The sequence below is a fragment of the Brassica napus genome, unplaced genomic scaffold (assembly GCF_020379485.1).
Source record: "Brassica napus cultivar Da-Ae unplaced genomic scaffold, Da-Ae ScsIHWf_1206;HRSCAF=1726, whole genome shotgun sequence".
NCBI classification, from domain to species: Eukaryota; Viridiplantae; Streptophyta; class Magnoliopsida; order Brassicales; family Brassicaceae; genus Brassica; species Brassica napus.
This window is the reverse complement of record NW_026014629.1, coordinates 1-113,916: the sequence shown is the minus strand read 5'-3', so window position 1 is coordinate 113,916 and position 113,916 is coordinate 1. Positions and strand designations below refer to the sequence as shown.

The 113,916-nt window shown below is 35.5% G+C and overlaps 18 protein-coding genes, 2 long non-coding RNA genes, 1 other non-coding gene and 3 pseudogenes across 27 annotated transcripts; 8 read left to right on the top strand and 16 right to left on the bottom strand.

The window, feature by feature from the left end:
• Window positions 1-7,297: 7,297 nt before the first annotated feature.
• LOC125596415 lies at window positions 7,298-8,080 on the top strand. Its single transcript, XM_048771561.1, has one exon. The coding sequence runs from the start codon at window positions 7,298-7,300 to the stop codon at window positions 8,078-8,080; it is 783 nt and encodes a 260-aa protein (XP_048627518.1).
• A 1,776-nt stretch (window positions 8,081-9,856) lies between these two features.
• Window positions 9,857-10,927, top strand: LOC125596414. The gene is made up of 3 exons (XM_048771560.1): window positions 9,857-9,865; window positions 9,940-10,388; window positions 10,849-10,927. Exons 1-3 carry the CDS (start codon window positions 9,857-9,859, stop codon window positions 10,925-10,927), a joined length of 537 nt encoding a protein of 178 aa, XP_048627517.1.
• Window positions 10,928-10,937: 10 nt separating this feature from the next.
• Window positions 10,938-13,713, top strand: LOC125596430. The gene is made up of 7 exons (XM_048771581.1): window positions 10,938-11,339; window positions 11,411-11,541; window positions 11,634-11,742; window positions 11,815-11,960; window positions 12,054-12,127; window positions 12,201-13,006; window positions 13,090-13,713. Exons 1-7 carry the CDS (start codon window positions 10,953-10,955, stop codon window positions 13,363-13,365), a joined length of 1,929 nt encoding a protein of 642 aa, XP_048627538.1. The 5' UTR covers window positions 10,938-10,952; the 3' UTR covers window positions 13,366-13,713.
• A 2,843-nt stretch (window positions 13,714-16,556) lies between these two features.
• On the top strand, window positions 16,557-18,569 carry LOC106371126 (transcription factor MYB30). The gene is made up of 3 exons (XM_013811166.3): window positions 16,557-17,004; window positions 17,297-17,426; window positions 17,544-18,569. The coding sequence occupies exons 1-3, from the start codon at window positions 16,872-16,874 to the stop codon at window positions 18,259-18,261; spliced, it is 981 nt and encodes a 326-aa protein (XP_013666620.1). The 5' UTR covers window positions 16,557-16,871; the 3' UTR covers window positions 18,262-18,569.
• An 8,768-nt stretch (window positions 18,570-27,337) lies between these two features.
• Window positions 27,338-29,430, bottom strand: LOC125596428. Its single transcript, XR_007331041.1, has 5 exons — window positions 29,392-29,430; window positions 29,278-29,309; window positions 29,092-29,179; window positions 28,965-28,996; window positions 27,338-28,879 (listed from the first exon to the last, which is right to left on the bottom strand). It is a non-coding gene; the product is annotated as an uncharacterized LOC125596428 (long non-coding RNA).
• Window positions 29,431-30,404: 974 nt separating this feature from the next.
• On the bottom strand, window positions 30,405-31,623 carry LOC106371124 (protein AIG2 B). Its single transcript, XM_013811165.3, has 5 exons — window positions 31,341-31,623; window positions 31,169-31,241; window positions 30,995-31,087; window positions 30,834-30,917; window positions 30,405-30,728 (listed from the first exon to the last, which is right to left on the bottom strand). The coding sequence occupies exons 1-5, from the start codon at window positions 31,463-31,465 to the stop codon at window positions 30,597-30,599; spliced, it is 507 nt and encodes a 168-aa protein (XP_013666619.2). The 5' UTR covers window positions 31,466-31,623; the 3' UTR covers window positions 30,405-30,596.
• Window positions 31,624-35,002: 3,379 nt separating this feature from the next.
• Window positions 35,003-36,649, bottom strand: LOC106370147 (protein AIG2 A). The gene is made up of 5 exons (XM_013810209.3): window positions 36,412-36,649; window positions 36,261-36,333; window positions 35,590-35,682; window positions 35,425-35,508; window positions 35,003-35,293 (listed from the first exon to the last, which is right to left on the bottom strand). The coding sequence occupies exons 1-5, from the start codon at window positions 36,531-36,533 to the stop codon at window positions 35,162-35,164; spliced, it is 504 nt and encodes a 167-aa protein (XP_013665663.1). The 5' UTR covers window positions 36,534-36,649; the 3' UTR covers window positions 35,003-35,161.
• Window positions 36,650-41,504: 4,855 nt separating this feature from the next.
• Window positions 41,505-44,303, bottom strand: LOC106370820 (protein yippee-like At3g08990). Of its 2 annotated transcripts, XM_013810794.3 has the most exons (6): window positions 43,623-44,303; window positions 43,217-43,334; window positions 43,108-43,139; window positions 42,932-43,022; window positions 42,823-42,851; window positions 41,505-42,745 (listed from the first exon to the last, which is right to left on the bottom strand). In XM_013810794.3, the coding sequence occupies exons 2-6, from the start codon at window positions 43,322-43,324 to the stop codon at window positions 42,703-42,705; spliced, it is 303 nt and encodes a 100-aa protein (XP_013666248.1). In that variant the 5' UTR covers window positions 43,325-43,334; window positions 43,623-44,303; the 3' UTR covers window positions 41,505-42,702. The 2 variants fall into 2 exon arrangements, with proteins under 2 accessions (XP_013666248.1, XP_048627539.1); XM_048771582.1 differs by lacking the exon at window positions 43,623-44,303 and having other exon boundaries at window positions 43,217-43,577.
• Window positions 44,304-45,064: 761 nt separating this feature from the next.
• LOC111209317 (protein yippee-like At3g08990) lies at window positions 45,065-47,765 on the bottom strand. 2 transcript variants are annotated; one of them, XM_022709079.2, is made up of 6 exons: window positions 46,015-47,765; window positions 45,617-45,766; window positions 45,504-45,535; window positions 45,350-45,428; window positions 45,216-45,247; window positions 45,065-45,124 (listed from the first exon to the last, which is right to left on the bottom strand). In XM_022709079.2, the coding sequence occupies exons 2-6, from the start codon at window positions 45,710-45,712 to the stop codon at window positions 45,082-45,084; spliced, it is 282 nt and encodes a 93-aa protein (XP_022564800.1). In that variant the 5' UTR covers window positions 45,713-45,766; window positions 46,015-47,765; the 3' UTR covers window positions 45,065-45,081. The 2 variants fall into 2 exon arrangements, with proteins under 2 accessions (XP_022564800.1, XP_022564798.1); XM_022709077.2 differs by having other exon boundaries at window positions 45,617-45,730; window positions 46,015-47,763.
• Window positions 47,766-49,651: 1,886 nt separating this feature from the next.
• LOC125575624 (amino acid transporter AVT1I-like) lies at window positions 49,652-51,835 on the bottom strand. Its single transcript, XM_048771565.1, has 4 exons — window positions 51,707-51,835; window positions 51,241-51,340; window positions 50,543-51,150; window positions 49,652-50,293 (listed from the first exon to the last, which is right to left on the bottom strand). Exons 2-4 carry the CDS (start codon window positions 51,329-51,331, stop codon window positions 49,775-49,777), a joined length of 1,218 nt encoding a protein of 405 aa, XP_048627522.1. The 5' UTR covers window positions 51,332-51,340; window positions 51,707-51,835; the 3' UTR covers window positions 49,652-49,774.
• A 1,284-nt stretch (window positions 51,836-53,119) lies between these two features.
• LOC106371122 (defective in cullin neddylation protein AAR3) lies at window positions 53,120-54,894 on the bottom strand. Of its 2 annotated transcripts, XM_013811162.3 has the most exons (9): window positions 54,799-54,894; window positions 54,463-54,595; window positions 54,322-54,373; window positions 54,169-54,244; window positions 54,029-54,099; window positions 53,877-53,973; window positions 53,756-53,801; window positions 53,591-53,679; window positions 53,120-53,502 (listed from the first exon to the last, which is right to left on the bottom strand). In XM_013811162.3, the coding sequence occupies exons 1-9, from the start codon at window positions 54,857-54,859 to the stop codon at window positions 53,255-53,257; spliced, it is 873 nt and encodes a 290-aa protein (XP_013666616.2). In that variant the 5' UTR covers window positions 54,860-54,894; the 3' UTR covers window positions 53,120-53,254. The 2 variants fall into 2 exon arrangements, with proteins under 2 accessions (XP_013666616.2, XP_048627523.1); XM_048771566.1 differs by lacking the exons at window positions 54,029-54,099; window positions 54,322-54,373 and having other exon boundaries at window positions 54,799-54,887.
• Window positions 54,895-55,963: 1,069 nt separating this feature from the next.
• Window positions 55,964-56,888, top strand: LOC106371121 (probable calcium-binding protein CML45). Its single transcript, XM_013811160.3, has one exon. The coding sequence runs from the start codon at window positions 56,150-56,152 to the stop codon at window positions 56,708-56,710; it is 561 nt and encodes a 186-aa protein (XP_013666614.2). The 5' UTR covers window positions 55,964-56,149; the 3' UTR covers window positions 56,711-56,888.
• A 6,413-nt stretch (window positions 56,889-63,301) lies between these two features.
• Window positions 63,302-64,648, bottom strand: LOC125596431 (annotated as a pseudogene).
• An 875-nt stretch (window positions 64,649-65,523) lies between these two features.
• Window positions 65,524-67,238, bottom strand: LOC125596425 (expansin-A5-like). The gene is made up of 3 exons (XM_048771577.1): window positions 66,980-67,238; window positions 66,235-66,526; window positions 65,524-65,960 (listed from the first exon to the last, which is right to left on the bottom strand). The coding sequence occupies exons 1-3, from the start codon at window positions 67,143-67,145 to the stop codon at window positions 65,651-65,653; spliced, it is 768 nt and encodes a 255-aa protein (XP_048627534.1). The 5' UTR covers window positions 67,146-67,238; the 3' UTR covers window positions 65,524-65,650.
• A 3,541-nt stretch (window positions 67,239-70,779) lies between these two features.
• Window positions 70,780-71,571, bottom strand: LOC125596418. Its single transcript, XM_048771567.1, has one exon. It carries the CDS (start codon window positions 71,203-71,205, stop codon window positions 70,942-70,944), a length of 264 nt encoding a protein of 87 aa, XP_048627524.1. The 5' UTR covers window positions 71,206-71,571; the 3' UTR covers window positions 70,780-70,941.
• Window positions 71,572-76,445: 4,874 nt separating this feature from the next.
• On the bottom strand, window positions 76,446-80,677 carry LOC106370144 (phosphate transporter PHO1 homolog 9-like). Its single transcript, XM_048771568.1, has 13 exons — window positions 79,910-80,677; window positions 79,174-79,432; window positions 79,024-79,072; window positions 78,879-78,950; window positions 78,682-78,811; window positions 78,475-78,595; window positions 78,141-78,399; window positions 77,949-78,053; window positions 77,820-77,864; window positions 77,584-77,736; window positions 77,023-77,301; window positions 76,805-76,944; window positions 76,446-76,707 (listed from the first exon to the last, which is right to left on the bottom strand). The coding sequence occupies exons 1-13, from the start codon at window positions 80,562-80,564 to the stop codon at window positions 76,611-76,613; spliced, it is 2,364 nt and encodes a 787-aa protein (XP_048627525.1). The 5' UTR covers window positions 80,565-80,677; the 3' UTR covers window positions 76,446-76,610.
• Window positions 80,678-80,952: 275 nt separating this feature from the next.
• Window positions 80,953-82,308, top strand: LOC125596412 (transmembrane emp24 domain-containing protein p24delta11-like). Its single transcript, XM_048771559.1, has 4 exons — window positions 80,953-81,191; window positions 81,349-81,558; window positions 81,697-81,773; window positions 82,164-82,308. Exons 1-4 carry the CDS (start codon window positions 80,955-80,957, stop codon window positions 82,306-82,308), a joined length of 669 nt encoding a protein of 222 aa, XP_048627516.1. The 5' UTR covers window positions 80,953-80,954.
• Window positions 82,309-82,610: 302 nt separating this feature from the next.
• LOC106371113 (uncharacterized protein At5g39570-like) lies at window positions 82,611-84,189 on the bottom strand. The gene is made up of 2 exons (XM_013811149.3): window positions 83,761-84,189; window positions 82,611-83,487 (listed from the first exon to the last, which is right to left on the bottom strand). Exons 1-2 carry the CDS (start codon window positions 84,154-84,156, stop codon window positions 82,792-82,794), a joined length of 1,092 nt encoding a protein of 363 aa, XP_013666603.2. The 5' UTR covers window positions 84,157-84,189; the 3' UTR covers window positions 82,611-82,791.
• A 618-nt stretch (window positions 84,190-84,807) lies between these two features.
• On the top strand, window positions 84,808-86,515 carry LOC106371112 (pectinesterase 31-like). Its single transcript, XM_013811148.3, has 6 exons — window positions 84,808-85,069; window positions 85,145-85,249; window positions 85,571-85,648; window positions 85,760-85,947; window positions 86,028-86,201; window positions 86,279-86,515. The coding sequence occupies exons 1-6, from the start codon at window positions 84,824-84,826 to the stop codon at window positions 86,439-86,441; spliced, it is 954 nt and encodes a 317-aa protein (XP_013666602.2). The 5' UTR covers window positions 84,808-84,823; the 3' UTR covers window positions 86,442-86,515.
• A 79-nt stretch (window positions 86,516-86,594) lies between these two features.
• On the top strand, window positions 86,595-86,666 carry TRNAP-AGG. Its single transcript has one exon. It is a non-coding gene; the product is annotated as a tRNA-Pro (tRNA).
• A 1,430-nt stretch (window positions 86,667-88,096) lies between these two features.
• Window positions 88,097-91,071, bottom strand: LOC125596419. 4 transcript variants are annotated; one of them, XR_007331039.1, is made up of 8 exons: window positions 90,577-91,071; window positions 90,408-90,503; window positions 89,978-90,111; window positions 89,867-89,895; window positions 89,610-89,671; window positions 89,150-89,290; window positions 88,670-89,013; window positions 88,212-88,568 (listed from the first exon to the last, which is right to left on the bottom strand). It is a non-coding gene; the product is annotated as an uncharacterized LOC125596419 (long non-coding RNA). The 4 variants fall into 4 exon arrangements; XR_007331038.1 differs by having other exon boundaries at window positions 88,670-89,290; window positions 89,610-89,701; XR_007331036.1 differs by having other exon boundaries at window positions 88,670-89,290; window positions 90,577-91,066.
• A 14,162-nt stretch (window positions 91,072-105,233) lies between these two features.
• On the bottom strand, window positions 105,234-106,709 carry LOC125596420 (non-specific lipid-transfer protein 2-like). The gene has a single exon (XM_048771569.1). The coding sequence runs from the start codon at window positions 105,633-105,635 to the stop codon at window positions 105,333-105,335; it is 303 nt and encodes a 100-aa protein (XP_048627526.1). The 5' UTR covers window positions 105,636-106,709; the 3' UTR covers window positions 105,234-105,332.
• Window positions 106,710-107,419: 710 nt separating this feature from the next.
• LOC125596421 lies at window positions 107,420-110,541 on the bottom strand (annotated as a pseudogene).
• Window positions 110,542-111,311: 770 nt separating this feature from the next.
• LOC125596429 lies at window positions 111,312-112,843 on the bottom strand (annotated as a pseudogene).
• Window positions 112,844-113,916: the final 1,073 nt, after the last annotated feature.

The following is a 113,916-nucleotide window of genomic DNA, read 5'->3' as shown; positions in this document are numbered from 1 at the left end:
TGCGGATTACTATCTTGTTTGAAGGACTTCATCAATATATAACACCTTTGGTGTTGAAAAGAAAATCGGTCAACAAATATTCATATACCTATATTTCCATTACAACGTGATTAACGGATTAACATAGTTTAGAATCCATTTGTATTCATCGACAGTAATACTACAAAAATCATCAAAAACGTACCGCTCGTATCTATCATGTGTTTGAAAAAATGTATTTATATTATCAACTGATTGCAAAGGGAGATGTAACATGTTAGTCCATGTGGGTTTCACGCACTGAATGTTTGGTCTCTTAGGCTCCACAATGTTTTAATGTCCAACGATCCTTTTGATTTTTTCCTATCAATTTTTATCCATTCAAACATAATGTAACAAAATAAGATTTTTCAATTTAAAAGTTATTAGTAATCATGAAAAAGCAGCCTGCAATAATTGAACTTTCCGGTGCAACGATTTACTATTAGACAGAATAGTTAGATTTACGCTGCGTAATCAACGTCGTAGTTTAAGTACGAGATTACTAAAATGCGTGATAATAATAGTAAACAGCATGCCATAATAGTGATTTCAACGAGTCATGTATACGTCTCGACTTTCTCATAAGTAGAATACTGTAAATGCGATCGCTAAAGAATGTTTTAAAGAAATGATAGTATGCCCCGACAGAATACTTAATGATGTTTAAGCACACTTCGCCAACCTATAGCTTTACTCACAAACCCATAGGTCAATTTATCAATTAATGATTGCTATAACTCCTACACACCGACTTACCTTTGCCAACGTTGAATTTGAATGTAACGAATTAATTTTAAGATAAATTTTTTTTTTTGAAACTAATTTTAAGATAAAATTACTAAATATTATACACATTCAACGAGCTAAAAGAGATTTATACATCTAATATGATAATAATTAAAATTACAAAATATTATACACATTCAACGAGCTAAAAGAGATTTATACATCTAATATGATGATAATATTACTACTCCAATATTTTCATGAAAACGGTCTTCTGACACTTTTTACATAGATTAAAAAGTATTTATATTTTTATTAGTTATATTTATTTAATTAATAATATTTGAGAAAAATAAAATTATTTACAAAATAAATGCATTTTAAAATTAATATCACATTTGAAATGAGTATAATTTTTTAAAAAAAATCCAAAATTTTTTTTTTGCATAAAATGATAAAGTATATTTTTCAGGCTCCTTATTATACAATCAATAGTTTTTAGAAAAGCATTTAAAATATCAAATAGATACTGCAAATTCTTTCCAAATGATTGGTATATCCAATGCTTTCATCTGAAACTTTTGGTATAATATTTGCAGTTAGAATACATAATTTTTTTTAAAATAATTTACTATAATTTATTTATTTCATCTAATAATATCACAAAATTATATTTTATTCAGGAATAAAATTTAAAACAATTTTTTTTAGAAAAGCAGAATATTTCACGTTTATAATATAAATAAATATATATAATTAAATATAATTCATTATTGTCAATAAAAAATTATATACATACATATTATAAATATAATATATTTTCACTCTAGTCATACTATCCAAAAATATAAAAAATAAAAATTAATATACTTAAAAGAACTTTCATAAACTTCATTATCTACACTATATTCATATTATCATTATAGACTTATAGTCCATACAAACTTCCCAATAGAAAAAAATTACACAAACTCACTTTTGCTTTTTTTAATCCATCAAGTTTCAAATCCTATGCGTTTGAAGCTGTAACAGCCTTGAATAAGCTCCCTCAGGTCTGCTCACAAGCTCAGAATGGCTGCCTTGCTCCACTATCCTCCTGTCTTGAATCACACCGATGCTATCAACCCCGACAAGCGGTGAGCAACTACAACGGTGGTCCTCTCATGAGCCTCTCTAAAGCTTCTTGCAACACACATTCCGATTCTGCATCTAGTGCACTAGTTGCTTCATCAAGAAGCAACACCGTAGGGTTTTTGAGCACTGCTCTTGCTATAGCGATCCTGTTTCTGTCCACCTGATAACTGCACTCCTCTTTCCCCCACCAGAGTCTTGCAACCAGATCCTTATTAAAGTGTGTTACATAATATTTTTTATTTATAAACAGGCCTTATTTTTAAGTTGCTTCCCGCCATTATATTTTCAAGGCCGGCTCTGCTTGTAACCTTCAGGTAAACCAATGATGCAACCGTGAGATGGTTGCTCCGAAGAGAGCTGGTTCTTGTTGACAGTTTCAGCAACAGAGTTTGCGGTAATGACCAAAACCACAAAGACTTTGATCACTTTGGAGAAGGTTGACTTGCCTTGGCTCACAAGGTGGAAGCCGTAACAGAGGATTAGAGCCTCTGAGCCGTAGAGAACAAGCTGGGAGAGACCAAAGAGAAAACCTGAGGTTTGAAAGCTTCTTTTCTGAGGGACACGTAGCTCGTGACAGAACAGAGAGAGGATTTTGCTTTGTGCATTGAAAGCTGCTACGGTTCTAATGTTGCTGACTCCTTCACCAGCAATCATTGAAGTCTTTGCATGAGCCTTGGCTGTGTCTCCAGCAAAACAACCCTTCAGAGATAGTTGCTGCGACGACATACATATTTATTAATCAGGACAATTTTAGATGGTAATAAAACATGAGCAAAACCATTCAGTTAATCACATATCTCTATGTCCTTGTGTGTGAAACTGAAAATCTATTGATAGATTTTCAACTAAGGCAAGTTTTGAAGCTTGCAGCTAGTAAACGAAAAAAAACTTTCACCACCTGATGTACCAAATAAAGTAACACAAGCGAACATTGATCATTGGTTGATTTCGTCATCATTTGTCATGCAACATCGAAATGTTATATCTAGAGACGCATAATGTAGAGAAATATTATAGGGTTTTTCAAAGAAGCTCCCTAGGCGATTTCAAAGGTGATTTTAGGGTTTCTGGAACTCAATCGCGTCGGCCGCAAGGCACACTCTCATGGCGGCGTCGCCACCGGCGGAACTCCCTCCGAGGGTGATAGACGGCAAGGCAAGTCAGTCTTCTCTTCCAGGGAAGAAATCATGGGTCCAAGCGGCTCAAAATAAACAAGTATTGGTGAATCACGAGGTACAAGTTCAAGTGGTGGATGGTACATCTATGGTGGAAATTCCGGAGGACCTTCTCGTGGACTCTGTTCCTCTTTGGGATGATCTATTGGAAGGACGGTTTCTGGAACCTGCTCCTCATGTTGCTAAGATCCATATCATTGTTAACAAGATCTGGCCTCTTGGAAACAATAATATAAAAGTTGATGTTTTTGTGGTGAACGAGACTACGGTTAAGTTCAGAATCAGAGATGAACAGACTCGGCGACGAGTTTTGAAGAGAGGGATGTGGAACATTGCTGGTATCCCTATGATACTCTCTAAGTGGGCGCCAATGGAGGTGGAGGAAGAAACTGAAACCAAAATTATGCCTATGTGGGTGACACTTAAGAATGTCCCTCATAGAATGTACTCTTGGAAGGGCCTTGGCTTTATTGCTAGCTCTGTGGGTAAACCTGTTCGGCTGCACCCTGAGACAGAACTATGCACTAACTACGAGGAGGCAAAGGTTTTTGTGAACGCAGATATGACTAAAGAACTGCCTAAGGTATATCGTTTCAAATCGAAACAAGGTATCGACGCAGCTGTGGAATTCCTCTATCCCTGGCTGCCAACGAAATGCTCTCTCTGTTCCAGATGGGGACACGCTGAGAATGACTGTTCAAAACGCAGAGAGAAGGAAGTAGCAGGGGATTCAAACCTCAAAGTTGGCGTTAAAGGAAAAGACATAGTGGAAAAGGATTTGTTTCCAAAGGAAAGCTCGGGAGAAAGTGAAACAGAGTGGAGCAAAGCTGACGCAGTAGAGAACATGGATACACCAGCAGTTCTTGTTGATACACCGGCGAGGATAGGCGACGATGTCGAGCGTGTGGAAAATTCAGTGGACAGTACTGGCGAAGAACTCGTGGTTGCGAGCCAGTCTGATCTTGCGGAAAGTCCAGATGCTAGCAGCTGGTCTCTAGTTTCTCCTGGGAAAACTGGCCGCCAGTGTGAAAAGGTTCAAGATCAAACAGTCATCTCGCCTTCGAGGTTTCATTTATTAGCTGATGATGTACCAGAAGATACATCTATTTTGGTTAAGAAACGCGATGAAGATCAGGATGACAAGGTCAACGAGACGGAGGAAGTGGAGGAAGGAGAAATAACATCAAAGGATGAGGCTGTTCAGACACTAGTTGGGAAAGTTGGTAAGATTCAGAAGACTATCCCACCTCGACTGGCCAGAGCAGCTCAGAGATCAGACTCATACGCAATTGCCTCAGCTACTAGGGACTCCAAGCCTAGTGGCAATGGTAAGAAACGTAAAGCCAAAAAACCTTGATTATGTCGGGCTTCTTTTGGAATGTCCGTGGCTTAAACAAATCTGTTAAACATTCCGTAATAAAGAAGTGGATAGAGGAAGGTCAGTTTGGTTTTGGTTGTTTGATCGAAACACGAGTTAAAGAAGGCAAAGTGGAAGCAATGTCTTCAAGTATTTTTACTAATTGGTCGGTTTTAACCAACTATGAATACAATAGTCGAGGGAGAATTTGGGTGGTATGGAAGAGCAATGTAAGACTTACTATCTTCTTTAAAAGTAGTCAAGTTATTACTTGTTCAGTGAAGTTGGAAGAGCTGGATGATGAATTTTTCTGTTCATTTATTTATGCGTCCAACTTAGCAGAAGAAAGGAAAGAGCTATGGAGAGACTTGTGTGATCACCATGACTCTCCTATCATTGGTTCTAAATCTTGGATACTTTTGGGGGATTTTAATGAAACTTTGGATATGGCAGAATATTCAAATTTTGAAAGCTCACCTAGTGTTTCGGCTGGCATGAGGAGATTTCAGAGCATGGTAAATCATTGCTCACTGACAGATATGCCATATCACGGTCCTCTATACACTTGGAATAACAAACGAGGAAACGATCTCATTTCAAAGAAACTGGACCGAGTTCTTATGAATGATGTTTGGAATCAGTCTCACCCACTGGCTTATAGTGTGTTTGAAGCTGGAGGCTGCTCAGACCATCTTCGTTGCCGTATTCACATGAACATGACGGAAAGACAAGCTAAACGTAAGCCGTTTAAGTTTGTAAATGCGGTCACTGAACTTGAAGAATACAAGCCTTTGGTTGATGCGTACTGGAAAGCTACAGAGCCTCTCTTTCTGTCCACCTCGACGCTTTTTCGGTTCTCCAAAAAGCTAAAAGGCCTCAAACCTCTTATCAGGAACTTGGCTAAAGCAAAGATGGGTAATCTGGTAAAGAAATCAAGGGAAGCTTATGAGGACTTATGCAGTAAACAGGAAGCAACTATGGCTAATCCAACGCAACAAAACATGGATCTTGAGTCGCCAGCGGCTAGTAGGTGGGACTTAGTTGCTCGACTGGAAGAGAATTTTCTCAAGCAGAAATCAAAACTCCACTGGTTGAACATTGGAGATAAAAACAACAAGACTTTTCATCGTGCGGTGGCTACCAGAGAAGCTATAAACTGCATAAAAGAGATCTTGTGTCGAGATGGTACTTTAACTCGGGATGAAAATGAAATAAAGAAGGAAGCAGAGGGATTTTTCATGGAATTTCTGCAGCATGAGCCAGAGGATTTTGAGGGTATGGAAGTGGGCCAGCTCCAAGGTCTTCTTTCGTTTCGATGCTCGGAATCAGATTCTCAGCAGCTCTTACGGCCAGTCTCACCAAAGGAAATCAAGGATGTCTTGTTTGCAATGCCAAACAATAAATCTCCAGGGCCTGACGGTTTTAACTCTGAATTCTATAAGTCTGTTTGGGAGATCATTGAGGTAGAATTCACTACTGCAGTGCAAGCTTTTTTCGTGAAAGGATTCCTTCCAAAAGGTATTAATTCAACGATTTTAGCTTTGATCCCGAAGAAAGAACAAGCCACTGAGATGAAGGACTATAGGCCGATATCGTGTTGCAATGTGCTTTATAAAGTGATTTCTAAACTCATCGCCAATAGATTGAAACTGATCCTCCCCAAGTTCGTCGCTGCAAACCAATCTGCGTTCGTTAGTGAGAGGCTTTTAATTGAGAATCTCCTGCTTGCCACAGAGATTGTTAAAGATTACCATAAGGATAACATATCATCAAGGTGTGCCATCAAGATAGATATCTCGAAGGCTTTTGACTCTGTACAATGGAGTTTTCTGCTTAACGCCCTCACAGCTATGAGTTTCCCACAACAATTCATCCATTGGATCTCACTCTGCATTTCTACTGCGTCCTTTTCTGTTCAAGTAAACGGAGAATTAACGGGTTATTTCCAGAGCAAGAGAGGTCTTCGTCAAGGTTGTTCACTATCACCATACCTATTTGTCATAGTGATGGATGTTTTATCTAAACTTCTGGACAAAGCAGCAAGTGTTCAACACTTTGGGTACCATCCTCGCTGCAAGAACTTGGGACTAACTCACTTGAGTTTTGCTGATGATCTGATGGTTCTATCTGATGGGAAAGCACGGTCAGTAGAAGGCATTGTTGCTGTGTTTGATCACTTTGCCAAGGTGTCTGGGCTCAGAATCAGTATGGAAAAGACAACAATATTTCTAGCAGGCGTCACTGAAGAGGTTCAGCTAGAGATTACAAACAGGTTTCGGTTTGGTTCAGGTCAACTCCCAGTACGTTATCTCGGCTTACCTCTTGTTACAAAATGCATGGGTGTAAATGACTATCAGCCGCTACTGGAGACAATTCGGAAGCGAATAGGAACTTGGACTAACAGATATCTCTCATTCGCAGGGAGACTAGAACTTATAGGCTCGGTTCTCTGGAGTTTATCAAGCTTTTGGTTATCTGCGTATCGCCTCCCGAAAGCTTGTATACATGAGATTGATAAAATATGTTCATCCTTTCTCTGGTCAGGATGTGATTTGAATCCACGAAAAGGGAAACTGGCTTGGGAGGAGGTTTGTAAACCCAAGGATGAAGGAGGTCTTGGTCTCAGATCACTCTTAGAAATCAACGATGTTACTTGTCTTAAACTCTTTTGGCGGTTGATATCTAATAACACTTCTCTGTGGGTGAAATGGATACAAACGAATGTACTCAAGAATGAGTCCATATGGTCAATTAAAGAGGATGATAAAAAGGGTCTTGGATGTGGCGGAAAATATTGAAGATCAGGAACATAGCAAGACAGTTCTGCAAAGTCGATGTGAAGAATGGTGCGACTACATCCTTTTGGTATGATCATTGGTCACCGATGGGATGCTTAATGGACTTAATAGGGACAAGAGGACAAATTGATATGGGTATTGGCCGGTATGACACAGTTCTCACTGCACTAACAAAGAGAAGAAGAAGAAATCATCGATCCGAAGTGCTTCTCGCTATAGAGCAGAGCCTTAGAAACCTAGTTCCATCTGATGATGCAGATGAGATATTATGGAAGGGAAAGAATGATGTGTATAAGCCGAAATTCATTACAAGAGACACTTGGAACCACATTCGCTCAACGACGAGTAAGGTTTCATGGCACAAAGCACTCTGGTTCAACCAAGCAACACCTAAATTTCGGTTCTGTACTTGGCTTGCACTACGGAACCGTTTAACAACTGGTGATCGTATGGCAGCCTGGAACGTTGGTATTGATGGTAGCTGTGTCCTCTGCAATCAGCACTTGGAAACCAGAGACCATCTTTTTTTCTCATGCTCTTACACTTCAATGGTGTGGAGGAAACTGGTTCAGAATCTGTATAGAGCCCACTTCTCTACGGACTGGTCTACCATAGTGGAGTTTCTGTCCCAGTCGGGGGATGACCGAGAGACACTCTTTCTTGCTCGTTACGCCTTCCAAGCTGCAATTCACACGCTATGGAGGGAGAGGAACGCTCGTAAGCATGGTGAGGCTCCGTCCTCGCAGGGAACCATCATCAAGTTCATTGACAAGGCGGTCCGAAACAGACTGATGTCATTACGAAGGGACCACCACGCTAGAGCTTTGCGAGGTGCATATCAAACATGGATTGGAGCTGTCCAAGCTTAAACTGTATTTGATCAAATTCCTAGTTTTATTTCTCTTTCTGAAAAGCTAAAGAACAAGTAGCATGAACTGTAAAAAGTATATTTTCTTTTGAATCAAATTTAACATTTATTCAAAAAAAAAAAATGTAGAGAAATATTGCACCATCTAAATTTGTTTATTTTATAACAAAAAAAGCACAAGTGGTTTTCAAATTATTATTTTTAACTGTTTTAAGAAAACTGCTTTTCAAATTATACATTTACACTTTTGCTTCAGAGACACATTATACATACTTAAAATCACAAAAGTATCTGTTTGTTACAGAAGAGGAAGCTGTCATTCCAGAAAAGGAAAGAAATGATGGTATTAGCCAAATTAAAGGTATAATGATGATAGAGTGTACAAGAGAGAAGGCCTTTAGAAAATCCATTCTTTTAAATTTCTTACCATTGTCTATGGATAATGTTTTTATTGTCACGACCCTTTACACTAAACTTCATAATCTTTTCTTCGTTGACTTTGAGCTAGGATTGCATACACCAGATTCATCATACGAAAAAGAGGCTCACCTTCAAAGATACGTCTAGGGTTGTTCTCGCCAAGAGTAGAACCTCTCTTGCAGCATCTCGGATTTGGTTTGAGTATATGGAACCCTCAAAACAAAAGTATATATATTGAACCCTCCATAGCTTCTGTTACAAGTTACAACGAAGACCATACTCTCAAACAGGCTTTATAGTTCAGCGTCAACTCGCTCTTTTCATAAGGACGATCGCGTCTTATTAAACCCAATTCAAAATACCCCAATGGGCTTTAGGGGCTTAAGATTCAAAGGTTGTGGTTGGGGATTAGGCTTTTAAGCTTTGAAGACTTTTAAAGGTAATTAAAGTTTCTAAAGCCATCACATTTTTGCTTTTCTAAAATTTCTCAACGTCCCCTAAACTCAGAGTCTAGTTTCTTTTATTCCCTTTGTTTTGTTCAAGTTACTCTACTTCTTTTGAAAGCTAGAATCTGAGGCTGTAGAACATATTTTTACTTCTTAAAAGTCAAAATCCACAAAGGTAACAGTCATTATATTTCTTCTAAACCACTAATTTTAAAGTCCGGTGAAAGTTCTAAAACAATCCAACCAAAATATGTTAGTGGGCTTTAGAGACATAGGCCCAAAATAAATTTTGGTCTTATTTTTACTCTCACCTCACTGAATAATGTCTGCGACATGACGATCTCTCCAGCATCATGTCAGTAAACAAAGAGAGAACCCGTTTCTGAGGAAATCCTCTGGTGTCCAACATGTTTCCAGTAGCTGTCAGGCTACATGAGAAGTAGATTATATAATAATAAAGTTTTGTCCTCTCTCTAAGTTGTAACAAAAGTTTTGTTCGGAAACGCAAACGCTTTCTCTTGCGTTTGAAACCGCTTATTCTTTTGTCATTCACGAGGTCTGCCCATAATGATTCAAAAACAAAAGAGTACGGAGTTTATTCGCCACATCAGAGACGAAAGGTCAGAAAATACAAAACACCAAATCTACCCCTCGTCACATCACTCCCATCGTAAACGAAACGGAGGGTAATCACGTCATTTCAACGTCACTGCTACACCCACGTCACCTGCTATAAATCTCTCCATTTTCCCTCTCCGTTTCCCTCTTCCTTTTTTCCATAATCAGAAAAAAAAAAATCACTTCGCCGGAAATGCTCTCTTCCGCTTCTCTCCGATCAAAATCAGTTAAACAATCTTAGAACCTTCTAGCTGATTCCGAACTCCATTTCTCGATTCCGCTAGGGCTCAGAGATGGAACTGGTGCGAATCATCTCACTCTCCGAGCTCATTCGTCATATTATCGCTTTCGATTTCTTGATTTTGTCGTTTTGCAGGCACCGATGAGTCTCGATTACACTCAGATCTTCGATTCATGGCCTCAACCTCCTCCTCACAATCTTCAACAACCTCCGGAGCCTTCTGTAACCGCCTTGATGGACTCCCTACGGCGAGACAGCAAACCCGAGTTCGTCTCCCGCGCGAAACGCGTCTTCCTAGGTCAAGACTCGGAGCGCGAGCGAGGCGAGGCGCTCAAGCTTCTCGCCGCCTGCTGCGGCTGCGATTCCGTCGGCTGCGCTTCGGCCATCTTCAACGGAGACATCGGATCGGTTCCGTACATCAACGACGCGGCGGAGGATACGGGACTCTCGCCGCTGCACGCGGCGGCCGAGGCTAACGCGCCGAGGTGCGTGGAGATGCTTATTAAGCGACGCGCTCGTACGGATATGAGGAGTAAAGACGGACGCGCTTTGCTTCCTCTGGAGCTTTCTCTCTGCAGCGGAAGGTATCGTCTTTAGTGCTGTTCGTTTGTTTGGTTGACGCAGCTACTTGCGGTTGCGTCGGCGTCAATTCTTTTAATAAACTATTTTTCATTGACGCCGGTACTGCGTCTACATCTAAACGCTGCGTCCTCGCGTCGATAAACTGTGTTGGCGTCGGCTTCTACAAAACGAATAACAACTATTTTTATTGAACTATTTTTATTGACGTTGATGCCGACGCCAAAAACTGCCAAAAACTGCGGCAACCAAAACGAACATGACTTTTATCTTTTTTTTTTATCAATTAGGGGAATAAAGCTCTTTAATCACCTCTTGAATGTGTGTTAACTCTCTACCTTGTTCAGGAAAGTTATTTACTTTGTACCTACTAATGACACTGCATGTGGTCTCTTACCCTCTTTGTTTGGTAAAGTTTTTATATATATCAATGTAATTATTAACATTTTTTTCCTTGTTTTGTAGCATGGATGTGACCTGGGATCCAAGTGCTGACTCTCTTGGAGACTTGATCCTTCTTCTTGGTGACAAGGTTAAACACTAGTTCCCTACTTGGATTTGATTATGGAATGTACAGCTTGTCATGTAAAAAGTTTGATCTTTTTTATGCGAAGGATCTGACGGTGGTGAGACTACTTGCTGAAAAGACTAAGGAAGTAGACGTTGTGGCACATTCATACGCCACGGCTGGTGAAATAGTTCCTTTGACTGCGTTGCTGATTGTAGCGGTTGATAAGATCAGAGAGGCTAGTGTGGCGTTACAGGATGTTGATGATTCTGTGTGGACAAAGCCGAAGACAACGATCTATGAGTTTGTTATTCTAGAAGCGTTGCGTAGTAATAGCAAGAAAAGAATGCTTTTGTTGCGGGAGATTGGGCTCCTTCAGCTCTTTGGTGCTGCAGTTTTTAGTGAATCTGTGGATAAGCAAACCTCACCGCTTTTCTCCATTGTACAGGTGAGACTTGGTGACTTCGTAAGGCATTGTTATGAGGGTTGTAATGTAATATTCCATTATCGATTCTGTAGGCAGGAGATGAAGCTGTTCTTGAATTGCTTATAAACACGGACATTGATGTTAACGAAACAGATGCAGAAGGGAACACCGCTCTTCACTGCTGCCTGAAGGGATCATCTGTGCCACATAAGCAACAAACTAGGTATGAGTACTCTCCTTACTAGCCTAATCACATACAATAACGTCGCGTGGTGATTCTTCCCAACTTGAGAATAGTACATTTGTGTAATCCAGAATCATGAACCTACTTCTTGTACACGGTGCTCGTATTACCCATAAGAACAAGTTGGGTTTATCTGCAGTCCACTTAGCTGCTGCAAATGGCAATTTATCTGCACTTGAGGTATACATTCCTAATCTTGTTTGTGCTTCTCATCCCAAGCTGAAACAAGATAATGACATTTTGAGCCTACAGATTCTTCTAGCGGCCTACCCTGAGCTGGTTCACTCCAAGACAGTAATCAAAGAGACACCACTATTCTTCGCAGTGAAGAATAACCATCTTGATTGCGTTGAGCTGCTTCTTCAGTGTGGAGCAAGTTCAGAAATTCATAATCTACGGTGAGGCATTGCACAAACAATTTGTTTTACCTATGGGTCTTTTCTATGATCACCTTAATCTGATTGGTTACATGTTTCATACATCTTGTGCAGAAAACAGAGACCAATAGAGCTGACTCAGTCACAAGATATACGCTTCCTCCTTAACCCAACAAACATCACTTGCTGTAAGTATTTGTACTTCTATATGGACAACAAGCATTGTGTTTTTCTTCTCACATAAACAACAATGAAATGCAGCTAGCAAAGAAGCAGAACCTGCTAAAGGAGATGATGAAGAAACCAGTTTCACCGGCACTGCCGTGCCCACATGGCTCAAAAAGTTCGTAAAATGGCTTCCTCGGCATCTCCGAGATGTATCAGAGAGGTACAGAGAGATTAATGGATATCCCCTCTCATCACTCAAAGCCGATTTCAGAGCTGATTTTGGCATGGAACTCAACCACTCCTCCCTTGGCTTCTCCAAGCTCATCGACTTCATCAAATATTTTCCAAAACTCTGTCAAGTTAAATGCGTCCTCGTTGGTGATTCTGGACTTGCAACCCACTGGGTGATGTTACCCTCCAAGTGTTCTCAGCTCAAAGGAAGACCTCCAGAGCCACTCATCATCAAAAACAACGACTCTTTCTTTCCCAACAAACCGAAGGACTCATCAGCTCCAGCTCTCAAATCCACACAACAAGCACATGACTCTCAAACCTTGAAGGCCATTTTCAGCAATGTCTCTCTCTCTCCAAACAAACCGAAAGTCTCATCAACACAAGGACATGACTCTACAACCTTGGAGCCAAAAGTAGAGCCTCAACCTCTCGTGACTGCATCTTACAACAACTATCATCAACTAAAACATCCGGTTCTAGAGACAGCTTCAGTAAACAAACACACACAACAAGCCCATGTATCTGAAACCTTGAAGCCAGAACCTCCTTTGGATGCTTCTTACAGCTATCATCATCATCAGCTAAAACATCCTGTTCTAGAGGCACTTGCAAGGATCAGAAACAGCACATCCATATTCTTTCTCCGTGAGTTCGACTTTTATCAAGTAAAGCAATCTCACTCTCTGCTCTTCTTTATATAATGAATTGAGTTATGTCATTGTTTTTTCACATGGGATGATACTTGCAGAGCTATGAGACGTGTTTAAGGAAAGGAATGTGTTTCTGGTGCAACAAGAGCATGCTTCTATGGGCAAACTTCCCATGTCGACACAAACTCTGGTGCAGCACTTGTAAACACAAGATTGCACAATCTGCAGGTGATCACCACAGGTGTGTGATCTGTGACGCTAAAGTGGAATGTTTCATCTTGTCTCCACCGTTTGGATTCGATCATCATAGGCATTCAAGTCGTCTCCCTAACGATGCTGAAATAGCGACTTGGTTCCTCGAATATCTGATATAAGAAAGTAATGTTTTTTTTTTTCCACTTTCTCTGATTGACTTAAAAACCCCTTCTTTAAAGAAAACGTCTAACTAACGTTTTTGTCAATTACTACTTGTTGCAGTTCCATGAAGAAGGGGATCATTCATTTGGATCATGGGATATAAGAGAAGGAAAGAAACTCCTCTTGTGTGGTAAAAGTGGATTTGACTCGTGAAACAAAAACTAAGTAGAATGAAAACACATGAAAGCTCTTCTTCTTAATAACATAGAAAGTACATATAGTATTGAACGTTTCTGGTGCTTGTAGCTCTCTGTCTCTCGATATTAAAAGTACTAGCATTAACAAAGTAAAATCTGAAATCAAAATCAAAATCCATAAAAAAAAATTCAAAATCTGTTGAATCATACTCATGTCTATTCATCTCCCCTACAAAGCCATTCATTCCCAACACTCTTGTATGTACTGAAAACTGTTCACAGAGAATATTTCTAACTCTTTGGAGCAGTCTTCTCCTTGGACTTCTGAAGCTTCAAAACTTCTTCACAATCTTCTGCTCTTCCACCAAGAAGGCCCTAACGATCCTGAAGCAGACATAGGTGCTAAGCATTAGTTGCAAAGCTCTTTAGCATATATTAATAACTAATCTTTAAAAGATTTGAATACCTCTGCCTACAGGCCACTCTAGATAGAGCACCACCATACGCATGTTTTACTGTCCTCTGGTTCCTTGACAACCTCGACCTTATGTACTCAGTGGGTCTCAGATGTGGAATCTGCAAAAAAAAAGAGCATGAAGAGGTAAGCTCATGCTAGTAATGGAACAAGGAAGCTCACTGATGCTAGATTTTAAGATTCATCTGCTAATCATACTTGATTATTCAATCAGAAATAGGGATCGGATCTAGGTAACGTCCTGCATGTTGGACAGAGTTCATGCTAGGTCACATATGTCTTGCAGACTCTTTTCGAAGATAATAAATCATAGATTTTGGAAGCAAAGCCTAGCATGACGTTAGCTTTGTTTGGAAACAAAGCAAACCAGTGAACTCTTTCTTTATACTATCAAAAAGACTGTATATCAGATGGCTGATTCATGAATAGTAAATACTTGAGAAATTAACTTCAAAAGTTAGCTAATGGGTCCCATTTAAGGAAGTGAGGCCCGTTATTCCATCATGAGGCCCAAATATTCAATAGCCTTAATAATACAAGTATTTAACAATCTTACAACCAAACAAAACAGCCCGGTCAACTCTTTGATAAAAAAAAAGAAAAGAAAAGAACAACAGGCCGGTCAACTCCGGTTCTTAATTCGGTCTGATTAAGAAACATGATACATTGATACCGATCGCATGCACTGTCACTTGCTGATAATAAATATAGACTGAATTGTGCATTTGTTCTTACGCATTAACTGCATGTGCCCTTGCAGTGCTTTTATTTCTCTTCATTGACAAAATAGTATTTTAGTTTTTTTTTTCCATACGCAAAAATAATAAGTGCCTAATATTTATTTCAATGCTTGTGTGTTTCTCCCTTTTTGTTTATTTCTTTAACAACTTGTTAAAATAGGTATATATATATATACGCTGGAAAATGTGCTTGGCCCGTCCCTACATCACAAGCACCATATACATCACCACATGCATTCCATGTTATGAAGTCGTCATTTAATAATAGCAAATCATATATATGTATTTTTATTTTACAAGAATATAAGCCACTTATATTCCACCTCCATGCTTATTATGATTCATCCCTACACTTTAATGCGTTATGTGATATATTTTTATCGTAAAATACCAATCTATATAATATACGTCGTATATATATTTGTGGCTGTCAAAATTTTGTATTAATATAGAAGAAAGTAGAGGACTAGCAGCTTATACTAAAATGTTATGCTTTCGAATGATATGATTAATTCACCGAATGATGAAACTGTAGAAAATGAAAAAAATTATAAAATGGAATTTTCTGAGTAAATTGAACGTTTCCCATTCCAAAAACATACTGTATGTACAAACTCGCTCTTTTGTAAGAATATACTTTTACAAACTTTTTTAATTAGATGTAAACGAAAAAGAAGAAAGAAAACTTTCATTTTTCGAAATTACGTCTTAATTTGAGTTTTTGTTAACTTTAGTTACGTCTTTAAGTTTTTTTTTTGTTTCAATACGTCTTTGAGTTGATAACGCAACTCTGCAGTTCCAGTCCAAATTATTGATAAACAGCCTGTTAACACGATTATATAAGCTAGCAACAATTGGTATTTTCACACTTGTACAAACTATAGAAAACCTTACCTGCATAAATAAATAGATATAGCACAACATTGACAAAAGAGAAGAAATTAAAGGAGTCCCGTGTCTCTTCTTCTTCCTTTCCTTCCGGCCTCGTGAAAACAAAATTGTTATCATCTTTTATATATACACGTACATTACATATATACACTCAAGTACACATAAATAGAATATGGTTGTGTGATTTGTGTTTATTGAATTCAATAATCCTCATTATCTTATGCCAAATTCTCATGCAGATATCTCTTAATCTCTTTTCACCACCTACGATAATTAACGAATGCATAAGTAACCTACAATTAATTTCATCAATAAATGTGTTTACCAAAAGTCCAGATGTGGTCCATCAATTAATTACTATATCCGAGAAAACATACCAAATTAACAATAACATCATGAATGACGTAGATCATCATGTAATTTGACAAAAGGCCAAAGTCCCACTGGTTCAATCCGAAACAGCAATTTTTTTCTTCTTTTTCTTCTTCTGTTTTCATGGCAACCCGAAGCAAATCATGGCGCTAGAGAAAATCTCGTTCGTCAAAAGATCCTTTCATCAATTTCTATTATTAACGAGCTACGTCTTACACATAAATGCATAGTCCCTATTCAATTCTTAAAATTATCGTAGCAATAGATCAAAAGCTAGAGAGTGAGATTTCATATCATATATATTTACCATGTTGTCATGCATTTCCCCATTGTTCTTAATTTTTATGACAGAAAATAGTTAAATAACAATTTTATGATATTAGGGTTTTTGAAAGGAGCAAGCCCACATTGAATGCCACGCGGTTTTGTGTGGAGAGTAGAGACTTTTCCTTTTGCCACACAGCTGACTTTGGAGGCTTTACCTCCACTTTTGTAGTTAATGCTTTACATATTTTATTTAGTTAATTTATTAAATACTCAATTTTGAGAGAACCAATGGCCCAAGACCAAGAGGGGTCAGCAATTTTATCTTTCTATTTTTATATATATAGAAGAAGGCGGACGTAGACTTTTGTCACCAAGCTTAACCATTAGATCCTTCCAAAACTAAGAGTGCCATTAGTGAGCTTAAAGAGTACTGTGAGACTCATCAACAACTAAAGCTGTCTCAATTTTCTTTTATTTTCTTGGCAAAAAGTTGTTAGTGGAAAACTTAAGTGAGGCAAAAAGAGAAAAGGGAGTGTCTAATTAAGTCAATTGATTGATTGTTTAAGAGAGAGATCAGGATAATGGTTAGACCCCCTTGTTGTGACAAAGGAGGAGTGAAGAAAGGGCCATGGACTCCTGAAGAAGATATAATTTTAGTTACTTACATCCAAGAACATGGTCCTGGTAATTGGAGAGCTGTTCCCACCAATACTGGTATGTCTAATCTTCTTATCTCTCCCTCTCTTTATCTATGCATATATCATCTCTCGAGATAGAATATACATAGAGATATTATTAGGGTTATGTAGGTAAGATATAGACAAGGGATCAAAATGGTTATGTATTGAATTTGGTTGATATATGTATTCTTCAAATGGGTTTAATTGTGGAATAAGAGTAATCAGAACTATATTTTGAAATTAACTAGCTAGAATTTTCTTTAACTTTTTACTCGGTTTTTAATACTTACTATACCTTTATCGTCATTTGTTCTTGTAAAATTCAGGGTTGCTTAGATGCAGCAAGAGTTGTAGGCTTAGATGGACAAACTATTTAAGGCCAGGAATCAAAAGAGGCAACTTCACAGAACATGAAGAAAAGATGATTGTCCATCTCCAAGCTCTCTTAGGCAATAGGTAATTAAATTAAACTAATCACATTCAATCAAAAGATGATTTCTCTATTTTTGTCTCTCACAACCTTTTTAAATTAGAAAAATTAATAATAGAGGGCATTTAATATTTGGTGTATAGATGGGCTGCAATTGCGTCTTATCTTCCACAAAGGACAGACAATGACATTAAGAACTATTGGAACACTCACTTGAAGAAGAAACTCAACAAAGCCAATCAAGTTTCTCATCAAGAACATGATCAATCAAGAGACCGTTCCTCACTCTCTTCTTCTCCATCGTCTTCGTCAGCTAATTCCAACTCAAACATCGCAAGAGGCCAATGGGAAAGAAGACTTCAAACCGATATTCACTTGGCGAAAAAGGCTCTCTCTGAGGCTTTGTCTCCTGCCGTAGCACCGATCAATACAGCAACAACATCTTCTTCTACTGAATCAAGACGTTCTACTTCCTCAGCTAGTGGGTTTCTTAGGACGCAAGAAACATCTACCACTTATGCCTCAAACACCGAGAACATAGCGAAATTGCTCAAAGGGTGGGTGAAGAAATCGCCAACTCAGAACTCCGCGGATCAAATGGTTTCTCCGGATTCTGAGACAAAAGAAGTGATCAAGAGTAATGTCGAGAAGGACTGTGCATGGGCATTTCAGTCATTTTCAGGGTTCGATCACTTAAAAGATCGTGACTCAGCTGGTGTTTCACCTGATCACGAGACCAAACCAGACATAACTGGATACAGTAACCAAAGTCAATGGTCTTTGTTCGAGAAGTGGCTGTTTGAGGATTCTGGTGGACAGGTTGGTGATATTTTATTGGATGAAAACCCTAATTTCTTCTGAAAATTTTGGTTAATCAGATGGTTTTCGAATTAATTAAGTCGCTAAAATTATGGTTAGCTGAATCGTTTATAATTTTATTTATTTTTATTCGTTATAATGATGGGTTCTTCTACAACTGGCCTTGTGAAATCTCAAGGGGCCTGAAATACGTCCACCCAATGATTTTAGTATTGGTGTAATAGTTTTCTAATACTCAATTTGTTATTTTGAACTATTGTTTTTATGTTATTTGCATGTTTTGTTTGTATTCTAAACAAATTTAAGAACAATAACTCTCAAATATAATGTTTAAGAGATTAATACCGTTATTCAACCATTTAATAAGTAAGTTCCATCAAGTACTTATTTATTTTAATTTATTCCCTTTTATTAAATGATATACTCTTTTTGTCAACGAAAGATATACTCCTTCCCTTCATAACAAATCCATGTTTTAGAAGAAAAAAATTGTTTGAAAAAATACATTTTTTTATATTTTCAATACATTAATTAATAAAAAAATTTATTTTTCAAAAAATATAATTATATTTAATAAAATCTCATTGGTTAAAAGTTAATGGAAATAGTTAATTAAGAAAAAAAATATATTAGAAAATACAATTTTAAATGTATTCTTAATAAGTATGAAAAAACTATAACATGAATCTTTTAGGAAGTATTATCTAACTAGAAGAAATGCTACAAGTATATTAGTGTCAAATGGCACCGCTCATTGAAAGAAAGAACATCGATTTAAAGACATCATTATAATTGGTGAACTAGATTTTGATCCGCGCTTAAAAGCGTGGGTTTGTTTTCAAAATTAAATATATATTTAAATGAATTTCTACAAAATATATATAGTGTATAGGTTTGTGTACATTTATCCCAAACCGCGAACTAAACTGTAGCAAACTGAAGAAGAAAAACGAAACCTACATTAAACTGACTTTCATAAATAATCGAGCAAATCATATATCTCTAGAACCAAAAAACTGAAATCAATCGTGAAACATTGAAATGGTACGGAAAAAACATTTTATTTTTGAAAATGATTTAACTCATTTTAGTAGGAATACATATTTAGTTTATTGACGAATTAAGATATAAGCATTGTTTTCATATTTGATTCGGACCTGCAATTAGACCAGTAAACTGGTGGCCGTATATAATATGGACTGGATTATATTCTTCATGCAATATTCTACATGATTATACCAACTGATATGTTTCCACAAAATTCAGATTTAAGGAAAACCTATTAATTAAAAATCTGATAAAACCGAAAATCATGCCATTAACCCGTGAACCAACACAGGTTGACCCGATAAAAACTTAGAAAATTTTGATAATATTTTTTTAAAAGTTGATTATAATTCTCATATATTTTATAATAATACGCAAAACTTAAAAAACTATTTAATTTGTCATCTACACGTAAGATTTGTGTAGATGAGAATGGGGCTTACCAATTATGAATGACAAAATCTTCAATAATTTTAATGATAATGTGAATTCGCAAGCATATTCTCGTTTAAAAATATTGTAAATTATATGATTAACTCATAGAAGGAGTAAAAATAGGTGAATGATATGGTATATAATGTTATTGAATATTGAGTTACTTATTGTTAGAGATAAATAAGGGAATACCAAAAAAATGTTAATCTAATGAAAGGGTCCAACAACCTTTTATAACTAGATTTTTTCAGAATGTTTATCTTTTAATAGTATAGATTTGAAAGACCTACTGATAAAGAAAATAGTACTACTAGTAAAGAAGATTAAAATAGATCTTTATGGCATGAAATAAACAAGAAATAAACGGGGCCGCAAGGTTTGAAGAAACTAATTCTTAGAAAGATAAAGAAAAACGGAACGGATTGGCATTATAGGAAAGTGTTGAAGAAATTAAGTTAAACTTTCTTGTGAGTCGTCACTTACATAGTTACATCAATAACCTAACGCAATGGACATTCAGTCTGGTTACTATCCGAATCACCTACAAGAAATATTAAGACATGAATTTTAGAACTCAGTGAAACGTAGTAGGAGATAAAGGAAAACAATAGTGTAAGCTTAGAAGAACTCGTTGATGTTCACAAAGTATGCTTTTAAACAAACTAAATTCTATCTATCGGTCTTTATTTGTGCATATATGATTGGCTATTTTCAACATGAAATTGTACGAAGCAATTCTTTATGATAGAATACAGTACAAAAGATTTGAAAAACAAGAATATCGTGTATCAGTTGTAACAAATTCTAATCTAATCACACACTTATATACCATCGCAACTATATTATGAGCTCCTATTTAAACTTAATTAATTTAATCATCGAAACCCACAAATCACAGATTGTTGTAGCTTAATAGATCTTGAATAGTGTATATTTCTAGAATATTCCTCTTTTAAACGATTTTAATTTGTTTTGCTATCCTAATCTTTTACCTATTAAAACATAAGAAGCCAGCATGGAGGAGGTTGTTGCAGGAGGAGAAACAATATCTCCTCATGTTGTTCGTGATCTCCAGAGTGAGCTAGAAGTTGATAGTAAAGGAACGAGATCTTCTGGCAAGATTCCTAGCGATGAATACAACAAGGTTTTCGAGATCTTACTTCATCAAATTCTTGATGAATTGAAACAACTGAATGTTAAGTAGTCCTCCTGAAGTCCCTCCTATGAAGACTATGATTGGGAAACACCATACTTACATAACACCCGCACTATCACATGGACGGTTGCGGGTCTCCTGGCTACCGTAGCTCTCGCCGGAGGTATCAACCCGCCTGTTTCCCTTCTTTACAAATTGGTTTTAAAACTCACCTTCCAGTACTCCTTGTGGACGTCTGCTTTCTTTTCCTTCGTGGCCTTATTGGTACTCATGGTGATGACTCCATCTTCGAAGAGGATGCTAAGATGATTTGTCAAATCTGCATACATGTGCATGTCTTTCGCTTCCCTTCTTCTAGTGAAAGCTTTTGGAACAGCAACAGTGGCAATGCTATGGAACAATTATTGTACAATTGGAGCAGGTGTTATAGGATTACTCTTCTACCTTGCTCCCTGCTATTTCATCTCGAAGACCCTGAGGATTAAAGTTTTCCGATAGACCATTTTAGTTTGATGGATCAAGATCCCCAAGATGATCAACCTTCATACCTTCCAGTCACTCCATCTACAATCCCTCCATCTAGTCCAGCTGCAACTGATTTAAGTACTCCATCTACATCTGGCTCAATTGGACTCTCCAACGTCGTTTAGTAAAACTTACCTGTGAGTGCAGAAATATGATTTTTCTGTAACAGTCTTTGGTTCCAGCAGCAGCTCCTTCCCTTGCTCGATCTCCATGTTGGACAAATACTTGTTTTCCCAGGTAGAAAAAGAAAAACAAAGAAAGAAAGACATTTGTTTTGGTCTTCTAGCATCATCAGAATCAGATCTTTCTCAGCGACTTAAAGATAGGTTTTTTCTTTTAAAGTTAGTTGACATTTTTGTTTATTTCTTGTTATTATAGCAAGATTTGAAGAGTGATGATGATAGAACAGAACATCTCAAAGACCAATTTTGTTATTCTTCAGAAATAGCAAGAACAAGAAAAGCTGCATATTTTTGAATTGGTTCCAAGAAGAAGCAATACCAGTGACGAATTCTGGTATATATTGAAACCACACAATACGTTAGTGTCAAAGTAACGCCATGACAAGCCAAAGATGATGATAAACCAAAACAAACGATGTTTATTAATTAGTCTTAAAAGTTCAATGCTTGACCATTCAAAAGATTGTCGTTTTGCCAGTTTTTTTCCTAGTTCCTTGACATTTGCTGCCACCTTGTTCTTGAACCTTTAACCGCAACAGAGTGAACATTTCCTGTGCCACCAACATTGGTGAATTACAAGGTTAAAGTAAGAGTGTCCGTTGATTGTGAATCTTATATCTCCCCTCCCCTTTCACGGAACACTAGAACGAAGAAAAAATACAGGCAAACTTCCATAACAAGCAAGAGAAATAACATATGATATATATTAAAGGGTTTTTAGTAATTAACCCCTCGGCTAAAGATGAATCATAAAAAAAATCTCCAACTAAAAATCCTATGAAATAAACCTTCAATTTTAATTTTGTTAACATATGTTATAAAAAACCGTGACGGAAGGTAACATATGTTAACGTTTTATAAGTTGATGGTTTATAATGTTGAAAACTTAGTTGAGTGATTTTTTTACGATTTAAAAATAGTTGAGGAGTTTTATCACTAACCGTCAATAAATGTTTTAAAATGTTTATTATCGTTTATACATTTTTAGATTGATTTATAAGCCTTTAAAACTAATTTATAAATTTTAGTACATTAATATATTATAAAATTAATTTTTACATCCTAAATTAATAATTTTCAACACTATTTACAACTAAATATAACTTCAAAATATTAAATTATTTGATATTTGGCAATAATGATATAAGAAAATTTGTGTGTTTATATCTTCATTGTCAAATATCAAATAATTTAAAATTTATAAGTTACAAGATATGAGCCCGTTGCGTTGCAACGGGTTTTGTGTGATGTTTTAGTTTAATAAAAACTATAGAATAATAAATAATTTCTTATAGTTTTATGATTGTTTTTTTGAATATGTTGTTTGAGATTTATTTTACAATTAAAACCCATTTTTACACATAAGTTTAAGTTAATATTTGTATTTTATATTCATGGTACATAGATGAATTGTTATAAAATTTGTACTTACGATTAGATAAAATACTATATCTAAACGTTTAAACTGAACACAATCCGAAATAAGAAACTTAATGAAAAGTAAAAAGAAATGAAAGTAAAATACATCAATCGAGTCAATGACAACATTATACATGTTCTTATGTAATAATTTAATGTTTTATTAAATAATTCTTTAAAATTTTATTTTGTTAGGATTTTTTTTAAAAGGAAAAAATTATATTTTATAAATCTCACTTTTAGTTACAATTAAAAAATAATATTAAATACACTTTTACAATTTTTTTTAAGATTTTAGAAAAAGAAAATTACTATCATATAACCTATTACAATTATCTTCTCTTTAGAATTTCAGAAAAAATAAATGTCTATCAAATAATTATTTTTAGTTACTAATAAAGAAAATTTACATTTCGTATCAATACTAGTTTTATACTTTTTTGTTAATTAAATAATTTTTTGTATCATGTTCATCATCAAATACTATTTCAAAAATATTATCAAATAATTTTTTACAATTCACTTTTGGTTAGGACTTAAAAATATGATAAAAATTTTTTTGTTTATGATTTTTTATATAAATAAAGAAAAAAAAAGATCAAATATTCTTGTACAGTTTTTTAGGATTTTAGAAAAGAAAATTAATATTATATCATCTCTTACAATTATATATTTTCTAGGATTTAGAAAATTTCTATCAAATAATTATTTCCCGTAACTATTAACTATTTTTAAAAGTTGCCATTTTCAAAATTCAGTGTTTCCAATATCACTAATATTTTTTTACAAATTTTCTTGTTTACTAAATAATTTTTTACTGTTATATTAAGTGTTAAGTAATGTCGAGGATAATTCATTCATGAACTCCATCTTTCTATTTAGAGTAGGGCGTGGAAAATATTTCCTATTTTCATGATTTGTGTCCTCGGCTCATATTTTTCCTCTATCCCCCCCCCCCCCCCCCCCCCCCCCCCCAAAAAAAATAATAATGCATGATTATTTTAATTCTCATTGATTTCTGAACAAATAAGTTATATTTTTATTTTTTTATCAATAAAATAATATATTTGATATTTTATTCTTGATTTATTGTATTACTTTATGTTTCAGTAGTATCACGAATAATGTTAAATCATTGTGAAATCGTATTAATCATATGTAAAAATATTAAATATTTATGAAGCTTTATAAATCGGTTATAAAATAATGTATTAAAATTTATATATTACTTTTAAAGGCTTATATCAATCTAAAACAATGTATAAATGATAATAAAGATTTAAAAATATTTAATGACTTTTAGAGATAAAATCCTTCAACTATTTTTGAATCGTAAAAAAACACTCAACTAAGTTTTATACATTATAAACCCTTAACTTATAAAATGTTCACGTATTTCACCCTCCGTCACGGTTTTTTAGACGGAAAGTAACATATGTTAACGGAATTAAAATTGAGGCTTTATTTCACAAAATTTTTAACTGAGAGTGTTTTTTACTATTTATCTTTTGTTGAAAGGTTTTATTACTAAAAACCCTATATATTAAATTACATAAAGTTTAATACTTTCATAGAGAAACAGAGTAACACAGTATAATGATCAAGACCCATTACAAGAAGTTTGAAATTAAGTTTAGAAAGTGTACATAAAGATAGAAACTTTTGGACAGTTAAATAAGTGGTGTTACCTTCCGTAAGAAACAGGGACAACACCAGCTTTGTAATGAACAATACGCTGGAAAATAAGCTGAGAGATAAGGGCTTATATCCCAGTGGTCCCCCTTCTCACAAATAACTACCAGAGCTCGTATGTTTGATTTTTTATCGGCGCGGTGGTACTATGATTCTCCAAAAAAAATTCTAAGGGATTTTTCTGGATTTGGAGTACCGCTTACTGTGGGTTCTAGTCACTATAAAAAATTTACCCAAAACATTTTTTTTTTCACCTAAAAAATAAAAATAAGCTGAGAGAGGTCAAAACGGTGAAGTGGAGGGCTACACCAACCACCTGCGTTATTAGGCAGAGCGTTGTTGGGAGGACAAAAGTTGGTGGCTATAACAACAATAGCACCATGTAAACACCACGTCCCGTCGCTCTGACACCGGATCTCTCGAAACACGTGCCGCAGCTAAGCCCGTTATTGAACAAAGCAGTACTTAAAGCCGCCGTGTTGGTCCCGTATCCTTGGCTGTAGAGATTACCGTACGCACAAGCTGCACCTGGTGACAAAAGAGACATTTAGCTTAAAACATTGAGATGATTTTTTATAGAGAAGGTAAACTTTGTTGACACATACCCATTGTTCCTGAAGCATCACTTCGACCATAGAAAGTGGCATGAGCATTGACCCATCCAGCATCATATCCTTGAACAGAGGACGCCATTGCAGCAAACCCCAACAGGACTCCCCAAAAGACCCATTCTTCCCCTGCAGTTGGACAATTATGAAACAAAATTACTACTCGAGACATTACTAGCAAGTTGTACGAAAAACAGTTGGATGAGAGAGAGAGAAGGCATTTGATGGGAGTGCAGAAGAAGGTTTGACCCTTCATTTACCGCTTTAACCACCTAATTTTGAAAATAAAATTTTGACATTACAACTTTATATTTTATTTTTTACCAATACTTGAATTTTACAAAGGTTCAATTTTCAACCTGAAGCAACAAGAAAAATGCAGGAGATGAGAAGTTATTTGAACCAAAAGGTGATCTTGCTTTGGAGTCGTGAGAGAGGGAGAGAGAGGGTTTTAAACAAATACTAGATTTTTCACATGCACATCCGTGCGGGTAGATTTTCATTTTATAAATATATAACAGATACCATCGCAAAACTTTCAAAGATGTAATTTACATTTTAGTGTTATATATTGTGTAAATCTATAATATTTTTTTTTTTAAATCTATAATGTTATTAGTTATGTTTATTATTCGATTACATTAATGTATAATGATTTGTTTTATACATTTTATTTTATTATTAATTGTTATTATATATTAATATATTTTCGAGTTTGGTAAAATAAATTCATAGTATGAAATAAACAAATTGAGAATCTCCTTCATTTTTTTCTAATTTTTACACACTGAATACAACATATTTTAAAATTTTATTTAGTTACTATAGAATTGATATTTTCTTAGCATAATTTATATTTCTATGTTATTTATTTTAGTATATTGTGGGATTTTATAAGTAAATAGATTATAATAATACTATATTATTAATTATGAAATCAATCGTTGCATTAATTTAAAAGTATTTTTTAAAATTTTATTAAGATTTTGTTAGATTTTTTCCAACATATTTTGTTATAAGTAGAAATAAAATTTAAATTTACAGTTAAAATTTATTTATTAATATCTATATAATTTATAAGATTTTTTAGAAATGTTATATATTAAATATATTAACTTAAATAATCAAATAGATGTAATTGATGAAATAGACCTAGTATGATTTTTTATGGTATTTCTTTTAATAAAGAAGATATAGAATAAAATTATAAAATTTGAAAAATAGCATACCGTTTTATTTTATTTTTTTTATAATAAAATCTTATTTAAATTAATGTATAATAGTATATTTTATTAATTACGAAATTAATCAATGGTATTAATTATATAAAATATTTTAAATTTTTAGAAAGATTTTATTAGATTTTTTCTCAACATTTTGTTATAACTAAAGATAAAATTTAAATTTACAGTTAAAATTGATTTATTATTAATATCTTTAAATATTTAATAGATTAATGTAGATAATTAAATAAATGTAATTAATGAAATGAACCTAATAAGGCTAGTATGACTTTTTAATGGTAGATAAAAATGGTAGTTCTCTTTTAATAGAGAAGATATCAAGAAGAAAAGAAGGAGAGCAACAATCTTCTCTATTAAAAGAGAAGTACCATTTTTATCTACTATTTAGAAGTCTACTAGGACCATTTCTTTAATCACATAATATGACATAATAATTAATAGGAATATTATAATAAATTAATTTTAACTATAGATTTGAATTTTATTTTCAGTTATAACAAAATCTATTAAAAAAATCTAACAAAATCCTACTAAATTTCTAAATAATTTTTATTAAACATTGCATTAATTAATTTTGTAATTAAGTAATATAATGCTTTCATTTAAATAAATTATCATCTACCACTAAAACGGGTTCAAATTTGTTAATCATGTCAGATTTTTTTATACAAATGACGTTATTAACATATGTTAAAAATTTATTTCTACAGCTATATATTTTCAAAAATCATATGTTGAAGAATATTTTTTATGTGATTATTTCAAATTATGAAAACTCGAAAACGTAATAAAAAAGGTAAAATGTATAAAACAAACCCCTACATTAATAAAGTAATAAGAAACCTAAACAATAAAATTAAAAAGTTATAAAATACATAACACTAAGATATAAATTGTATATTTAAATTTATATAATAATATCAAAATTATATATTTATAAAATGAAAATATACCCGCACGATGTGCGGGATAAACTCTAGTTCAGTTTATGACGGAAGTAACTTGTTTGAGATCAATTGGATCCAAATTGAGGTTAATAAAGTATTAAGGTATTTTCGAGGGAGGATAAAAAGTAGTTAAGAGTTTAAGACTAAGTCAAGGTTTCGGCCTTTAGGTGGGCATTGCGCCAGTTTATGTAATATCCAACTTATCAATTAGGCTGTACAATTTAATTCTTTATCACTCATCTCTTTCAAAGTGAGATCAAATGTAAAAAGCCAATTCGTTTTACTTTCTACTTTTTTTTCTTGGCTTTTTAGTAAAAGGTGAAGAAGATAAATTCACCATTAGACACCTGGTACAGTATAGTTCATACACTTTCAAATTGTTGAAAATCTTACAAGAAACACTAAATATTGGTAACAACAACTAATAAACTAGACGCCTCTATTTATTCAGTCTCATTCTCCTCCTTTGCTATCAATGAAACCTGACGATCTCAGAAGAAAAAGAAAATAGAATGTGCCAGACAAGAATAATAACACGAAACAAAGTCAAATAGATGACTCAGTTCACATGTCATTAGTGATAGCTAATTTCAGGGTACACATGATTTATTAGACATTTATTAACATAAACCCTAATCCTGTTTTTTAAGTTAGATTTCGAGATCCATCAGCGGTCAAACTCTGTTTTCCGTAATAAACAAATGCATATTTTTCTTGGCTGATATTATTTTTGTTTTGAACATTTAAAATAGTCAAGTTGATCTTGTACGTGTGTGAAGCAATAGTAACAGATGTGTATGTGTTCTTAACATTTGTCGTCACATCTTAAATTACAATAAAACACAGGCCGCAAAACCAAAAAACCCCGCTGGTGTATGATTGTCAGATTGTTGTGGTATGAGTGTATTTGTTAATGTGTATGTGTCCATATTCATTTATAAAACCGGTATACTATAGTTGATACACTTTCAAATTGTTGAAAATCTCAAATAGAAACACTGGAAATTGGTAACAATTAACTAATAAACTATACCTCTATATATTCAGTCTCATTCTCCTCCTTTGCTATCAATGAACCTGACGATCTCAGAAGAAAAAGAAAACAGAATGTGCCAGACAAAATAATAACACAAAACAAAGTCAAATAGATGACTCAGTTCACATGTCACCAGTGATAGCTAATTTCATGGTACACATGGAAGAAGTGTAAAAGTAATAACTTTCAAATGTCATCAAATCCCAAAAGGAAGAATATGTCATTTGTTCTTGAGACTATTCACACACTATACAAAGTAATATGAAATTCAAAAGCATATATACTTCTACATCAAATAGTCTTTTTTTTTTAGCACATACCAACTCCTAAACCTCATCATCGCTTCCTTCCGGTCCATGGAGTTCGCTCCTACATATTATAAGCATGTCGTTGTATATTAATGAAACCCTTCCTATATATAGAAGATATAACAGAGTAAAAATATTCACATTACCTCAAAACCCTGAAACTATTTGGATCACTTACCTGTGAGAAAGAAACCACGTACACAATCAATGAACACAGATATAAAGTTGAAGAATTGAGTTTGCTTTGGTGGAATCTGAGTCGTCTTTTCTTACGCCATAAATGCCGATGTCGTTGGAACAACCGACACAAAAGATATCATGGAAGTCACCAGTTGCTTCAGCCAGAATTATTGTATTATAGCTGCCACCAAAATTAAGGATATATATATATAATATTGGATGAAAATCCTCAAGTAACATCAACATGAAACAAGTGAGAAGCGCATATAATACACTTACAGTCTACTGAACACATATACGAGGCAACCATCCTGAAAAGAAAACATCAGAGGCATGTCAAAATGCATGCAGTGTCAAGTTAAAAGATGAGATGTAAGTGTGAGAAATTAAAACCTCGGTCTCCTCAGAGATGATATCACTTTGGACGCCGAGATGTGTCGCACCATTTGCATGTATACACTGCTCCCTCGAGTTCTATCCCGAACGCTCTTCCCATTTTCCACCTACCTGGAGAGACTCCCACAAGATCGTGATTGATATATTAATATTTCCTTCCTCTTTTTCCTTGTTTTATGCAAATAAATTGATACTAGTGTGTTACCAAGAAAATCTAACAAAAGAGAGTTTGAAAATTATATACAAAAATTGAAGATTAATCGGATACCAACAACTTTTTTGTAGATTAATCTATTATAGATATACAAAAAGTCAAACATCTTGCCGTATTGTATAATTGAAGATTAATGGTTTGCCAAAATAATTGGAAGGTTGTGTTGACCTATCATAGTCATCTCAAAAGTTGCGAAACGTATTTGGTTGGATGTTTTTATTTCCAGTTCAAACTGCCAGAAAGTACAAGTTGGATTACTAGTAAAATAATAAGACACCTGCGGCGTACGTGTTTCAAAAAAAAAAAAAAAGGTATGATTAACCCTGGTCTCTTAACCATGGTTCTTAATTCGTGATTTGATATTTTTTTTGTTTTTTTATACTTTTTGGCTAAGAGACGTTTCTTATATCTTTTATTTAAGAGACTTAAAAAAAAGTTAAAAACAGTCTATTAGATAAAAACTCCAATTAAGAGACTAAATTTAATCATGGTCTAAAAATAAAAAATAAGACACCTACATACAACTAACTCAATGTTACACAACCAGTACAACAGATACTTCATTCTTTGTGGGTTTTAATCTCAACTCATAAATCTCTTACTTGCAGTAAAAGACATAGATAAAGAGAGTGGTTTCAACACACATCATGATGGGAAACGTATTGTCTAGACTGTTTTAATGGTTTGCCAAAATAATTGGAGGGTTGTGTTGACCTATCACAGTCATCTCAAAAGTTGCGATGCTTGGTTGGATGTTTTTATTTCCAATTCAAACTGCAAGTAAGTACAAGCTGGATTACTAGTACAATAATAATGATACGACACCTGCATACAACTAACTCAATGTTACACAAACAGTACAACCGATAATTCTTTGTGTGTTTTGTTCTCAACTCATAAAGCTCTTACTTGCAGTAGAAGATATAGATAGAGAGAGTGATTTCAAGACACATCTCGATGGGAAACAAAACAAAAGCACATAGATTCTTCAGGCCACAATAGGATCTTCATGTACATATTTCTCAAACTCCTCCCTTGATCTCCCATCCGGATTCTTCTTCCATTCAATAAATTTCTTGGCTGCCTCTATGAATTTCTCCATGTGAAGCCGCTTCCATTCCTGTACCAAATCAAATATTTGAAAAAAGTGTTTGCGCTAAAACCATTAAGCTAAGAAAAGACTAAATCATGTAGTAAGGAGAAATCTTGAGGGAATGAATCAAACCTCGAAATCCCATTCTCCATACATATCAGGATCATCCTTGTTAGCCCATACATAAGTTTCCACTTTCATCTTCGCAGAAGTGTCCTATACAAATTGGAGAGATAAACCCTTCAAATCTTTTAGCAGATTAGTAGACGATGAAGTGAAGTAATAATACTTACGTTTAATACAACCTCAACAGTCTTCCTCACGTATTCATCTCCTTCAATCATATCTAAGTTATCTAGCTGACCATCTGTCAATCCAGTTAGTATCTGCACCAAACCGATCAAACCTTTTTTTCAGAACCAAGAGAACAATGTTAACCAAGAGAACAATAGAGACGAAATAAAAACCTTTCCGTTGCTAAGTCCATTCTCAGAAGGAGAGATACATGCATGCAAACGCCCTTTCAGCCTATACACATGACTGCAAAACAAAACCAAGAAATCAGATTTAACCAGATCTTAGAACAAAAGAAGAAGAAGAAGAAGAAGAAGAAGAAGAAGAAGAAGAAGAGAGACGTACAAGCCGTGGAGCTGAGCGGAGACGGCGACCGGATTGCATCCGAGGATCAAACTGACGACGGATGGTTCTTGGAAACTGCCGTAGACAAAGACATTGTGCGACAGAGATTGATCGGAACTAGTCATTGTCTTCTCTGAAAACTGGTTGGTTTAGTTTTGAAATGAAATCCACGTGAGAGAGAGTTAGTAATATCTTCCTTTATTTATGCACATCATCACGTAACGTAGCTTTCTTTCTTTCTTTCTGTATTTAATACAAAATAAACAGATGTATGGCTGTCTATTTATTGGCTTTAATATTAAATTGCAAAATGTAATATTTATAGTATCTTTGACATTGTGTTGCCTATATTATTGGAGGTAGTTTTTTTTTTTTTTTTTTTTTAAAAAAGGGCTTTTGGCTATCATTATTGGAGGTAGTTAATACCTCTGGCTTTATCTTCTGTTTTTTTTATATATATCGGCGAGGTGAGGGTTTCTTGGTAGAGTTCTGTGAGGTGTTAGACTGTTAGTGGATAGGCATGATACTTTGGATTCTCTGTTTAATAAGTATGTGGACCTGCTTGTAGACCAATATATGTTAGCCAAAGTCAAATCTCATTTCCAAATCAGTAAGAAATTTTCTTTTGGATTTGGACCACATACACACAATCCTTGTTCTTCTTCTTTTTTGGGCAAAAATTGTTCCTCTTTCTGACATAAAAACAACATAAATGATAAAATAATATACTTTCATACAACATTGTGTTTGTGTTCCCAACTCACGAACCTTCTTCTTGAGAGCGCCACCAATGGTAGTTTTTTACCATAGAATTCTTAAATCACGTATTACTACATATAATGAATTAAAAATATACAAAAAATTTCGGAAATTACTAATAATATGTTAAATGAGATATTGTTAGTTGGGTTTTCAATTTTTTTAATATACTCTTTATCTAAATACACTAATATATAGTTTTTGAATTTCATGGTAAGAAACTACCATAGGGGTTGCTTATACTCTTATTAGCTTTGAACTTTGAAGCGAGACCGTTTTTTCTTGACAATATAATAACATGGAAACACATTAATTTTTAATGATTAGTGGAAACTTGTCAGCTAATCCATAATGGTTTTAAACCTCCGAATTTCACACCTTTCAGATTTTTTTCTTTTTTAAACTCACCCACCTCTTTCAGATTTTGAGATCGAGAATTTTTCTGAAAGATGGTTTATGATTTTGAGATCAAGAATTGAATTATCAAAGGTACACGATTGGTTAAGAATGTATTTAACCAAGAACAATGTTCTTAACTTCAGAAACTACATTATTAAGGCCACTAAAGTAGCAATAAACAATTTAGTAAAAAAAATAGCAATAAACAAGACATTCTATCTCTATAATATTATTTGAGAAGTCAGTTTTTTATGTGTCGCGCTCACGTTAACTTTCACGATGGTTGATTACACTGATACCCTTAATGAATTTAAAATATTACATTTAAATACTATTACTCATTTTTTTAGTTTCCTTTTTAAAATTTTCCAAATAACATATATAATAAAAAGGAGATATTTATAAAGTTTAAAAAGTAAACTTTAAAACGAAAATAAATGTATATATAATATGATTTCATTAAAAAGGAAAGTTCAGAAATCGAAATATTCCATTTAAAAAAAGATTTATAAATAACACAAAATATACTTTTGAAGTAATAAAATAGTTTCTTTATATCTATATTTTCTTATATGAAATTCATATATTTGTATATAATGTGAATACCAAAGAAAATCAAATACTTACGTAATATTTTAAAATAGCATAACACTATATACTTTAACGAGAGATATATATTATATTTTATCATTATTAAAATTATATGTTTTATTAATATATAATTTGCTTTAAAATTTTATGTTTGTAGAACTTAATATATATATGATCAAGATACCAAAGCAAATCTGAATTCTCATTTTAAGATTATTTAAAATAAATCTCAATTTACCATTCAATAAATCTAAGGCATAAAATTATTTAGAATTTATAAATATTTTAATTATTATAAATATCTCTATAATATTATTTGAGAAGTCAGTTTCTTATGTGTCGTGCTCACATTAACTCTCAAGATGGTTGATTACACTGATACCCTTAATGAATTTAAAATATTACATTTAAATACTATTACTGATTTTTTTAGATTCCTTTTTTAAAATTTTCCAGATAACATATATTATAAAATAGAAAATATTTATAAAGTTTTAAAAGTAAATTTAAAAAAGAAAATATATGTATATATAATATTAATTCATAAAAAGGAAAGTTCAGAAAATAGTAATATTCCATTTAAAAAAATATTTATAAATAACACAAAATATACTTTTGAAGTAATAAAATAGTTTCTTTATATCTATATTTTCTTATATGAAATACATATATTTGTATATAATGTGAATACCAAAGAAAATCAAATACTTACATAATATTTTAAAATAGCATAACATTATATACTTTAACAAGAGATATATATTATATTTTATCATTATTAAAATTATATGTTTTCTTAATATATAATTTGCTTTAAAATTTTATGTTTGTAGAACTTAGTATATGATCAAGATACCAAAGCAAATATGAATTCTCATTTTAAGATTATTTAAAATAAATCTCAATTTACCAATCAATAAATCTAAGGCATAACATTATTTAGAATTTATAAAATACTTTAATTATTGTAAATATTGATATGTGTTCATGAACTTCCAAAAATGTATGAGTTACTTATGTATGTACTTATATATATGCATGAGATTTTAAAGTATTATCGTTATATTAATTTATGTAATTTGAAATCTGATACTTTAGTTTATTTCTTATTTTATTCTAAACACAATATATCTTAAGGTATACATAATTTTCCTAAAATATATTTACATATTTAAGATAACAACCAGCCTAAATGCAAATAAGAAAATTAATGAAAATTTTAATATATTTAGAATAAAACATTTAATAGTTGATTTCAGAAAAATAGATACAATCAAATATACCCAAATGATAACTAAATCGACTGTAAAAAACAACTAGATATAACATATCTAAAATAATACTAATTAAATAAAAAAATATAATATTATTAGTATAAATTATGCACACAATTTATAAATTAATTTAAAATCAAAAATAAATAGCAATCAATTATTATAATATATTTACTTTATGAATATTTATATCCGTGCATGAGCACGGGAAAATCACCTAGTAACACCCTTAAAAGGAATCCCCGATTTACTTAATATTTTTAACATTCTATAATCTTAAGATATTCTGTTGGTCTTTTCATATTCATTATTTTTATAATATTTTATAATTAAGGTGTTTTCTTTCGTTCAACATTTGTTTTGTCCGACATTTGGAATAAACATCTAAAAAAAACTTAAAAATAAAAAGAACTAACTAATATACGAGATTGAGCATAGAACCGTCTTAGCTTTTAACTTAACTACCTACGAATAGTTGTCGATTTGTTACACTCCATTATGAAAGATTAATATAATGTTTATCAGTATTTGGTTATATGGGGGAGGGCTTAATCACTACCAGTCAAAGCCAAACCATTTGCAACTTCTTGTATTTTTCAAATCAAAATGACTTTTTGGGTTCAGATTAAGACACCAAACTTAACACATATACCTCTTGTTCATATATAGATATAGATACAGTACAACATCTTTGTGTTTTCGAACTCACAAAGTTTATTATAATCTTATGGCCTTGATCACTGATCAGACCCTTTTATTTTTGAGTAAAAGATAGATAAAGATTAGATAACACATTCTTCAAGCCACGGGAGGATCTTCATTTACAAATTTGGCAAACTCTTCCCTTGTTTTGCCATTTGGATTCTTCTTCCATTCGATGAACTTCTTCGACGCCTCTATGAACTTCTCCATGTGAAGCCGCTTCCACTCCTACCAAAATAAAATATCCACACAATATGTTTGCGCCAAAACCATTAAGCAACATAAATATAACATAAACTTAATAAACACTTGTGATTAGTTTTTGATGCTCTGGAAACTTGTAAGCGTATGAGTTCAACCTCAAAATCCCATTCTCCATACATATCAGGATCATCCTTGTTGGCCCATATAAAGGCTTCCACTTGCATTTTCTCCAACGTATCCTGCATAAAGGGAGATCAAAGCTTCAAGCTCTAAGTAATATCATCATAAAAGATCATTAGAGATTATGAAGTGAAACTTACGGTCAATACAACCTCAACAGTTTTTCTCTCGTATTCAGCTCCTTCAATCATATCTAAGTTCTCTAGCTGAGCATTTGTTAATCCGGTTAGTACCTGCACAAACCATCAACCATTTTCAGATATCGAAAACTAGTAATTATAATATCAGAGAAGGAAAAAAATACAAGTTTGACAATAAAAAAGGTTATTCCTTCATTCATCACAAGTGAATTCAAATGAACCAAACTTAATTAGTTTACGTGCATTAAAAAATATCGTGGAGTATACATATTGAACTTATCGTGGAGTATATTAAACCAGAGATAAACAAAAAACAGTGTTCATAGCTTGAGAAAACTCATGAAAATGAATTAAACCCAAATAAAGTAAGATCCTCTTCAGTTACAAAAAAAAAAAAAAAAAAAGATCCTCTATCATACTTTTTTTTTTTTGACAAAAGATCCTCTATGATACTTGGTTGGTTAAAATTCTAATACCCCAAGAAGATTAACTTGTTTAAATTAGGCTCATAAAAAAAAGTTTATAATTAGTCTCCTAACCTAACAGCTAGCTTGAGGCGCACGTCCTTTGAAAGAAAATCGTTTTCTTGTGAAAGAAGTAATTACATACATGCACAGAAGTTTTTGAAGATTAGGTTTTGTTTGCTAAAAGAAGAGAGATGAGAACAAAACCTTGCCGTTGATGACTCCGGTCTCAAAAGGAGCAATACAAGGATGCAAACGCCCTTTGAGTCTGTACCTGTGACTGCAACATCCACAATAACACGTCTACAATCAATCTAAGCCAAAAGGAAGGACGGAGATGTGAAGTAAGATGCAGTACAAGCCGTGGAGTTGAGCGGAGACGATGACGGGAGTGCATTCGAGGATCAAACCCACGACTGCTGGTTCCTGGAAACTGCCATAGACGAAGACATTGTGCGACGGAGATTCAGAACTACTCATCTTCTTCTTCTTTCTGATAGTGCTCTGTTTGAAAAAATGTGTGTGAGAGAGATGAGTAAGTAGTGGCTCTGTTTATAACCTCGTATCGTAGCCTACTTTCCTTGACTTCTTCTTCCTCCTTATTTTTTTTATTTATCTGGTAAAATGGTCATGAAATGATAATCTTTTTCTTGTTCTTTGTCAACAGTCATACTCTGTTTCTATCATAAACAAAAGCATACTTTTCTTAGTTATTAACATCATTTTTGTTTTGAACATTTAAAATAAGTCAAGTTGATCTTGTACGGTGTGTATGAGTTGTTGACATTTGTCGTCACATCTTAAATTACAATTAAACATAGACCGTACACTACAATTCAAAACCAAAAAGTCCCCATGGTGTATGATTGTCAGATTGTTGTGGTATGTGTATGAGTGTATTTGTTGTGTCCATGTTCATTTATGAAACTGGTATGCTATAGTTGATACACTTTCAAATTGTTGAAAATCTCAAAAGAAATACTAAAAAATTGGTTAAAATAACTAGTAAAGTAGACACCTCTATTCAGTCTCATTCTCCTCCTTTGCTTTTAATGAATATAACTGATTTAGTCTCAGTTCAAACAGAAACACTAAAAATTGGTAACAATAACTAATAAAAGATACACCTCTAATCAGTCTCATTCTCCTCCTTTGCTATCAATGAACCTGAAGATCCCAGAAGAAGAAAAACAGAATGTGGCAGACAAAATAATAACACAAAACAAGGTCAAATAGATGACTCAGTTCACATGTGATTAGTGATAAGCTAATTGCATTGTACACATAGAAGAAGTGTAAAAGTAAGAACTTATTACACATGTCATCAAAACACCAAAAGGAAGAATATGTGATCTTTTTTTTTTTGTAACACAAACTTGCATTAGAAACTTAGAAAACACGGTTCGTGGATACAAAGACTTCGTTCAACAAGGCTTGCTTTGCAAGAGCATCAGCAGCCTTGTTTTCCGATCGTTGAGTCCAGACAAAGGAAACAAATTCAAAAGCATAGACTAAGTTTAAGATATCAGAGACAATGCCATAGATCTCTGAGTTGGGTACTTCTTCATTGATGGCTCTTATGAGTTGTAGAGAGTCTGATTTGCATAGTACACACCGGATACCCTTGGTGATGCAGCAGGAGAGGGCTTCCCGTAACGCCAGTCCCTCAGCGATCAGTGGGGAGTTAACAAAGTGGCAGTGTGCCATGTAGGATCCAGTCTGGTTTCCTCCGCCAATTGTCCATCCCAGTCCCGTTAGTTGTAGATCTGCACGCCAAGCCCCATCCGAGTGGAGCAAGGTAGCGTTTGTGGGTTCCGGGGGCCGCTGTGTTGGTGGCCTGGTAGATGATGTGGCTTCCGTCTGTTGTTCTCTTAGCCATTCCTGCGCCGCTGATATAGCTTTTGTGATCACTTCCTCCGGGGTAGCGTCTTTATTATTAAAGATTCGGTTGTTTCTAGCAAGCCATAGAGACCATAGAATCCAAGGTGCTAGAGGTCCAGAAGCAATTCCCACCGGTGGGAGGCATGTACGTGAGCAGAGTCCCTCCCAAGCTGAGGTTAAATCTAGCAAACCTCTAACATCAACACAAGTAGAGAAAGGTGCAAGTTTCCATACATTGTGTGCGAATTCGCAGTGAAGGAACAGGTGGTTGATAGATTCAACTGTATCACATCTTGGGCACGTTTGAGCAGGACCTATGTTTCTTAGCGCTAGGAGATCTCCAACCGGAAGTGCCCCCTGGAAGATTTTCCAGAGAAAGAGCTTGATCTTAGGAGAAGTTTGAAGTTTCCAAATGTTTTTTATCCAGTCCACATCCACTGTCGTAATCGGTTGGCGATTCTCTTCGCTTCTCTCAAGTGCCTTTATGTAGCCCGTCTTTGTTGAGTAGATACCAGAGCTGGTTCCGAGCCATATAAGTTTATCCGGTGCTCCAAGTTTGCTCGGCTTTAGGCTGAGTATCCTCTCTTCCTCCTGAGGTAGCACTCGCTGAATGATGGCTCTGTCCCACTCTGTTCCATTTGGCAGCATAAGGTGTTTGACGGTCCATTCGGCGTATTGCTCAGGTGCTGGGCCCATGGGGCGAGCTTGTGAGGAGAGGCTGAGCCAGGGGTCATTCCAAATGCTGATGCTTTCACCGTTGCCAATTGCCCAGCCCGCGTTGCTCATCATGAGGTCCCTGCCAATTAAAATTCCTCTCCATCCATGCGATTCCGCGGCTCTGTGCTCAACTTGTAAGAAAGAAGTGTCCCTGCAGTATTTCCCGGTTAGGCCCCTGGACAGAAGCCCCGAGGGGTTGTGATGGAGTCGCCAACTCAACTTCGCTAGATAAGCGTCATTGAAGCTCTCAAAATCTCGGAAACCCAAGCCTCCCTGTTGTTTCGGTCTTGTCATCTTATCCCAAGAGACCCAAGCCATTTTCCTGTTCCCACTTCTTCCATCCCACCAGAAGCGGGTCACTGCTGATTGAATGCGTTTACAGAGCGATCGGGGCAGTTTAAAGCAAGTCATTGCATGGGATGGAATGGGGGAGAGAACACTCTTCAACATCACCATCTTCCCAGCTGTGGATAAATATTTGTTCGACCAGCTGCTAGCCTTTGTCTTTATCCTTTCCACAATCGACGTAAAGAGGTCTCGTTTTTTCCGGCCAAAGTGTTCCGGTAGCCCCAAATACTTACCTATACCACCTTCTTTCGGGATTTGTAAGCAGTCTTTCACCATATTTTTAAGCGTGATAGGGGCTTTCCTGGAGAAAGTAACAGAGGACTTGTTGGTGTTGATTGATTGGCCCGAGGCCATCTCGTACTGGCGCAGAATCTCTTTTAGCGCCAGGGCATTGTCTTTGTTTGCCTTGGCAAAGAACATGGTGTCGTCCGCAAAGAGGAGATGGTTCACTTGGGGACAATCCCGAGCAACCCGGATGCCGGTCAAGAGACCTGTTTCCTGAGCTCTGTTACACAGTCCCGAGAGCACTTCGCTACAAAGAATGAAAATGTAGGGTGAGAGAGGGTCTCCTTGACGGATGCCTCGGCTCGGTTTAACCTTTCCTCTAGGCGAGCCGTTGATGAGGAAGGCATAGGTAACAGAAGAAACACATTCCATTATCCAAGAAAACCATTGAGGGTGGAAACCCAACCTCTCAAGGACCAGCTGAATAAAATCCCACTCGAGCCTATCGTAGGCTTTGCTCATGTCTGTCTTCACCGCCATAGAGCATCTTTTCTTGGCTTGTGAATGTTGGAGGAAGTAGAGTACTTCATGTGTGATAAGTACGTTGTCGGAGATCGCTCTACCAGGAACAAAGGCGGATTGGTTTTCAGAAATGACCATCGAGAGCAGCGGTTGCATTCTTTTAGTGAGGATCTTTGAGATGATCTTGTAATAAACATTACAAAGGGCGATCGGCCTATAGTCTGCGACAACCTTGGGGCTTAAGACCTTCGGGATGAGGCGAACGAACGTCTCGTTAATGTTCGGGGGCAGCTTGCTCGTCACAAAGAACTCTTGTATCTCTTTAACAATGTCTGTCCCAATTGCTAGCCAGTGAGTTTGAAAAAACCCCGCTGAGAAACCGTCTGGTCCGGGCGCTTTATCCGCGTGGATTGAGAAGACTGCTGTCCGTATCTCGTCTGGCGTCGGTATCAGGATGAGCTTTTCATTATCCGTGTTTGATATGATCGGCCTTAGAGCCTTTTCCACCACTCCTTGGATATCAGACTTCTCGCTAGCCAGGGTTGTGAAGAGTGTCCCGAAGTAGCTCACTATTACTTGGGCTATTTGTTCTTCCTCGAACACGGGGTTCCCCTCGCTATCCTCGATCACTGTGAGGGTGTTGGCTCTTCTTCGGTTTTTGGTAGCGGCATGGAAGAAACCTGAGTTACGATCTCCTAATCGAAGCCATAAAAGTCTGCTTCTCTGTCGCCAATAGGCCTCTTCCGCCTTATAAGCCTTCTTCAAATCTTCGGTAATCTGGTGGATCAGTTGGGTATTATTCTCACTGCTCGATTGCGCTGTCTCCAGCTCTTGCCTTTTCTGTTCGATGAGGAGTCTACTGTTTGCCTGGTGCTCTTTGTTCCACCGAGAGATGACCCCACGGATGACCTTGATACGCTCAGCTATCGGCATGTTAGAGGCCTTTGCCCATGCCTCTAGGATTAGCTTTGTCACCTCTGCGTTATCTTTTAGTCTCCGATCGTATCGAAATAGTCCCGGTCTTCTCTTCTTCCCCGGTTCGAATACTGATATAATAGGCCGATGGTCGGAGCCTTCGTAGGCGAGGTACATACATCTGGCGGTTGGGTAGCTTTCTGCCCAGCTTGAGTTCGCAGCAGCCCGATCTAGTCTGCAGCGTACGAAATGTTCTCCTCGCTGTCCTCGCCATGAGAGGGAGTCCCCCGAGTGTTGTAGATCGAATAAGTCTCCTTCGGCAAAGAAGGTCCTCATATCCGAGAAGGATCCTTCCGGTCTCTCTGGTCCTCCAGCTTTCTCCTCGTTTGACAGTAGGTCGTTGAAATCTCCGGTAATAAACCAAGGAGATTCTCGAATGTCCGCGAGGTTGACCAAATGATTCCAAAGATGTTTTCTCATAAATCTATCGTTGTGGCCATACACAAAGGAAGCAAAAAACGATTTGCCTTCAAGTTCAATATAGGTGTCGAACAGGTTTGGGGTTGCGTCCAGTACTTCAAGCTTGATTTCTTGCTTTCAGAATAGAGCGAGACCGCCCGATCCATGTCCTGAAGGCGGGACTAGATCATGAAACTCGTAGCCTAGTTGCTCAAATTTTTCCAATACAAAGCTGTTGGGGTTTTTAGTCTCCATGAGAAAGATGATGTCTGGGTTGATGCTCTTTTTGAGCTCCCGTAATCGTTGAACTGTCAAGGGATTCCCCAAACCTTGACAGTTCCAGCTTGCAATCTTTAAGGAACGGGAGTTGACGGATTCCGAAAATCCGCCTTCTTCCTCTTTGTTGTAGCTGGTATCATATTGCAGATAGGCTGGTTGTCCGAGTTAGAAGGGGTTGATCTCTGTCTACCCTTCTTTTGGGAATCCCCATTCTTCCGGCGGGACGGCCCTGCCTCTAAGACGTTGCCCGTTTTCACTGAGAGTTTGCGCTTGCAAGTTGGAGGTTTTGTCTGCTGAACCTTGCGTTTTCGGGAATTATAGCCCACCAAGGATTTGGGGCTACTAGCACCTTTCCTTGTGCCCGGTGGTCTACCGGGTTTACGCCTAACAGGAGCTGATTCTGTGGGTGGATTAGGTAGTTGGTTAGGGGGACTTGCTTGGCCTAGGCGAAGAAGAGCTGGAGTTCTTTTTGGGCTCTCGGTAAGAATATTTTCTGTTTCTTGTGCCTGGGGGTTTAAAGACCCTAGCCGATGGAGTGCTGGGGTTCTGTCTGGGCTATTTAGACAGGTCTTCGGGCTTTGATGCCGAGCTAATGCTGCACGCGCCATCTGAGAAACAGAGTCTTCTATTATGCCATTCTGCTCAGCCTGTCTCACTCTTTCCCTACGTGCTGCACTTTCAGCTGGATCAGTACACGAGATGTATTGGGTCATTGTAACTCTGAGTTCCTCTCTTGCTGCGTTCAGAGCTTCAGTTGTTTGGTCTAGTTTCGACTCATTCAAGGGAGTCCCCTTTGCAGAGGTAGGGGTTGTCCTTTTGCAGGAGCTAGATTCTTCTCTGATCGAGTCAATCCTTCCTGTATCTCTAGGAGACAGTCTGTCTCGAACTGGTAAGGCCGGGGGTGGAGGGGCTTGGTTGATCGGAGGCTGCAGAGGCCTGTACACTTCTCTATAATTTGTACTCCGTGAGTTAGTTCCTCCTGCTCCCCTTGAGTAACGGCTGGACCCATAGGGTTGGAACCTTCTACTATGGTTGTCACGGTGTGATAAGTGTTTCCCATAGGTGTCTCTGTTTCTTTGTGGGGGGTGGTTCTCAGAGGGGCGCTGGTCCCTGTTGAGCTTCCTGTCTTGTTGGTACCAGCTTCTGCCCTCAACCAGTCCATGTCTCTCGGATTTTTCATGAATATGTGATCTAATCATGAAACTATTCACACACTATACAAAGTAAATGAGTAATATGAAATTGAAGAACATATACTTCTACTTCAAATTGTCTTTTTTTTTTCTTGAACACATACCAACTCCTAAACCTCATCATCGCTTCCTTCCGGTCCATGGAGTTCGTTCCTACATTTTTGTATTAATGAAACCATTCCTAAATACAATATAAAGGATTTAACAAAGAAAAAAAATGTCACATTTACCTCAAAACCCAGTAAGAACCCCCAGTTACCTGTGAGAAAGAAACCACAAAAGCATTAACACACAGTATAAAATTGAAGAATTGAATTGTCTTAGGGGGTCTTTTCTTACGCCATAAATGCCGATGATATTGGAACAACCGACACAAAAGATATCTTTCACAGCAGAATTGAACGGTCTTTCACCCAGAAATGTATTGAAGCTGCCACCAAAATTAAGGTTATATATATTTGGTTAAAATTCTCATCAAGCAACATGAAATAACTGGGAAGCATATATATACTTACAGTCTAGTGAACTCATATTCGTAACGACCAAACTGAAAATAAAACATCAGAGGCATGTCAAAGGCAGTACGTTTCAAGTTAAAGATGAATGTAAGTTTGAAAAAAAAACCTGATCAATCTCCTTAGAGATGATATCATTGGGGAGTCCGAGATGTGTGTGGCACTTTATGCATGTGTAGAAGGGTCCCTCGAGTTCTATCTCGAACATTCTTCCCATCTCCACCAACCTGATTGTGATTGAGTCTAGAGAAGGTTTAAAACGATAACTGAAACAAGGAAGAAGACTAGACAAAAGAACAATCATCAAGAAAATCGAACACGGTACCAAGAACCAGTTCGCGGTTTCCAAGAAAAGAGATAAAAGCTACAAATGTTGAAGACAATGATTCTCCATGGATTCTCAGTGACAATGCGATTCTTTTCAACGAGTTTAACAGAGGAAAAATGCTTAATATTGCAACGACTAACCGCGAAAGAGTGAGAGATTACGGGGGAGAGAAAGAGAGAGAACTCACGGTGGCCGGAGATGGTGATGCAGCGACGGTGACACAGGCGGAAGATGAGAAGTCGGAGAGATTCTTGGAGCCTTTTGCTTTGGAGTCCGTGAGAGCGGGAGGGAGAGCGTTTTTATATTACGTTTTAAACAAATATCATCATTCGGTTTATTCCGGAAATAATTTGTTTTGAGATCAATTGGATCCACATCGAGGGGGCGTTACTTAAGTATATAAAGTATTAAGACATTTTCGAGAGATGGTAAAAAGTAGTTAAGATTAAGACTAGTCAAGGTTTCGCCATTTGGGTGGGCTTTGAATAGATTTTACGTATATCCAACTTATCAATTGGGCTTTACGACTTCAAATTCTTTATCGATTATCTTTCAAACTGAAATCAAATGACTTCAGTAAGGGCCTTTAGTTTTTTGAGTTTTGATTAAGATAGGATTAAAAATGGTATTGAAATGAGCTCAGACTAATAAAAGAAAACCGAACTTAGAAAACGCTCCAAAAATGATGAATCACGTCCAGCTGAACACTGGCCCTGCTGATCAAAGGCAAATTACTGCATTAATCGCTAAGAATGTGGAGAAGAAGCATAACTGAATGGAAAGCCAATTACCATTTACATATGATTATCATTTTACTTTCTACTTTTATCTTGGATTTTTATTGAAAAATGAAGAAGATAAATTCACCATTAGATGAAAAATAGACATAGCTATTATTATTTTTTAATTAGAATGAACTTTTATTTAGAGAAAATTCAACCATTTTCGAATAAGGCATAGATTCTAATCGCAATTTTTGGGGTAAATTCACTCAGTCTTTTTTTTTTTTTATAAAAGATGGATGTTTAAAGGTCTTAATTATGTTCTTTAGTATGAAATCATGTTTTTCTTGTTCTTTTCTATTGTTTTGGAGGCGGGGTTCACCCTACTCCAAACCGTGTTTACAAATTTGGTCTAGTACCACTAAGGATCAGAAGAACACAATATGCCTATGAAGGTCAAATGTCCATTTCGCGTTGAGAGGAAATGGATATAACGTCGACGCGATCAGAAGAACACAATATGCCTATGAAGGTCAAATTTGGTCTAGTACCACTAAAGATCAGAAGAACACAATATGCCTAATAAATTATACACCTCTGTATTTCAGTCTAATTCTCCTCCTTTGCTATCAATGAACCTGACGATCTCAGAAGAAGAAAAACAGAATGTGCCAGACAAAATAATAACGCAAAAAAGCCAAATAGATGACTCAGTTCACATGTCACTAGTGATAGCTAATTTCATTGTACACATAGAAGAAGTGTAAAGTAAAGAACTTATTACACATGTCATCAAAACCACAAAAGGAAGAATATGTGATTTGTTCTTGGGACTTTTCACACGCTATACAAAGTAATATGAAATTGAAGAACATATACTTCTACTTCAAGTTGTCTTTTTTTTTTCTTGACACATACCAACTCCTAAACCTCATCATCGCTTCCTTCCGGTCCATGGAGTTCGGCCCTACATATTGTTAGTTTGTTGTTGTATTAGTGAAACCATTTCTATATATATAGAGGGATAGAAACAAAGTAAAAATATAACATTAGTATACCTCATAACCCAGTAAGTATTTGGATCAGTTACCTGTGAGAAAGAATCCACAACATCAATGAACACACATAATAAAGTTGAAGAATTGAGTTTTGTTAGGTGGAATCTGAGTCTTGGGGGTCTTAATTTTCTTACGCCATAAATGCCGATCTCATTGGAACAAACGACACAAAAGATCTCTTTCACCGTTCTTTCAGCCAGAAATGTATTGAAGCTGCCACCAAAATTAAGGTTATATATATTGGTTAAAATTCTCAAGCAACATGAAACAAAGCGCATATATACTTACAGTTTAGAGAACTCATATTCGTGACGACCATTCTGAAAAGAAAACATGAGAGGCATGTCAAAATGCAGTGTCAAGTTAAAGATGAGATGTAAGTGTGAGAAAACGTCGATCACCTTAGAGATGATATCACTGGGGAGTGCGAGATGTGTGTGGCACTTTTTGCATGTATACACTGCTCCCTCGAGTTCTATCACGAACACTCTTCCCATCTTCCACCAATCTGGAGACTACTCTCACAAGGTCATGATTGAGTCTAGAGAAGACTAAAACGATGAGATATGCAAGACAACGACAATAATCATCAAGAACGATCAAGGAGGAATTCAAGAAACTGGAAACGATACCAAGAATCAGTTCGCGAGTCCGAGAAAAGAGATAAAATTTACAACGCGCGCTAGAAAGGAAACCCTAGAATGTTTGCGGAAGAAGAATCCATGGATTCTCACTGATTATCCGGAAGTTGCTAAATGTTGCAGCGATTAAACACAAACGAGGGAGCGAGAGAACTCACAGTGGCCGGAGATGGTGACTCAGAGGCGGTGACACGGCGGGAGATGAGAAGTCAGAGAGAGAGAGTCTTGGAACCAAAAGATGATCTTGTTTTGGAGACGGGAGGAGAGCGGGAGGGAGAGGGTTTTATATTACGCTTTAACCAAATATCAAGAAGAAGAAAAAGGAGAGCAATAATTTGGTTTTTGACGGAAATAGTTTGTTTGAGATCAATTGAATCCACATTGAGGGGGTGTTACATGAATTTCATAAAGTATTAAGCCATTTTCGAGAGAGATAAAAAGTAGTTAAGACTAAGTCAACGTTTCGGCCTTTGGGTGGGCTTTGGGCTGTACAATTTACTTACTTCTTCATCAATTATTTTTCAAAGTGAAATCAAATGCAAAAGCCGATTTATTTATAAAATTATTTCATTTTACTTTGAAGTTTGAAATCTTATTCTTGGGATTTTAAATTTTTAATTATAGATGAAGGATATAAATTCACCATAAGAGGGAAAATAGACATAGCTAAATTTTTCTGTTATTATCAACTTGTATTTTGGTAGAAAAATTCAACCATTTCGAGATAAGACAAAGATACTAATAGCGACTTTTTTTGTGGTAAATTACCACTTTTCAGTAAAAGATGAGTATTCAGAGGTTCCGATTTTTTTTTTTTTGGTGTTTTTTAATGAATAATGTACTTTTCAAGAGATGTAAATATGATTGTTATGGGTACCGTGAAGGAACTAATCTTTTATGGTGTTTATCAATGCCTCTTTGTCGTCTTTGAGCTCGTCTTAATGAATTTGAAGATTCAATGTTATTTGCGATATAATATATATGACACATGCATTAAGTAGCACAAAACCGCCATTGATGTGTAATCTATAGTGACAAATACTCTCTCCGTTCCTAAAATATCCATGTTTTAGAAAAAAAAATTTGTTTAAAAAAAAATACATTTTTCATATTTTCATGAATTAAATGTAAATTGTAAACTTCAAAAAACATAATTTTATTTATTAAATTTCTATTAGTGAAAACTTGTAGAAAATAGTTGATACGGAAAATAATGTATTAGTAACTAAAATTTGATATTTTTTTTAATAAGTGTAAAAATTCTAAAATATGGAGTTTTTAGAAACGGGAGGAAGTATAAAACTTATTACTAGTAGCTAGAACCAGCAAAAAAAGTTATCAAATTATTCAATTATAAGAAAACATAATAAACATGTAAACTATGCAGATGGACTCATTAATTCCAAATGTCATCAAAACCCCAAAAGGAATATGTGATTTGTTCTTCATACTATTCACACACTATACAAAGTAATATGAAATTCAAAAGCATATATACTTCTACATCAAATAGTCTTTTTTTTCTTAGCACATACCAACTCCTAAACCTCATCATCACTTCCTTCCGGTCCATGGAGTATCTTCCTACATTTTGTTTGCTTGTTTGTTGTTTGTATATATCAATGAAACCATGATTTAACAAAGAAAAATATCACATTACCTCATAGCCCAGTAAGTAGTTGGACCACCCTCATCAACTTGGCTTATCTGTGAGAAAAAAACCACAAAAACATGAACACACACACGTCTTCTTACGTTGTTTTGGTGGAATCGAGTCTTGCAGGTCTTTTCTTACGTTATGTATGCCAATGATATTAGCACAACCGACACAAAAGATATTTTGCAAAGCAGAATAGAACGTGTTTTCAGCCGGAAATGTATTGAAGCTGCCACCAAAATTAAGGATATATATATATATTGGTTAAAATTCTCAAGCAATATGAAACTAGGGAAGCATATATACTTACAGTCTACTGAAGTCATATATGATGTCATTGTCATGGATGTCAAAAACTTCCTGAAAAGAAAACATCATCATGTCAAAATGCAGTGTCAAGTTAAAGATGAATATAAGTTTATAAAACCTCGATCTCTTTAGAGATGATATCACTGGGGACTCCGATGTGTGTGTGGCACTCTATGCATGTATAGGCGGGTCCCTCGAGTTCTATCACGAACACTCTTCCCATTTTCACCAACCTGGAGATCCTAGTCCCACAAGATCGTGAATGAGTCTAGATAAGGTTAAATGAGGAAACCTTATATGTTATATTTTAAATTATTAAAACGATTTTAAATTACAAAAATGAGGAAACCTTATATGTTATTTTTTTTTATATTAGATTTTTCTTATATGTTATATTTTTAATTTTGTAAAATGACTTTAAATTACAAAATGTAAGTTTTTCTTAAGCATACGACTAAAAAAAATAAAATGACGTGTATCAATTTGATGGTTGATATAAAATCTTTCAAAACCATATGGAAGATAAATGTCAAAATAATTCAACTGTGGACACAAAGCTGTTCACTTTTCTTCAAGAATGTGTTCGGTGGAAAATAAAGTTTTTGTGTCATAATTTGTTTAATGTTCAATTCGATCAACCCATGATAAATTAATTATAGTTTAGTTCCATAATTTTTAATAAAAATTGATCCGATTCATCGGATAAAATTATATAATAACAACAAAAACATTGTATATGTATAAATAAAATGATCCGGTCCAATCCGATCAAACATTATATGTATTTGTGGATAATATATGCAAATAAACTCACTCTACGCAAGACGCATGTCTTATCTTAGTTTAGATAGAAAAAGGAAACAATTTTCGAGATGAGATTGATTCTAATTGGAATTTTTGGGTATATTTCACCACTTTTTAAATAAAAGATCAATGTTCAGAGGTTCTGATTTGTTCTTGAATAATGAGTATATTTCACCACTTTTTTACCACTTTCACCACTTTTTAATAAAAGATGAATGTAATTATGTTTTTAATGGTGTTTACCGTTGGCGTGTTCATCAATGCGTATTTGGATGGTTTAGCTAGGAGTGTTGTCTATATTGCCGTCTTTGTGCTTGTCTTATGAATCGGAAGACCCAATTTCATTTGCGATATGTGACAAATTCATTAAGTAGCACAAAAGCGCCATTGTTGTGTAATCTATGGTGTATAAAATAACTGGAGTATAGGACCAGAAAAAAAAACAGTTATGAAATTATTCAAATTATAAAACAAACATAAGAAACGTGTAAACTATGCGAATGGAGTCATAAATTTGGTGGTTGAGGTTCTTGAGGAATGAATGTTGACAAAAAAAAAAAAGGTTCTTGAGGATAGTGATTGATTTATGCAGAAATGAAAACTTACTTTGTTGAACTGATATTTTCTTTTTATATCAGAATACAAAGTGGGCAAAACTGGATACGCACCGTAGCAAAAAGCAAATAAATTAAAAGCTAATGAAGAAAGACAACATGCTAGCCATGGAGAAGGATCACGGCAGGTTCAAGATTGCTACCGCAAACAAAGACGCTATGAGAAGGAGCATCAGATCCACTCATCTTCTTCCTATGACTCAATTTGATTTGACAAAAGTGACAATAATGAATGTAATCGATGATTAAACTTTAGCCATTGTGTGTATCTACTCTAAATTTCACTAACTCTCTTTTCTGGTTCCTGTCCTATTGTATATAGCGACATCATTTATAATCACGTATGTATAAGTGGATGTTAATATCCACACAAAGTATAAAGTATCTCACTAATATGTACCCATGTAGAAATATTAATGAAACAACATCCACTATAAAGTAACTTTAGAGAAAGCGATAATAGAAATACAAACATATGTGAATTGATTTAACATCTTTATTTGCTACAAACACTGGCCTCATAATATCAAACTTTCAAACACTAATAACTAACTCTCGAATTGCAATGTAAGTACCCAAGACTCCAATAGGAACACACATAGCCACCATACCAAACAACATGATAGTCTCAAACCCAAACTTCTTGAAACTTCCTGAGATCTTCAAGTAACATAAGCAAGGGAGAAGAATAGAGACCGTTACACTCAGTAACGCTCCAACCAAAGACATCATATAACCGAAGAACGGAAATGTCTCAGCGATGACCACACTGCTTGCTATACATAATGTACTTATCAAGAGATGCAAATATGTTTTCTTGGCGTAACGCGAAGGAAACCAATCTTTTATGGTGTTCACTGTTGGTGTGATCATCAATGCGTATTTGGCTATGGGGTTTACGAGGGTTGTGTATATTGCCACCTTTGAGCTCGTCTTATGAGTCGGAAGATTCAGTGTTATTTGCGATAGAGTATTTGATCCGTACATTAAATAGCCCAATACCGCCATTGATGTGTAGCCTATGGTGCATAATATAAAACTTATAAGTAGGACCTGCAAAAAAGAGGTAAAACTAACATAATTTTAGTTTTTAGTTTTCATATATACAAAACAAAATATAAATTCATGCCAGTGGTCACGAGACAAAATATAAATTCATGCCAGTGGTCACGAGTTTGTTGGTTAATGATAGTGATTGATTTATATCTATTCGTGATCTAAAAATATACATAATCCAAATTTAACAATATATATGTGTATTTTAGCAACAAAAAAAATCTTTGTGTAGAAATGATGACTTACATTGTTGAACTGATGTTTACTTTTCATGGAATTATACAAAGTGGGCAACACGGGATGTGCGCCATAGCAAAAAGCATACAAGCTCAAAGCTGTAGGGATGCCACTCCAGTTAATCAGCTTTCCACTTTGACGAAACCCGATTCCATCGACAGCTCCAACCCAAGATATTGATCCAAGAGTCAAGACCGTAGCTAAAACACCACTCATAGAAACATAAGACAAGACGCTTAGATTATCCCACCAAAGAGTTGGCATGATTACAAGGGCCACTGACGCCATGAACGATTGTTTACCGTTCAATCTTAAACCGATCATTTTGATGTTAAACCCCGGGAAAAGATTATGAAGATTGTCTCCTTCCATGATCAAGAAGCCAGTGGTGACTAGGTATAGTTCTAGGTGCATGAAGACTGACACAATTATTCTCCCTGGTTTACCAAACGCACGTTCTCCAATGTCCGGATAGGTTTTAATGCTGCGATCAGCGTTCATGCATTTTGTAATGAGCAGAGATGTGTAGAAGGCGGTTGCGGCTAGGAGTAACAGAAGTGATAGACTTAACCATCCTCCACGAGCTAGTGAATATGGTACTGATAATATTCCAATGCCTAATACAATTTCCGTTATAGCCATTAGCATTCAAATTGTTATACAAAGACGAGTAAATATATAAATGTATCGACTAAATAAAAGTTAACCTGAAAAAGCATTGAGTGCGTTGAAACAAGTCTTAAAGAGAGAAGAAGATCCGCCATCTTCAAGTTGTTTTTCTTGGTTATCTTCTTCCATTGCTGATAACTTCTCATAGAAAAGTAGAGAATGCAATTTTATTTTTGCAAAGTTGTGTATAAGTGAACTTTAACGTGTACAGTTTGAACTTCTATAGAAAGAGAGTATCAGAAATAATGATATATCTTTCTGTTCAAAAATAATAGAAGATTATATGGTTGAGTTCATCAAAAGAGAAAAGCAAGAGAAACGTGATTACTTATTGTGATTAATTAGGAGTTACGTGTGCGTATATGCATATTTATGAATAAATATATAATTATAGTCTCCAAATTTTAAAGGCTTGTTTACACATAAACGATTCAGAAACCCTAATTTTTAAACAAAAAAAACCTAGATTTTATTATTTTGTAAAAGGAAAAACATAAAATTTACCTGGAAAATAAATGGGAATAGTTTGTGTAACTCTAAGGAGCTTACTTAATCTCCAAAGTGAATCGTCGAGCCTGAAGAATGGCACTTGAACAGGTAGTCCTATTTAAGTTTACGGATCACGAAAAAGGAATGAGTGGAGTCTCACGCATATGAAAGTGAAGACAAAACTTTTTAGGTGATTAGGATTTAAAGTCCTACACGATAGGGATTCACTACCAACTAACTACTAGATTTTAGCTTCTTCTTCTTTTTTTTTCACTCAAATGTAAACAATATTCTAAATTATAGACTTACAGACCTCTAACCTACGAAGTCTATTTTTAACCTAAAACACATCCAATCATTAATACCATAATGACAAAAATTTGGAATCTACATTTCAAATTTTTTTAAAATGGTGGTCATTTCAGTTATGCTACTTTTTAAAATATCAATTAAACGAATACAATATCCTTACTTCGCTAATCAAAGCAATCCAAAACCAAAGAAATATCCTTCGATGAACTTGTTGGCTGGCGATCGAAGTGGTGCCTTTTGATTCCATTCCTCACCAAAATAAAATCGCCATTCTTAAATAATTGAAGTTTCATAAGTTAAGTGTAATACTGCAAGTATTTACAAAAAAAAAAATTATTTGAGTAAGTAAAGATCTGCATAAAATTTTATGTGATTATTTTGATTTTGCTTAAATGATTACTGCTCCCTCTGTTTCAAAATGCAAGTAGTTTAAGTTAAAAATATCAATATCAAGAAATTTGTTACTTTTCAAAAAGTATCATTTATGTATAAGTGCAACCAATCATACAAAGTATGTATTAATTATTGGTCACAAAATATTCAATAAGTACAAAAATGCATTGAAATATGAAAACTACCTATATATTGAAACAAACCTTTTTCCCCTAAAACTACCTATAACATGAAACATAGAGAGTAGCTTTGGTTTCAACGGTTTATATTATACTCCTTGTATTTCTAAAAAAGGTATTTTATATATTTTTATACATATTAAGAAAATATATTAAATTTTGATAAGAAATATATTATTTGTGTGTTTGTCAATTTTCATAATTTTAGAATAATAATATTTTAAAAATATAATTATTATTTTTAGTTTATAATTTATCATTATTAACTAATAAAAATACCCAACTTTTTTTTGAAACAATTTGTTTTAAAAAGAAATATTTATCTAAGGACAGAGGAAGTATATAGATTATGCTCTCTGGCAAAGAAAATGAACTCTGTTGCATGTTCTCTTCCTTAATTCCTTAATTAATTATAAGGGTTGAACATGCCATTAATTCATAATATTAGATCACGAATCTTATCTATTAAGATATGACTTGATTGCACAATAAAATTCATCTGATTAGTAGCATTTCAAATCAACTAAATTTGCAACCAAACAAAAATAAAATCAATTTTTTAATCGATTGGGTAAGCAAATGTCATATAAGCTTACAACAAATAAGAACTAAACGTCAACTTGGGACCTCTTTTGTTTTGTATATAACCTGTGCTTATGCGGGATGGTGTCTTTGTGTTTCAAGACTCATCTCCAGTCGATAAAAGACTCGCAAACCCTTGTGATAGACTTCTCTCAATCGCACAATGAGTCTTGGATGAACATCCTGGACTGTCTTCGGATCTTATCCGTTTCATGTTTGGAGAAGAAAAAGCGTATTCATTTTCTGATACTTCTTCTTCATCGTAGTCTTTAGATGTTTTTCTCTTTAAGCCTGGAACACTTCTTAAACCCGTGTTGCAGCGGCGAAAATCCTTGTGATGCTCATCTAACAACAACAACAGAAGAAGAATAAGGTAATAAAACTATGCCTAAAAATCTCAAAACCTCTCAGATTGTAAAAATCCAAAACATACCTGAAAGAGGATCTTCATAAAGACATGATTCAGATTCTCTGTCACCACAGTTACATGACAAGCTAGTGTTCTTTCTCGGTCCTAGAATGCTGTAAATCGATAACAAAAGGATTGGTCTATCTATTGTTTACCGTGTTAGCTTTTTCTTTTTCTTTTGTTCCAAACCTGTACATCTGCTCAACAAACTCATCGATGAGGACAGGCGAAGCACCTACGTGAAACACAACGCAATAAGATGAGAACAAAAACACATACAGATACAAATACAAATACACTTGTTCAGTACCTTGGGAGTCATATCCTTCAAGATTCTCATGTACACAACGACTAAACACCAAGACTTGTTGCCAAGTATCTTCTGTAATATTGTGCCGTTGGTTTTTCTACAAAGATTAAAAAAAAAAACATCATCATCTTCTTCTCGTAAGACAGACAAACACACAAGTGGTTAAGTAACCTAAATCTCCCAACCAAAACCAGTTTCCATGCGGTAATAGCTCTGCCTACAGCTTCACAATACTCAAAAAGTGAGTTTCAGTACCAAATAAATGATTGAAGAGAAACAAAGAGGCTCTTACTAATACTCTTCTGCCCATTCTCACGGCACATGAAGAAAACAAAATCATAAAAGCGTCTAAACTCCGAGAAGTCCACCTACAAAGAGAACATATCAAAGGTTAGATCACAGATCAGCTGATCAAGAATAAAAGTTAAAGGAATCATAAACTTGCCATTAAGTCTAGGCGTGACATCAACTTGAACAACTCATCAAAGATGGAGTTTCTAACCAATAGGATGCAATGCAAGGCAGTGAAATAAGCAAACGGATAAGCAGGACAAGACAAAGTAGTACATAGTATAAGCCAAATCACCTTGCTTGAAACTTGTTCTCGACAAGGGTTAAGAGCTGAGTCAATGCTTCTTTAAGATAGTTAGCTCTTGGTGATGATGCCTCGTAGGGAGGCTTATAGATATTATTACACAGACCTTGACTTGATCTAATCTCTGCAAAAAGGAACTTCATATTTCAAAATTCCAGACTTACCCATGAGGTAAAGCTATAAACTTTACGCCAATTTCAGCTTTACAATAAGCAAGCAAAGCAAGAAACTTCATATTGAAAAAAAAAAAGCAATCTTTTCAAATCTAAAGAGCTCAAATTCATCAAGGACAAAGATCAAAAAGAAGAGGAAAGTAAGGAACTTTACCACAGAAACTGCGGTATATTTCGAATATATCGAGGCGACCAGACACAGGCGAAGAATCCATGGATTCTCTCGAGCTCCAGGGCGATCGAAAACTCGAAAGCCAAATCCCACACAAGCAGCAAAAAGTTTAAATTACTAAAAGACGAAACCAGAACAAAATTTAAATAGCTAATTTATCGCCAAAAAGCCCACTGAAAGTCTAATCGAACCCAAACTCACGGCCCATTAAGAGTCTAACTGAACATAAACTCAAAGACCTATTAAAAGTTGAATCAACAGTTTGACTTAGAGTTATTATAATGATTCTACGTAATGAGGTTTTTGTTCAAACCTCACATATTATGTAGAAAGAAAAAAGTTACAAAAAATCTCAACATCTTGCAATATCTCTTATAAATTGTAATAACTAGACGTTAAAATAAAACCAGAAGTAAATAAGAATAGAATCTTGGTCACTGTAATCAGAGTTAGAATTTGGAGAAGCTACAATTCTTTTTTACAAGGTTATGAGATATGAGAAACCGAGTCTAAACCTAATCTTTTAGACCAAGGAGGATCATATGGTGACGAACATTTTGATATAAAAAGTTTAGTGAAAGTAGCACAAAAGGTTATTAAGGAACCTACTCAATAATGTTGACTGCTTTTCTTATAAAAGAAAATATCAAACACGCCATTACCAAACATAATGTATATATATATATATAATTTTATTTTTATTTTTTTAATAGCATTTACATTGTTTCAAGAGATGGATGAAAATCTTGATGTATTTCTCAAATTGGCTTTATATATGGCAGGCCTTGATTAAAGTAAATACCATAGAAGAAGACCAGGTCGTGTATATCTATTGAATTCTCAATTCTCTACCTAGTCAGTATGAATATCTTCGAGATACACTCAAGCGTGGAAGTGGAAGGGAGACATTGACCATGAATGGGGTTAGTATAGTCAAACATTTCTCAAAAGAGTCTTGTCTTACATGTCCATTGTCCATGCATGTTTCATTTTTCTCTAGTAATAAAAAAAGAAGAAAATGATACACGCACTAGCCCACCAAACTTCCCTCCAAATAAGACCAAGAAAACTCATTTTTTTTTTACATTTTCTTTAAAGATATTGAAAAAACTTCCTCTTTTAAAATTTCTCTTCAAAACACGGACTTTGTCTTTTGTCTCTACATGCACCACCACCTTCCTCTCTTCTGCCTCTTTAGAAAACCTTATCATGTATATATAATATATGTTTCATTCATCCATCCATAGCATACACATAAATTGCTATAGCTCCAAGATCTCCTCTAAGACGCTTCTTTGAGATTCTTTTCATTTCATTAATTGATATACAAACCATGGAGAAGAGTTTCTTGTCTGAATACAAACGATCTTCTTCTCTCACTTTCCTTGCTCTCTTCAACCTGTTCCTGATCAAATTTGGCAGATGGGTTTCTACTACTCGCATCTTTTTATTCAGATTATTTCCTCTTCTTCAACACCAACAACGTGTTTCACACAAACACGAGAGTTTGACCAAACAAGGCATAGAAGAAGAAGAAGAATATGATGATCTCTGTAGAGCAGATATAGAAATGGTTATGAGAACCTTAGGACTTTCTCCCGACCAAGAAAGTGACAAGCTTCAAGAACGCTACAGTTCCAAGGAGATTTCAAGTTTGTTCGAAAGTAACGAAGCGAGCTTGGAGGAAGTGAAGCAAGCTTTTGATGTGTTCGATGAAAACAGAGACGGCTTCATCGACGCTACAGAGTTGCAGAGAGTTTTGACTAACTTAGGATTTAAAGAAGGATATTTCCTAGGGAATTGCTCGGCTATGCTCAGATCAGTACATGAAAACAAAGATGGAAGGATCGATTTTAACGGATTTGTGAAATTCATGGAGAATAATAGCTTATGATAAGTCATATGATTAATCTATTCTTTTGTTCCCTTAAAAATATCTTTGCTTTTTAGTTCTTATGTTTTTCTTTAACTTCCTCGGATGAATTTTTATGCTAAAACTCTCATCGTATGTCAAATATTATTCAAACTTTCATGATATCGTAGGGACCTTTTAGTAATTTCAGAGCTTCCAACATATGGTCCGATTGGTAATGGGTGTAAATTTTAAAAAATTTTATGTAGTAAAAAATCTGTAGATTTTTTGATGTGGCTTTAGATTTTATTGTCGTAGAATTTTATGAAAAATACCAAAAAATTGCTTTAGATATTTGGCTCTGCAGAACACTTATACAGATATAAGTTATTTCAAGAACTATGGTTTCAAAAAAGAATTTTAAGCTTGATTGCTCTGAGGTGCTGTAAAATAAATAAAGCTATGGACAACACCTACATCAACTACCAATCACCTCCACAAAATCATAACAGAAGATAATACATCAAACAATCACATCCCAATGCGGTAGGTTGGCCTTCAGATTTGGATTGAACCGGACTAGTTGAACCAAAACCAAAATTTTCAGTTTTTGAATTTGGTTTAGTTTGAAAAGCTTTGAATATTTCGGTTTGATTCGGTTCAGTTTGATTCTTGGTTAGTTTAGTTTAAAATCTTTAAAAAAAAATAAAACAACCGACTAACCAATATTATCTGAAATGAATCAACCAAACTAATCAAAAATAACAGGTTGTAATCGAAGTAATCGAATTTTAACTGAAAATATTCATTTTTTTTAGAAAATTGATATCTAACCGAAAAAAAAGAAGCTATCTTGGTACATTTTTATAAATTGAAAAAGTTTGAAACCATGGAAAATTAAAACGAACCGGTCTGAATTTTTTTCAGTGCAATTCATTCGGTGGAATAGTGAACGAACCGAATTAACCGAAATTGAACCGAAGCGGCAAAGCTACTTACTCTGCGGCATTCAAACGAACACCTTGCGCGGACGTAGATTGAATCTCTTCTCTCTCCTGTTAACGCTACGCTCCAGTAACAAAGGCAAGGCGGCGACTTGTTCTGACTTACCGCCGGGAGAAAGCGAACAATGGGTTGCGATAAAAATTCTGTCTTTGGGTATAACAAAAGAATCCTCATAAGCATTGACCAAGATCAGTAATCAAGATTTGATACACCCAGATGATCGAAATTTGTCGGATGAAGTTGGTTGATATAGCCGTTGGATTCAGTCAAGTTAACCGGGAGGGTTATTGATTTGAATCAAAGCTTGAGGACCCGGTTTGGGATTCCGGTTCAAAGTTAATGAGTTAGTGTAAAACGTCGTCGTCTCTTGCGTCTTGTTGTAACAGGCTGTTTAGGCCGTTAGAAGGTTGTTACGGGTGAGTCAACTCAGGGTCGAGTTGATCTGACGTGGCAGTTAATCACTTTATCAAGAGGGATTGGTGAGCTCTGGGTGGTTATAGAGTGTGATTTCATTGTGAGAGGGGTTTTACGTGAGTCACTGGTGAGAGAGAGAAAACACAGAGAGTTTCCGGTGAGTGAAAGTTCTCGGGGGGTTGTTTTCCGGTGAGAGACGGCGGCGTTGTTTGTATCTCACTTTCTCATACTCTTAGTGGATTCCGAGGAAGAAACCTCGGCCAGACGTAGAGTCGCGGTTTGCGCTCGAACTGGATAACAAACTCTCGTCTTCTTTTACGCTTTCTGTTTTCAAGTTCATCGCATCGTATCGCCAATCTATTCACATCTAATCGATCTTGATCCAGCTCTAATCCGAAGTTAATCAAGCTAGATTTCGCAAGAAGTGGTATCAGAGCCAGGTTATCTGGTGGTGTTTGTTGAGATTGATCGCGATGGCTTCGGCAAAGATTCAGATGGATAAGTTCGATGGAGTCATCGACTATAACATGTGGAAGGAGAGGTTACTAGCGAATCTGGATTTGCTAGGGTTGATGGATGCTTTGACGAATCAGGAGAATGAAGTAAAGAGTCGAGAAGCGTTGATGGCGGATACTAAGGGAAAGAGCGAAGCATCTGATTCAGATTCTTCAAAGGCTGCAGATCCAACGCTGGCTGAGAAGCAGCGGAAGGTACGAAGTACTATCATCATGTATGTGACAGATAAGATACTAAGAAAGATTATTAAAGAGAAGACTGCAGTGGGAATGCTTAGTATCTTAGACTCTCAATACATGTCACGATCTCTGCCTAATAGAATGTATCTGAAGCAAAGGCTCTATGGTTATAGGATGAATGAGTCTTTGTCAGTTGAGAACAACATTGATGAGTTCTTGAGGATCATCACTGATCTGGCAAATGTTGATGTGGAGATATCAGATGAGGATCAAGCGATTCTCTTGCTGATGTCACTACCAAAGCAGTTTGAGCAACTGAGAGATACATTGAGATATGGAAAGGAGACTGTTACCCTCGATGAGGTCATGAACTCCCTACACTCAAAGCAGTTGGAACTTGGATTAAGTGGGAAGGTTAGCAAGGCTCAGGGAGAGGTGCTGTACTCAAACAATGCTGGTTCCAAAGGGAAAGGTAATCATAAGCCTGCATATCAAAACAAGCAGAAGAACAAGCCAGTACAGAAGAAATCTGGAAAGGGGAATGTTCTTACGTGTTGGATTTGCGGAGGTGAAGGACACTTTAAGCGAAACTGTCCTAAGAAAGGTAACCAAGATAACCGAGATAGCTTCAAAGACAAGGGAGAGTCATCTGCGGTTACAGGAGTAGAATACGTGGAGTCTCTCATGGTCTCTGAAGCCAATTTTTCAGAAGGTATTGACTTCAAGGAAGTCTGGATCTTGGACACAGGCTGCTCGTTTCATATGACTCCAAGAAAGGATTGGTTTGTGGATTTGAAAGAAAGCTCCTCTGGTTCAGTTAGAATGGCAAATGAATCTGTTTCAACTGTTGAAGGTATTGGAACTATCAGAGTTCGAACAACAGATGGAAGACAAGTTCTAATAAAGAATGTGAGATACATCCCTCAGTTCTCTCGAAATTTGTTATCTCTTGGAACATTTGAAGAGCTGGGATGTACTTTCAAATCAGAAAGTGGTTATTTGGAAGTTATAAAGGAGAACAGAAGTGTGTTAAAGGCGAAGAGGCATAACAAACTGTATTTTCTACAAGGAAAGAGTTGTGTGGGAGAAGCAAATGCAGCTAAGGCAGAAGATGATACAGGGTTATGGCATAGTCGTTTGGGTCATGTAAGTCAGAAAGGACTGGATATGATGGTCAAGAAAGGTTATCTGGATGGCAAACGTGTGTCAACTTTGGGTTTCTGTGAAAGTTGCATCTTTGGAAAGTCTCATCGATCTAGTTATGAAACTGGCCAACACACGAGCTCTCTTTGTCTTGAGTATGTTCACTGTGATCTCTGGGGATCACCTAATGTCCCTGCATCTCTGGGAAAGTGTCATTACTTTCTAAGCTTGGTGGATGATTGTTCCAGGAAGGTTTGGGTCTACTTCCTTAAGAGTAAAGATCAGGCATATGAGAGATTTGTGGAATGGAAGCGTCTTGTTGAGAATCAATCTGGTCTTAAAGTCAAGAAGCTAAGGACGGATAATGGTTTGGAGTTCTGTAATCAGGAGTTTGATAAGTTCTGTTCAGATAATGGCATTGCTAGACATAAGACAATACCGTACACTCCACAACAAAACGGTGTGGTGGAGCGTATGAACAGAACCATTCTTGAGCGTGTCAGGAGTGTATTGAGTGAATCAGGTCTGCCAAAGGTGTTTTGGGCTGAGGCAGTGAACACAGTAGTGTATCTTATCAACAGAACCCCTTCAAGTGCAATTGAAGGAAGGATACCTGAAGAAGTCTGGGCTAAAACAGCTCCAAAGTACAGTCATTTGAAGAAGTTTGGCTGTGTGTGTTACTTTCATACAGATGAAGGAAAGCTACAGCCGAGAGCAAAGAAAGGGGTCTTCATTGGTTATCCTTCTGGTGTCAAGGGTTACAAGGTCTGGTCTCTTGATGATAGGAAGAGTGTCATCAGCAGAAACGTGTTTTTCAAAGAGACTGAGTGCTACAAGGATCTGTTGGATAAGAAGGATGATATGCGAGAAAGGAGTACGATGTTTCTTGATATTGAATTGGGGAATGTTGGTTCAGGTGGAGAGTTATCAACAGATGATAACACAAATGGCATCACTGAGGAAGCTGAAGCTACGCCTGAAGAAGAAGAAGCTCAGGATGAAGATACAGAACTTGAGAATTATCTGTTGGCTAGAGACAGAGGAAGAAGAAATCCTAAGCCTCCTAAGAAGCTTGATGATTATGTGCATCTGGCGTTGCTTGCAGCAGAAGATGGAGATCCTCCTGAACCCAAAGACTATGCAGAAGCTATGAATGATCCGCATAGTAAAATGTGGAAGTTAGCTTCTGATGAGGAGATTATGTCTCTTGATAAAAACGAGACATGGGATGTGGTGGAGAGACCACAGGGAAGGAAGATCATTGGTTGCAGATGGATTTATAAAAGGAAACCAGGGATTCCAGGAGTTGAGGAACCAAGATTCAAAGGAAGAGTAGTAGCAAAGGGATATGCTCAAAAGGAAGGTATAGACTATAACGAGATTTTCTCTCCTGTAGTAAAGCATGTCTCTATTCGGTTTCTCATGGCTATAGTGGTGAATGAGGACATGGAGCTTGAACAGTTAGATGTTAAAACCGCATTTCTTCATGGTGATCTTGATGAAGAAATCTTCATGGAACAACCAGAAGGTTATGAAGTGAAGGGTAAAGAAGATTGGGTTTGTCTGCTCAAAAAGTCTTTGTATGGTTTGAAGCAGAGTCCTCGTCAATGGAATCAAAAGTTCAATTCATTTATGTTGGAGCTTGGTTTCAAGAGGAGTGATTACGATCAATGTGTGTATGTCAAGCTCACACAAGAAGTGTACATATATCTCCTACTCTATGTAGATGATATGTTGGTGGCGTGCAAGAATATGAAGTTAATCAAAGATCTAAAGCAGCAGTTGAGTACTCGGTTTGAGATGAAAGATCTTGGAGCTGCGAGAAGAATTTTGGGGATTGACATTGTTCGTGATAGAAAGAATGGAGTTTTAACTCTGTCTCAGAGGGGTTATCTTGAGAAAGTGTTGAAGACTTACAACATGGAAAATGCTAAACCGGTGAACACACCAATGGGAGTTCATTTCAAGCTAGCTACCGCAACTAAGGATGAATTGCTTACAGACTCTGAGTATATGAGATCAGTCCCTTACTGTAATGCAATTGGTAGCTTGATGTATGGAATGATTGGTACAAGACCGGATTTGGCGTATCCTGTGGGTCTTGTGAGTCGTTTCATGAGTGATCCTATCAGGGAACACTGGGAGGCTGTGAAGTGGGTGTTGAGATATGTCAGAGGATCTCTCGGAATGCATTTGATGTTTAAGAAGAGTTCAGAGTTCAAGATCATGGGGTTTTGTGACTCTGATTATGCTGCAGACTTGGATCGGAGAAGATCGATTACAGGATATTCATTTCTAGCTGGAGATTGTATGATTAGCTGGAAATCAAACCTGCAGAAAGTGGTGGCGTTGTCTACTACTGAAGCTGAGTATATCTCGATGACTGAAGCAGCAAAGGAAGCGATTTGGCTAAAGGGTTTAGGCCAAGAGTTCGGTTATGAACAGGAGAAGGTTGAAGTATTTTGTGACTCTCAGAGTGCACTAGCTTTGGCTAAGAATAATGTGCATCACGAGCGTACAAAGCACATGGCAGGGAAGCTCAGTTTCATAAGGGAACAAGTTGAAGAGGGTGATCTGAAGGTTTCTAAAGTTCATACGAATGTGAATCCTGCTGATATCTTCACAAAGACTCTGCCGGTTGCGAGACTCAAGAAGCTACTGAAGCTGCTTGGGGTCTCTGATGAGTAGGTCAGAGGATGAAATCGAGGTCTCGGAAGGTCACTAAGAGGACAACGGTCTATAACAACCAAGGTGGAGTTTGTCGGATGAAGTTGGTTGATATAGCCGTTGGATTCAGTCAAGTTAACCGGGAGGGTTATTGATTTGAATCAAAGCTTGAGGACCCGGTTTGGGATTCCGGTTCAAAGTTAATGAGTTAGTGTAAAACGTCGTCGTCTCTTGCGTCTTGTTGTAACAGGCTGTTTAGGCCGTTAGAAGGTTGTTACGGGTGAGTCAACTCAGGGTCGAGTTGATCTGACGTGGCAGTTAATCACTTTATCAAGAGGGATTGGTGAGCTCTGGGTGGTTATAGAGTGTGATTTCATTGTGAGAGGGGTTTTACGTGAGTCACTGGTGAGAGAGAGAAAATACAGAGAGTTTCCGGTGAGTGAAAGTTCTCGGGGGGTTGTTTTCCGGTGAGAGACGGCGGCGTTGTTTGTATCTCACTATCTCATACTCTTAGTGGATTCCGAGGAAGAAACCTCGGCCAGACGTAGAGTCGCGGTTTGCGCTCGAACTGGATAACAAACTCTCGTCTTCTTTTACGCTTTCTGTTTTCAAGTTCATCGCATCGTATCGCCAATCTATTCACATCTAATCGATCTTGATCCAGCTCTAATCCGAAGTTAATCAAGCTAGATTTCGCAAGAAAATTGTATGGTGTTAAGAGTTTCCAGCTACTTGAGAACAGTGTGTGAAAGTGTGGTTTTAGTTAGTTATTCTCCTTCCACTCAGAATGCATGAGTGTGTGTGTTTCTCATGCTAGTTAAGTTTTACACATTTGGTCCTTAATTCTTTACCTTTGTCTTTCCATTCTTAGAATTCAATTATGTGCTGAGTGTTTCGTTTTGCAATATGTTATTCAAAATTTGGTTAAGAAATTCAATAAATAGAACATGGTGATGATGGTTACTTGCTTACAAAAGACAAGGACTCTGGTAATAATGACATGAGTAATCAAGTTCTTAGTTAGCTCCTAGTCTTTTCTTTCTCTCACTAAATCTTGGGGCTTTGGTGGTGGCCGACCCCAAGAAAATCTATAAAAGCTGGAGGTTTGGTGGTCTCAAAATATCTGGCCACCACTGTATGTTCTGCAGATGATGATGACGACAGTGATGGTTCCTGAATGGAGACATGCAGTGTCAGTGCCAAGGAATCTGCAGGGAAGGTTGAGCAGTGATGATGTGGGCCCTGCATTGGCATGCGCAAAGAACAATACTCTTCTTGCAGATACTGAGCTTTCAGGTTAGTTGTATACTCTTCTTTTAGCGTTTTCCAGCTCTTCTTTTCCAAATTCATATCTCCACCATCATCTACCATATTCAAAATCATCAGCATAAACATTGTATACTAGATAGAGTAAGAAGAAGACACAAACCAGGAGGAAGAGTGAAGGTTTTGTGATCTGAAGCAGACTCATTGAATCTCCTGGGGTATGAAGTTGATTGCTGCCTCAACTTTCTTGCCATGAGGACATGCCAGTGATTCTTCAATGCATTGTCTGTTCTTCCATTGAAAAGCTTAGCAATCATAGCCCATTTGTTGCCAAATGCTCTGTGAGCTGCAAGTAGCCTCTCTTCTTCCTCAACACTGAATTCTCTTTTGTTGATCCTTGGGTCTAGCTGGTTAAACCACCTCAATCTGCAACTCTTGCCTTCAAAAACACAATAAGAGTTCACTTTCTCCGGAAAAAGCAGAGGAAAATATTTTTTGTTTTTTTACCTGTTCTTCTTCCTTGCATCTTCTCTGCAATGTGGTTCCAGTTTTGAGGACCGTAAAGGGCAACAAGCTCCATGAGCTGAGAGTCCTCAGAGATTCTCCAGTGTCCTCTACTACAAAACCTAGAAGAACCTCTCTGCTTCTTCTTCTTCTTCTTGAATTCATCACTCTCCTTCAGCATGCTTCTTTTATTAGAGAGCTCCACTGCATTGTTTTCTCCAAAGCCATTAAATGCTTCTCTGCAATGAAGATCAAAAGGGTATTCATGGAAACAAGAAACATCCATCTAGCTCTTCTCTTGGTCTCTCTCTTCTATAACCATGTCTCATATATACATAGAGATAAAGCATGTGATGTTTGGATCTGGTGATGGCTATGTTATCATATGCAATCTTTTTGGTTGCCAAAAATGGAAACCTGAGGAGAGAGAAGAGCAGGTGTGGGGAAAGAGAGTATAAATGGAAATAGAAAGAAGCCCCACGCATACATCTTTCATGGTTGCTCTGTTAAGAACAGTTTCAGTTCTCTCTGACATCGTCTTTTTCAAAAAAAAACTGGTTTGAATATTTTGTCACCTTTTATTCTTCTCCCCACGCTTTACCATTTTCTAAAATATACCATTTCCTTATAGAAGTATAAATGTAGGTGTATAAGACCAAAAATATGCATAACCATTTTCAGATGTAACTCATACATGAAGTTTATGTGTATGTAATTCATTATGCATATGCAACTTGTAAGCATTATTCAAGGAATAACAGAACAAGAAAAAGAAATCATAACACTATCCTTCAAGGTTTGAATAAGTCCCCCACTACGCCAAGCTTCCCATCAAACATATTAATTTTGCTTTATGTTTGGTGGTTAATTGTAAACTAATCCACAAAATTTCAGAGAAAATATGTACATGAATCCTATAATATTATAAGTTTAAAACCTATTCCGAATAAGCAATTAGAGAACCGCGAGCTCTAATATAGAAGCAGAATGCCAAATGATTCTGAACCGTCCAAGATTCATATAAAACATGGTGAACCATTTTCGTAGAGTCAATCCTGGTAAATTTCATTTTTATTTTATTTTGATAACAATATCACTTTCCATTTTATATAAAATGAGAATTATACATTTCTTTCACTCGTTCACACACAGTTGGCTATATATCACTATCAGTCCAAATTTCAATTGGTTACCCAAAAAAGTCACCAACTTGGAACCGGAAATTACAACAAACACCCGAAGCAAACCAAACCGGTCTACAATATAAATCACTTAATTAGTGTACTAGTTAATACCGAAACTGCCCTCCGATGTAGGTCTGGCCAAAGGACCAACTAGGAGGAGCAACATTGTACGATACAACACTTCGGCGATCACTTGTGGTCACAACAAACGACAGACTTTGACCATTGAGATAAGAGTTGCTTTGCCAGTTTTGCCCCCAGTTTCTTGACATTAATTGCCATCTTGAACGTGACCCTCTCATCAACACTGAGTGTACGTCCCCGGCTCCACCTACGTTTGTGACCAGCACCAAGTTAAAGTATGAGTGGCCGTTGATCGTGAACCTTATCCCGCCTCTTCTTCTGCACCGAACCCTATAAAAATAATTATTATAGAGGCACCACAAGTTAGGTCTATTAATAACTTAATACCAATTTCTTCTACATTTATCAACTGGTCCAGAAGTAGTAAATGCGTATTTATAGGTCTAAATTCGATTTAGTTGTGTGGTAACAAATGAATCACACTGATACGTGTCTCTTGTGTTTGTCTTTTAAATGTGTTTTATATTTGAAAAAACTACTCATATAGTTCAGTACTACTATTATGCAATTTTTTTACTATGCAATTTCATGAATAAATTAGTACCTTCTGTACATAACCGGAATGATACCGGACTTGTAAAGAGCGATATGCTCGTAGATGGGTTGAGAAAGATCGAAATGGTGGTTGGGAGGATCGCAGGCGCCACCAGGAGGACAAAAGTTAGTGGCAGTGACGACAATGGACCGGCCTTGTATGCACCATTTAGGATCGTTGACACACTTCAGCTCGAAACAGGCACCACAGCTAAGTCCATTGTCGAATAACGCCGTGCTCAGCGCTGCCGTCTCTATTCCGTAACCTTGGCCATAAAGATTCCCGTACCCACATGCTCCACCTAATTTTGTTCATTAATTACACAAATGGTTATAACCCATCACCAAACACTAGGCTGACAATTTTTTGTAAGGTTTTTATTTTCTTTGCGTCCGGAGTTCGCGTTTATGTTTTGTAAAAGTTCTTATAAAAAAAACTGTAATGTTTTGTGTTAAGAAAAATTAGTCTAAAGACAAATTCAAACATAAGAAAAATAAAATTTAGTTTAAAGAAAACAAATTCAAACATAAGAAAATAAATTTTATAAGCTTATAACGTCAAAGAGTCAATTTCTTCAATCGCTGACTGTATAATATATTTTACTCGTTGAAATCGGTTGCATGTGTAACGAGGCGACTAACTAGCTCTGATAACATGAGATTAAGCTCAGGAGTGAAATGAATTAATTACCCTTTTGTCACTTAAATAGAATGATACAAGCGAAAATGAGACATTATAGAGAACATTAAGGTACCCATAGTGCCGGAAGCATCACCGCCGCCATAGAAAGTGGCATGAGCGTTGATCCAACGTCCTCCGTGGCCGCCGGGATGATGGCCGCCACGACGGTAGAAGCCTTGAACGCAAATGGAATACGCTAGGACATGTAGCAGGAGGGACGAGATTACTAAAGCTCCCATGATGAGGCAAATCAATTACAACATACAGAGGGAGAAAAAAGGAACGAAGATTAGCAATGTGTATGTTATTTTAATGTGGAAGTTTGGTGTGATGAAATTGAGGAAGAACGAAGTTTGTATAAATAGGAAGAAGGATTCGGACAAAGTTTTAGCTGTAATGAATTAACCCGGGTCCATGCCCACTCACACTGCTTCTTGGTCTTCACTATAATCTGTTAATTAAATTTATTTCATTTTAAGTGTTTAGTTTGTATAAAGTTAAAAAAAAGTTAAATAAAAATCATAAAAAGGATATTGAACCGCGTAAGAGATAAAAGAGAGGTGAATGTCACATAAGAGGTCAAAGAAAATTTGTCAAAATGAGTTGGAGTCTATCACTCAAAATTAGTACATATGATTGTGATACTGTAACATTACCAGTTTTTTTTTCCTTCCTTTAAAGTATAGAAGTATTGATGATTTAAAATGTCAGAAAGTGTCATCATACGGAGACACGATTTGGACAATAGTTTACAACTAATAAATTTATGCGGGTTTGATTGTTCGAGACATGCAATATAGAGCTCAACAAATAATTCCTGAGAATTTAACAGTGCAATTTATTTTTAGTCCACTTTGCACTGGAATCTACTATTGTTTCAGTTTGACGCTTGCATAAGAAACTTTGTTACTTTCAAGTTGTTTTTTTGTTAAATACTTTCAAGTTTAAATTTGTTATCTTACAAAATATCATATCTTTTTTTTAATCTATATCGAGCACTTGAACAACTTCAAGTATGTATATATGTTGGTAAACAAAATATGCCGCGAAGTATCCATGTGCGATAGACCGAATGAGTTTGCTTTAATAAGAAATTGTACCGGTTATTATGTCATAAACATATTGACAATGATAGGAGATGGTCAAGAGATACGTTGTTAATGCTCTATTTTTCTTTTAAAAATGAAAAATACATGTAAACGATTTGTTAAAAAAAGGAAAGTTGTGCTGGAAGAAACAACCGTATCGACATGGACTGAATGAAAACGAACCACATGTCATATGTATATATGAATATAAATATTTTAGTATTACAAGTTTTCGTATGAAATATTGAAAGTTTGTTATAGAATCATATGCTATCAGCAATAGAAATGTTATGAATTGAAAGCATATAGCATTATAAATCTGTTGCTAAAACTTGTGAATTTTTTTTACAGCTTCTGTTTTCCGTTTTTTGTTAGGTGAACTGATGTAAATAATGCATGTAATATACGACGTGCAGATATTTTTGTACGTTTCACCAGTATGCGAATGAAGTCTTAATCCATACTCAAATTTGGTCGAACACTAGTACCCGTTCTCACATGGATGAAGCATGGTGGTTTAAATATATTGACTTTGACATGACGCTATTTCAACTAATTATGTCGGTGACAAAAATGGTTCAGTTTAGTGTACAGCTTCTAAGATCGTTGTGTATCCCTAAAATTAAATTAGTTAATCCCCTTTTCTAATCGGAGTAGATCATCTACCAAAATGAGAGTAATACCTGAAGCATGTGAATAGTCGTCTATTTTGTCAATTAAAAGTGTATAACGTCTATAGTGGCGTCAATCATGGTTTGTAGTTCAAATACAGCTTAGCTTATGAAAGTGATGTGTCCAAAGTCCTTATGCCATGAGAGAAATGAGACTATATGGACATATGATAATATATGTATGGGGATATTAGTATATTCAGAAAGAAAAGGGTGTGGTGAAAGTCTAAAGCAACGTGGTTTCAAATGAAAACAATAAATTCACAACTTAGTGGCCCAATAAGGCAATAACGAATACGCAAAATGATACACGGCTTCTACATTCCATACAAATTGAATGGTAAGCCGGATTGTTTGACTTGTAGTGTTTTTATTTTACTTGTAGTGTTTTTATTTTACGCGTGGTGTTTTTTGACGTCTAGTGTTGTTACTTTCGCCTTCTAGATTTTTTTTTTGTCGACGACTTTTAGATTTAATGTGTAGGCTATGCTTTTTTTTTTTTTGTCAACTGTAATTTATTAAATGGATCAAGCCCAAACGGGATAAGATCCAAACATTACAATAAAGAAAAAGGCCAACAAAACAGGCCAAACTGAACAATACAACTACGGACCGAAGCCCATAGAGGAAAACAAAACAGGTCCAAAGGAAAACGTGATCGATTCTTCCACACGTGTTGAACCTAAAGCGAAGATGGAACACGTGTCCAGAAGAGGAATCATCACCTTACTTCAACGACCGGTAACCGTCGCCGGAATCTCAAATCGGACTTCCACCGGAAACAAACCGGAACAGGAAGGAGGACGAAGAGTAACCGGCAACAGCAATAGTAACAGATCAGCTCAAAGGGTGGCCAAACATGGCTCACCAGTCACCACAAGGCTTCAAAGAGAACTTCGCCGGAGACCCGTTGCAAAGATATCTCAAGCCGATTGAAAAGAAAGGACCACCGCTTCATAATTGTAATAATCGATTGTCTCAATCGATCTGGAGGGATCAGATTCACCTGCTAGCAAAGCCCAGACATCTTTATAGATTGAAATAAGCTTGAAGATGAGACAACTCTTAACGAGAAAAGGAACAAACAATCCAATCCATAGATCGAGAGTCAATCGAGACCCAATAAACCACAAAGAAACAGAGGTCAGGGGAAGAAGAAGAAAATAAAACAAAGGAACCAGAAAGATTCTGGAATCCAGCTCGTCTACAACGCCGTAGAAGAACGGGAAGGGACGAGAAAGGAGCCGGCGAAGACGACGTTATAGGAACCGTCGCAACCCAGAGTCAAAAGCCCGAGACATCGGGAGTCAAAAACCAGACAAGATCTGGCTATAAACAAAAGAAAGTCTCAAGCTTCAACTCATCTTCCCTGTAAAAGATACGTAGAGAGAGAACAGAGAGGAGAGGAGCGAGACTTTTTTTTTTTCGCAAATTCATAGTTTTCTAAAACTTCATGTAGGCTATGCTATTTCAAACATTTTGTTAATTATAACTTTATAAGTATATCATACTCTTTTTTGAACACAAAAAGTATACCATACATAAAAATGAAAAATATACCATACTTTACTTATTGGCATTTTTACATCTAAATTTGTTTTTTTCTTTGTATTAACAGGTCCTAACAGGTACTCAGCCAAAGTCAACTTTGCCTAACGTGTTGAAGAGTATCATTTAGAGCCGTGCCTATTAATGGGAAAAGAAACCATGACTTACAGCATATTTATTTGATATATGCATTTTTCGTCTTCTTAATTTTTTTTTTGTTTTCTTAAACTTATATCCCTACTAATACTTCAACGAATTAATGTTTATTTGTAAACTTGTTTATTAATATATACTTTTGGACAACTCGAGTTTGTTAATTTTCTTTTCTTATATTTATCTACCTTTTTTGTTTTGTTTAGGGCTTTAAAATTCCTAAGCACGGGTCTGCTTCGTATATACATAGGCCTTTGTATCTAAATGTGTGTATGGATCATCAAGTTTCGAATTCATTGCATCATCTGCCTCAACTATTTTTGTGGGACTATGTTTTAGTAACAATTTAGTGTATTGGAAGATATATATAGAAATCAAACACATTCTTACAAGATAAAAAAAAAGAAGACAAATCCGTAGAAACAATATGGATTGGATCACATTAATGGAAAAGAGTCCCAACAGTTTTTAAATAAAACAAAATCAAACAAGATGCTCATATAGATATGTATATATGTAAACAACATACATTAAACAAAAGCATAGTTTAAAATTACTTATACGGAAACAATTTCTTAAAGAGAGATAAAACCTTCGCTAACAAGCAAGCCAAAGAAGAGGACAAAAAGACCAGCGCCGATAGATGTGCCCGGAGAAACATAGGACTGAGAATATGCCCCGAGAGTCAAAGCACCTCCAACAAGCCCGATCACCAGAGATTGCATGTTTCTTCTGCTCACGCTTCTTTGCTTTGGCTGCACCTTCTGATCTTCTTGTTCTCCATCTTCCTGTTCTCGCTTCTCTTCTTCTTTCTCTGACTTCCTTCTTTGTCTCACCATGTTTATGTTTCTCTGATGAGATGGAAAGAATCTGATTGTGATTCTGTGATGTGGGTTTGATTGTGTTTTGTGATTTGTAATTATAAGTTAATGATGGAGACAAACATGGTCTTTTGGGGATTGCTTGGAGGCCTTTTCATCGACAGATAAAGTCAACTATTAATAGAAGAGTTAGTGGTGGGTGTATAGATCCAAGATTCTTGTATTAATTACTATTGTGTTATAAAACAACTAGTTGCCGATGATAGTTGAAACTTCAGCTACAATATATTATAGTGTACAATTATATATTGTCACCTACTAAAATAAAAAAATAATATGATTGTCATTCTGTCTGGTTTTAAGCCAAAATAATATGATTTTCATTGTGGTTACAACGGTTGAGGTCGATTGCATTTGTAATTTCTGAACAATGAAACTGAAACAGATCGAAAATATTGATATATGTATGTATATATGTGGAGAAGTGTTTCAAAGAAGAAAAATATATACATATATGGAGAAAACAATTATGGGGTAAGTTAGTATAGTGTTCTGTGTTTATCAATAAGAATCTCAAACTGAATCTCTAATATTATTAGGAGAATTGGGCCCAATGACCATGAAAAAAACGGTAATTCACATACTAGCTATTTAACCTAATATTTCTATACACACTGTTACAATTATATATTAATACGCTAATACCTCTGAAACATCACCGGCTCAACCTGCTACTATAATTAAATAAATATTTTAATTATTAACTTTACAAAAGTAACTTGTGTCTCACCGTCGTTCACATCTTTCTCTTTTAACTTTCACCGTCGTTCACCTAATTCCTCCAACACTCCAACGCCTCAACTCTGCATGTAATAGACAGAGTTTCCATCTCCTTCGTCCTCCATTGTCACTCGTTTTCGGAGTTAGGGGTCTACGTTAGGGTTTAAGCGGCGGTTAGTAGCACACCCTTTCTACCGAACTTCTCCAACTCGATTCTTCTCAGATCTTTGAAACTCCCGTAAGTTCTCCTTGTTTTCCATTGATTCTCTTCACCGTCTTCTCGTCCCTGCTTATTTTCTTTCAATTTGGAGCTACTCTCAGAATTAGGGTACATAAGGTATTGTATATAAATGGAATAGTACGAATGTCTGTCCGTATAGTATATTAATTGTGAGATTGTTGATGAAATTTTCTATGTTGATGGCGAAGAACTGTGGCGAATAATAGAGTTTCAAAGACTCTTATGGTGAGAGACAAGACTTGTGCAGTGGCGATCACCTCTATATCTACAATCGAAACCAATGTAGTTATTTATGCATATAGAATATAAATGTAAAACAATATGTATTTTCATATTTTGTAATATGATATATTTTGTTACTATACTATTTTATCATGTTCTATTCTATTTGACGGTTACTAAAAAGTGATATTTTGTTTATATATATAGTTTGTAATTTTTTTAAGTTCTCACTATGGCTACATGTTTTTGAATCTGTAAAAAACATACTATGATCTACATTGTATAATTTAATATTACATATATAATATTATGTATTTTTTAGATTTTGATATTTGGGTTTAGGGTTTATATTTGGGTTAGGGTTTAGTGATTAGAGTTTAGGGTTTAGTATTTAAAAGGCGAGGTGGTATGGTTAGGTCATCATTAACTTCTTTCCATGCAATTATATACATTTTATAATTTTACCAGTATGTATTGTGTTATTTATTTTGTTCTATTCTATTTGGGTTTAGAGATTATATTTGGGTTTAGGATTTAGGATTTATGGTTTATGATTTAGGGTTTAGGGTTTAAGGTTTAATCAATACAACTTGTCTGTGTGAGATCTTTTATGCATAATCTATTTGAAATAGAATATGAAAAATTATATGTTCAAACTATTCTATTTGAGATAGAATCGATTAACAAACTATTCTACTTGAGATGAAATTGCATGATCTGTAACAAATGCACTATCGTTCTGCATCATCGTAATGTTTGAAATATAAAAAGTTCATTTCTATATAAAATACAATGGATTACTCTGTTATAACCATGTTTCCAGATATTATCATTTAAGAAGCATTGAGTACTTACAACACATATATCTTGGCCTGTAATACGTGAACTATGCTATTTATCTATATGGAATAGCAATTTTAATAACATAAAATATCCATTACATTTACATATGTTTTGTTACACGTACAAATATTATTACCTAATGTCGATGCATACTCTTTCATCATATGTGTAAAATATATCTGATGTACGCTTTCAGTACAGTTCTGTGATTGTTAATAAGCCACAAAAAATAACCACGTTATTTACTTTAGACAATGCAACTGGAAACTTGTTGCTGGTAAGAGTATAACCGGTTAGATTGAATGCAAAAAGCCTGACATTTAATTATGTCAAAATCATGACTACTTCCTTAATTTGACATTCATATATGGCTATCTCACTAATAAGCCCATATTATTATGTATATTTTTCTAAAGCTTGAGAGACTATTTTTTGATGATTTTTTTAGACTCCGAAGATGCTCTCTAACACTATGATATACAAAGTTATTGAAAAACTCTTGTCACATTTTGTAAGACTCTGTGGTTCTGGTCTTACATATACCTTTTAAACTTTCTTGTTCTCATACTTTTTTCCCGGATTGTCATAAATTGTTGTAACATGTCTATAAAAAATAGACTGTTGGTGGTTACAACATACAATGTAACAAAACCAATTCAGAAGTTAGTACAAATATATTTTGATTAGTTACTTAAATAAGAGTGGTCAATCCAAATTTGATCAGTTCAGTTCTACTCGGCAAAAATGTTCCAATTTATAAATCATCTTGATGTCTTGCATATTTTCATTGTTTTATCCATTCATCCATGAGCATTTTCATCATATAGATTAGGATTTAGCCATGTCTAGGTAGCATTTTGTATTTATTGTCCTTATTAGGTGTTGGAGTGTGCCATGGAGTGATTTGAGATGTTTGGGAGCATTGTGATCCAAAAGGGGGTGAAAGATGAGCATGTATGGAGCCTTTAGAGAAATCTTCTGTGGAGACACAGCAAATTGAGTTAGCTTTCTAATGGAAATGGTTTCAAGTCATTTGAAGATGTAATGAAAGAGTTATGACCAATTTACTAGAGGCATATCCACCCTGTTCGAACATCCTGAAGCGACCTACCAAGGTCGCTCCCAGCCAGAGCGACCAGCCCAGAGCGACTATCTCAAGTCGCTCCAGCCAGAGCGACCAGCTCAAGTCGCTCGCGTTTTGACGGGGCGAGACACGAAGAAACGCGTCGGAAGCGACCTCCTGGAGCGGCTATGCTAGGTCGTTCCGCGTGTTTTGCTTGGACGATTTTTATGTTATTTCAGGGGCCTTTTGGTCATTTGTTTTTTGTTTTACATTACCTAAACCTAAGTTAAGTACTTTTGTAAGCCATTGGAGACAGATGATCTCTTTGGTGGAGAATAACTAGAAAAACTTCTTGAGATTCAGATTGCTTTCATCTAGTGTCTTGTTGATTTCTTATATTTTTCTCTACATGATTAATCTGAAATCCAATATGGGTTTAAGAGGAATCATGGAGATTAGTGAGTAATCACCTTTTGAATTCATGGGTTATGAAGATTAAGGGTGATTAGGTTAGTTCTAAGTTGTTTTAGTGTAGATCATTCTTGTTCCTTCCTAGTAGAGTATATTCATAATGCATCTTCTGAGTTGGCTACTCAAAAGTTGATCAATAGGCATTTCCCACCAAAAAGGTGTTTGATGAAATGCCTGAGACAACTCTCCTATGCTTTTAGTATACTTTGCTTTTAGTATACTTTGCCAAAGACATTTGTTGTTAAAGGTGCTAAGATAGCTAATAGACTTGTTAGTAATGATTGCTTTCATATTATTCAACCAAAGACATTTGATGTTTGAGATATGTTAGCAAATGAACATTCATCTAGACATAGAACTTGTTTAGAATTGTGTCTAGGCTTAAGGTCGATAGTTTGATTGATCATTTTTCATCCTTAGTTCGAAACTTGATCACCCAAGGTCTAATCCCTATGTCCATGAGTTCTCTTTTCCCTTAGTCAAGAAAGTATCATTATGTTATTGCTTTCTAGTATTAGTAGTAGTTTAAAATCATCCAAATCATTGGTTGCACTTAGATTAAATTAGTACTTGCATTCTCGGTGCTTTGATATCCCTTAGAACTGGTTCGACAATCTTTTATACTACATCATTTGAAAACTCTTAACATCACATCTCCGTTCTATTTGATTCAAAACTCGGGAGATAATCAAAAAAAGAAATTAACAACATTTCAAAAATCAATTTATAGATTTATATAATCTATTAAGAAACTAATCTTCTCTATTAAAAGAGAAATACCATTTTTATCTACTACAAAATAGTCATACTAGAAGTCTAGGTCCATATATTCAAATACTTTTTTTATTATTTACATTTGTTTATTTAATGTATAACATTTCTAAATAATTATAAGGATATTAATGACAAATCCATTTTAACTATACATTTAAATTTTAGTTTTAGGAATAACAAAATCTGTTGAGAAAAAATCTAACAAATTTTTTTTAAAAATTTAAATATTCTTTTAATTAATGCATTGATTAATTTCGAAATTAGTAGCATAATATTATTATAAATTAATTTTAATTAAATGTTTATTATAAACAAAATAATGAATTTTTTTCCTAATTTTATAAATTTTATAAGTATATTCTACATTATATTAAAATAGAAATAATTTTTTTAAAAAAAAATAGAAGTAATTAATGAATTACATATTAAAATATGTTTTTTTTTTGCAAACATATTAAAATTATGTTGAATTGGTAAACCAATATATTTTGAAAAAGAACTTTCAGTAAGACAAATAAATAAAATATTATTCACCATTTAAAGTGACTAAAATATCATTCACCTTTTAAAATGATTAATATTCATAAAATATGTAATAATTTTTACAAAAAATAAAATTGTTAACATATGTTAAATTTTAATATTTAGATCATCTATTTATTTATTTTAAAATGACAGCAATATATTATTATAAATTATTATATATAAAATAATATAAAATTTTATATTTATAAATGAAATGTTACCCGCACAGGTGTGCGGATTAAAATCTATTGTAGATTAAAAGAAAATTTGATTTTAAAATTTTGAAATCAAAGAGAATTTCAGAAGATTACTGGCAGCAGAGACAAAGAGAGCCCGAATAGAATCGGGTCGGGTCATAAAAAGACATCCGTTAATGCTAACAAGTTAAGAGATCCAAAAAAATGATATTTGCTGGAAAATTGGGATGAATCAATTTTCATACGATACAACAATAAAACAATTAATACACACATTTTGTGTTTAGTCCACATTATATGTATAAATTTACATGCTCTTGCTTCCTCCAACTTCTTGAAAAGGCAAAGGTACAGACTTGAAGGCTCTGTATTTCCCCACATTGTTCAAATGCTCATTCTCCAACCTGATTGCATACACACAAAGTCAGAACACAAAATTTTCATTTTATGATCTCTTTCTTCCGTAACTTCTGGAATGTGGTTTTAAGTAAAAAACTGAACCTGAAGAAGTTCCAAATGCCACGACGAACAATCTCTAAGATGGTAACAACAGCAACCAAAGCTCTTCTGTGCAAAAATGGAGCTTCTCTAATCCCAAGTACCGTCTGCATCCAAGCCAGCCTCAGCACCACATTCACCACCTTCATTTTACAATTTCTCAATTAATAATAATAATAATCCACGGAAAGAAAAGCTTCTAGTGTCTATTTTTTTTTTACCATGGCAATGAAGTATATGCTTTTGTAAGGGATTAAGAGTTTGTCACGAAGCCAAGGGTTTTTCGAGTTGCGGTTCATTAGACCCCAATCCCTGAATATGTCCCAGTAAGTATTGAACAATGTGGCAATGGTTGACGTGGTTACAGCCACAGTAAGCCAATACGTCCCTCTCTTTGTTTCAAATATTGTTCTAGCCGCCACCGCTAATATGGTCGAGAGATACTTTAGTGCATTTAGGCCATTCATCTTATCTTTCTCCTCAACTAACCTCCTTATACACTGCAACCAAACAAACAAACAAACAAACAAAAGAGTTTTGAAACATTTTGAAAGGATGCAAACTTGCTTACTTCACTTGCAAGAAATTTTCTAAAAATCAGTTTGGGCACCCTAGACACTAAAATTCAGTCATAAGCGAAATGACTTCTCTAAAACAATTATTAAAAAAAAAAAATCGGTCTACCCTAGGTGCCTACCTAGATACTAACCCTTATGAAACAGCTAATTACCATCTAGCGATTTTTTAAGCATTGCCTACAAGTACTGACATTGTTTTAGTACCTGAGCGAAGCGGAACCAGTAAGGAATGATCGCAACGACAAGGTAGAGTTCTTTGTAAATGTCACTCTCATAGCATGTGTGTGTTCGTTTCTTGAAATCTCCTCCCCATCCATAATAACAAACGTAAAACAATAAGCTTCTGAATGTTTGCACCTGCGAAACCAAACCTTATTACTTTCTGAGGAGGAAACACACTCAAGCTTGATAATCGGATCGTAAACCAAGTAACTCGTTACCTGAGTTGTCAACTGATCAGCGAGAAAAAAATCCGGGAGAATAACCTAGCAATAGAAAAACACAAACTCTAGAGATTACTTGGACTGAACGCTACATCGTATAGCGACCTTACTTGCATTGCACGTCACCTTGTATAGCGGGCTTAAAAGACATCGGAAGGCGCATCCTATGAAGAAATAACGGCTTGACCGATATATTATATTCAATGGACAGAACAGCGTAATCATGAAGAACTGCGATCATAAACCGAAAATTTAATTTCAAAACTAACAATGAGGATTTATTGTTAGAGATCGATATCAATAACCTAGATAACTTACAATGAGAAGACCTAAAGGAACAAGCTCAGTGATGACACTAAAACTTTTGGTTCTCGGATCCATCTCCATGTCGAGATTCGAGATGGCTCCTCCGAATGTAAAAACTGCTAGAGCAGAGGCTAGCAGAAGAACTTCTCTGTAACCAAGATCGGTCCCTTGCTCAAACCCGAAGATAAAAGGGTAGTTTACTCTATATCGTCTCCAGAAATATATGTCTCCTGCATACATAAACAAATGAACCGCAACAAACCCGAACATGCTGCGGAAAAAAAGTAGCATTAGATAATTAAATTCTTCTGTGTTCAAAAGTGATGAATGTAACGTTATCAAGAACCTGTAAAGAGGGAAGATGTTCTCCATGTATTGATGCCTGCCTTCGCTTTTTGTTATGCCTCTTATATGTACAAGAACCGATATCGCAATGGCTAGAGCAACGGCGCAACCAGACAAGAAGCCTGTAGATGAAGGATGATGTTTTAGTCTACTAGAAAGAGCATTAGGTTTTGTCATTTCATAGGTTAGAAAAATTGGGTTTAAGCACCAAGGAAGTATGTGATTCTGTGTTTCTCCCTTTTAGCTTTAGTCCTTAAACATTTCATTCCTTCACGGTGATTTCCATTGGCGAAATGCTTAATAAATGTAGCTTCCACTCTAGACATGAGACTTGAGACCTGAAAAATGTAAAGATAAGTATGGTTTTAAGTAACATTTAAGAAGAAATTGGTTATTTGTATTAACCTCGTCGCAGCTGCCTAAATAAGAATGATCAACCGTATGTAGATAAGGCTTAGATGCGTTCCTCGAAGTAGTCTGTGAAACATTACAGAATACATCAGTATCAAATCACAGCAAGAAGCATATGCTTAATGAGAAGATTACAAACCTTGTCATACTTCTTTAGTATCTTTGAAAACGCCAACTGGTTCAAGAAGCTGCAAACATAGTGAGAGAAATTATGAGAAGCAGGTTTATATAGAAACTAGAGATCTAACGAATTATAGTTAAATAAATAAAAAAGAATTATAATTCTTACCAATAACTCTTTAGGAACCTAAGTTTCTGGTAGAACTCAACAAAAGCGCGGTCCATAAGCTCCTCGGCTCTCTTAAGCTCAGGTTTGCTGAAGGTTTGCTCAGTTGAGAGACCCATGATCATGCACTTAAGCATTGACAACGGAGTTTCGGGTTCGATCTTGAGCTTTATATGATCCAGCATTTCTACTGGAGCAGGTTTAAAGACTTTCTTATCTTCTGTCTGTTCCATTTCCTTGATCACTTCCAATGGTGAAATGGCTACAAATATAATACATTCACATAAATTATATCTGAGGTTAACGCTAGGATAATCATTTAATCCAGATTAAACATCACTTAAATGGGTAAAGTTTAGTTCTGGAATATCTAGAAACCCTTCAAATTATTTGATTTGGACGTGTTTAAAATATAACTTAAAGATTAAATGTTAAAAATTTATTAATGTCCAACGCTCAAACAAAAGTATGTGCCCTTGAACAAAAAAACCAATTTTTGTTCGAGTAGGCTTATAATCGGATCTATATTCTCGTTCTCGTGTTGAATCTATAAAATTTCTGTGTCCTTATTTTTGACAATTTTTTTTTTATAATTTCCTACATACAGCTAAAATCATTGCACAAAATTGTGATGCCTTAAGCATCATGCTCCTTTGACTATGCTCGTACCGGGCTTGTTTGATATATCTACAAAATGTAACGTTATCTTAGGAGTTATGATGAAATTATGGAGCTAAACCTGGAGTTCTGTTGGTCGTGTGTGGAGAAGTAGGAGCACTCGAGAGACTATTAATGTCAGGGAAGTCAACGTTTGGATTCTCAACCTTAACTCTAAGAGCAATCAAAACGTTTAATTGTCTACTAAGCTCATCGGCTTCCTCCATCACGCTCTCCACTTTCTGCCTATAAAATCTCAAAACCTTGTTGAACTCTCCATCAAGCCGCCGGAAAAACTGAACCTCCATTTCTCCTCCTTCCTCCGCGGAGCATAGAAACGTCGTGTTGTAGCTACCCGTCTCGTCCTCGTTGATGAGAATGACTTGATCCTCGTCATCGTCGAATAGATGGTAATGGCGTTTGCTGCTTAGAGGATTGTTGTGTTTGTGTGATTTCTTCGGGGAGCCTCCTTTGGCTCGGTTTGTTAGGCCGCTGAATGCACGGTAGAGAGAGACTCTTCTTGATAGACCGGATGCGCCGGTTCCTCCGGTGCTGGCGGCGTGGAGAGGTGCGGTCTCTCCGGTTGGAGGAGGGGGAGGTGGATGATATGGATGTTGTTGTTTCTGTAGGTGAAAACGAAGGACCTGTTTGACGATGGATTTCAGAGAACGATAATCCATGTAGGCTTCTCTCCATTCTTGGATCATTTGTACTTCATATTCTCTTCCGAACTTCATTATCTTCTTCTTTTCTTGATTTGGTATATTTTCCCCCGGAAAATGTTGGATTTTTCCGGGAAGAAATCCACCAAAAACAAATCTTTCCGGAGGAAAATCTACCAAAAAGAAAAAGAAAATAAGAAACTGTTTTTATTTGTTAATCTTTTCCCCCTCTTTTGGTAATCTCTAGTCATCTCAAAAATACCCAAAATTCGTGGGTGAGATTCGGAGATGCATGTTTATTCTATTTTTGGAATTCAAGTCTTTTTAGTGTGTTTGTAACCACACGTGCATGTGCATGCGTTAGTCCCAAACCATACTTAAACTCATCAGTTCCTCGTTACATCTCTTAACCAAAACAAACATTTTATTTTTTATATTTTCTAATTTTTGCTGTGTAATTGAAACATGGATTTGCGATTATCAACATGCAAGATTCAGATGACAACGTCAAGATTGATCATCATAACGATGACAATGTTGATGATGAGAACCGGAGACTCGATGAGATTGGATCTGGAATCAGGCATGACCAAATGTATCTCAGACGACATCAAAATGAATTATCTGACTGTGGGTACTTATTCCGTCGTCAATCCCAACGAAGCTATCCATCTTCCTGCTTCCCACAAAATTTTTGTCACTGTAAGTTTTAAATTATAAATTAATGGTTGTATATAATCGAAATAATCTATGATATTCATTAGCGATAGAGAATCACAATATACGTGTGAATCTCTGCTCAGGACTCCTTGATGAACCTTCACCTTAAAAAAAATGAAAACTCATTGTTTACGTATAGGTGGCGTCACCTAAAGGGCACACTCAACACCAAGCAGAAAATGTGGAGTCTGGGAAATTCGTTTTCACGGCGGTGGAAGACGGCGATTACACAACGTGTTTTATTGCTCCTGTTTTTAAACCTCCGGCCAAATTCGCCGTTGATTTCGAATGGAAAAGTGGCGTGGAGGCTAAAGATTGGGCCACCATCGCCAAGAGAGGCCAGATCAACGTACAAAACTATATATATTTAATCCTAGCATATTTTTTAAAACCTTGCCATATAGTTTCTTCTTTGATCTAAACCATAATTCTTTATATGTATCATGTATAACTTAACCTTAGTAAAGTGATGTGGTTACGTTATCAGATGCTGGAGGTGGAGGTGAGGAAACTACTAGACGTGACGGAGTCTATACACGACGAAATGTTTCTACTCCGGGAGAGGTACTATTTAAGAAATCCCAGCAAAGTATATGTACCAGACTAATATCTCTTGTTTGGTATAATCATGATTTCATTTGTACATTCGATGACAACAGAGTGTACTTTTGGTGATGGGTAGTACTTTCAAAATGTAAAAAGCCTAAGAAAGTAGTACACACTAATCTTAAACGTCAAGTAAAGTTTTATGAACATTTTTCAAAATTTATTCTGAGACTGTGTTTTATGCATTTAACATAATAATCAAACCTTTGTAAATTCAATGGTCAGCTTGCAGACCATTTTTGAATTATATAGGCAACGATCGATTGTTGATATTGGATTCACGGTCTAGTTTAGGAGAAAAAGGAGAGTATGATGATGAGTTTGTTATATGGTTATTGTTTGGGACAGGGAGCGGGAAATGCAGGAGCTAAACCGGTCGACGAACTCGAGAATGGCGGGTCTAAGTTTATTCTCGTTGGTGGTTACGTTGTTTGTAGCCGGTTTACAACTATGGCATCTCAAGTCATTCTTGGAGAGGAAGAAGCTTCTCTAATCAAACAAGTTGTTACTCTTTTATCGGATTTTGGTGTTATCCATTTTAGCTTCTTTTTTACTAAATAAATCACTTTCTTTATCTTGGATTTTCAGAATCTAACACTCCATTTTCTGGTTATCGTAAAGTAAGATCATACATTTCGTACTGATTAGAAGTCTTGTTGTGTCACATATTGAATATTTTCTTCTTCTGCTGGTCGCATAATGGAACTAAGATCCGGCTAGTCAGGCAATTAAGCTGTGTTGTTTTGTAACGGCCGGGATAGTAATAGCCGGATTGGTTAAACCAAAACACATCACTAGGAAACTTATAATGCATAGAGTTTCATGACTCGTTCAAGTCTCGTAGAAGATAGCACAAATGGGAACCAGAAAACAAAACAAAACAACAAAACATAAACCTAGAGAAAAGGGTGAGTGGGTTACTTACTTAATTAGTGAATAGAAGCTTGAGAGATACAATCCCTTACAAAGAAGGGTTTTAGTCATGGCCCTTGTGGTGTTTATCCTTCTTCTTGTTCTTCTTCTCATCGTCACTATCGTGATGGTCCTTCTCCTTCTTCTTTTTCTCATCATGATCGTCTTTCTTCTTGTTCTTCTTCTTCTCATCATAATCATCATGATGGTCCTTCTTCTTCTTCTTCTTTTCATCATCATCATCATAGTCCTTTTTCTTCTTCTTCTCATCATAATCATCATGATGGTCCTTCTTCTTCTTCTTCTTTTCATCATCATCATCATAGTCCTTTTTCTTCTTCTTCTTCTCATCATAATCATCATGTTGGTCCTTCTCCTTCTTCTTCTTCTTTTCATCATCATCATCATAGTCCTTTTTTTTCTTCTTCTTCTCATCATAATCATCATGTTGGTCCTTCTCCTTCTTCTTCTTTTTCTTCTCATCATCATCATGATGATGGTCCTTGACCTTGTCCTTCTTCTTTTTCTCATCATAACCATCATCATGATGGTCCTTTTCCTTCTTCTTTTCATCATCATCATGATGGTCCTTCTCCTTCTTCTTCTTTTCCTCATCATAACCATCATCATGATGGTCGTTGTGGTGCTTGTATTGGTCCTTCTCCTTCTTCTTTTTCTTCTTCTCATCATCGTCAGAGACATTACCATCCTTTTTCTTATCCTTCTTCTTGTTCTCCTCATCACCAGGGTCCTTCCCACTCTGCAACATTTAAATAACAATTAGAGCCAGAGAGGATATATTAATATTCATCCAAAACCTTTACGTTGCAATTTCAATAAAAAAAGTCAATCACTCAGCAAAACAAGAAAATTAAAGAAACCTTCAAAGTGTGTTCTCTCAGGCCAAAATATCAACAAATAAAACAATAATAATTCACCATGAGATTCTATATTCCATATATATATTCCAATTTTCAAACTTAAACACAATCTAGATGCACAAAGATTATATTACTTTACTAAATGAACTTACATATTTTGTGTGGCTGTGCTCCAACTCAGGTGGTGTACGGCCATACTCAACATCCGTTCTTCCGCCATATCCGGAATCAGGTTTCCTTCCACCGTACTCACCTTCAACGTGAACGCCTCCGTGACCTCCGGGTCGGGTTTTGGGTCGGGCGTAGCTACTGTACTCGGTGTTCAGAGCCTGGTCGCCATAAGCAGCAGGCTCATGGCTAGAGGAAAACACAGGCCGCTGATATTCGAAGGCGTCGCCGGAGCGAGAGGAGAGAGGGTAACAAGTCTCGTCCGACGGCGGGACTGAGCGACCGTACGTCACGGTGATGTCATAGCCTCCGCTATACGGCGTCGGATCGTAGTCGTTGAATTCATCAACTTCATCGTCGTCTTTGGTGTAGTACGGCATCGTTTAAGCGTCTCCTTCTTCTCTCTGATTAAGAGATCGTTGCTCAGTTTATGCTTCCCCTTGTTTACTTGGCCACCATTACGCGGGAAAGTCAATGATGCCACGTGGCTTCTCTACCTTTGTTGTCTAAAAGTCAAAAGTATCGTTTATTCTATCCAAAATTAAACCAAGTGGCAAATCCGGTCGGACCGCAAACCATATTATTTAGTGTATAGTTGTTTTACTTGTGTACCGTCAATCTTGAATCTTATTCAATGCTTCTATAGAATATTATTAGTTCTAAAATATATCTAAACTAAAACGATAGATTTGGTCTCTGATGAGAAGTTTTAAATTAACAAATAAACATACATACTGACGTTGATTTTGTAGAGTACGTCGGACCGGGTTAAAGAACACCGTTCACGAACTAAGGGGTGACATTTACAAATAAATGAAAATACAGGGAGGTTTTTAGAAATAACAAGAAGTAACAGAACAAGACGAAGAAACTATAAAAGAACAGAACAGATGGTGATCAAACAACACGACACATACAAACCGAGTTAAAGCTGTCTCCTTTCTCACCAATCGTAAATCACCACCATGGCTCCGCCGCGAATACAATGCAACTAATTTTTTTCGGACACTGTCACTAGAGAGAGAAGAGAGAAGAAGAGTTTCAGCTATGGAGACGATTAGAATGGTGAGGGTTACGCAGGACGGTTCCGGAGACTACCTCTCCGTCCAAGACGCAGTCGACTCGGTGCCTCTCGGAAACACGTGTCGTACCGTGATCCGTCTCTCACCGGGGATTTACCGACAGCCTGTGTACGTGCCCAAGAGAAAAAACTTCATCACTTTCGCCGGAATCTCCCCGGAGATCACCGTCATCACTTGGAACAACACCGCTTCGAAGATCGAGCATCACCAGGTTTTTTTTCTTTTCTGAAAACCTTTCTATTCTTGGCAAAAGCACGTGTATCACTCTGATTGGTTTGTTTGTCAGGCGTCGAGAGTCATAGGGACGGGAACGTTTGGGTGCGGGAGTGTTATTGTCGAAGGTGAAGACTTTATTGCAGAGAATGTTACTTTTGAGAACTCTGCTTCTGAGGTAAATGAACTCTGTACCTTTAAAATTCTAAATGAAATTCCGTACTGTAATGTAAAAACTCTATTTTTTTCTTCTTTTAAAATAGAGTAATTATGTATTCGAAAGTATTGTAATAGAGTTGTAGTCTATTCCAATCAGAAAAATATAATGATGAACAGAAAATAAATAAATGAAGTAAAATTTACTTTTTATTTTATTATAAAGTGAAAAGTGGAATAGGATTAGATCAATTTTTACTACAAATTTCATCTGATTCCGACAAAAGTTTACAACTTGTTTCATCAGTTTTGTATGGTTCTTTTACTTCTTATATATGCATAGGGATCAGGACAAGCTGTGGCGATTAGAGTCACTGCAGACCGTTGTGCCTTTTATAACTGTCGCTTTCTTGGCTGGCAGGTTCGTTTCTTTATTCAGACAACGTCAAAATGTTATTGTTCTTCAGGTCTCTTTAACGTTATGTACTTGTTAAGTTTAGATGTGTGCTTTATTGCAAACGGTGAAGTGCAGGATACGTTATATTTGCATCATGGGAAACAATATTTGAAAGACTGCTATGTGGAAGGAAGTGTGGATTTCATATTTGGGAACAGCACGGCGCTCTTGGAGCACTGCCATATCCACTGTAAATCTCAGGGTTTTATTACAGCACAAAGCCGAAAATCGTGTCAGGAATCTACTGGTTACGTGTTCCTAAGGTCTGTTTTTGTTTATGTTTATTTGGTATGTATTCGAATATTCATCCAAGGGAGCTCAGTTTCTACATACTTTGTTGTAGATGTGTGATCACTGGGAATGGTGAGAGTGGGTATATGTATCTGGGAAGGCCATGGGGACCGTTTGGGAGGGTGGTGCTTGCGTACACTTACATGGATGGGTGTATCAGAAATGATGGTTGGCATAACTGGGGAAACGCTGAGAATGAGAGAAGTGCTTGCTTTTATGAGTACAGGTACATACTGTAACAAGTTGCAGTAAAAAACATTAGGTTGGTTATTTAATACTGTTTTTTTGATGGAAAAACCTCAGGTGCTTTGGTCCTGGTAGCTGTTCGGCCGGACGTGTTACGTGGTCGAGAGAACTGATGGATGAAGAAGCGGGACACTTTCTGCATCATAGTTTTGTGGATCCAGATCAGGACCGGCCTTGGTTGTGTCTGAGAATGGGAGTGAAAACACCATATTTTGCGTAGAATACTTGTTGTAATTGAACTTGGAATATTATCTTTGTCAAAGTGAATAAATGCACACACCAAAACCAAAAAAAGTTGCAAATTATCTTTTGATTGTTTTCTTCTTGTTTAAGCGTTGGTTATCAAAACTACACCGATGATAATTATCAAAATGGGCGTTTGGTCTAGTGGTATGATTCTCGCTTAGGGTGCGAGAGGTCCCGAGTTCAATTCTCGGAACGCCCCTTGTTTTTCTCTTTTTATCCACTGACTACTCGATTTATACTGGAAGAGTATCTTCCTCTTTCTCATTGTGTGTTTCAGATTCATTTTATAATTCGTGAATGAATTCAAAGCGAAAAGGTATCACAGACGATATAAAAGGACCGAGTGATTTTTCTTGATTTATTAAAAACATTGTACAAAATTAACATGATCCATGACATAGTGAACTTCTAATCATCATCGTTCTTACTTCTTACATAACATTTATATTTATTATCATCACATATATATTACTTTATTAAGTTTTTTTTTGTCAAAGTATTACTTTATTAATTATACTAGGTTTTTTCTCCGCGCGATGCGCGGAAAAGTGTTTTGATAGTCGATGTTTAATTATAAGTTTCAAAGTTTTTGTTTGAAATGGAAGCATTGTATTTTTCAAAATGTCTGAAAATTAGTGAATATCGAGGTTACGCAATTGTTTAAAAGCTAAAAGAGTAGCTAAGTAAGATAAATAATGTAAGAAACAGATTAAGTTTTTTGCAGATCAGAAGTTGTGTTGAGGTTCATAAAAAAGAAATGATCTGAAATTGGTTAAGAATAAGTTAGTTAGCATAAATTTAGGTAAATACAATAGTAGTGTTATTTATATAAAAAAGTTCGTACCTGGCTTAGCTGGGAAAAAAACTCCGTGTAAGTCTCTTCTTTATTGGATTGTATCATCGCTTGGTTGCTATGTCGGGCATTGTAAATCTAAGTAAACAATTCGACTATTTTGACAAAAGTAATTGAAAGGTTTTGTGGATAATAAAGGAGGTCTAAATATTGGAAATATGAATTACTATATAAAGTTTGAAATTTAAATCATTTAATATAATTTAATTTTCAAGTTATATAGTCGTTGTAAATTACTATGATTGAATTTGATTATAGATTTAATAGTAAATGAGTTTTTATATTCGTTAAATAAGCCGAGTCCGGTCGGTTTAAAACCCGGATTTGAGAAAAAACCGGTGAAACTGGCTAAAAACCGGTAAAACCGATGACCTGGTTCAACTTCAAAACCCGGTTCAATAGAAATCAACATATAATTAACGTATTTTCAATTTTTATTAAAATATAATATTTCATAATTAATTTTAATTTTTACTATTTAATTAGTTTTCTCTTGATTCTTTTTTAAGAATTTTTTTTTAAAAAATCTCTTTTTGATTCTCATATTTTATTCTCATTTTTCTATATTCATAAAATTTCAGACTTTTAGTTGTAAAAATAAATAAATATGTAATTTAAACGGTTATTCATTTTTTTTAAATCAATTTTAGTTGATATAGTATTCACTTATATATATATAACTAAACTTAAGGTTATTGTTTATTATCTAATTAATAAAAGAGAACATAGACATATTATATGTAGAACTACATTTTAGGTCTATATAGTATAAATATATGATTATTTAGATTTATTTATTTTTAAATAGAAAATCCGGTTCGACCGGTTGAACCGGTCCGACCACTTAACCAGTAGCTTACCGAGTCGGTATCCGGTCCGGTTTTAAAAATATTAGTTTTTGGGTTTGTAATATTGTCTCAATTACTTCGTCCAGCTCTTCTTTGTTATAGGGTTTCAAATTTCCTGAAGCCATAACATCTAACACACCAACAACTTGAGAATTAAGCCCATGTCTATTATCTGATCTGCCTCATCAAGAATCAGATCGTTGCACGGACTGACCACATCATACCGTATCAATCAAACAACCAGGAGTGGAAATCACAATATTCACACCCTTGTGTTATCATCTTAAAACACAGTTCTTCAATCGACTGACCACCCACTATAGAAGGCACCCCAATCCTAGATACTTGGAAAACTTGATAGTTTCCTCCCCAATCTGATGAGCAAGCTCCCGAGTAAGTTCTACAACCGCAGCGTAAGGTCCCCTCAGTTTCATTATCTTAGCTCATAAGCGACAATCTAGATATGTAAGCTAGCATGGCCAAAATAGGTAGCAGTCTTACCAGAACCGGTCTCTACCATGAAGAGTACACCACAATGTTGCATTGAAAGTGGTATAAGCTAGATCTTGTAGTTTTCTTGTAAGATCTCTCCACAGATTTCAAAAGCGTATGATTGGCTCGGATCCGAATCTACAGAGATATCCTTGCAAAAATAAAGAGATGTATGGTTTAAAACATAACTGGTTGGATCTACTTAAAACTCTGGTTTTCACATACCTTGTCAACATATGATGAAGATTATTTGATCTATATCTACCTTTTGGCCTTACCTGCAATGTGTGAATCCATAGCGATAATGCCGAGTTGAGCACCGATGTAGGTTAGAAGCAGAAGATTTTTCAGAGCTAAATATAGACAAAACAGGGCAGTGGAGATGAAGTAACTTTCAAGCAAAGAATTGAAGGAGGAAGAAAGTAGTTAATTGTCGACGTGACCGAGAGGGATAACTGTCGCAATGCATGATTTATATCTTTAACCGACCTGTGGAATAAGCTCTTCGCAGTTTCGAAAAATCAGTTCGTTGAAGCTCTTTCAACAGCAGGCCAAATTAAAGTGTTGCTCCCTCACTGCTAATTCTTTGCATGATTTCTCAGAAGGTCAACTTTGTTTTCTTCATTGAGCCTGCCACATAATAACATTAAAACCCAAAAAAACCGAGCATGAGAGATTAAGCTATTTAAAGTCGTTATGATAGAAACATACATGAAAACTAAAGCAAAAGTTTGATGTAACTTGTTCATAGTGGTATGTAATTGTAAACTAAAGCAAAAATGATAACTATCTAATATCTACTGGTTATAGTGATTTCATAACTGGCCTTCACTACTCACTCTAGTTTCATACTAAAGAGAAAACATTTGAGATTTATTAAACACGATACACATAACCCAGTGGCACAACAACACGAAGGCTAAGTGATGGTACAACTGAGAGAGACTACCTGAGAAATTATCTTTGTATGCAACTGCTTTCTCAAGATAGGCACCATTGAAGGTTGAACAACTGAAATCAGAATCTATCAGAATCTATTACCTAAGGAATAAAACAAAGTCTTGTTTTATCAGTTTGATGGTTTGTTGATTAAGTTGTTATTAGTTTAAACTGTGAAAACGTAAATCACTAAAACAAAAGATCAAAACTTTGAACTTTGTTTATGCTGATCCCAAGCTGCATCAAGAACGATACTTAATATTTTACCTGAAATTTCATTGGCATGAACTGTTTTGCTGCAAAACAAACAATGTTCATCTCAGCTAAATAAACAAATGAAACTGCTTCAAAAAATTAACGCAAAACTTCACTACTTACATTTAGAGAATTGTCCATGAAACCAGAAAAGAGTCTGCTAGCTCCAACATATAAAGAGACTCTGTAAGTGAAGTGACGCAGCCGTATGATAACGTAGTGGCAGTATTGTATCTCCAAGCCAAAGTAAAGCCATCCTGCACATAGAGAATGATATGTCCCTATAAGAACTTGTTACTTACCTAAAACCCAATAGACCTGTAAAATTCTATAACACAGATTTGTTTTCCCAATCAAAAAGATAATCTATGATAATTTTGAAGGAGAAAAACAAAGATGAAGGATAGGAATAATGGCAAAACACAATTATACTCGGTTTAAGAAATATATTACACAGTCATTTAAACAAATTTATGTACTCATATTCACCTGAAGATTAGTTAGTAAGTTTTATGTCATCAGTCATAAAGATTTTGTGAAGAGAGATGTTTACCAGCTTGCAAAGAAAGAGTATTTTCGTTTCACTGGTTTGTCCATCTTTACAATTTTTTACGCTCCTCTCAGTGATGCTCACGCATGGGATCAAGCTCTGATAGGATAGAGATTAGAATCCGGTTAATATACTACTCAAGAGAAGAGAGGCTAGAGTAAACGGTTTATACCTTGAGATGATCAGAGGCGTTGCAGGGATTTCGCGTTAAAATAATTAGCAGAACCACCGAACAGATCTAATTCATCGTCAGTGGAGCTATCATTGTTTACACTGAGGCAACTGCAGCGTTGCTTCCATGTTTGCCTTGCCTCTCGGTGTTCTCCTCTATGACATCCTGGACTAAACAAACGGAAAGAACAGAGCGGAGGGGGCCTTTCCTGTTGATTACTCAGTTTGGATTGTCATTGATTGCTCTAATAACTTTTTTTCCGTGAATTTGGTGAAGGGGAGAAGCAAGAGAGATGAGGAATATATAAGGTGGGGAGGTGATTGGAAGGAAATCGATTCATGCCTTTAGGATTATTTTTTTGAGGAACATATACGTTGAATTGGCCAAAAAAAAAATATGTGTTGAAGAGGAGAACATGAAGCTGTAGAAACGATTGAATTTCTCAGATGAGTTTGAAGAAGACAAAGGCTAAACGATTGAATCGCATAAAAAGTGGGCCAGATGATGGTCTAATGAATTACAAAGTGGTCACGTTGAAACTAAAAGCCTGTTTTGGAGATAGTTGATGATGTGGCTATTTGATGTATTTTGATTTGCTGAATTTAAATGTATACGTGGATGCCTTAAGCATTGAGCTTATTTAACTTTTAGTATAGTATAGATTGGTTATTTCAACAAGTAGGAAAAGGAATACCACAAAACCCTAAGGCCAAGTGAGCTTCAGGGGAAGTAGCGAACTTTCTTAAAGTTGGATTCTTTATGAAATCACAATAACATGGTTGCTGTGCTTTCAGTGTTCCGCAACACTGTGCAGATGGCTTAGTTTTATCAAATAATTCTGGCCAGCATCCTGTGAGATCAATCGTAGTGCATGGTGGTTTAGTAGATTCTACGACCACTCTTGATTCGATCTGAGGCGGAGATGATACGAGGACTACGACAAAGGCGATGAATACTAATAGTGTTGTACTCTTCATGTCTTGTGACTTTCTATCCACTTCCGATGCTATTCTTTTTATTTTTTTTCTTCTCTATCGTAAAGAGTACACTTTGAGATTCTGAGTTGTGTTTAACTAGGGATGATGACATTATTATATATAGATATGAACTTGTAACTGACAAAACACATGTCAGATTTTGTAATGTTGTGGATTCTGTCTCAATATTTTTTTGATAAGAGAAAAGAAATTAAAAAAATTAGTATCAAAATTAATGATGGAAACGAGATCTTCTTACTAAGAAAACCTTAGAATATCCTCATTGTTCTGTCAACAAAGATATCTAGTAAATATCATACTAATAGTTTTAATTTAATTTTGTTAATAATTAAATTTTAATCCATAAAATAAAACTCAAGTTACTGAACTAATAATGAAATTACATGTGTTAAATGGGTATCTTATTTTTTGTTGGGTCTCTCATAGGGCTGTTCAATATGGTAAAACCGAACCGTACCGAACCGAACCGAACCGAAATAGACAATATGGTTTGGTTTTGGTATATACCATATAAACCGAATGGATATAATTTTATAAAAACCGTAGGATTTGGATATGGTTTGGTATATAACCGATTAAACCGAATAAACCGAACAAAACCGATTAAAAGTAGAAACATGTAAATATGTATCTATTTTATAACAATACATGAAAATCTATTTGTTACATAAGTTAAATTTGTGTTAATAACTATTATAATTTTATAGTAATAAAAAACCTTAATTTGTAAAACACTTGAACTATAACTAAATAACAATACATCGCAATTCACATTTTATTTTCTAAGTCTTTTTTTTATCTTTTTGATTTATTTTAGTCTTCACTAAATTAATATGAAGATTATAAGTTTGATAGACAATAATTAATGGAAAATTTTCAATTGAAAATGCATGATTTTAATGAACACTAAATATGGAAGAGTGGAAAAACTTTTATTTCATGTTTCTGTTTTGTTTCATATTTTTATTTTCAAAATTTCAAGCTTTGATTTTAGTTATAGATTTGATTATTTTATTTGATGGTAGAAGTATTTTTACTTTTTTGTTCATTTATTTGAACAGGTAATATATTTTTAATAAATGACTGTGTTGACAATATGACTCTAAAATTCATATAATATGATCTCAAACAAAATAATTATGTTTTTTGGTATAAAACCGAATAAACCAAAAACCGACGGTATATAAACCGAACCGAACCGAAGTAAATATGGATTTAGAATAGTAGTTATATTTTACTAATCGAAATACCGAAAACCGAAAAAAACCGAACCGAAACCGAACCGATATCCGGATTGAACACCCCTAGTCTCTCATATGAAATTACATTCCTCATTTCCTTTTTGTTTTTCTTTTTGTTGAAAAACTCATCTAAAAGATTTACAATGAGGATATTGTTGCCTTCACAGTCGTCACTCCTAACCAAATAAATTACATTTGTAAATGAACTTTAATTTTATATTTATACTAGTCACAACAAAATCTCCCAGGAAATATTTTAAACTAAATTCTACATTGTAAACAATTCAGTTAAACATTTTCACTAATATTTGTTTTTGGTAAAAATGTAAAGATATTATTACCAAATTTTAAGTTTTTGACAGAAATTATAAAGGTTAACGAGAAACAGAGAAAAACAAATAAAATTCTACACACAACTTCAATCTAGTTAAAGCGGGACAGACAGATACAACAACTACAACCGCTATCCTGAGACTCGACCAAGTCCACACAACAGCTTGCCGCAAAAGAATGAGCAAAGTTCAACCGAGAGTCAGAACCCTGGTAATTTTGGCCTCTCTGGTGATTTGCTCTTAAAGATAATGGCCCATACGAGAACAGCTCGCCGAGGCTCTATAGCACAAGCCGACAAAGACAGACAAGCAACGCAGGGGCCAAACACACCCGACGTAACCAAAACCGAGCATTTATTAGCCCGAAAACGGCCTATGCATGATGCCACTCCGAACAAAACAGGGCTGCAACCTCTGTACTCTCCAGACCGAGCTCAACCTGCACACAATTGTCACGCACACCACCATAAAGAGTTCAAACAAACCCACGTGATGTTGGGATGTGAAGGAAGACCGAGCGTTAGGAAGTGGTAGTCAATGACCCGAGAACCACCACTCGCTCATCGTCGCCAAGAATCGACGAACTAAAATTGGAGACGCTAGAGCTGAACTTGCCACAGCAAGAAACGGGATTTGAAAACAGAGCACAAATCATCCGGAGGAGGGACCGTGAAGAGGAAGGCCGATGGTGAGGAAGTAATGCGAGAGGCCACTCAAGCGGCATAGACGGCCGCTCTTTAAACCTCCTACAGGACCTACGCGAGCTGGCCACATAGCTCAGACACTACCCCACCTGTGCTGAAGCTCACGAACTCGCCGCCGTGGTACAGAAACCACACCATGCTAAGTAGGAGAACACTCAGGTCCAAGAACCGACGAGAGTATAATTTCACTAATATATTTACAACTAATATATCCATTTTTAGTCTTGGATATTATTTTATCCTAGTATTTCAATATTCAATAATCTTTTTTTTATATTATTTGGGAGTATCCGAATCTGAACTCAACTAATTCTCTGGAGGCTGGTCTATCGGCGACAGACAAACCCAGAATTCTACAATAGAATTAAATATCCACACCAGTCTGGTCATAATGATAGGTAAATCTGCATGGTATGTTTCAAATCCTGGAAATTTAACACTTCTCTAAGTCCACCGAACCATCCGACCACACTCACGTCGTTAATATATTCAATAATCTTTTCTCATAGTTTATATCAATACTAGTGTTTGATCCCGTACTACGTACGGGAAACAATCTTAATTTTTTATAAATTCAACATATATTTTGAACGTGTATTGTATTGACAATACACTTTGGGTTAAAAATATATTAACTCCACGTATATTGTCGTACCACTTTTATTGGGTGTCAAGAGATACCGAAGAGTGTTAATTTATATTTACATAAAACATAAATTATGGATAATATATCGAGAAAAATCATAACAATTACCTCAATTGCGTCCCAGCAGCACCACCGATATGTCATCTTCACATTTCTTAAGGGAAACATAAGATGTCTTTCTTTTGCCACATGGCTATAAATCTATGAAAAAACAATAACAATGAAACAACCGAAATAAAAGTGGTAAAACAATTACTTTAGTATTTCTACACATGGTCTCATTTCTTAACTCTATTTGTGCGACCTTGTTGTTTCTTCGTCTTCATATAATGTTTAATAGTATTACATTCTAAATTCGAAAACACTATTTTGAGTCAAATTTAAGTTAGAGTATTAAATCTGAAGATAGATATAAATAGTTCTGAATGAAAATAAGTTTAGATATATTTATGTTTTAGCTTTCCATAAGGTATCAAAAAGAAATTTAACTTCTTATTAATATATCATAACAAATCCATAAAAGATAGTGAAATTTTTATTTAGATATTGACAAACTATAAAACATAAAATATGCAATTTCTTTGTACTTATAAGGGATATAATAAATTTGTTTGTCAAAATAAAATAACTGGGATTAATTTCAGAACTTGGTGATATACAAATTAAAATCACATTGACATTTGTTCCGTTTTTGTTTTCTATGTACATGTTACAGAACTAATTAGCTTTATCATCCACACTTTTATAAACTTACTTTTTTTTGTCTAAATACAAACTTACTTCTTCTACTAAAACCCATAAATATACATATTGTACCAAGGAAAATATAACAACTTTCATTATCCATAAATTTACTTGAACAATTGACCTTAATCATGTTCGGTAGTTCCCACCACAGCACCAAAAACTATATTCACGTTCCTCAGTGGTAATATGGCCCAGGTTTTCTTTTTCTCTATAACCATTATAAACCTAATTTTTTGGAGAGGAAGCTTTAAAACACCAAAACAAATTCTGGTAAGCTGAAAAAATTGTCAAATACTCACGTTAGTATTTCAAATCGAGTTAAGGTCTGGTGTTTGGAATCTCTGTATACACATCTAAATCTGTTGTCCCTTGGTCTTCTTAAGCATAAACCAATGAAAGAAACACATATTTGTAAATAGTCAAATCCTTTTTGTCAAAGAAAGAGAAAGAAGTAATCTACATCCAATATACGTTATATAATATAGCCATATATACTTACTATTACCTTGACAATGCTTTTGATTTCCCATTTTTCTGGAAGAGCTAAGCTCTGAATCAGGAGAAAACTCCATTGGTATCTTTATTGTGAATCATGCAAAAAAGAAGAAGAGAGCATTAAGTTAAGAAGAAGAAAACATTGAATCAATTACCAACAAAAAGGTAACATTGAATCTGGATTTTTTTAGGAAAAATATAAACATGTAACTGTTTTCTTTTGTTACATTCAAAACCCAAAAGAAAAAAACAATTCGAGGAGGAAGATGAAACTGTGGCAAAAAAAAGAGCGAATAGAAACAAATTAGTTGACTGAAAGTTATATATACATACATAATAATAAACAGTTTGAAACTGCCATGATATAGAAGTTATGATGTTATGTTCACTTTTGGACGTGGTGATCTGAGAAAATTCAGGGATTTAGATTTTGCAGTTTCAAAAAAGTATGCAAGGGATTTTGCGGTTGTTTTATTTGTTTTTTAGGTTTACTCGATTGCTGAAAATTCTGAATGTATTTAATTAATTATTTTGAAAACAAAAGGTTACCTTTTTTAGAAACTGTAAATGACACATGTCAATCAGAGCATTGTTAAATGACTTGTGTTAGTTTAAATTTAAACTCCAGAAAAATAGGAGATGCAAAGAAAAATTCATAAAAAATTGCTTTACCTGATTGGGTCGTAAAAGGTTGGTTATTTGTCTTATTTTCAAACTTCCATGTTTTGATAACGTGTTTTACTTTTTTGTATTTTTCAATTTTTTTTTTTTTAAATAGATTTTCCACATGTCAAATTTAGATTGGTGATGCGACTTGCGCTTTAGTATATAAAAGATACGATATCGAGTATGATAATATGAGGGAAACATCTTCATTGATTATTTTAAGTTGAGCTCATAGTGTCTCTCTGAAATGCTTCAAGCACTCTTTACATATGATTTATTAAAACTTACATGGAAAAACCATGATAAATGACATTATGAATTTATAATCATCATCATTCTTGCATAAAAATATTGACCATTATTTAATATTATTATTTTTAATAATTATCTTGGTTACTTCAACATGCAGGATGAAGAACCACAAGACGCTAGGGCCATGTGAGCTTGTGGGGAAGTAGCGAAGTGTTTTAAAGCTGGATCCTTTATAAAATCACACTAAAACATGGTTGTTGTGCTTTCAGTGTTCGGCAACATTGTGGCGATATTTATCTCCTAAGACTATAGCTAGAAAACATCATATGATATCAATCTCGGTGCAAGGCGGTTTTGTAGATTTTACGCCCACTCTTGATTTGATCGCAGCTGGAGATAGCACGACGATTACAACAACGGCGATGAGTACTATTAGTTATGTACACTTCATGTCTTGTGACTTTGTCTCTTTGATGCATGTCTTCCAACAATCGGTGGTCAACATAATTAAGTAAGAGAAGCACCCAATAAAATTTCATCAAACTATTTCTTTAGGTTCGTTACTGAATATCACATTAAAGAACATAAGTTTGTTTATTCCATTTAATAACTAAGGTTTTATTTTTATTTTAAACGTTATATATGATTTATTTAAAATATTGCAAAGAATTGACATACTATAATGAATTTCCAATCATCATCACTCTTACATAACATAATTGTTCTTCACCATATAATACTTTTGTTAATTATCTTGGATTTCAACAAGTAGGATAAGGAATACCACAAGACGCTAGAGCCGCATGACCTTGAGGGGAAGTAATATATGGCTTTAAACCTGCATTCTTTATGAAATCACAATAACATGGTTGTTGTACATTCAGATTCCGACAACATTCTGGCGATAGTGGTGCTCCATAGAGTATGGCTGGAACGCATCCTGTGATATCAATAGTGGTGCAAGGTGAATTAGATTGAATAAGTTGGGAATTGATCGGAGCCGCCGTTGATGAAAAGAGGACAACAACAACAAACGCGATGGATGCTAGTGTTGTAAACTTCATGATGCCTTGTGACTTTCTCTCCACTTACAATATTGATCTTTGTTTTTGTTTTTATATTCTAAAATGTATTTGATATTTTGAGTGGGATGGTGAAGTTATTGAGTAGCACCACAACTGCAATGCAAACAAAATAAAGTCAATGTTTCATTGGTTTTCTATAATAGTTCATGACCAGAAAAGAAAATTGTTTGACCCAAAAAAAAAGAAAAGAAAGTGTATGGAAATATATGATATGAAGATTTGATACATTTGCATAGGGGTGAGCATTTTACCCGATATCCGAACCCGTATCGGAATCCGATCCGAAAAACCCGAACCAAAATCTGAACCGAAGTGTAAAATACTAGAACAGATATTGAATTAGGAGAGATTGAATATCTGAACCCGAACGGATAATATCCGAATCCGAATAGCTATGTGAAGATAACCGAACATATGAATACTTAACCCTATATTTCTATTTTACTTTTCTAATTTTATTCAAAATATTTATATTGATACTGCACATGGCTCCAAATCAGATAATACACATAATTATGGACAAAATCAGTTGCTATGCAATTAAAATACATATCAAGCTCTTGTTTTCTATATTAACAAAAATTGCATCCAAAATTTTAAAATAACAATTAAATTAGTGTGTTTCTATTTTAAAAGTTTTATCTTCAAAACATATTAATAGTTTAATCTATTAAAACTTAGAAAATCAGTTAAGTTAAAAATACATATTTTAAATACAAAAATCTTAAACAACGAAGAATTTATTTTTTTCCTTCATAATCTAAATATTCGAAGACCCGAAATAACCGAACCTGAACTTAAAATACTCGAACTCAACCCAAATGTAGAAATACCCAAACGAGTTTTATATTTCTATACTGAAATACCCAAAATCTGAAATATCTGACCCTAACTTGAACATGTATCCAAACGCCTATCCCTACATTTGCAGATAGATTTGATACATATCCAAGTGAAATAATTGAAAATATTCATAACTGAAAACATAGCAAAAAGAATTAGGCTTGTGGCTAAGAAAAAGAAAAGAAAAAAAGACATTATAAAAATGGTCAAACGAAGTTTGTAGCCACGATTTAAGAATCTGAGTGTATTGTGAACATCTAAGTTTTATGCACACATGACCAAACCTTAGAAACCATCAAAAATGGAAAAAAAGATAGTTACTATTACAGTAGAGTTTAACTTGAATCCATGTATATAATAGTAACCCGGCAAAGTAAACACTGCACCCACATCTTACACTATCTTCTCTACTATTACAAACCGTGGAAACAAATGTCTTTAACAAATGGTTAAAAGCTCTCAGATCACACGGAGCTCGGTAAGAAAGGCTGCGCATAGATCCAAGAAGAGAAACTGAGGACCGTTAACTCTTTGTATATCCAGCAAGTACTTCTCTTCCCGAGCTTTGTACAGCTGTTTTAAAATTCAAAGTAGCACAGAAAAATTGTGGGGAGTGGGTGTAATGATGACATATGTGAGCATTGTTACTGTGAAACAGTTGGTTCAAGTTTTATGGTCTAGTCTCTGTCCTAACTGGTTTAGTTTTGGTGATACATGTGCACATTGTGTGTGAGTTTGTAGTTACCTGACGTTCAAATTTGATGACAGTGGGTAAGATCATGGCACAGTCATCCTCAATGATGCTGGAATCATCTCCGAAGTGCAGCTTATTGTTGTGACAGTGGGTGAGATTTTTCCAACCCACACATATATAACATAAAAAAACAACAGTACTGAGCAAAGAAAGTTTAGGTAAAACAACAACAACAACTTAGGTGGGGATTTCGCTTTGGGCTTCATCATTACGAGCATCTTCTTCTTTTGAAGATGATCCGAGCTGCTGCTTACTTGTACTGTGTCGGGCCAAAAAAAAAAAACAATTCATCAATAACCATCTGATTAGCTACTTGATATATATATATATATACACAGTGGAGATATGGTGACCGTGAATCTAGTATACCTTGATGAAGACGACTTAGGCATTGTGGTGTTGGTTGTGGTAACATCAGACCACTTGAGGAGCCTTCTCTGTTATAACACTATATAAGCTGAAATCAAATCAACCAAAATAACAAAAGCCTAGAGATTGACATAAATTTATCGATAAGGAATATTATTTGGAAAGAAAGTAAAAAAAATAACCTTCAACTTGGCAGGATCATTGCGCCGGCTCGAGCGACAAGGAGGAGGAAACAACACTGCCTTACGCGAATTACTTAAACTCCTACTGAGAACAAAACAATTACCGACTGGTTTCCGCATAGCAACACTTTTGTGCTGGAAGGAAACCCTAGCGACGGTATATATATGCCCGTAATTTGGGATTAAAGCAAGCTTTATAATCTTCAACCCCTGGTCCGGCCTATACTATTATTACCCAAACTACATTTTCTCTGACTTGTCTTTGAACCGGCAAACCGGTTTACATCGATAATTTAGTTTTTTTCTTGCAAATAAGAGCAAGTCCAACGAGAAGTTCTAAGAGCACCTGCAACGCGGGTTCGTAATGAATCCTTAGCACGATTATTTAGGCAAATGACATATAAATAATAAAAAAAAATTTCGTAACCGAAGGATTGATCCTTAATTAAGGCGTCTAAGGATCAAATCCTTAAGGACGTGGCAAGGCGTGAGTGGTCCGGCTGGGAGTTGTGTTTCGCGTGTGGAAAATTTTTTTTACTCTCTTTCTCCATCACGAAAAAAAGCTCTCTCGAAGGCGATTCGGCGATTATGAAACCATGTCGTCGTCTCTTCTTCTCTCTGGCTCTACAGTATCTTCTTCGTTCATCGCTGCATCGAAGCTGTAACATCTCTCTCTATCTCCTTCGTCTGCCTTCATTTCACCTTCTTTCGGCTTATCCAATTTCAAATTCTAGGGTTTGTTCGTATACTTGTTCCATAATCGAATCTTAAGAGCTTATGAATTTGTTTATGATTACAGTTCTCTCTTACGGAATCCAAATCAGTCACTGTCACTATCTCGGAACCTTTTGAGAAGTTTCAAACCCATTAAGTGCTCCTCCGCTGATTCTCCATACGGAGGTTATTATTATCATCTCCCCTTCCTCTCTTTAAAGTTTCAATCTTTACTCTGTTTTTTTATTAACTCATGTAAATCGAATTATCCTTTTTTTGTGTGTAGGCAACGTCCTCACGTTCCCTCTAACCAGGGTCTGGGACCCGTACAAGCGTCTAGGGATTAGCCCCTACGCCTCCGAGGAAGAGATCTGGGCCTCCTGGTAAACTTCTGCGTATATTTCCTTAATGAGAAGACAAAGAGCTTGGGGAGAGCTTGCCTAATCGGGTAAACTCCTGGTGCTATTTGAAAACTAGCTGAAACGAGAACTTGGATTGTTTTTTTTTTTCCTTTCAATTATTGGGGTTTGGTTATTATGATTGCAGGTTTGGTGCATTAACAGTGGGGTGGTTCTGCGGTTCGCTAGTCATTCCCATGATTCCGACGGCTTTCATTAACCCGTGGACACTGGAGCTTCTAACGTCACTGGTTGCTTATGTGTTTTTGTTTCTTTCTTGTACTTTCCTTAAGTAGGTTGCATTTTCTCTATTTCAGGTGAAATACAAGACCATGTGTACAAGACCAAAGTCACGGGTACTTTGTTTGTTTTAGCTTTGTATTTCTTGCCTTTATAAGTCTGTTTGTAGACTCGGCTAAGAGCTATTTCATTTGCTCTTGTTGTACTCAAAACTGGTTATGATGATATTTTAATTTCAAGCATCTGCGTTTCATCAACCCTTGCCTTCATCTACTTTGCTTTGGCTTTAGGTATGCTCACTGATCTCATAGATGATAAGAGTTAATGATGTACTTCGGTTTGGCTTTAGGTGACTGATATGTATGCACTAGAAACTTATTTGATTCGTTCATTTCTGTTTTCGGTCATGTGATTAGCTAGATGTTTGCAAATTTCATAATTTTTAATTTCTAAGATTCAATTAAAAAAAAATCTAATGACTCCATAATGGATAACACCATTGAACATACAATTAGGATTAGTCCTTAACTATTCAAAAAAAAACTACTATTATATTGCTAAGGACTCCAATGGTGGGTAACACCATTGGAGATACTCTAAGGAGAATATGTCTTATATAAAAAAATCGGTAAAATATTAAAAAGAGTTGAGAGAAGAAAGAAGAAAGAAGAGTTGTTTGCAAAGAGGTGCAGAGAAGTGTTTAGAACAGCATTATCCCTACCACTCTATTATGGAGTGCTTAAATTTTTATTTTTTTTAGTTTTTCTGGATTTTAAAAAAAAATTAATAAATAAACTAATTGTAGGTCGTCACGTATCAGTAGGACCCGTAAACTAGGCAAACACTGACGCTTAAATAGGCTGCAGAAGCAATGGTGTTTAGTTTTTTGTGGGACCCACTCACTATTATATTAACTTTCTTTTAAGCTCCCCTATTTAGCTCTTCCGTTAATGTTGCTCTTAGATACTAAGTTCTACATCTGTCGTCTGTTTGTTGGATTTTGTATTTACAGAAAATTAAAATATAATTTTTTTATTAAAATATTAATTTTTTATTTTTTTAGAACCTTTGGCAGGTTTTTACCGCTGGGGCTGCCCTAACAATTTCCCAAGCTCTTCTTCATTTAGCGATGAGAACACCGAACGCATCTGTTGGATGTGATCAAATCTTCATCTTGTCTTATTAGATTCGAAGAATCGTATATCATATAGTTAAGTAACTAATTTATATATATACACTAAACTATTCGTATCAGTTTATCACACACCAAAGAGATACATACACATAGTGGGTTCTCTCTTAGATGTCAGACTCTGATGTTAGTTTATGTACTAGTTTGAGGAAAGCGTGAGGTTGGAAGCACTTTAGTATAGACTAGTGTGTTTAAGGAAAGCGTGAGAATGAGTTTATGTACTAGTTTGAGTACCATTTGCTACTTGCTAGGTTGTAGAGTTGAAACCGAAATGGGTTTTTAGACTAATGTAGACTAGTGTGGTTAAGGAATAAGGAAAGCGTGATTGTTTAATGCTTAGTGCGTTTGTACTGCTGATTGTTTATGATACTGGTTCTTATAATAAATCACTTGTTTTGTAGGGTTTATGGATTTGGTGGAAGATGTCATGAAGGAGAACTTATGTGTATTGCTTTCTATGAACTTATGTATGCAATTATGTATGGAGTTATGATGTTTTGAACTTATGGTATGAAATTATGCTATTTATGTGGTATTTGAATGAATTTTATATTGTTGTACTTGTGGATTTATGAATGAATTTTAATCTTATGAACTTATATTTGTATTTATAGGTCTATAGATTAAAATTCAAAATTTTCATAAATGGTCATTAATGGGTCCCATGACAGCCCATATAAATATGGATTTTGATGGAATGGTCCTTAATGGACGTGGTCAATTTCTGTCCACAAACTATAAATGGACAAACGGATATGGGCAAATGGACATGGACTTTCCCATCTGACAGCTCTACGTATCACACACCAAAGAGATACATACACATAGTGGGTTCTTTAAACACATTCCCTAACTACACATGCTGACATGCATCATGCACGTATGCGTTTAACCACGAGCAGTTACCAAATACTTAACTTGGGCCTTTAGCGTCCGGTCCATGTGCGTGTAAACACACAACAATTTTGCCGTTTAAACTTTGCTAGTAAGAGATGCGTAAAAGTCCCACATCGATTACGTTTAAAGGGAAGAACTCGCGAAACCTTCTCCTCCTGTAGTGAAACCTGAGGATGGCGAAGGGAAAACACCAAAAAAATCGAGTTAGCACTTAGGAGGTCTTAAGAGTAGTAGCAATAGATACCGTTATATGGTTTTGAAGTTTCACTGCGCATGTGCAGGGTTTCGTCGTGAAAAAGAAAAGGAAAAGAATAGGATTGGAACCACTGTCCTACATGAGTAAAAAAAGGTGAAAATGTCAGTACAAAACATAAAGGTGGAACTCGGGTTTGATTAGCATTATATGTTGGAAAGCTATCTACTGGAAGAAAAGAAAAACACATACTGTTGTCTCCTGAAACTCGGATTCAAGATAGCCACTTGGAACCGGTTGTCCAGTAACAGGTAGTATGTAACAGTAGCCTAAACGAAGCAGCAAGTGGCTTTTCAATAACTATTCGAAACTAGTATTTAAAAGCATAACAGACAGAAACTACATACATCGTTTTGTACTCTGTTGCGAAGAGATTCCATAACCTGGTTTCTATCAAATCCCATGTTAACCCACTTCTTGAACTATCTCCTCGTTGATCTGCCATAATATAAGAGAAGTTTGTTTACTATCACCGCAAGTGAATCTTTTGATGTTCCAAATGGTGCTTGAAGACCAACCTTTTTGGCCTGCTCTACTGTATCTGGTGGAGCAACAGCAAGATAACGAGGAAGATGAGTCTGGAACCAACGTGTAAATACCACCCTAGAGAGAAAAATAACACCTCAGTTAATTACTTCCCATTTTTTTTTCCTTTTTTCCACTGACTACTCGATTTAGGCAGCAAGAGTGAAGAAATCCGATGGCATTGACTATCTTCTTCTTCCTCGTTGTGATTCAGATTCTTTTTATAAATTCTAGGTAGAATTCAAAGCAAAATGTATCACAAACGATTTAAAAAGATCAAGGAGTACTGGTTTCTCTTTATTTATTGAAACATTATACGGAATAAACAAGATCCATATGACAACATAATGAACTTCCAATCAACATCATTTTTACATATAATTTCTGTTTATCATCAAGTATTACTATAATAATCATCTTTGGTTACTTCAACAAGTAGGATAAGGAATACCACAAAACCCTAAGGCCAAGTGAGCTTCCCGGGAAGTAGCGAACTTTTTTAAAGCTGGATTCTTAATGAAATCGCAATAACATGGTTGTTGTGCTTTCAGTGTTCCGCAACACTGTGCAGATGGCTTAGTTCCATCAAATAATTCTGGCCAACATCCTGTGAGATCAATCTTAGTGCATGGTGGTTTTGTAGATTCTACGACCACTCTTGATTCGATCTGAGGAGGAGATGACACGAGGCCTACTACTACAAAGACGATGAATACTACTAGTGTTGTACTCTTCATGTTTTGTCAATTTCTATCCACTTCCGATGCTATTCTTTTTATTTTTTTTCTTCTCTATCGTAAAGAGTACACTTTGAGATTCTGAGTTGTGTTTAACTAGAGATGATGACACGAGGATTACAATTAACAACAACGGCGATGAGTACTATTAGTTCTGTACACTTCATATCTTGTGACTTTCTCTCTATCTCATGCCATGTCTTCCAACAATCGGTGGTCAGCATAAATAAGTAAGAGAAGCCACCCAATAAAATTTCATCAAACAATTTCTTTAGGTTTGTTATTGAATATCACATTTAAAGAACATAAGTTTGTTCTATTCCATTTAATAACTAAGATTTTTATTTTTATTTTATTTTAAACGTTATAAATGATTTACTTAAAAAATTTCACGGAATTGTGCTATAATGAATTTCCAATCATCATCACTCTTACATACATAATTGTCCTTCATTATATAATACTTTATATTAGTTATCTAGGACTTCAACAAACAGGAAAAGGAATACCACAAGACGCTAGAGCTGCGTGACCTTGAGGAGAAGTAATGTATGGTCTTAAACCTGCATTATTTATGAAACCACAATAACATGGTTGTTGTACTTTCAGATTCTGACAACAATCTGGCGATAGTTGTGCTCCAAAGATTATGGCTGGAACGCATTCTGTGATATCAATAGTGGTGCAAGGTGGTTTAGTAGATAAAGATTGAAATTCGGATTTGATCGGAGCCGTTGATGACAAGAGGACAACAACAAACGCGATGGATGCTAGTGTTGTAAACTTCATGGTGGCTTGTGACCTTCTCTCCACTTACAATGTTAATCTTTGTTTTTGTTATTCTAAAATGTATTTTGAGATTTTGAGTAGGATGGTGAAGTTATTTATGTAGCGCCATAACTGCAATGCAAAATAATATAAAAATAAAGTCTATGTTTCGTTGGTTTTCTGTAATTAGTTATGACCAGAAAAGAAAATTGTTTGACCAAAAGAAAAGAAAAGGAAGTGTATGGAAATATATGATATGAAGAGATTTGATACATTTGCAGATTTGATACATATCCAAATGAAATAATTTGCAAATATCCATAATTGAAAAAAATAGCAAAAAAGTAACTAGAAATTAGAATATCAAAATTATTTTATACAAATTAGGATAACATTATAATGTATTTTAACAAAATTGAGCTTGGGTGGGTCTTAGAAGGATAAAGACTTATGTTCAGGCTTTGGTTGGTATAATGCATTAGAAGAATTTGAAAGATTGATAGGAACAAGAAACACAAGAGACTGTCTCTCACTACAATCGGCAATAACAATGTCATCACTTAACAAAGCGTAGTCGAGAAATGGTCTTTTACCATGGAAATTGAAACTTTCATTTAGCGATGGGAAATATGAAAACTCTCAGAAAATTTATGTGATTTTGTAACAATTTCTTCTTAACTGATGAAGATAGTTCACTTCAGTACTACTATACAACGTAGTAATACGAGTAATATCAGCAGAACTTATCGATATAATAATACCAGTAATATCTGTAAAAACATTTTGTCTTTTAAAAGTTGAAGAATAGTTTGCTTTTGTAACTTACCTGGAAAAAATATAAAGACTAAATGAAAGTTTTAGCACTCTTGAGATAAACCACATATCTGTGATTCATTTTGTCTTTTAAAACTTGAAGAATAGTTTGCTTTTGTAACTTACCTGGAAAAAATATAAAGACTAAGAGCTTGATTGGTTTTCCCGCTACCACCCGCAAACGCAGCTTTTGCGATTGGTAGCGGTTGACAGCGTTTCGAAACAATCATACAAACCGCTACAAATCGCTTCAAACCGCTCCAAACCTCTTAAAATCAAAAGCTGGTTCCAGCTAGCGTTTGCGGTTGCGGGCGGTTGCGGGAGGATAATTTTTTTTCTTTTTTTTTTAAAACCATATAAATACAAAAATAAAAATAAAAATAAAATTTTTAAAATGGAATTATAAAAATACTAAAATATATCTATTATATTTTAATTAATATTATAAAATTTTAAAATAAAAATATTTTCTATAATTTTGAAAAATTAAAACTATAACTTTGAAAATATAATTTACATATTTATTATAATATTATGATTTTTGATATTTTTATAATTTATAAAATATAAATATTGTTAATTTATTATTTAACTGCTGCTGTATTTGGTAGTTAACCAGTCGTAAGTATCCCGCAAACGCACCAATTTCTAACCGCAGAACCAGTCGTACAAATCTCTTAAAACCGCTAGAAACCGCAACCACCCGCATCCGCAAACGCCCGCAGCCGCAACCGCAACTGCTGCGTTTGAACCAGTCAAACCCTAAATGAAAGTTTTAGCACTCTTGAGATAAAACACATATCTGTGATTCAAAACAGGCGAATAATCTTGCTCATAGTGTAAGGTGTCAACTACCTTAATATATTCTGTTTATGTTTGACGAGAAAAAGAATTGGACTTGTGGCTATAGTTGAGTTTTGACCTGTCCTTAACAAAAAAAAAAAAAAAAAAAAAGACAATATCAAAATGGTAAAACGAGTTTGTAGCCAAGATTTAAGAATCTTAGTGTATTGTGAACATCTAAGTTTTATGTACACATGACCAAACCTTAGAAACCATCAAAAATGGAAAAAAGATAATTACTATTACAATAGAGTTTAGCTTCGAATCCAGGTATATAATAGCAACCCGGCAGAGTAAACACTGCACCCACATCTTACACTATCTTCTCTACTATTACAAACCGTGGAAACAAATGTCTTTAACAAATGGTTAAAAGCTCTCAGATCACACGGAGCTTGGTAAGAAAGGCTGCACATAGATCCAGGAAGAGAAACTGAGGACCGTTAACTCTCTGTATATCCAGCAAGTACTTCTCTTCCCGAGCTTTGTATAGCTGTTTCAAAATCCAAAGTAGCACAGAAAAAAAAATGTGAGCATTGTTACTATGAAACAGTTGGTTCATGCTATGGAGAAGGGTCTAGTCTCTGTCTTAGCCGGTTTTCGTTTGGGTGAACTACTGAAAATATTACCAAGAAACCTAAACTGTAATAATGAAACCGAACTAGGAAGTTTTTTTTCCCCTGAGAAACTTGCTGAGTCAATAACTAACTGAGATGTGTGTGAGTGTGCAGTTACCTGAAGTTCAAATTTGATGACGGTGGGTGAGGTCATGGCACAGTCATCCTCAATGATGCTGGAATCATCTCCGAAGTGCAGCTGATTGTTGTCCCTAGTATTCAGACCATCAGCAAAACAAGGAACCCATCGGCATTTCATGTTGTAGTGACCAATCTTCTTCCAACACACATTGAGTTCTTGAAGAGCTTTCAGTACTTCGTTCATGATCTCACGAGGATGCGCTTGGGACTGTTCAAAAACACAACGGTATCAGAACAATTATCAGTTTGGGTATGTGCAGGTGAAGAGTACTCATTCATAAACAAGATAACATTTATAAAATCCCCAAAGTTCCAAATAATATTATGATAACTCTAACAAGATTCAGCAATCATGAACAAACCTGAAGTCCAAGAGCCCATTTGCGGTCACTTGGGACTTGTGATCTTCCTCCCAATCCGTACTGATCCATAGGTGAAGGAACCCAGTGGCCTACAGGTGAAGCAGCGGCTTCAGCTGAGCACATAGGATTGGAACCACTGTCCTAGATGAGTAAGAAAAGGTGAAAATGTCAGTACAAAACATAAAGGTGGAACTCGGGTTTGATTAGCATTATATGTTGGAAAGCTATCTACTGGAAGAAAAGAAAAACACATACTGTTGTCTCCTGAAACTCGGATTCAAGATAACCACTTGGAACACGGAACCGGTTGTCCAGTAACAAGTAGTACGTAACAGTAGCCTGAAACAAGCAGCAAGTGGCATTTCATTAACTATTGGAAACTAGTATTTAAAAGCATAACAGACAGAAACTACTACATACATCGTTTTGTACTCTGTTGCGAAGAGATTCCATAACTTGGTTTCTGTCAAATCCCATGTTAACCACTTCTTGAACTATCTCCTCGTTGATCTGCCACAATATAAGAGAAATTTGTTTACTATCACTGCAAGTGAATCTTTTGATGTTCCACATGGTGACGAAACCAACCTTTTTGGCCTGCTCTAGTGTATCAGGTGGAGCAACAGCAAGATAACGAGGAAGATGAGTCTGGAACCAACGGTGCTGACGGATCTCAGGGATGGTGATTCGTTTCACTGGGTCAACTACAAGCATCCTTGGGATCAGGTCTCTAGCATCAGGTGATAAATGACTTGGAAGCGTGTAAATACCACCCTAGAGAAAAAATAACACCTCAGTTAATTACTTTCATAATAATGATGAATCAAAGTAGACTGCACAGTACCTTAATTTTCTTGAAAAGGTTGGGAATGTTTTCATCATCGAACGGAAGAGTACCACAGAGCAGAGCATACAATATCACTCCGCAGCTCCATACATCTACTTCAGGCCCAGCGTATAATTTTCCTGATATAACCTTACAACAAGTAGGAAGGTATGATTCACTTATAATCCAATGAAAGGAGAAACAAGACATGAGTACATAAGATTACTGAATACCTCAGGAGCAGCGTAGTTGGGCTTCCACAGCTCGTTTTCAGAAAATGACCATCCCTCATGACATTACTCAGTCCAAAGTCAGCAATCTTGATATTGCACCTCGAGTCCAACAGCAAATTCTCAGGCTTGAGGTCTCTATGGACAACCATATTGCGATGGCAATACTCCACACCAGATATTATCTGCTCGAAGTCAAACACTCAAACTCAGAGAAGGAGCTACAAGAACAACAGTGGTTGTGTGGGAAAGAGATGAACAAACAGAACCTGCTGGAAAAAGTTGCGAGCCTCCTCCTCTTGTAACCTGCCTTTCTCTACAATGTAATCAAAGAGCTCTCCGGACTTGACATACTCCATAACAACGTAAATGTCACTAGGGGTCTCTATGACTTCATACTGCCGAATGATATGATGATGCATAAACAATCTCAGAATTTTTTATCTCCCTCCTCACTATAAGGAAGAAGCAGAGCATTTAATCAAAACATATACCGTAAAATCAAGTACTCTTCTTATTTTTACATCAAAACACAAATCTGAAAAACATTTTTTTTTTGTAAATTGATATAACTATAAATTAATAAACTCTCATAATCCCAGCATATTAATCTATAGAGTTTTTAAGTACTGGGTGCACTATTGCAAGTAAAAGATAAAAAATGCATTTGGCAAGCATCGAACCTAAGAAAGTGGGGGTGCATATGCGCCCTTTACCATAGTAGCTACCAAAATTAACTGTTTTATATGCAAAAGTTTCGATTTTGATATAATTACGGGTGCACTTGCACCCAGACCCTATAACGTGGCTTCGCCACTGCTGTACATAACCAATCATCAAAGGTTATGTTCAAGAAAAGCTCTGAAGCTTAAGAGTGGCATGATGTGTTATTATTATTACCTTTCTCTTCCATCTCCATGTTCTTGATCTTACGGCGATTGAGGATCTTGATAGCAACCTTGTGGCCAGTTACAACGTGCTCAGCTATTTTAACTTTGCCGAAAGATCCGATGCCAAGGGTTTTACCAAGCTTGTAGTTGCTAGAATGGATTCAACTCCATTGCCACCAAAATCTATTTGGTGTGAATGATCCATTTCCCTTCTGTCAAAAAACAACATTTTGTTATAGTTAAAACTTGCTCCTCAAAATCTACACCATTATTAATCAACACGTATTCCGTGATACAGTCAAGACCACTCATCAATTAGGTTTAAGCAGGAGAAATTGATCAAGTTTACAAACATTTATTTACCCTTTGTTTTCGAGCAGATCCTCGAATCGAAATAGAAGTTGTTCAAAGAAAGAGCCAACTAATAAAACTACACAGAGAATCTGGTTGAAAGAGAGAGAGAGGAGATATGAAAAGGTTAAGAGTCTTACTGTGTAATGGTAAAATGTTGGTAAACTCAGATTCCAACTCGTGTGTGTGTGACTCAGAGCTGAGTCAGTCCTTGAGTCTTTGATGGTGTGTTGAATCAAGGAAACCAAATTATGCCAATTTGAGTCTGTAAATTGTTTACAGTGCACAAAAAGGAAGTAGTAAATTGTTTACTTTTTTTAATACATTTCAGTTATTATTACGTTTTTTTTACTCAAGAAACATTGTTTATTTATGAATAAATTTTAATTCATGTTTAAATTACTTCTATGTTTAAGTCGTCAAATATGTAATGTTTATGTTATTGGCATGTCTCAGAATTTCTTGATTAACTGGGAAAAAAAAGGGAAGAAATGTATCAAATACCAAACCAAAAATTTCAAAACAAACATGCATTAAAAACTTAATGTGAGGAAGAAATAGCATTTATTTATAATAAAAAAAAGCATTCGGTTATTTTAAAAGAATACATTTTGATGATGTTTAGAGTTCATCTATTTTCTAAAAGTATATTGGTGGGTTAGAGATTTTTTCCCAACATGTCATTGTTATGAAGTTAACTTCATTTGTCTGCTTTGCCGACAAAACCCAAAGACGCATACAAAATATTGACAAAAACGAGGGTTCAATAAGATTCACAAGTTAGATGAATGGAAACATAACAGTCTATGTAGTATCCCTATCTATAATAATCCAAGCCTTTTGGAGTGATTCATGAAACACCCTCATCAAGTCTATTATTTGTATACTATTTACGTATCTCCACTAAGATTCTTCCTTTGAAAGAAAAAAAAGTTTATGCACAGAGTCGTGTAACGTCTCTCCAGCTACTTGGGAAGTCAGTAGGAGGGAATGGCTGCGAAACGGTACCCTTCAGCTCCTCTCCACGAATAGTAAGCAATCCGAGTCTCATAGAACCCTGATTATAGCCACACAATTGTGAAAGGTGTTAAAATCACCCGTTTACTCATGTACCACAAATGCATAAAGAGAAAAAAACAAAGAGACGAATCATTTCATCAGAGACCAATAACACAAGCTGTGTGCATACACAACTTGATTCAACTCGCTCAATATAAACATCAAACAACGGAATCCACAGGGTTTTTTTTTTAAATCAAGCATCATGCATTAAGAACAGCAACGTGATGACATTCACTGCTCTTTCCAGGAAACATAAGAGGATCTCAGAAGCATAAATGGCTAAATAAAGCATCATTTCAACAGACAACAAAGCACAAAGTGCATAATTTCAGCAAAGTCAAACCAAGAGCACAAGCTGCATAATTTCAGCAGACAAGAACACAAGCTGCATAATTTCAGCAGACAAGGAACACAAGCTGCATAATTTCAGCAGACAAGGAACACAAGCTGCATGATTCAACAGACCAAGAGCACAAGCTGCATGATTTCAACAGACAAGTAAAATAAGCTGTTGTCTACTGATCCAACCCACTCAATAATCCACATCAAACAACGGTTTTCAAATCAAGCATCAAGCACTCAAAACAGCAACATGACAACGTTCACTGCTCTTTCCAGAAAACTAAAGGATCTCAGAAGCATAAAAAGACTAAAGAAACATAGTATCAACAGACAAAGAGCTAGCACAATCTTTGTCATGTTCTAAAAATCCACATCAAACAACAGACTCCACAAGGTCTTCCTCTCAAAAACACCATCGCAATTGAGTACAATCCAGATGAGGAACTCAACAAATAGACTATTCTCCAAGTCTTACCAGGGAGGAAAGTAAGGATGCAAGAACAAGAAGCGCGTAACCTGAGAGCTATCCCTTCCATGTGACCAGTGAATATGAAAACCGTCAAAAGGAGAAGCAAGCAACCAAGAAACAGAAGAAACAAAGCTAACGCTATAGACTTCCACGGTACTCTATCAAATGCTTTCGGCGTATACGCAAATCGAGGATCGAAATCTCTCCTTCCACACCGTTTGCGTAATCCTCATCGTCTTCCTCCCCTGGAAGCTGAGCGTACGTAGTTTCTCCTCGACGCCATCCTAATCAGAGTAAAACACAACACAGCATAACTTCGCATCCACAACACACAGAAGAAACAAACTCTTAACTAAGAGAAATCAAGGTTACGCAATCAATCGATTCAAAATTGACGGGCTTAGAACCTGAGAAGAGAAAGGTGGGGGCGAGAAACTCACCGGAGTTGGATGATTCCGTCGTCGGGAGGATAGAGATGATCCGGATCTACTTTGACGAGCGGATTTGCATTCTTTTCGTCTTCGTCTCTATCGCGACGACGACCGTTTTGCGGTTCAACTCTTTGAAATTTTATAGATTAAGTCCTTGGTTTTCATTAAATCACATGCTGAACCCCTTACTTTATTTTTGTCTAAGACCAATCAATGATATGTGTGCTCGTGTGGTTAACCTATGAAGCACGGGGACGGCATTTCCTTGACGTCTCCCGTACCAGATGCGTTTCCGGGACGGGGACAGTGTGGGACGGCGTGGGAACGTTTCCGAAACGTTTCAAGAGAGGTGGGGACGATAAAGGTTTTTGGAGACGGTGAAGTTAGGTTTTGGAAACGTTTCCAAAACGTTTCTCGTGTAAACTCAGTATCGTTTCTAGAAGATTGGTATTTATGTTTATGTCTTTTATGTGTGTAGTAGATCATAGCTTATTTACGTAGGTGTGTTGTTTCAACTTTCATGTGTGTATTTAGATCATAGCTTATCCTGCGAATCATAGCTTATTACTTTTTTTTGAACTGGCTTTATTGAAATAAAGAAAAAAGTACAGAGATTACAAATAAGAAACAAAAGGAAAAAAAAAGACAACTGGAACTAACAGGAAAAAATGACAACACAACCTCTGAATATTTCAACCCGAGATGGGGATAACAGTGATAACAAGTAATAAGCAAGTAAAATAGGTACGACATACAACGGCAGCTTTTAGATGGTTTGACTACACACAGGCAAGTAGCGTTAGCAAACCTCGGGTCGTACATAATTGTACGAACTCAACACAGGCAAGTAGCGGTTAGCAAACTCAAGCAGTACGTATGTGTGGTTTATGGTGTTCCTACAATCATAGCGAGGTGTGTGTTGTTC

Bases quoted from the DNA above. Each gene is read 5' to 3' on its own strand.
- LOC125596414 (XM_048771560.1), top strand. The intron at 10,389-10,848 runs GTATCGTCTTTA...CTTGTTTTGTAG, and splicing joins CTTTCTCTCTGCAGCGGAAG to CATGGATGTGACCTGGGATC.
- LOC106371121 (XM_013811160.3), top strand. From the start codon at position 56,150: ATGGAGAAGAGTTTCTTGTCTGAATACAAACGATCTTCTTCTCTCACT.
- LOC106371124 (XM_013811165.3), bottom strand. From the start codon at position 31,465: ATGACTAGTTCCGATCAATCTCTGTCGCACAATGTCTTTGTCTACGGC. The intron at 31,242-31,340 runs GTACGTCTCTCT...TTTGTTTTGCAG, and splicing joins TCCGCTCAGCTCCACGGCTT to TCATGTGTATAGGCTGAAAG. The intron at 31,088-31,168 runs GTTTTTATTTCG...GGTTTGGTGCAG, and splicing joins ATGGACTTAGCAACGGAAAG to ATACTAACTGGATTGACAGA.
- LOC111209317 (XM_022709079.2), bottom strand. From the start codon at position 45,712: ATGGGAAGAGTGTTCGTGATAGAACTCGAGGGAGCAGTGTATACATGC. The intron at 45,536-45,616 runs GTGATCGACGTT...TTTTCTTTTCAG, and splicing joins CCAGTGATATCATCTCTAAG to AATGGTCGTCACGAATATGA. The intron at 45,429-45,503 runs GTAAGTATATAT...TTTTGGTGGCAG, and splicing joins GAATATGAGTTCTCTAAACT to CTTCAATACATTTCTGGCTG.
- LOC125596415 (XM_048771561.1), top strand. From the start codon at position 7,298: ATGGGATGCTTAATGGACTTAATAGGGACAAGAGGACAAATTGATATG.
- LOC106371113 (XM_013811149.3), bottom strand. From the start codon at position 84,156: ATGCCGTACTACACCAAAGACGACGATGAAGTTGATGAATTCAACGAC. The intron at 83,488-83,760 runs GTAAGTTCATTT...TAAATGTTGCAG, and splicing joins AGCACAGCCACACAAAATAT to AGTGGGAAGGACCCTGGTGA.
- LOC106371112 (XM_013811148.3), top strand. From the start codon at position 84,824: ATGGAGACGATTAGAATGGTGAGGGTTACGCAGGACGGTTCCGGAGAC. The intron at 85,250-85,570 runs GTAAATGAACTC...ATATATGCATAG, and splicing joins TTGAGAACTCTGCTTCTGAG to GGATCAGGACAAGCTGTGGC. The intron at 85,948-86,027 runs GTCTGTTTTTGT...ACTTTGTTGTAG, and splicing joins ACTGGTTACGTGTTCCTAAG to ATGTGTGATCACTGGGAATG.
- LOC106371126 (XM_013811166.3), top strand. From the start codon at position 16,872: ATGGTTAGACCCCCTTGTTGTGACAAAGGAGGAGTGAAGAAAGGGCCA. The intron at 17,005-17,296 runs GTATGTCTAATC...TGTAAAATTCAG, and splicing joins AGCTGTTCCCACCAATACTG to GGTTGCTTAGATGCAGCAAG. The intron at 17,427-17,543 runs GTAATTAAATTA...TTTGGTGTATAG, and splicing joins CAAGCTCTCTTAGGCAATAG to ATGGGCTGCAATTGCGTCTT.
- LOC125596418 (XM_048771567.1), bottom strand. From the start codon at position 71,205: ATGGTGAGACAAAGAAGGAAGTCAGAGAAAGAAGAAGAGAAGCGAGAA.
- LOC106370144 (XM_048771568.1), bottom strand. From the start codon at position 80,564: ATGAAGTTCGGAAGAGAATATGAAGTACAAATGATCCAAGAATGGAGA. The intron at 78,596-78,681 runs GTGCTTAAACCC...CTTCATCTACAG, and splicing joins CAGAATCACATACTTCCTTG to GCTTCTTGTCTGGTTGCGCC. The intron at 77,302-77,583 runs GTACTAAAACAA...GTTTGGTTGCAG, and splicing joins ACTGGTTCCGCTTCGCTCAG to TGTATAAGGAGGTTAGTTGA.
- LOC125596430 (XM_048771581.1), top strand. From the start codon at position 10,953: ATGTACAGCTTGTCATGTAAAAAGTTTGATCTTTTTTATGCGAAGGAT. The intron at 11,340-11,410 runs GTGAGACTTGGT...TCGATTCTGTAG, and splicing joins CGCTTTTCTCCATTGTACAG to GCAGGAGATGAAGCTGTTCT. The intron at 11,542-11,633 runs GTATGAGTACTC...TGTGTAATCCAG, and splicing joins CCACATAAGCAACAAACTAG to AATCATGAACCTACTTCTTG.
- LOC106371122 (XM_013811162.3), bottom strand. From the start codon at position 54,859: ATGGATTCTTCGCCTGTGTCTGGTCGCCTCGATATATTCGAAATATAC. The intron at 53,974-54,028 runs GTTTGTCTGTCT...TAATCTTTGTAG, and splicing joins GGTTACTTAACCACTTGTGT to AAAAACCAACGGCACAATAT. The intron at 53,802-53,876 runs GTACTGAACAAG...TGTTTCACGTAG, and splicing joins TGAAGGATATGACTCCCAAG to GTGCTTCGCCTGTCCTCATC.
- LOC125596420 (XM_048771569.1), bottom strand. From the start codon at position 105,635: ATGAAGTTTACAACACTAGCATCCATCGCGTTTGTTGTTGTCCTCTTG.
- LOC125596425 (XM_048771577.1), bottom strand. From the start codon at position 67,145: ATGGGAGCTTTAGTAATCTCGTCCCTCCTGCTACATGTCCTAGCGTAT. The intron at 66,527-66,979 runs GTACCTTAATGT...GAACAAAATTAG, and splicing joins TGATGCTTCCGGCACTATGG to GTGGAGCATGTGGGTACGGG. The intron at 65,961-66,234 runs GTACTAATTTAT...TTATTTTTATAG, and splicing joins ATTCCGGTTATGTACAGAAG to GGTTCGGTGCAGAAGAAGAG.
- LOC106370820 (XM_048771582.1), bottom strand. From the start codon at position 43,411: ATGATTGTTCTTTTGTCTAGTCTTCTTCCTTGTTTCAGTTATCGTTTT. The intron at 43,140-43,216 runs GTTTTTTTTTCA...TTTTATTTTCAG, and splicing joins TCTCTAAGGAGATTGATCAG to TTTGGTCGTTACGAATATGA. The intron at 42,852-42,931 runs GTAAGAAAAGAC...TCTTTCTCACAG, and splicing joins ATATCATCGGCATTTATGGC to GTAACTGGGGGTTCTTACTG.
- LOC106370147 (XM_013810209.3), bottom strand. From the start codon at position 36,533: ATGAGTAGTTCTGAATCTCCGTCGCACAATGTCTTCGTCTATGGCAGT. The intron at 35,683-36,260 runs GTTTTGTTCTCA...TGGTTTGTGCAG, and splicing joins CCGGAGTCATCAACGGCAAG to GTACTAACCGGATTAACAAA. The intron at 35,509-35,589 runs GTAAGTTTCACT...CCCTTTATGCAG, and splicing joins CTGTTGAGGTTGTATTGACC to GATACGTTGGAGAAAATGCA.
- LOC125575624 (XM_048771565.1), bottom strand. From the start codon at position 51,331: ATGGAAGAAGATAACCAAGAAAAACAACTTGAAGATGGCGGATCTTCT. The intron at 51,151-51,240 runs GTTAACTTTTAT...AAATTGTATTAG, and splicing joins CGCACTCAATGCTTTTTCAG to GCATTGGAATATTATCAGTA. The intron at 50,294-50,542 runs GTAAGTCATCAT...TCTTTTTTGCAG, and splicing joins GTAAACATCAGTTCAACAAT to GTCCTACTTATAAGTTTTAT.
- LOC125596412 (XM_048771559.1), top strand. From the start codon at position 80,955: ATGGATTTGCGATTATCAACATGCAAGATTCAGATGACAACGTCAAGA. The intron at 81,559-81,696 runs GTACAAAACTAT...TTACGTTATCAG, and splicing joins CCAAGAGAGGCCAGATCAAC to ATGCTGGAGGTGGAGGTGAG. The intron at 81,774-82,163 runs GTACTATTTAAG...TGTTTGGGACAG, and splicing joins ATGTTTCTACTCCGGGAGAG to GGAGCGGGAAATGCAGGAGC.